Raw genomic sequence first — 140,334 nt, forward strand, 5'->3', positions numbered from 1 at the left:
GTCCTTTGTGTTTCAAGGAGGAAAGTGAGGGTGTGGTGAATGAGTGTGCTGTCCATCTTACTTTCATTGCATGAGTCCTGACACAGACCCTTAAACAATGTTCACCTTTTATTAACTTTAAATAGGATATTTTCCAGACCTTAAACACACTGTAGTTGACAAGCATGAAAGCTTTACTAAGTCATCCAAAAAAAATGAAAATTCTTTTTTTATTTATTTTTTGCAACAACATGGGGCCTTTTTTTTTTATAGGGCCAATACCAATACCAGATTCAACACTCCAATAAACATTCCTGAAAGTATATTAAATTAATGGACTCCATCTTTCATCTTTTGACAACATCCTTCAATGTATCAAGGCTTGGATTTGTACCATATGAGCTAAACCTCATTCTGTATAAACACTCGTGTGTACTGAAGGAATATACACCCAGTTGGTATTTACGTCAACTTGCATGGATGACATGCAGTAGACATCACAGAGAGGCCAAGCTGGAGTACTCTGTGTGCCATTATCAGCAAGGTGGCCCCAAACTCATATGAATCTATTTCTGTTTGCCCTTCAGCTCTCTCTCAACAGGGCATCACAGCTATAGGACAGATTTGTCATAAGCAGATTTTGATTCTGTTTAATGTCCAAATAAACAGCAAAGAAGATTATTTGAAAGAAAAAAAAATCATTTTGATGTCTTCATTGAGGCATTCAAAACATCCTGTTTTGAGTGGCAGTAGCTATGATGTAACTGAAGCCACCCACTAAATGTACATACATACTAGAATTTGTGTTTTTTGTTTGGTGGTAGGTTTCATGTGAATTATTCTGCTGTGCTTTTCATCATATTACAATGTGCTGTGATTTGTTGAATTATGAAGGTAGTTCTATTTCATATTGGCTTTGCTCTCCAATGTTTTGTGTGTTGTTATGCATGCATTAAAACAGTTTTGAAAGCTAATTTCTCACACAGCAATAGAAATCTAATTTATAAGTAAAAATATTTTAAAAAATGAGAATACAACTATTTGCATTGCACACAAATTCTGTTTTATTGGTTTTGGTCAGAGACTTCAGAGTTTTGCTTTTGAAACCAGCCTCTTTATTGTGTCACAAAAAGTTTGGATTGTGAATCCAGGTCTTTTTGGTTGCAAGACAAATACTTCAATTGGACGTAACAGGCTGGGCCAACGTTGATGGAGGAGACAAGAGTTTACATTAGTTGATTTAAACAAAAGACACAAAACTACAACTCTACCTTCATACTTCAGTTTTTAGATAATATAACGTATTAAAATTACAATTGCTTGGTAACCTTAAAATTTACAATATAATAAACATTGACTTGTTAATCTGTGCTTTTTAGGGTCACTATTTTGTTTGGTCCTGGCCATGCCCATATTTTTTTTATTGTTCTTCTCTGAGCTATTGCAAGACGGGCAGAAACCTATTAATGTCTCCAGAGAGGAATGGAACTCCCTGTGTACTAAAGTAAGAAAGCACTTAATGATGATATCTGTTTTTTCTTTTGAGACTGGCGAAACAAGAGATAAGATAATAGGATCATCTGGTATTCTTATTTAATTTCAATTTTCTGATTTTGTATAAAATGTTACCTCATCCAGCAGTTACAGTAAATTAGAAGTGCATTGAAACCATCACTGATGTCTACATTAGCAGCACCATGTACCATATACAAAAACAGCCTGTGGGTGTGTGCATGTACCATAGTTCTGTGGGATGCATGGGCTCATCTGTATACTATAGATAGCGAGTGTGAGAATGTAATCAAAGCCAGGGATGTTTAGTGATGCTCCATCCAAAAAAATATATATTCCTTAATATAAAGCATACACCCACATTGTCTTAAAAAGAGGCTGATTTTCTTTTTTAAAATGTATCTTTATTTATAAATTAATCCATTCCCTTTTTCACAAGATTAGCCAAAAATGTACACTTAGTCATAGACCCCAGCTATCCCACAAACATTTCACTGAATGTCAGAAAAGCAAACAAATAAGAGGATAGAGAGGGAAAGAGATAAGAATGACAGGAATAATTTAAAAATACTGGTTAACCAAGGTTGTGTACCATGCAAAAATGACCTGTTCCATATGTATTTTTGCACGCTGAATAATGATATATTTGAAACGTAAACTCACACGGACATCAGTCAGGAAAGTGGAGTCCCTGTGTGCATTGTTGAACATTAAAAACTGAGGCTAAATAGGCAAAAAATACCTACATTTGTACATTTTATTTTATAGATTTGTACATATGTTAAGAGTAACAGCAGCCTTGTTTATGAAAAACTAACATACACTCTTCTACCATGCCTGATAGAAGGGTTCGAAAAACTGATTAAAATTCAACCTAAAAAGTACTTAAAAGTCTGTCTATTAGTTTGAGACAAAAATAAGTAAATTTTTTGGTTGACCAGCGCAATCAAACTAAACAGTTTGTAAAAATATACTTAGTTTTTTTTTTTTTATAGCTCTGCTTCACAGTCTAGTAGCATCCTTGCCAAATTAAAGGAGTTAGGCCTTGATTGTTCCCCAAAGGGTTTCTGTTATTGGGTCACAGTGTATGGATTCAAAGAAACAGCAGGGAGAACATTGCTGTCTATTCTTGTGATGGATGATAATTTGTGTCAATGCCTCCAACTTTCCCATAAGCTCTGATTGCAGGACATAAATTTGCACACAGGAACCAGATGCAGGCATGTTACACATTCACCAAAAAAACACGCACACGCCTTTAGAATTTCCACTCGGCTAATCTATCTTCACATAAACAACTTAGCTGAGTTTTGTTGTTTATTTTGGAACCGACTTTCTCACCAGTCATGCGAGCATACATATTCATTTTCAGATGTCTCACAGTTGACTACTCAATGCAGGATTTTTCTAACACTCATCATAACCATGGCCGTCAACTTATACAAGTAGGAACAGCCTGTGAAGGATCCGCTGTTCTTACATTCATCTCTAAAGATCAAGGTTCAGTTCCATCCTCTTTGGATGCTTTACGGTTTCTTCATATAATGAAAAGCTTTCAACTCGATAACCTCGGCTTTTTGAGTTTTATTCACGCTGAGAACAACGTGATCATTCCGAGCAGATGTCTGTAAAGATTAGAGCAAATAACTTGACAGCACAGCTACGTACAATAAATTGTTACCCTCTTATACTGTATTAACTCTCACAGTGGGTCAAGCACAATATATTGTATTGTGAAATACAGTAAGATAAAGCTTTTATGGAGATGGTTGTATGATATACTATGCGTGGAATGTGAACATAGGTTGGTAACTTGTGATTTAAATTCTAAATCCCTGATTCCCTACAGGACATCCAGTCAGTGTTAATGTCGGTCTCACAGGGTTGTGTTGGATGAGAGAAGTGCTTAATGTTGTTGACAGTGTAGAGCTTTTACTTCAGCCTTAAAACCACGTCCCCATCAACCTTCCTTAGCATTACCAGTAAATAGTGCACCCATTAGAAAAACTGCGAATGAACCCTGTTTCCTGATACATGTATTGGATATTGATGAGCTATAGATCATTTGCCCAATAACCTCTGTGGTCAAGTATCATAAAGGTTAAGACACCAGCAGGGGAATTAGGACCTCCAGTTTGATGCTTCTTTCACTCCTCTTCCAAACCTGAGGAGTTGACTTCTCCCTCAGAGGACTGCTGGGCTTCAAGTGTATGGGAATGTAGTGTTTTTTTTTTTTTTTAAATCCTCCAGGGTTTTTACGGATACTCCCATAATTTTAGGAATAACAATGTTGTTTACTGTCCTTTTCTTGGTTTTGGTGACGGCCCAATTTGGACACACGTTTTAAGTGATTCTCTGGTGAGTTTTTCCTCCTCCTTTCCCTTCTGTCCCTGTGGACACGTTCTGCTCGATGGTGTTGGTTTCTGATAACCTCCAGCCTCGGCTCCAGTGGATGGTGGGAATCCAGGAGGAAATATTGATCTGTGTGTATTGGTTTGAATTGATGTATGTTGTGAAGGCTTCTTCTTCCTCTGCTTTGATTTTGACCCTGGTGTCATCCACGCGTCTAAACCTGTGGGTGGAAGATGTTCATGTAAAAGAGAGCAGGGTTCATCTCTCTACTTGTTATACATAGAGATTGGGCAGTATCAGGGACACCTGTGAGCCCATAGTACAGCTGTGCTTCTGTCTGTAGAAAACATAATTGTATTGCGAATAGGCAGAGGTCATGCAAAGGTCAAGCAGGGCGCATGTGTTCTGGGGTGAGTTTAGTTCTGTGAGACAGAGTGCTATCCTTTAACAGTCATTTTCTTACCGTCTTTACAGCTTTTGTGGTATCAATGCATGTGAAGAGTGAGGTGACATCGTAGGGTACCATGTTTTCAGGAGTCCAGTTTTATTTTTGCTTTGTTGGCAAACTCCTGGGAGTTGTTAAACGTTGCGTGAATTGTTACTGTCCAGAGGAGTTAAAACGGTGGTTCAGAGTTTGGAAATGTTGTAGGGAACCATTTTGATGCCATTGATAATGAATCTAACTGGGGCCTCTTCTTTGTCTATCTTGGGAGTCCATAAATGCATTAGGTGTCTTCACTAGGGTACAGGCAGTCATATCAGCTAATCATTTTCTAGTTGCTGTTGCCAATTTACTACCTTTCTCTTATAAGGGTGGTTCAAATAGTTCTGAGACTGCTCCTGTTGCATGCAAATGGTGCACAGTACTTTGCCAGGCATGGAGCTTGGAAAAGTTAGTATTCCAAGTTTCTTTACTTGATCAATATTAGCTCCTCAGTGCATGTTTTAGTGACTGCTAGTACATGCCAGTCAATCAGAAAAAAGGCACAGGGAGCCAAATCTAGCAAGCAGGGATGGTGGAGATCGACGACTGTGTTGTTGAGAGCAAGATACTTGTGTGTTTTAAATGAGTGGTGAGCAGGCGCATTGACATGTTGGAAAACTAAAGTGCCATTGCACCACTGTTCAGGTCATTCGTAGTAAATTTCCGTCAAACGCCTCTTAACATCACAATTAAAATTGGCATTGACAGTCTGGCCCTGGGAGCCGAATTCACGGGGCAGTTTTAAAAGAAAGTTTCAAAGAAAAGCCACTCCCTGTGCTGCTGACTTGATCTGCCTTTTGTGATCTCGGAAATGTGGCTGTCACTCAGTACTCTTCTCCGGGCTCATTGTTGATTTTCTGAAGCATTTCAAAGGTCTCTGTTGCTGATTTCCTGAGTTTTACACAAAATTTGACATGTGCCTTCTGCTCATGTCAACGGAGAAATCACAGATTTGCCCGAACCTGTGGTCACAAAACATGTGTAACTCAGGTGCTAACGTTGATGAAGTTATAGCTTCCTCCTGATCTGTGCATGTCATGGATTTCCTTGGTAGCCGGTAGTGTTTAGCATTTGCTTTGAATGACACTTAGATGAATCTGAGGTGTTCAACTGCATCGATATTTTGTGATGTCCAAATCTTTTTTTTTTTTTGGTCATACATCAAACCACTCTGTGACCTCCTGTGCCCTGAAGCTTTTTTTAAAAAAAAAAAAAGAAAAAAGAAAATGTTGCCTCATACAGTCTTTTTTATTGGTTTTATACCTGTCTTTTTCTCAATATTTACAAATCCACCAGAATAGGTTGGATTAATCATCTGAAAACCACTAATGTGTGTCAAAATATTGTCATGGCAATCTGTTCAGCAGTGAGTTGGGCTGCAGTGGCCAACTAACAGCTTGACAGACTGTGCTGGTTTGTCTAAAAAAAAAATATTAATGGAGTTTTAAGTGCACTGTGTTATGTGGAACACAAAACAATATTGTGGCATGACGCTGTACTCATAAATTATGCTCCTTGCTATCGTTAATCTGAGTGAATACTTAATAGTTTTACTGTTTAAGGCTGGCTGTCATTTTTGGAAAAAGACATACAAGGGAAATATACAAAATACTATGAATGAATATCATCTACATTACAAAATACTTTAATTATATACCTTGCTTGATAAAGGAATGGATTGTACAAAAGTGCAATAACATGACAAGAACTAATGGCCCTGTGATCTTGCATTAGATGGGATCAGACCCCCGTGCAAGAACAGAACAGCAGGTCATTAAACAGGACAAGTGGATCTGAGGTCCACATTCAGCAGAGGAAATGGTCTTGAACGTCTCAATGAGGATGAAGAAACCAGGAAGTACAGCCTGGCTATTTTTGTTTGATCAAAATAATAACCTGTGGCAACTGTGGGATATTAGAAACAGACATTCTGTGTAACATGAAGTGATTTCATATCAAAGTAAAAACATTACCATTCACAATAATGTAATAAGACCTGTTGAAAATGTTTTCATTACACAGGTATCACTTCTCTTATGTTGTTAGTTGAGAATAATATCTAAGTAGGTTTGATGTTGAGAGCACGGCGAAGTAAAATGAGAGCTGCTCTTATCTTGTTATCACGACGGAGGAAAAGGATTTTGCTTTTCATCATTGTAAGCACAATTATCGTAGAATGACTTTTACACAATTGTTTTAGGAAGAACGCAACACAACTGAAGATCAAGTATATGTATGTTAGTGTGGAAAGTCATCTAATGAGGGCAGTGTAGGGTCCAGATTTTGTACTTGTAACATGATTTAAATTTTTTTCTACATTGACCTTAGCCACAGTTACTCAATGGAAGTCCTGTCTTTTCCTAAATACTCCCTCAACACGGATATTGATTGGATATTGTTTTGCAAGAGTGAGGATAGTTGAAAGAACATGAATTACAGTGTCAGAGAACATTTTGCTGATATCAATGTGTTGCAACTTTTTATGTACAATCATTAAGAAAACTTATGAAGATGAAATCCATCATCGTGGTAAAAAATGTGCCAAAGAAAAGTCATTTCCAGAAGACTGGTATGGCTTTGGAGAACTTGCACATTAAAACATATTTCTTTACTAAATGTACTTTGGATATAGTTTCTTTCTCTTTCAGACGAGTTAAATTTCCTCCCGTAGCTTTATGTGGTGATTAAAATTCCTTTTATATAGCAGATCCAGCTTATTTGGCCTTCTCCACTGCGTAGCTTGACTCCATAGCCTTTTTAAATGCTTCACTGTCCTTTTGAAGTCTTTCATTATTTTACTCAGTGAAAGTTCACAAGTGTAAAAAGAAGACATATGTATTCATTTATCATCGCTCCAACTTAACGGCTGAAAAGGTGGTGACAAAATCCCTGAGCTCAACAACCTGGATTGAATTGAAATAACTTGTTATCTCACACACAAGCGACTTCAAACAAAAGCATCCGCACGAAAGTTTTCATTATATCTTCTATGTAGGTCCCAGTTGCATAACTGCTGTGTGCTTGCCAGAAATTTTCGTGATCATAAAGCCGAATTTCCTGTTTACTGAAGTACTGATTTATCATAAGGGCCCAGGGCCCAAGGAGAACATGTAAAAGTACAAATAAACTTACATAATGAACTTATTATAGGTGGCCTCTGCAGAAATGCTGTTCATTGTCATGAGTTTAACCATCAAGTAAGCAGATAATTAAATGTTTTGTTTGACGTGATCTTCGTTGGACTTCAGTCGTCTGGGAGACAAGCAGATTTGTGTCTTTATGAGTTCTATAAAGAAAAGCAAAGATGACTCTAAATCAGAAGGTGCAGGCATGACACTGACCTTTGAAGTCTCTTTTATTTTTTACTTTTTTTAAACAAACAGTTTTTCAGGTGATGTTAGAGTTACAGTACATGTCAAAGAGGGAGCATGACAAACACAGGAGATATAACAATGCATGAGGTGTCAAAGATATAAACCAGGCAGGACATATTGCATATGCTGCTAGGCAGTTTGTTAGAGTGGACATTCTTCTCATGCATGACATATGCCTACAACTGAAACATTATATAAAGTCCAAGATTAGATATGAGCTTCAACTTTACAAAGCTTTCCATTCTGTTATAGCCCACGGTGATTGTTCTCAACATGTTCTTTCAGCAAAGAGAATCAAAGATGTGGTAATAAACTCCTCCCCCACCCCCTGTCCCCCTCCAAAAAAAAGAAAAAACTGCCATTGTGCTTACACAATATATTGAGACAACAATGAAGAGGTACAATTGAAAAATGACTAAATGTTATGAATTCCACTCCAATGTGCCAATGCTACATATTTCAATTGAAATGCGTTATGGTGATAGTTTTAATTTTGACATGGTTTTCTTAAAAAATATATTTAAGTCACACAAGACTGACATACTACTTTATAAAAGAAGAAAATTCCTTAACAAAATTTATTTATCCCTGGATGAAAAGCGCTCCCAGAGAGTCTGAGTGGCTCCTATAGAACCTTAAGCCCGTTAGGGAAAGAGAAACATCACAGAAATGATTCAGACTGACTGCTCCAGCGACTGGAGACACAACATGCATTCCCGTGATTCCCGAGCCCAGACACACTCCCCGCAGTTGAGGATGGCGAACAGTCGAGTCTTCATGTTCTTGTAGACAATGAAACAAATCAAGCCTAGAGCTGTAATAACAGCACAGGACATCTCCGGTGGACGTAGTCAAAAACAGGAGATGAGGTTAAACGTGGTTCAGCCCAGCATGAAGGGAGACATCCGCCACGCTGCCCTTTGGTCCCCCCCCCCCCCCCCCCCCCCCCCCCCCCCCCCCCAGGATAAGACAGGATTGTACTGGAGTGGACTAACGGAAAGAAATCAGACATATAACAGGGCTCACATGGGAGGAGGCTGGTTTGCTGATCAACGGAAGCCCACGGCATCCTTTACTTTGACTCTGATGGGAAGATTAACAGAGATGAACACACAGGGATAATTGAGGAAACTTCATTATTGCTCTAAACCAGTTCAACCAGCCAGCAAGACATTTTTGGAAGGAGGTTCCAGTTTGCACCACTCACTGTGAGGGCAATCGGAAATGAAAGAGAGCAGATCTGGAGGGTGGATGCAACGCGGACACAATAAAGATAACTATCGTCGCTATCAGAGCACGGATCAGATGAGCGGAATAGCTGCCAGACACCCACAGCCATGTGGCAGCCGTGTGCTTTCACAATGGACTCTAATTTATTATATGGGTCACTCAGGTGGCATCACTAAAGGTGCACAAGCAAAGACAGTGACACTGGAGGGATGCTCAGACCTGGGAGGATACATGAGAAACAGAGATAACACTGAAAAAGTTGCAAGCAGTACAAAAGAATATGTTAGTGATTTTAAGTAAAAACGCTAAAGTCCTGCTCCACTCAGTGATTTGCTAAGTTGGATGTTTGACCCTCATTCTGCAGAATGCAGCTGTCTCCGTCCTCATTTTCTCATCAAACTTGATCTGTACTCACATTTAATCTGAGTTTTAGATGTATACTTGGGCATAATTTTTTGTACATCTTAGCTAGTTGGTGAGCCAATCACAGTTTTATTATAAAGTTCAATATAACTTTTAAACGTGTATTGTGAAAACTTGAAACTTTGAATGCACTAAGATGTGACCTTTAGTGAACTTTAGAAATAAGAAACCATTATAAAATTATATATTCTGGATTTTTCAATGAGAAAGAATATGTTAAAGTCACTTTAAGGAATGTTTCAGGCACAGATTGTTATTCAAACAGTATTTTTATGTTCAGTCATCATTAATCATCATCAAAACTACAGCAAGAAAAGCTAGTGTTGAAAGTGTGCACCTCTGAGATGTATGCTTACACATCAATGCATTTATGAAAACTGAAAATTTTTGTTGTGTTGCTTACAACACTGAAATGTTTTCAAAAATCTACTGAAGCAGTGTCTCTGTTGTGGTGGAAAAGAAAAAAATTCACAGGGACAATTGTCTTTGTTTGAAAGCAGTTCCATTGTGAGATCTGTGGATTATAGACAATAATCAAGACATTGTTACAGATGTTGTGAGTGCCACAAACCAAATTCTGTTCACCTCCAGTGTAGCGGTTTGGTTGCAGAGATCTAACCACAATAAAGACAAAAAGCCTTGTCAGGACCCCTTTTGAAAGGACACAATTCCTCTCTAAGGCTTTGTTTTCTAAAAGGAAATTCTATTATATTTATTGCTAAAATTAAAAATGGTTACAGACAATATGAATAAAACTGAAGATAAGCTAAGTTAAGGCAGAATCACATAATGACACACTCATTGCATAGACTTCTAAACACACAAAAAAAAATCACCTCATTTGACCAATTATTTATGATTAAAAGTAACTCATGCAGCCTGAATTGTCAGTTCAGTTTGAAATTTGACTAAATATAAAACACCAGAACTGAAGAAAGAAAATCCTGGTGCTACTTTGAGAAACCCACTTCAGGTAAACAGTTTGAAACAGTTCATCATTTCAGCAGCTTTTCTGTGCGGAGGTAAACGCAAACAACATTCCAGTCTGATGGTCAATGCATTCCTACTAAAGTAAAGTATAAAATCACATTAGAAAATGCCAAATATGTTCAGTTTACTTTGTACAAACCTTATTAAGAGGATTGTTTCCACTTAAGTTTATTAGACAGGAATATGTAATTTGTATAATCATATTCATATGACTGTTTCTTTACACAGAAATTCAAATATTTATAAACTGCTCACTTTAATTTTGCATTGCTCAACTCACCGCTGCAGCTCTGTCTTGTGTGACTTTTTAATGCCCACAAAACTGCTTTCATGTGGCGGCAGTGGGTAGCCTGTGGTGATGTGGAGGTTGTAAAGCTTAACGAAGGGTTTGCTGCACTGCAAAAAATACTCAAGCACCATATCGCACAAGTCACTGAATGTTATTTGAACTTTAAACTAGGTAAATATTTTTTAAAAAGAGAACATCCTAAAACAAATCCAGAAAGAAGAAAAGCAACACTTCAAGGCCTTTTTAATTGTTTTTACGCATCTTGATCCAACACACAGTTTCAAGAAAATACTTCTTATCACATTAATTTTCACTGGATATAGTTTAATTTAAAGTGTTCATTGTTTATCTCATAATTATGGTTTTAGAGGAAAAATGTGTCTTCAAACGTATGACCATACTGAAAAACAGTTGTGTGTCTTGTTTTTTGCAGTGCATCCGCTTTACGCACACACGGTCTGAAATTCGATTCGAGTTTAAAAAGCCCCGACAGGAGTTTCAAGTCAGAGAGCAACGGGTAGGCATCAAGTAGCTCCATATACGGAATGGAGAGGCACTTCACAGCCTCTCTGTAATGTAATGTATCTGCTAGGGCGCACAGAGGGGCAGTGCCATGCACACTCCTGACCATGTGCTGCTCCTGAGCGGAGACAATCAATCTCTAATTTTCAGTCTCACTAATGACCTAATGAAGGGAACACTTGGAAACAGCACCGTTCCCCCGAATGGATCCGATCCGTTCGCGAGAAACGAGGAGGTGGCCCAAATTGAGATCATGGTCCTGAGCATCACCTTCGTGGTTGCTGTGATTGGGAACGTGAGCGTCTTGTTGGCGATGTACAACACAAAGAAGAAGATGTCGCGGATGCACCTATTCATCAAACACCTGAGCCTGGCTGACCTAGTGGTCGCCTTCTTTCAGGTGCTGCCGCAGCTCTGCTGGGAAATCACCTACCGTTTCTACGGTCCAGACTTTCTCTGCAGGATAGTGAAGCACCTCCAGGTGATGGGTATGTTTGCATCCACCTACATGATGGTGATGATGACCCTGGACCGTTACATCGCCATCTGCCACCCTTTGAAAACCCTCCAGCAGCCCACCCAGCGCTCACACATCATGATCATTTCCACGTGGATGTGCAGCCTGGTGCTCAGCACCCCGCAGTACTTCATCTTCTCCCTGAGCGAGATTAAGAACGGCTCGGACGTTTACGACTGCTGGGCGCACTTTGTCGAGCCCTGGGGCGCCAAGGCGTACATCACCTGGATAACGGTGGGCATCTTCCTCGTGCCTGTGGTCATTCTCATGATGTGCTACGGGTTCATCTGTCACAGCATATGGAAAAATATCAAGTACAAGAAGAGGAAAACGATGGCTGGTGCTGCGAGTAAGAACGGGCTGATTGGGAAGAATTCAGTCAGCAGTGTCACAACTATATCGAGAGCCAAACTGAGGACCGTTAAAATGACTTTTGTGATTGTTCTGGCGTACATTGTCTGCTGGGCTCCGTTCTTCATCGTGCAGATGTGGTCTGTGTGGGATGAAAACTTCCAGTGGGCAGGTGAGTGCTGAAGAAATTCAGATGTTAATATTTTCTTAACTTTAAACTTGCACTGCTTTAGTAATGATGTGATAACAGCCAGAGAATAGAAACACGGAGGCAGCCCTTTAAAAAAAAAAAAATGCGCAAAGAAATATCCAAATGCGCACAGCCTTTAGGCACGAACGTATTTTTCGAGCAAAACCACAAATGTGTGTGAATAGAACAAATGTAAATAGAATCCACAAAATAAATTCGTTTACTCTAATTTGTTGTTTACATGTCACTTCATATAGTATAGTGCAGCACTGGGAATCTTTCACAGGAAACACTCTTGTAACAAGTTACAAGAAAATATCAGGTGCTCTGATATCATAACCCCCATATTCAAATAATAAACAACCCACCAGAATTTTAAACTCATCATCTGTGAAACATGTTTACATTTCACTTAACACCAACTTCAATCTTATATTCTGTCTACATTTTTTTTTTTTTTTACCTCAAAACAGTAGTTTGTCTTCTGTTTTGTGTCAGTGACCGTTACTTCCCTATTTTGAACTATGATCTTGAGAGAAGGTCAAAGCACCTGGCAGGCAGATAACTTCACTCTATCAGGAAAACCACACTTATTTTTACAAACTTGTGTATTTGGCAGATTTTCTTTTCTTTAAAGAAACATTAGAATCTCCCTTCAAACATCAGAGGAACTGAGATAGACAGGCAGTTCTGCAGCCTGGCCTGTACCAGATGGTTTGCAGATTAATCATCCTTTTCCTCTTTCCTCTCTCTGTTCTCTAGATTCTGAGAACACAGCAGTAACTCTGTCTGCACTCCTTGCCAGTCTCAACAGCTGCTGTAACCCGTGGATATACATGATCTTCAGCGGTCACCTCCTCCAGGATTTTCTGCACTGCTTCTCTTGCTGGCACAAAATAAACACCAACTTCAAGAAAGAAGACTCAGACAGCAGCCTCCGCAGGACAACACTGCTCACTAAGATGACCAATCGGAGCCCTACGGGCAGCACTGGCAACTGGAGAGAGTTAGATAATTCTCCCAAGTCCTCAATTCAGGCTGAGTAAACACGTCTGACAGTGGCATCAACATATACGAGCAGAGTCATTTTAACTTTGGCCATGACTGAGAGGGATTGAAATGTCCCTCAGACTTGAAGATTATAGGAAAAAAAAAAAAAAAAAAAAAAAAGCGTTTTGCAACTAAATCATGCAACAGAGTAAAGAGACGTAGAGGAGGTTGAAAATTTGCAACAAAAACACAAAATATGGAAACATTACCTGTGGCTTTTTGGCTGGATTATATGTGCATACATGTTCTTTTTTACATAAACTCAACAAAAATATTATAAAAACATTGAGGAACAAGGTTCAGCAGCAAAGTGCACACTGATAACTTTGTTTTTAAATCATTCTCTTCAAATTAGTCATAGTCCTTGAAAACTCAAGGTTATGACAGCCCTAAGTAGTCAAGCAGCACTCAAGTTTATTAGACCCCCCCCAACTGGGGTTCTTTTGGGTTCTTTTAAGAGAAAGCAGTTTTCCAGGAATCCTGATGCTTCTGCTGGTGGTGTTGCCTCCCTGCAGTGCCGCTGAACACCCTTTCCTGTTCGAGTGTTTATAAAGATAAAACTTATATAGCAGCCAGGAGGTGTGTGGTGCTGAAAACAGCTCTTCCAGACCGCGCGTCTCTAAGTAACCATGGCAGTCACCTCATACTTTGTGTTTAATTTTCCATCTTGTTGTTTTTCTTTGAACCACATTTCAGTGGTTTATAAAATCTGATCCAGACATTTCCTTTGACCTAACACATAAAAGTAAAATAAAAGGACATAAAAACCATAATGGATGTGGGGCTATATTCATGAATCAGGTCCTTGCAGACATCCATGTTTTTGTAATTTAGTGAAGGGATTGCTTCATGTTGCAGCAGTCAGTCCTTATAGTGGATCCCAAAAAGATTGCTTTCATTTTTGTTCAGCAGAGGTAAATGGGATCCCCTTGAAAACAGCAGAACGTTCACCCACAAACACACACAGATGGCGTGCAGGGGGGTCTTTGATAAAGTGACTTTGACCTCTGTTGGTTGATACCTTCCCGCTGTTCCCATGGCTTGCACAAAATGTTGGGAAGAAGCTCACACATTCCACACACAACACGTCAGCGCATACTTACTGATTTTTTTTGTCCGACATCCTGCATCATTGGGGGCTTTGTGTTTTGGCTTCATTTGCGCTCCAGACAAAGACAATTTCCTGCACTTTAATGTGATGTACAACACCATAATGGTTGTCAGACTACAATGAGAAGCCACAAAAGGACATGTATATTGTATCAAGACTGTATATATAGATAAATGTTGATGTATGTGTACTATGTACCTATGTATATTGATTTCTATCCAAGTTTATCATATATTTGTACATAAAAGGCACTAAAATATCTGTAAATATGAGTAACATATGTAAATTTGGTCAACATGAGTTCTCTTGCTCTGTAATGTTTGTGCACACTGAAAAGAATCTACAACTGTAAATATCCTACAAATTTATGTTGAAAAATACATATCGATGTTCTGAACACAACACTGGCCGTGTGTCCTGTCTTGCCCCAATCGTGACATTGAAGATTTCTTTGTTTATGCTTCAAGCAGTTGCTCCACAACCACAGAAATTGATGTGTTGTTTTTGCTGAAAATTTAGCAATTTTGAACTTATATCTGCGGCCAAACTAAGCACTTAAAACCTGCCAAGCTTTGGGATTTTGCAACAGTATGACTCAGATGAAAATAGCGTGAAGATGAAGTTCTTTTAATAAAAAGCTTCTTGTCAAAGTTGTCCACCCCGGAGACCTTAAAACATATTGACAGATAATGTAAAAGCCTCTAATAATGTAAACGCTACAATAGAAATGTTGGTACCTTGTGTCATATTAATTGATTAATACATCAATACAGTTAAAGGTCAGTTCCCCTCATGTTTGGAACAAACAAAACAAAAACAAATAACAGCAAAACTGAATTTTGCCTTTCAAGTTTATACAATTTTAGAGAATTCCGAGAAATAACTAAACTTTTCAGTCAATACAGTTTCATTTGTTTTCTTGCAGAGACTTAGGTGAGACGATCAATACCACTCTCCAGTATGCACATTAAATATGAGAAGCCGTGAGCAATAGTGTGGTAACACCAGGTTAGTCTCGAGCACCTCAGATAAAATTCTAGCAATATTCAAGATCAATGTGAAATCATAATGCATTTAATATACCCATCAGTCCACCAGAGGATACCATGTCAGTGTCACATTTTGCCTCGCCTGGGCGTGAAAAAAAACCACAAGTGGTTTAGGCACCTTGTGGTGAGGTTTAAAAAAAGATCATGGGTTGGTTTATTTGTGACGCAGTCGCAATTTACTGTTAGGAATAAGTCATTTTACATTATATCCATCAAGTTAAATACATTACATTGTGTAAATAATTTACATGTTGACTTTTAAATGTTCATCTACTCCAGCACCAGTTGTCTGGGTGGAAGTCTTGTGTTTAGTCTGTCTAATCCCCGACCTCCCTCCTACTTGGACTTTATCACTCTTGGTACCTCATCACATCACTTCTTCTTCAACCCTGCTCATACATGTGTGTACTTATCACAGCTGGGGAGGGAAAACATGACTAACACGGTATCTTCTTGCAGACACACTTTGGCATAATAATGGGCTGCCAAGACACATAGCTTAAAGTCGAGGCAAAAAAAGCAAAAATCAGATTAAACAGCTCAATACAGTAGAGGTAAGAGTTGAACAAATATTTGTCTTTAATTAAACTGAGGTGAACCTTTAACTGTCTATTCAATTCCATCTGGAGTCCAATTTCATTTGACTGTTTAATGATAATAATATTGCTCAACTGCATAAGAAATTATGTTATTAAGTTTTTCTGTTTCCTGCCGACACACTTCTAATAAAATGATAACTGTGTAATGGAATAATGTAGTTATATTACCTCACCCAGCAAAATATCAGCTTCTTTATTGTATTAGTTACTCATCTGAACATTTTAAAGAGTTTAGTGAAGGATTACTTTACCAGAATTATTACATTATTCTGTTTCCTGCCGACACACTTCTAATAAAATGATAACTGTGTAATGGAATACTGTAGTTATATTACCTCATCCAGCAAAATATCAGCTTCTTTATTGTATTAGTTACTCATCTGAACATTTTAAAGAGTTTAGTGAAGGATTAGTTTACCAGCCACATGTCATATTAGCATTTGGAACAAGTATGGTATCTACATCACTCAGAATGAGTGTTGATAATGACCATTTTCAGATTTTCCCTCACCTCCCAACCCTTATGGGTTTTTGAGATATGGTTCAATTGATCTTTGAGGGGAATGTCTGCAGGGTGTTATATGAGTCCTTCAGATAGTGCAGAATGAGTCGAGACCTGCCATATAGCATGGTGGGGGTCCTTGTCAGCAATAAAAAGGAGAATAAAATATTAAGCATCAGTCAATCCCAACAGGTATCACATAAGATCATGCAGCTACCGGCTCTTTTTTTTAATGCGGTATGAAAAGAGAATTGCTGTAGTTATGATGGATGTACCTCAAATTCCAAGGATAGCGCGCGCTCTGCATCTCATTAGACATGTCAGTCATGAAGTATGCCTGTGACTGATGACCTGAAGTCCTGATCATGTTAGCATGGCCAGCTTTTCAGAGTCTAGACGGAGGAAATACCTCAGAAGGTATAGTGGCTGAGTTTCTCCAGAGACTCTGAAGCTCCAACTCAGGGAGCCAAAAAACAGGCCGGTCTTATTTCAAGGGCTGTAAAAATAGTAGCATGGGCATGAAAGAGTCTCTTTTTTACCTAAAAGTGGATTTTATGTCAACAAAAACAGACACATTTCTTTCATTAGATTTTTGACTCTGAAATAAAATGCGTGAACACTCTGCAATTGATCAGTTTCGTCATTGGTTTCTTTTGCACTTGGATAACTTGGATAAAATTGATCAGAAAATCAATTTCACTTTAGTCTCTTAATACTGAGCTGCTCGTGAGATGAATCAAGTAAGAAAAATTAATGGCTCCAGCAGAGGCCTGTAAGGAGGAACAGACATAAATACCATCATACCCTTTGTGTGTTTTATGAATCGATACCTCAGGGAGAAACAGAGGTGGAAGGATGTCAGCGAAAGGTTTGAATGAAGCAGTATTCGGCAGAGATGTGAGCTGCACATGCATAAGAAGGTCATTTTCTTTCCTGGGTCACCTTGGAGGAAACACTTAACACGTTTTTCACTCAAACATCTCTTAGGCATGAAATCAGATTCCAGTTTGCTGTTTCTTGACAAACCCTTCACTATCTTTCAGTGGAAAAACAAAAGCCTGCTCATCATATAGAACTGGCTGTAAGAATACTTAATGACCCTGCAGCCTAGAAAAACATCATGATCCTGCCAAGTGTGGGACTAATGCCAAGAAGATAGACACTTCCTTTCTTAGAAAACAACTTCCACCATATTTTCCTTATGGGAAACAAGTCTTGTTTTCTGTTAACAATTGTGTCCACAGCTGGCTTCCCTCCACCTGACACCCCAGCCTTTCCTCAACCTGATGCAGAAATTGCCAGTGTAAACGAAACAGATTTAAAAAAAAAAAAAAAAAAAAAAAAAAAAAAAGTCAGGCAAGTGTTTACAAAGTTTCCATTCTGGCAGGTGTTCATTTTTAGCTATTTGAGGGGATGTGCAGTTTTTTGGCTTCATTCATCTGGACTTGGTCATTGATAACATAGCCAACCAGAGGTGTGCCTTTGTGGAGCAGACATGAACAAGTCTTTGATAGAGGAGGTTCTGTCAGTAATCTTATCAGATGTGTTAGATGAGATGAGGCCTTCTCAGCGTATCTGCCTCCATTACATACAGCCTTGCTCTTCCTGCTCCATTGTTCTCCTTCTAGTGTCCTTGAAGCTAACACACATTCCTATTTCGGGGTCATTTGATTCATGCAAACAGGTAAAAAATGCCAGTACACAAAATTTGGAAGATGATTAAACATCATTGTCCTGGACTTCACACTTCACATCCTGGCAGACTGGAATAACAGAAAGAAAACTGCCAACAAAGAAGCAAGAATCACTTCATATTCATAGTGGTGCCCTGATAACTGTCGCAGTGTAACTTCTTCTTCTGTAACGTTGATCTCTACTGAAAGCTTGAAAGACTTACAGTGCCCTTTTTTTTTTTCAATTACACTGTCACCAAGCTTCACAGAGACTGCACAGCTGTACAACTATTGTCTACTTTCAGCCTCATCTGTCAGCAGACCTCTTGGGTCAGCACAGGGCCTATAATTTATTGTTTCCTCATAAAGTATTTTATTCCTGGTATTTGTTGCTGAGGCCCTCAAAAGACAGTGCAAGGGAATTCAAATCCTAATCAAGTTCATGACCTTTGATTATAGTGAAGGCATTCTTTCCTTTTCCCTCACCATATCTTGATACGTAAACTGAATTCCCTTTGCACTAAAGGGAAATAAAAATACTATCAAACAAAAAGCAATCCTTTGAACAACAAGTAAGCAGTAAAGCTATATTAAACACACCACACTAGAAATATTTTGCAACAGAAGACTGCAAATGATGAGTGCTCTGAATGTGTTGTTGTTAACATGCATGGTAGTGTTGGGAAAATTTGCGCAATAGGAAGCATGCTAGAAAAGTATTGTTGTAAAAATGCTGTGAGAATATCATGCAATGTTCTAGTAATGTTTTCCCTAAGTTTGAGAAATACATCAGTGTATGTAATTGGTGAAGGGTTTTGGGGTCTTCCCTCAAGAAAATTGTACTTTTACATTTTCCATCCAAAAATATGCCTTTCATTTAATTACTATTACCATAACTGTGTAAAATCTTCCTAAAATTTGGAAAAGTGAGCGCAGATGATAAACATTCAAAAAGGTTACAGGCAAAACTTGCTAAAGAAGTTCACGGCTACAACATAAGATAAGAGTTGTGATAATAAAATGTCTTAAGCCTTACAACAGTAGGGAAAGCCCTGTTTTTTTTTTTTTTTCCCAAAGTGTTTTTCTTCAAGGCTGGATAAAATACTCCAAAAACATCCTCTTTTTTTTTCTTTTTTTTTTTTAAATGTTCCCAGTTACTATGTTTCTATTTTCTAGTTATGCTCTCGAAACAAACATTATTCAAATGTTTCTAGTAACCTTCTTAAAGTGTTTTTGAAATGTTTTTAGTGAATGTTACTCTACTCTCCAAGAGGAATATTCTGGTAACAACAAAAAAATGTAAACTGCAAGCAGTGATATGTGGGCCCTCGCACGCTGCACGTGGTCTCCACGACACCGGCTCCCTGACGTGCACCGCCTAAGGACCCGCATTTCCCCGCTTAAAGTTGCATTTTTTTTTTTTGTCTCGTTTCCTATCTCCAGCAGAGGGCGCTATGACTATGAGCGAATATTACCATACAGGTGTCTTCAAGGAGTTGACTGTTATCAAAGATGTAATGTTTGAGGAAGATCGGGATATGTACGTAAAAGTTACAGTCACTTGTAGCGTCATGGCGAGATGCTCAAAATGGCCACCACGCCACGGGCACACCGATCGACGAAAACAAATTCATGATGCCGAGAGACTTTTCGGTACATCTGAGTGTGATACACGTGTCCAACAAATTTGGTGCATGTAGGTGAAACTAGGTGCAGGAGCTGCAGCTTAGGGGGCGCCGGCGAGCCGTTTGGTCACGCCCACTCGCAAAACACATCAGATGTATGGTCTCAGCACACCGGATGTATGTGACACGTTTCGTGAGGTTTCAAGCATCCTTTGACCTTAAACATCAACTTCCTGTGTCACGGCAAGACATCAAACTTTGCCGCATCGTCACGACGATGCCCATTGACAAAGTCGAACGAATTTCTCAATATATCATCAACCACATGTTTCAGCTATTCTGATCCCGACTTTAGGTTCATGTGATCAACCAGCTCGATGGAGCATGTGAAAGTATGAAAAGTGTAATTTCCAGTTGCCACCAGGGGGCGCTATGACTATGAGCGAATATTACCCCACAGGGGTCTTCAGGGCGGGGCTGTTATCATACCTGTGATGTTTGGAGAAGGTCGGTCCATGTACATAAGATTTAAAGCAACTTGTAGTTTCATGGCGAGACCCTCAAAATGGCCGCCATGCTACGGGCACACGTATCGACGAAAACAAATTATTTTGATAACTTTTAATGTTAACTGCACAGAAAAAATTTCAACTCGGTCCGACAAAATCTGTTGGAGGAGTTCGTTAAAGTACATGTGCGAATCGCCCAAAATGGCGACTAAATTCAAAATGGCGGACTTCCTGTCGAGTTGCAATGTAACTTTTTTGTATGTCTCGGTGTGATACACGTGTCCACCGGATTTCGTGGCATCTCTTTAGGGGGCGCTAGCGAGACATTTGGCCACGCCCACTCGAGACTCAACTAGAATCCGAAATTTTTCACCAGGAGAGATGTGTGTAAAACCTTTCATGACTGTTTGAATATGATAAAGCCTCCAAAATTCAATTAAACTTTCAGGAAAAAAAGAATAATAACTTTACGAATAACAATAGGGCTTTCACACCATTGGTGCCTGGGCCCTAATTAAAACTGCAAGCAGTGATATGCGGGCCCTCGCACGCTGCACGTCGGGGATCCAGCGCTTTTCAGTAACTCAACGCAATTTTGGTCGCATTTGAATGAATATTTGTGGTTGGTGGAGTTATAGGTTGCGGTGAGCCAAAGATTTGTCACAATGCAGAATATCTCCTGGGGAGATTGGTGGTGCAGTAGTTAGCACTGTTGCCTCAGTGTAAAAGTTTGGGGTTTGAGCCCCCTCTGTCATAACATTTTTTTTAAATGATACTATAGCATGTTGTCCAAATTATTTAAAAAAAAAAAAAAAAATCATACTATAGCAAAAAGTGACCCAAAATTAATTTTTGGGTCACTTTTTGGACGACATGCTGTAGTATGACTTTTCTATCACTTTTTGGCCGCCACGCCACGGGCACACCAATCTACAAAAACAAATTATTTTGATAACTTTTAATTCCAAACATGTTAAGAGTGCACAGGCTAAATTTTTCAAGTCGGTCCGACAAAATCTGTTGGAGGAGTTCATTAAATTACAACACGTGTGAATTGCCAAAAATGGCAACTAAATTCAAAATGGCGGACTTCCTGTTGAGTTGACATAATGGTGCAATGTAACTTTTTTGTTCATCTTGGTCTGATACACAGGTCCTCCGAATGTCGTGCATGCAGGTAAATGTAGCCGCCGGGGCATCTGTGTAGGGCCAAAATGTGATAATTGGTCAAATATGGGGATAAGGACATTGACTTTTGAACACACAACCAATAAAGAATGACAAAGAATGAGAGAGAATTTCACACTGTCTTTCCTGTATACACAAATACGGGAAGTGTGTGTGTGTGTGTGTGTGTGTGTGTGTGTGTGTGTGTGTGTGTGTGTGTTGTGTGTGTGTGTGTGTGTGTGTGTGTGTGTTTGTGTTTGTGAGTGATTAGAAAATTACCGAAATTGTTGGACAAGCATTTTATTTCCAACATCTTCAAGGTTTTTTTTTTTTAGAACATTTACTGTAAGTCGCCCACTTCAATTAAACATGACTGATGCCTTTAAGTGATGTGACCTTCCCTTGATCACCACCAGAACTTAGGTCGAACTTTACCTGCTTACCCCCAGTTATTATGAGTTTACAAAAAAAAACATGACCTGCTTTAAAAGTTTAATACTTTCTCTTAAGCACAACAATTTTGTTTTCCGGCTTTTCATTACAAACTCACACAACTTGTTGCATTCACTGACTGACCTTTCAGTCTCATTTCTCCATGAAGAGGAAATGTGGCCTTTTTTTAATCAAACAGGTGCTCTGATGTGCGGTGGGATCACAGTATGGCATCGTATCAAGGCTGCATATAGATGACAGACTTGCTGTGTGAACTTACAAAGGTAGGAATCAAAGACAGAGTCAGAGACGTGAGATGAGAGGCTGCCGACCTTCATCCAGTCACTCAGAAAACATGCTGTAAAAACATTTTTGTGCATTTCTGAAAAATGTTAAACAATGTAGTTTTTATAATGAAGCGTTTAGATGAGTTTATCTCACAGAAAAATTTGCTTCCTTATTGGAGCCACAAGTGACTGATGCACAATTCAGCCACCAGAACATGAGTGCAGAGTGATGCCTTCATAGCAGAGGTTGTTGCCTGGATACCAATAGCAGGTTAAATTATCTCTGTGGACAATGATTAATGAAGTGTCAGTGCTGTAGTTTTCCCTGCTCATGCATGCAGGTCAGAGGAATCTCGACCCTGTCTTTATAAAAGCCATATTTGTGAACAGTAATTTCACTTGTGGAGAGAAATGAGGTGTTTCTCTCAATATGTTCCTCTAAGTGGATGTTTCAGTATCTAACAGAAGCGACTGTCACCGTCTTAGTTATTTGTTCTGCGCTATGGCGTCGGGACTTCTCGTCTGTGTTGGGAAGTCAAACCAGGGAACACTAAACATTTCTTTAAAAAATGTAGAGTTTAATTGTGAGACAGTTATTAGTGTCTGAGTAATTGTCATAGTAGTTATTAGGGGTGACAAAGTCCTCAAAACCTGACTTTACCACAAAAGGATAGTGGTTTGATGTTTTAACATTTTGCCATTATAACTGTTGGACTCAGTTTTTTGAACTTTTGACCTACGCTGACTGAAAAATGTCCCTCAAAGTTCACTATTGACTCGCAGTTTGATAATAATAATAATAATAATGATAATAATAAACTTCATTTGTATAGCACCTTTCATACAAGAAATGCAGCTTAAAGTGCTTTACATGCAGTGTTTCACATAAAAACAGATATAAAGGAACATTTAAAAATATAGAAAATAAATTAGATAAAACAGATAAAAAGCACAAGAAACAGATAAAATGCATAAAAATGAATAAAAGTAGACTTGATTTGGGTCATTCTCTAGGATTCAATGTATGATATTAAGTAGCAGAAACAGCAGTTTTAGCAGTTGTACGTCTTGTGCACTTTTCCAGAACTTTACTTCACACAGTCTATAATTTTACCCAGTAATCAATCAAAAGAAAGTGCAATAAACTGAGAGACATCATAGTTTGTATGCTCAGCACTACAAATTGACATTAGTATAAATGCTCATGTAGATGACCCTCCTCATGTTTGGAGGACTAAAGCACAACCTATGACCAAACCTCATTAAACTGTTGCTTTATGGTGAGACGTGAGGTCAAGAAGACACACTCCCCCATGAAGCCTGTTATTGTTTTGGGGTGCTGATATTTATGGCGTAGAAAAGCATTTTGAATGTCATTATTCATGCGTCTTTGGCTTTTTAAACAATCTGCTGTTGTCATCGCTTGTAAAACATGACCCATTGGCCCATGATGTCAGTGGATCAACGGGGTGCCAGTCTGACCCACTTAATGACTCAGAATTAAAGGAGTTGAGAATATGTAATGGTAAATTATAAACTCAACAACTCCATGTTGTTGGCCTCATGTGACTGACAAGATATACCCCAGAGAACAATTTGATGCTCAATCATAGTGAGTTTCTGTGTGGTTATGAGTTTTTATTGCAAGTAAAATACATAAAATATAAATATAATTTCCCATATTTAAAAATGTCCTTTCATTAGGTAGTGACGGTCTTTGACAAAGTGAAAAAACCAAGAACCCTAATTTCTCTGTTTTAGTTGTTTGTGGTGAGGAAGGCAGTGGTTTTTCCTCTGTGAAAGTCATACAAGGATTATGTTTTAGCAAATGACGAGTTTCCTCACAAAGTCCAGCTGACCATCATCAGATCAACACTCATGATACAAGAAGCAGGAGCAAAACTACTGCTTCCTCTGCTTATTTGTGTTTCTAACAGAGACATTTGAAAGACACCACAGATGATGTTTTAATAACCTGAACCACTCGCAAAAAGTTCGTTTTTTTTATATGTGATGTTCTTTTGAAGAAATATATAATTATTTAACCCAGGTGCGTGGATGGTCACTGAATATGTTCCAACGCCTCCAAAAACAACACAAATGTGTGCGTAACCTCAAAAACAACGGAGACTTTTCCTTTTCCTGTTGGCAGACCTTGATCGTAACTTTGCAGGAGGGAGGTGTTGTTTACCACAAAGTGAGGAAGGCAATAATAGAGACAAATGGTGAGGACAGGCCCCCACTGTTGAGTATCTGACCAGCACTGGGCTTAACTCTCTGATTGCATAGATGGGAACAGAATCTGGACACGCATGAATCTCACACATTCGCAGTTCCACATCTCTGCTGGTGGTTTGTGGCTGATGGGATGTTATTCCCTCATTTCAACACAAGAAAATGCACTACATGTAAGTTTGGTATTTCATTCAACAAAGCACAACAGCAACAACAACAACAATCCCCCCCACCACACACACACACACACACACACACACACACACACACACACACATGCCTGGTTTTCACAAAATACTGGTCAGAGATTTTAAGTACGCTGGCGACACCTGCTGGTCAGAGATTAAAAAAACAAGCTACCCATAAACCTCATTTATAATTTCTGTAAAATTAGCACCAGTTACACAATCGAAATGTATATAAAGACTAGAATTAGCTGCCTCCCGGTTGTGTTCCTCCACCAACCAGTCCAGTTGCAGTTTAGATCCATATAGTCCAGACTCATATGTGACTTTAGGGAATCCTTGTATGTGTTCACATGATTGGCCAATAAAGCTGACTGACAGTAGTAAATACTTTAAATGTAGATATTCCTCTAGCATCTCAATAGACAGAAACTCTTAATTTCTTAGCAAGGCTTTCATTCTGAAACATTGGTAGACGATGTCTGCACAGACCGCTTACCCCGAAATCAATGTTGCTGCTTGCTGCCCTACAGTGCATAGACCTGTAGGGTACGAGTCTAGCTTCTCCTTTGGAGAGAGGAGGGTTAATTTTGTCACTCCCCACTCCCTCCTGCGTTGCTCGCAACTGAGATGTCTTCTTGTGTGCACCAAGACCACAGAGACGGTGCTAGGTAGTGCAGTGATTTTGCCATTGAGGCCAAATGAATTACTACAACCTCCAGTCTGAGTTCACTCCCCTGCCATGTGCCATGTCCTTGTGACGCAGTTGTTTTTTCCCCCAATACACAAGTCTGAGCATAACTCACTGCATTGAACTATATACACTACGTGGCTCTGATTATGCTCAGGGGTTGAAAACATATTTTCTCCATACACGGTAATTGGAAAAGGAGTGGCTGTTGTCGGGGTGCTACCTACCTCCATGCCGAAACTGCAGTTTGCCCCAGCTAAAGAAGAGTCGATTCTCAAACGGCTGCATACAAACACAACAATGAACACCACTGCTGGGTTTAATAAGAAGCAACAGGGTTTACTTCAGACCTCCGGGGTAGCGTTTCACCAGAAATTGCGAGACAAGTACAAAAAGATTACTGGACTTGAGGGAAAAAAGGCTGCCTTAGTAAACAAGGTTGAGCTTCAAATTCAAAAAGAGGTGGCAAAGCGAGAGACAACTGACCTGGATGTGGAGATCTTAAAAAAGGGGAGGATGCATACAGATGCCTCCCTAAAAATTCAACAACTGCAAGAAGCTGTTAGAGCAGAAGAGGAAAAGACAAAGGAGGCTGAGGTCCGCCTTGGCCAGCAGATGGAGGAAACCTCCAAAGTTAAGGCGGCTCTGGCCGTAGCTCAAGAACAGCTAGAGGACCAAAGACATCAGTGGAAGGAGGACAGGTCCTGTCTCTGGGCTGAGCGCTTATTGATAGCTTCCAGCATGAGGATGGCAATCGACAAAGCACAGGAAACCCAAGAGAGAGAAAGAGCCCATTGGCACGAGGAAAAGTCCAGCCTCCTTGAAACTATAAGCAACATGAAGGAGGCCCTCGAGGAGAAGAAGAAGGAGACTGAGAAATCCAACACTAAGTTGATGGACAGACTCGAGAACTTGGAAAAGCAGCTGGAAGAAGAGCAAAAGAAAACAAAAAAGAAATCTGGATGGAAGAAATTCCGTCAACTCTTCAAAAGAAATGAAGGGAACCGACCTTAATCTCAACCCTGGCCTCTGCTTCACCTACAATCGCACCCAATTGTCTTGTTTTCTTAAATGCCCCGGTCCCCCTCCATTTTGTTTGTTTGTGTTGTTTTGTCCGACACCCCACCCAACCCCAAAAATAAAATAATAACAAATATAAAAACAAATAACATTTAAATAATGTTCTTTATGTTTTCCTGTGACAATATTCAGTATAATATTAAAAACAATAGGACAGAGTCTGTGTTAAAAAAAAGATTTAGAGACTGTTTAGGCGTCTTAATGCTTTTTTGTTGTTGTTTTCCGTCTATTGTTGTGATTACACAGGTCCCATACAGCTAAAATGTCTTTACTAAAACACTAGTGAACATTTGTTACAGTTTTGAGTCAGATGATTATTGTTTTTGTTATTTTGCCAATAATCCAGCTCTCTCCACTACAGTTTTTATTTTTCATTTGCAGAGACTTGAACTTGCATTGAAGCCCAAGAGTTAGTAAAAGTAGAATTATCAGCTCATGGTTGCCTGCTTCCACCAACCAGTCAAGTTGCAGTTTACATTCATATCTGTCCCGACTCAATACAGTCTGAGTGAGAGGCATGGTATGTGTGTATCAGGCTATCTGTGCAGACTCATTTTTAAAATGTAAAAATCACCAGATTTTTTTTTTTATATTTTAAATTAAAAATCTATACTTTAAATAACATTTGTTCAGGTTGGGATGTTTGCATTTGTAAAATTGTTTTGCACATGTTTTAAATGACTATGTGTGTGGATTGAGTGGTGAGCGGCAGCTGGATGGATGGAGATAGAGGCATCAAAATTGTCAGTGCAGTAGTAGTAGTGGAAGTACCAGTGGTACTACAGTAATAGTAGCCTCAGCAGTTGACACACTGGGAGTACCACTACAAGAAGTCGTGGCAGTGTTAGTGATGTCCTGATGCAATGAACCTGCATAATCACTGTATTGTCTCAGCATTATATTTCAGTCAGAGAACAGAACTTGTGTGAAGCACTGATGTTGTCTCTCCATCTCACACATAAGTGGACAACAAACCTTTGTGATCATCTATACTCATGAATTCACCACCTCCAGATTATTCTCTTCTATAAGCGTGTGTGGGCTCCATCTGTGTCCGTCTGTGAGTTAGTCATCAGTCGGACTAACAGGCTGATGACACACACACACACACACACACACACACACACACACACACACACACACACACACACACACACACACACACACACACACACACACACACACACACACACACACACATTCTTCCAGCCATCCGGACCCTGTCATCACTGATACAATCTTGAGACAGAGCTGAAGAGAGCTGAAGAGAGATGGTGTGCAGGGAGTGGACAAAAAGATAGAAACACTTTGCATTCAATGGAATAACAGTCTTGACACATCCTTTATTCACCAACACTGCAAAATTATGTAATATGGAAAAGGGGTGAGAATAACAGCTGCATTGTGAATGCCTGACACAAACATTTTATGCTCTCATCTCGTCAGGGATTCAAAGTGACTTCCAGATTTAAAGGGAAATTTGGATGATTTCTGCTGGAACACACTGAAAACTTCTGTAAAAGTCTGCGATAGATATAAAGAAGCATTCAAACGACACTGTAGACTTTTGCTGTTATAATATATCCCTGGGACTTCCATTTTTCAGCGTAAGATTTCTTCCTCAGGTATTTATTACATATTGTGTCTCATAAACAAAAGGTGACCTTAAACAATTTGGTTTTTATTTTAGCAGGGATGTCTTACACAGCATTTCATTTGAGTTTTTGTCTCCTTGGATGTCAGTGTCAGTCCCAACCAAAGTGCACTACATGGCCCAAGGTATGTGGACAGCCATACTTACATGAGATGAACAACTTTAAATCCATGAGCTGTGCAGCCTTCGCTCTTCTAAGAAAGCTTTCCCCAATACTTTGGAATTTGGCAGCATTAGTGAGGTCGACCACTGATACTAAAAGATAAAACGAGGCCAGTTAATTAATCTCAGAAGGGTTTAACAGGGTGGAGGTGACGGCTCTGGGCAGACTGGTCATAATCTTCTACATAAGATTGGAGAAACAAAAACCACAGTTGTAAAAAGTAGGAAAAATATATTGACATACGTGGTTCCCAAAGGAATAGTTATAATGACTTTGGTGATGAGGGACTTTTCATCTTGTGACACCAATAGATCAAAAGGTCTCAAATTAGAGACTAAATTCCTGCCTCAAGTGTACTTTGATTTAGATAGCAAACGGCTTAATTGCTAACATCAACTGGAAGTTTTACATATAGTCACTTTTATCCCTTCACCAGATTACAAATGACATCTCCTGTGAAACATGAGTTGATCACAACAGATTTATCAGTTTACTGGATTTATTTAGTATTAAAAAGACAAGAGCCCCTCTCAGTGTTCTGGTAAATATTTACCGCATGATTTATCCAGTCGAAGGTGGAATATATCATCTCCTGCATCCTGGCTCTTTGTGTGTAATTAGGTCAGTAGACCTCTTTGCTGGCAAACTCATGAATTATTGATTGGATATAGCCTGCCAATTTTGCAACTCCTCTTTTATCAGACTTCTTTCATTTTCACTGGGGACACTCTGTATAATGAGTGAGCTCACAGTTTTAATGGGTGTGAAAGTTTCTAAAGATTGAAGATGATGTCACTGAGCGTTCTTGAATATAAACTAGGAACTCTAAGGCTGTCTTATATCTCTGTTATATGTCTGTTTAAACATCACTCAGACTCTTTCTCTGTGGTTTTCGGTGCTCATTTCCATGGTTGAAATTCTAAGAATTCATTTAGATGGATGGGGGACTTTGAGAGACCTGCCACCTGTGTCAAATTACCTCCAGATTATTTTCACTGGCAACATCTTGTTCCAAAGCAGGAAGTAGTTAAATATCATATCTGAGTGAAAAAGCAGCAATGAGTCTTTTTTTTAATGTTTGGATGGGTGCACTGAACCAACAGCGACTTTGGGCCAGATTTTATATCGTGTTGCATTGTCACCACATTCAGTCATGAATAATCACCGTCCCATCAATGTGAAAGTTTATATTTTGCATCTCATAAATTTTATCAAGCAAAATGTCCAAAAAGTAAGAGTAGGAGAATGTCTGATTGAAAAATCAACTAAATGTGAATTACCATTTTACATATAATCATCATATGAAGATTAATTTATTTCACATGACATTAGATGCGATTTTATGGATGGATGGATGGATGGATGGATGGATAGATGGATGGATGGATGGATGGATGGATGGATGGATAGATGGATGTGTTCATACAGTCCATTTACCCAAATTAATTTAGGTTTAATTCAACTCAACTCAACTCAGATGTATTTATATAGCACCTTTCATACAACAATTCATCCCAAAGTGCTTCACGGAGGAAGATAAAATAAACTTAATTCACAAAAAAAAACAAGAGAAAAAGTAGAACAAAGATGAAACAATAAAACATAATTAAAATCCAAACAATGAATAAAAGAGTAAAAATAATAGTTTTTTTCACAGCACTCTGAGTGCTCACAAAACTCTGAGTTTTTGTGGAGATTCTGGGTATAACCAGGAGGGCATCAGTGGAGGATCTGAAGGATCTGCTGGGCACATATCTTAAAAGCAAGTCTGTGAGGTCCATGCAGTGATTTAAAAACGAGCAAAAGAATCTTAAAAACAATTAAGTGACAGGCAACCAGTCTAATGACATTTAATCAAATTACTTTGTAGTATCATTGGATTATACGGGTTTAGGAATGGTACAAGAGGCTGTAGGTTTGGGACAATTAAAAAGGTTAATATGGACACGTGTGAACCGAGACTTAAAGCAAATAAGTATGTCTTTTCTTGGGCAGCACAGTGGTGCAATGCTTAGCATGGTTGCCTCACAACAGAAAGGTTCTAGGTTCAAATCTGGGCCTGTGGCTTTCTGTGTGGACTTAGCATTTTCTCCCTGTGCCTGCATGGGTTCTCTCCAGATACTCCAGCTTCCCCTCACCATCCAAAAACATGCACCTCAGGTTAATTGGTGGTTCTACAAATTGCCCTTAGGTGTGAATGCTCTTTGTTTCTGTGTGGCCCTGTGATGGACCTGTCCAGGGTGTAACCCTGCCTTCACCCAAAGTGAGCTGGGATAGGCTCCAGCCCCCCCCCTCCCCCCTCCCCCCGTGACCCTGTTCAGGATAAAGCAGATAATGAAAGTATGTCTCACGGAACTGGAGACGATAAGTGACTATGATACTAAACTTTTGCACTTTTATTCTGCCTGAAGGCTTGTTGACAGAAGCAGACTTTGTCCAAATGGCAATGGCAATTTGTTTCCAGTGAACCTTATGACTCACCAGGTGAGTCTGAGCCAGTATCCAACAGTCTTTCTACCATTACACGGAGAGTGTTTTTTTAAGCCATTCAAAGATATGATCTTAAACTTCACCCTCCAACGCTGCAGCTCCACAAACAGAAAGAAGCCTTTGAGTCAAACTTGTGGGTTGGCTGGTCTGCAGAATGTGGTATTGAAAAACAAATAATTTTCTAGGGTTTATTTCTCCAAAATACAGCTCTAATGTCCAGACACACATCCTAGTGGGTTGGCTTCACGCGCAGCCAACCAGATTTCCTCTGACTCTAAGGCCAGAGAAAACTGCAGTAAGAATATTAAACAATAATAATACCAACGTAACACCAGACAAGTGACACGTGATATTGAATAAATGTGTCCAGATGTGTCGTATATATTTACTTTATTACAGAACTCAACTTTTTACTGCAGTTTGACAGCAGTCACTTATTTTGAAACTTTAGTGAATTCGCTTTGAGGAAATGAGTCACAATCAAAACATATTTATTGGAGGGCATATCTGAATTTCACTTGGAGTTTTTGCCATTTATACTTGTCTTTTCTTTTGTGTGCTTTTTTCCACTAATTTATTTGACTTTAATTGGCAATAATTTACATCCATGTTCTATTTGTTTTCATTGGAAACTGCTCTTTTACTGCAAATTATTATCATTATTATGACTAAGGTCACATTTCATTTACTGTACAAATTCCTTGTTTTCTTTTGTCTCCATTGCAGTCTTGGCTGTCCAGTCTTCCACACGGACAGAGAAGTTTTTATCAGGTTGTTTTTAGGGGTAGCAATGTTGCATCAATACAGATGGCATGAATCAATATTTCATAATATAAATAAATGAATTTGTCAGGGTTATGCAAAATTCATGTCAGGTTTTTATGACAGTTGGTCAAGTCTGCCTGCTTAACAATTTCATTATGCTGCAATAAAAATGACTGAAGTCAGAAGAAAAGACTTGATTTTATTAAATACAAGACATATTGACAAAGTTTTCCTTTGGGGACATAATTTGCAGTTGAACAAGGTAATAAATCAAAATGTATGTAATTGCAATTACTCAGCATTTAGTTAAATGTTTTAAATTGTAATGATATCATATTGTGATCGCACTGTATCGTGGGGCTTCTGGTGGTTCCCACACCCAGTACTGCAGTACAGTGAGCATGCCAAAGTCAGCTGATGGACACTCACAATGTCTTCCTGTGTGTGTGTGAGTGTGTCTGTTTGCGCGAGTGTGTCTGTGTGTGTGAGTGTGTCTGTGTGCGTGTGAGTGTGTCTGTGTGTGTGAGTGTGTGTGTGAGTGTGTGTGTGTGTGTGTGTGTGTGTGTGTGTGTGTGTGTGTGTGAGTGTGTCTGTGTGCGTGTGATAAAGGGAGAGAACGTGATGCAGACAAGAAGGACATAAAGTCAGAGTTTATGGGAGTGTGAACTACTTTCATTTTATCTTACAGTATTCTTCTTTATGAGGACAAGCATGTTGCTGCACAAGAAAATGGAAATCATTTTAGATGTATATGTTTTTTGCGGTGTTGGTGGGGTAACGTGATTATGGTTTATAGACCAGACAGATTACTGTAATTACTGTATATCCGGCTTGTGCTCCGAGTTAACCTCCTTCTTTTTTGGTGGCTCTCTTTAACAGCTCCAAAAAAGGAGAATTGAGAATTGTTTATAAAGCTGCTTTTCAACTAATGACCTGTTTCAACAATCCGCTCCAAATATTACGTCTGTCTGGGATCTGACTCCAGCTGAGAAACACAACTAAATACTATGTATTCATTATATATTTGTGATTTATCAATTGACTAAATTCAGCAGTTATGCTTTCCTCTCTGAGGTCCAACTGACCCTATAAATGATTAAAATCATCGAACGGTAAAATAAATTATATTGCACTGTATCCTGCACCAGGAAACCCAAACTGCTGCACAGAAATACAATGAAACAGAATAAGTAAGAGCATAAGGAGTAAGAACCAGAAAATTAATAGGAGGATTAAAGTCTAAAAAGAACAACAAAAAAAAACATAAAAACATTGAAAACCAAGCAGACATTGGCAAATAAAGAAGACAATTAAATAAAAGAAACTGTTGAAGGTTAAGTCTTTAGTTTAGCTTTTGAAACTGCTCAGAAAAATGCTGAATAACATTAATTAAAAGCAACTGCAGAGAAATAAATCTTTACCTTAGATTTGAAAACACTGAGACTGAATTCCAGTTTTTGGTTCTCTGACTCTTGTTCCGGTGTTGGACAGTATTGTGGCTAAAAGATGCTTTGAAAATGTTTGTTTTAGTCCTGGGAACAGCTAATAGTCCCGAGCCAGCAGGTCTTCAGGGTTCATACTGGACTAGTAGATTATTTGGACCTATAGCCATTCAGTGATTTATGGACAGGTAAATTGATCCTTTAATGAACTGGTAGCCAATAAAGAGATCTGATAACTGGAGTTATGTGCCAAGGGATACCAACCAAGGGATGACTCAAAAAGAAGAAATGAACATGGTTATAGAATGACATTAGAAAGAAAAAAAAGCCCAGATTTAAGTCTCATTTCAACCTTTTACCCTCCCCTGCAGAATGGGCGAGAAAACCCTCAAACATCTCACAAATGAAGGACTTCTGCATGGAGGAGTGGTCAGAGACTGGAGGACAATTATGCAAAATGTTCCCAAAAAGGAAGCAACACTAGCTTCTGATGCCAAGAGTGTATTACTTACTTTTCCCACTGAAAACTATTTGGCCTACTTAGTCCTTTATCTGTTGACATTGACTCAAAGAGGGTCAAAATGTTTGCTTGTCCAACAGTTTCAGAAGTATATGTTACGGGTCCCCGGGATGAAGTCCATATGTTTAATATGGACATACAGTCCATACGTTTAAATTACATTAATTATCACTTAAATTCCTAAACTCATGTTCTACATATCAAGTCTCTAAAAATAAACAATGACACATTACCATAAATGTGGTCACATTTTTGGGTGTGCCACTTGTTTTTTCACATGATTGTAAATCTTGAAATCAAGACCTTAAGAAAAAACTAAAATGGAAACAACCTAACTGGTTTTGCATCATTCAAATTTAGCATTTTTTTTGTGGGACACACAAATACAAAGAGCACAACCAGGCCACACTGAAAGCAAGGCTTAGATTGCTGCATGATTACCATGTTGGTGTTTTAGATTAGGTGTGGGTGGGCATATATGTATGTATGTATGTGTGTGTGTGTGTGTGTGTGTGTGTGTGTGTGTGTGTGTGTGTGTGTGTGTGTGTTTTCCTATGAAGGTCCAGTTTTGTGTGTCAGTCCTCTGCGTTGTCATACAGCACCCATTGGTCCGCTGCACTTTACCCGCGAGGTAATCGTCACTTGGGGATTACGCACCTTTGACCTCCAGCACTGTCAACAGTAAGCTGCTCACCGAGACTCCAGTGCGAGCAAATCGACCAGCAGCAACCGGTTCGTCACATGATCAGCGTGCAGCGCAGCCTGCCTGAGTGTGTTCAGCTTTTATTTCCGCGTTCACAGAGGGAGCGCAGACCTGAATGAGATCCGCCGGTCGCTCACTGTCCGCCTTACACGCCGCGAAACTGCGTCGCCGAGCGGGTATCTGTCTGGCGGGGGGATCGTCCTCACGCAATCGCATCGCCTGGTCCCACGCTGCTGCAGGACCATGCTCACGCGGGTGAAATCGGCGGTGGCCAATTTTATGGGAGGCATGATGGCTGGTGGCTCCAACGGAGAGCATCCGGGCGGCTCGGATCTGCCGCTGAAATACCCGTACAGCAGACCGGAGTTCCTGGGACTGTCGCCGGACGAGGTCGAGTGCTCGGCGGATCACATAGCGAGACCGATCCTCATCCTGAAGGAGACCAAACGGCTGCCGTGGTCCACCGGCTACGCAGAGTGAGTAACCTGTATGCGTCCATCTTTTTCTTGCACAGCAAACACACAGCATCCTTTGGAAGTGAGCGCGTCCTTCCTGGACCACTGAGGCGTAAACAGAAACACTAGCCGCTCTTATTATTATTATTATTATTATTATTATTATTATTATTATTACTATTATAGCCCGTTTCAGGTTTATTTTACATTTACAATAGACCGAAGTGCATCAGCTGGCCTTTCCCGGTATTCCTCCACCTTGCAATATAAACATGAAGGTTTCCCATGGGGATGCCAAGACGAGCACATACAATTACCAAGCTGAAGGTCGCTATGATCTCTCCTTTATAGTCATACAAGAAAGGCTTATCATTGTAGTAGGAAATGGAAAGATGCCATAAAGTAGGCTGTATCATAAGGTCACTGAAAACTGACTGAATTATAAGAGATTATAGTGGTTTATGTGAGAGGAGGAGTGCACTCTTGGATAATCTCTCAACCTGTTTCAGTCGTGTCACGTGTGGATATAATTTGAATCAGTTTACATTTGCATGTTGTTGAACACCACATGCATGTCTCAGTAAATCTAATAAAACCTGGTCATACCCTTTAGATGTATATTACATGTCATCCTATTGTTACTTGACAACTGAGACCAGAATCGCAACGTAAGATAGTCTGTTGAAATATTGATATCACATCTTCTATTTAGGCAATCAGAATCCATTTCGAGGATGTAGCAACCTGGTGGTGTTGCATTCAAGATTGACATGTAATGAACAGCATTTAGTGCAGCTGCATGAGTCATGAAGTTGTTCTGCTGCTCCTATAAACTGAGTGGTTAGTCTGTGAGCGCTGAGCCAGAGAACAACTTGGCAGAACATGAGAAAATTCTGCTTTGGTGGAATACTTTGACTATTTTTAATGCCAGAACACAGGAGAGGAAGTTACTTCATTTGCATGCAGCTGTTTCCTAGCGTCAGGCTTAAACAATACCTACAAACAAACAAAACAACTAGTTTACTTTTCATTACATGTATGTACCGCTCAAGAACGTATGATTATTATTGTCTGTTGCCTGAGAGTCACACTCATGCAGTCCCACATAAAGTAGCAGGGCCTGGTGGTCTCATAACTATAGAGGTCACAGTTCAGTGCTTGAGGCGATCCTCAAACTCCATAGTGTGTGACAGGCCAGTTTAGTGCCCTGAATTTACAAGTTCACAAGGAGGAGTTTGTTTATCCTGCGGTTTTCCCTCCTGACATGAAGTCTATTCTTCATGCTGTTGATAGGAGATGGAGTGCCTGTATTCCTGTGAGCTTAATTGTGTAATCGATGATATTAAATGTTCAGTGAGAGCACCCTGTGCAGAAACTCCCCTCGTCTTTCTGCATCTGATGTTTCAAGTTTGGTCGTCTTGTTGTGAATCCTTTTTAGATGTTCAAATGAAGGTCGTCTAAATTCAACGAAGGCTGCCGGCTGGTACACTTTTCTTTTGACAGAACTGTGTTTACTTGTGAACCCTTCTGAAACAGAGCAGAGACGGGGGATATACAGTCCTCTTAATAATCTTTTGATTACTTATTCTTTTGTTTTATCCATAAAATGTCAGACAACAGTGAGAAATGAACCTTATAGTTTCTTAAAAGTGGTGATGTCTTGAAATTGCTAGTTTTGTCTGAGCAGCACTTCAAACCCCCACATTTGTAATTTAATGTGATTTAGATCCCAGATAAACAGTAAAGCCTACATTTCAGGAGCTGTCACCACAGTTCTTGCTTGATCTCTTTAAAAAAAAATAATGCTTATTAATTTTCTTCTAATCAACTAAGTGATAAATTGACGGTTTCGGTACTAAAAGAGATCTATATGGTCTCCGCTTCGTATAGAGTGAAGAAATCCTGTGAAATTGTTGGAATCTCATTCACACCCTCCTTTAAGCGTCATCATGCTAATCTACCATGAAGAATTTTTAATCTCAAAACAGAAAAGAAAGGACCATAATTCGCTTCTGTTTTTAGAAACCATCAACCACTCACATATATTTTAACATATAAGTCCTACATTTTTTTTTTTCAGTAGATGTTGTGTTCATTATTTAAACTGTAGCATGTAAAAATCCACATATTTAACTGGGATGCATAATTCTCCAAGATCAATTCAATAGCTCTACTATAGATGTGATACTCCTCCCAGCAGTGTGTGTGTGTGTGTGTCAGATGGCGTAGCATCAGCCAGGACCGAGCCATGCTGGGGATTTGTCAACAGCTGGCTGACCAGCAGGCTCTGTTGTTGTGAAATTTCACTGCCAGCTGAGAAAACCTGAGCCCACACGGGATGAGGTGATCCGTACAGATCCATTCAGGAGGGTGCAGACACAGTGGATCACTGATAACTCTGATCAAGCTAAAAGCCTGGATAGATGCATCGGAGGACATTATGGGGAGCGCTCATGTGTGGCGCTTCTATAAAGTTACTGCTGTGTCATGTATACGTGGTAGATGTAACATAGATTGTTAATGAATGACTGATAGGAATGCACCAAACTTCAACTTCAACTTTTGAATTGTCTTCTTTACAACCCAAACCGGCCGAGGCAGAACTGAGTCTGGTTCTGTCGGAGGTTTTTCTCGCTTAAAGAGGAGATTTTTCCTCCAGCTTACGTAATTGTTGAATTTTTGGGTTCCTCTGTATGAAGTTGTAAAATTCTGTTGTAAGGACTTTAAAGTGTTAATTGCCCTAAAATAACATGTGATGTGATTTTGTGCTATATAAATAAAATTAAATAGAACTGGCACTCTTGATTTGATTTTTACATTGAAGGAATGGTTTAAAGGTGAACTGTGATGTCAATAAATGTGTTTATTCAAATCTGCCGATATTCAGACTATATGAGAAACATTTAATCCATTTTCTAAGAAAAGTGACTGATTTGAAGAAGACTAGAAATAGGGAGTAAATTCTGAGTGTCGGATCACGCAGGATGAGTCCCCCCCACCCTCCCGCTTTGAGTGTTATCCTCGGTTACTGCGTTGCTCCCAGCAGACACAGGATGAGCAGTCCTGCTTTATGAGGAGGATTCTGATGCACCGCTGCCTCTGAGTGGGTGCACTGTCTGGTTCAGTGAGCACGATCATTTGAATGGATCAGTGAGTATTGCTCACTCCCAACTTGTGTCACCCTCAGTTCTCCAGCACTTTTACACGTCTCACTTCTGCAGAGAGGCTACATTCACTGCAGCTCTTCTCTGCAGGTGGGTCCCCCCCCCCCCCCCCCCCCAAAAAAAAAACATGCTGACCACTCATGAGTGTTGTTTGTGTGCTCAACTCACATCACTGCCACGCTGCATGTTACTTGGTGTTTCCAAAAGTTGAGGAGACAAGGGGGGGGTGGGGGTGGGGGGTTCATCTGGTGTCAACTACGTGGAGTTTACCCAGGTGTGTGGTCATGGTCACCTAATGAACCCATCACTTGCTAGGTCTTTACAAGGGTCCTAAATATGAATCACATAGAAGGCATGGAAATAAAGTAGCAGCAGGGTTTGGACATAAACGGGTGATGTGTTGGATTGTGTATTATAGTACAGTAACAATAAGAAAAAGTGCAACATCACTGTCATATTGTGTTGAGTGTAAGAAAAACATACTTGGAGAGCACCTGAGAGGTTATAATTGAAGAGAGTAGTTAGCCAGTTTACGATAAGAGCAGACAAACCTGTGCTAAATCAATTTCTTAAACTTCTGATCTTGTGTTTTTGGTTTTGGAAAGACAATTAGAACTTTCATGTCTGTCCACTTACATTTAATTGGAGGTTTGCTGTTTGGGGGAGGGCTTCAGCTGAAGATCTATGGCCTGTACCACTTAAAAGTGAACATTTCCTTCACTTGTTTTGCCCTCCACTTCACTCCTTAAGAATTTTTCTCCAAAATCCAAGTAACGGTGATTTAATTTTCTCTTTCTTCAGTCTAATATACAGACATAAATATCAAGGTGAACAAATATGTCCCAGAATCCTTTGCTCCGGTAGTAATACAATTTTTTTTTTTTGTCTGAGGACATAATTGATTTTTATAATAGTAGGATCAAGACTTGTGTACTCCAAGTTGTTGTCTGGTAGGAGAACGGCGAGGGGAGGGACAGATCAGATGGAAGTGGGGTTGAATGCACAGTTCTCATGAGAACAGATCAAAAGCATTTGTATAGTTGACAACCATTCTGCTACACCAGAGGTGCACAAATTATTTTCTATGAACGGCCGGAAATTTATCTGGATGGAGATGTTAATGTTACGTGAAATTACACTTCTTTAAAATGTGACATTTTTGGCAGAAAATTAACATTCTAAATCTAAAATAAAATTTTAAAATAACAAAAAAATGACTCTTTAATCTGATAATAGTAATTTCATTATTTTGCAGAAATTTCAGTCAAAACCAGTTGTCTTGCCAATTCTTTCTAAATTTTCTTCTGTCAATGTGCCACTACTTCGATCTCTCATCTTGACCGGCAGAACAAAGTCAGTGACGTAGGACACACTAACAGCACATGAGCATTAGCATTTGGGCTCCGTTAATAGCAAAGATCTAATATTAATGATGGAGTGGCAAAAACGTGGTCCAAATGGCCTTCACCTCGTCTTAGCTGCAGCTCTCCTCTTTCCTCTCTTCACATCCTCCACCAAAAAGAGTAGTAGCACTGAGCGAGCAGAGATCAGTTGTGACAAAGCTGTCCCACCCACTCATTCATTCACTTATTCTCTCACTGACCCAGACCCATTAACACTGCAACCTCAGCAGTAGTCCGATCAATACTTAATCAATACGCGTGTCTGTAAGCCAAACACCCGGGCCACCACGCTACGCTGTATGTTTTGTCTGCAGGTCAGCAGACATTTATACATGACGGCATGTCGATGCCTCGGCTCAGAAGTAGACTGCAGCTAGAGGCAATATTCAGAGTTAAAATATGCGCTCAGGGAACAGAGGTGAGAACGAGGCAGCTCCAGAGTGTTTATAACAATTACAGTGTGAAGTAAGGGGTTGTTAAATAGAATTGAGGCCTGTTCAGCAAACATTTCCAAGATATAGAAGGATTGTGTTTTTAACAACATAAACATGGCTTAAATGAGCTTTCTCTGTTTTCACTGGAGCATTATCTTCACTGTAGCTCTTTTCCTCTGTGCATTTTTTTCATACTTTCCTATTATGAAGAAGCCACATAAGGTTAATGTCACACTCAGCTGTGGAGAGGAGGCACATGAGCAGCACTTCATACACACAAAGCTTCCCAGTGCTCGATCACATGATGCAGCACATGTTCTTGTGTTGTTTCTGCTACATCAACACAGCTCACCGCTCTAAGGCGAGAACATAATCCTGTTGTGGTTCAGTGCCAGTTTTCCTTAATCTGGTTCCAAAACATGAGTACAAAAGAGGTGTTACACTTCGCTAATCAAATCTTCATCATTATCTTAAAGAATGGGTTCAATCTTAATAATATTCTGTGGAAGAAGCAGTCGAAAAGGAAGCAGGGGTCTACAGCCACTGTAGACTATTAGGACTATAGCAAAGAAGAGATATCTAAAAATAGATTATTGTTATTGCAATTGTTTCAGTGTATAAATGCAGTACAGTAAATAAACATGTGTCAGCAAGAGCCATGTGCTCCATAAAGAAAAAACAACAACAAAAACCCTCACTTGAAATGTGTTCGTGTGGAAATGTCATTATGGAACTTGTAAAACTTTGAACTGGATGTGATGAAACACAAAAGCCACTTTGAATTAAAGGGAAGATGGAAGTTCTCAAATCCATTATTGGCCATACAGTGTTTCAGTAGCAAACCTGAAAGGCTATAATTATCTGTGCTCATTGCCTCCCGGGCAGTTTTTTGTGTGCTCTTCATTGTGCAACAGGGTGGCAACAAAGAACGACCCAGAGCCGAGCTATGCTTTAATATTAAAACATTTTACACTCTCTGGTTAGTAATATTCAAGTATCGGTCAGTCTAAAATTACAACTTGTGATAATCTTAAATCCTGATCAGTCTTTCCATCATGTTTGCAAAATAAGAAGTTAGTAAAATATTAAAAATACCCATCACATAATCCCAGAGTGCAACATTTGTTAAACCAAAACACCAAAATATAGAAACGACCACGATAACAGAGAACAGGAAATCTTCACATGTTGGAAGCTGAACCAGTAAATGTTTGAAAAAAAAAAAAGGCATTCAATAATTAATTGCATGTAAAAATGATAATTTGTTTGTTTTCTGTTGCACATTGTTTCACCAGTAGTTGTATTTTGTATTTTGTATTAGTATTATAGTATTATTACATCATATAGATGAATTTGAAAGTATTTACTTGTGGATTTGGCTCTAAATTCAAATATATAGTATTACGATATCCCTAAAATCAGACACCCCGGTGGTCTCCTCCTATGTCTTTGGAGCAAAACTTAAGATGTTAGTAAAAATAATCTCCAAACAAAAGCAGGAATCCTGTCGATTACAACCCTGACAAGATAATTAAGCTCCGGCCGTCGCCTTAGACGTGAAGAAATGAAATGAGATAACCGAATCTGACAGCCCTGCTCTCGGACACAGTTTGTGCCTCGGGGTGTGGATGGCTTTTACTCTCATATTGGAGATGAAAGCCTTGAAAGCTCAACTGTTGTTAATCTTGTGATCTTCCAGGGTCAAAGCAACGTCACTCCCTGCAGTGCTTTGGTCTCAGACACGCATGATGGTGTAAGAAGGTTGTGGCCTTAAAGGCACATCCTGTTGGTTTTCTTTTAAACTATTAAATCACAAATAATTCTTAATTAATACTTAATATTAGTGTTTCTTATTTTCTAGAGCGTACCACCATTTCATAGACTGCTTTTCAAAGCTTGTGGGAAACAAATTAAAACCTGAGAGCTGGCAAACGTCTCAATATAACAAACAGCTTCACAATAGTGTTTACCTTCGGGCTGGACTGATGACACGAGGCAGCCAGTTCTCAAACATCAAATTCTAAAGCGCTTTGTCATTTTTCTTTCATCAGCCCACAGTAATGTAATCAACAAGTGAAGTAAGCTAAATGTTTGCTTTCGTAAATCAGTTATCTCCAGCAGGTTTCAAGTCTCAGCAAGTTGATTTTTAAAAGGGAACAGATGCTGCCTTTGAGGTTGGATATCTAACAGTTGGTGAGATGTGAAGAATAAGACAGGGAATTAAAAAAAAAACAGCAATAAAAAAAAGCCACAATAAAAAATGACTTAATTTTTTGGTGACTAAATAAACAACAATACATTTTTACAAATTTAAAAAAGGTGAACTCAAAGGTTGCCTTCACAACAACAGTTTAGATTTGGTTTGATCAGCAACTTTTGTTTTGAAGCCTCTCGTCAGGCATTTTGTCCGGGGGCCATTTTGTTTGTCTGGAGCCAGACGTGATCATATTTGGATGAAATTTGAATGAGCGAGTGGTGGAGCCACAGACTGTACATAATAGTGGACGTAGCTTCTGGGTCTGAACAGTGAGGCTAGTGTGGAAATGCCTAAAACCGCAATACCACCCAGGGCCACTAAGGGTTGTTTCCAAAACATTTCTGGCTCCATAGACTCTCATTCAACTTCTCATGAAATATTAAGTCAAAACATTTTTTCCAAAACTCATTTTGGTGTCATTCGCTAAATTATAATAATTATTATTATTTGTTTTCTGGTGGTCCATCTGGAAATAATACCATCATTAGTTAGATATTAGGCCTTTAAAAGCTATATATTTGGGGGTATGCCTGTTTGATTGACAGGCCTGTGGTGCAGTCAGGTCTCCACTATAGGTGGGCATGCGTAGCGTCCTCAGTGTCGAATCAGATCCACCGCTCGCTCCTCCCTGAGCTCATCCAATTATGTTCATTTGTGGCGCCAAACTAACAAGATGACGACGGCAAAAATACCAAATTCCAGGATTTATAACAGCAGCACCATCAACACTTAATGGGTGACGTCATGGTTGGTTGCCGCTTATATGGATCTGATTGAGAAGACATTGCCTGCCCACCTTATTCAGGAAACCTGACCCAGGCATGTCAATCAATCCAGACATGCAAACCAAACCAAACACACTTGTCTTTAAGGCCTAATATCTATTTATTTATAGAGTTATCTTCAGAGGGACCACCACAACACTAATCAGAAGGAGTAAATTAAGTTAATGACATCATAATGACGCATAGAATAAATTTATTTAATGAACAACTTTTTTATTTAAATTGTTTTGACAGTTAATTTAGTTTTGATCACCGATTGACTAATCTTTTCAGCATTATTGTGACAGAGTGAGTACCTTGATATGCTTCTCTCTCTTGTAGATTCACAATAATATTGGGTTAGCTGTGTAGGCAAATATTAAGTATTTGCTTTAATCCCTGGTGGTTACTGACACTATAGGGAGTGTGCTATTATTAGGTTTTCGGATAAGGGAAATGGTGAGTAGCTCATTGTGTAAGTCGTCAATTACAATCAATCTTACGGAGTGAAGGTCGGCCCTGTCAATTTCCTGTCAGTTTTATGACCCAAGGTGTTTTCTTAGCTGGAGACAGAGGGTCCCCGCTCTGCATGTTCATCCTCATGACCATTTAGGATTATTTATATAGGGTCCTCCATCGGGAAGTAATCATTACTGCCTTTCGAATCAAGACTATCACTGGACACATCAGATTTAGAATAACTTGATGTAGTTAAACATGCTAAGAAATATTAAAGGGTCTTTTTTTATTTGTTGAAAAAAAAAAAAAGGTTACAAAAATACATATTCATATTGTGCCCTTGATTATCTAGCCTTCTATTCTGCCCTCACATGCTCTGAATTTCATAAGCTACCATGTTTTAATAGGGCCACTGTAGACCCAACATCTCCGACGATGTGGCTAAATCCAGAATGCCTGGAGTATTGTTAAGCAGCGTGTGCTTGTCCATGACTGCAGCAGCTCACAGCAGTAGTGCACCATCTGCCAGGTGTTGTATAATGCAATATTTATGTCTTCCTGTCCGTTACCCCACAAGCGTGGGACTTCCAATTGAAATGTGTATTTAAAGTTTGTGTATTTGCTTTGTGTATTTCACATTGTCTGACTTTGTTTATGGCAAGAAAGAATAAAGAACAAATATGAAGCTCTCACATGGAAATCGGGATTTATAGTTCGAAGAACATGACGCAGATGGAAAGGTCATCATCTATAGCTGTAGCCATGTGTGGAGCCAAAAATCCCTTATTGTTTAACAGTCTAGAAAGTAGTATCATAATAGTAATAAAGGCAAAGATTTTATATTATAATAGTATATATTTTATTAATATGAATTATACTGTACTTTACTGCAAATATATTTGTATAACACAATACACTTGTATGTATATGTATGTATGTTGTATTTCATACTCACTTCTACCGATATACTTTTATATATATCCACTGTAGTAAACACATCAAGTCTCGTTGAAGTACTGCTAGATTTCCAGATTTCCCTCATAAATATTTTCCAGTGTCATTTATTTTGAATGTGGTATTGTATACCGTGTGTATCGCTTTTTAATATTATATTTGCAGTTTATTTAATGCCTTATTTTTTTTTCTTCTTTTATCTCATATCTTAGATGCGCGATCAAACTGAAGCACCGTTTAAATGCTCTTTTGGGTGCTCTGTCCTCCCTCTCTCTGTGTAGGGTGATCAACGCAGGGAAGAGCACGTTGAACGAGGACCAGGCCTGCTGCGAGGTGCTGCTGGTCAAGAGGAGACCTGCGGGAAGCTCCACGCCCAACCGAACCCCCCAGATCCGCAGGAGGTCTTCCCTGCCTAACGGAGAGGGCCTCAACCTCCGGGAGAACCCGGTGAGTCAAACTGAAGAGATCCACGGGGAAACCTCCTTCAATGACAGATCCATTTTATGACGGGAAGTGATGACTTGAAAGAATACAGAGCAAAGTTTAGAGAGATCTATTGCCTTGCTTATTTTATTCTTATCCTTAGAAGGAATTACATACTGACTGGATGGATAAATGTGTGTGCAACAGAAATGATGATTTGTGTGTACTGAAGTGAACAACAACTGGTGAAGTATAGTGGAAAGTTTCATAAAAGATTCACAGCACAAGTGAACATAACTGGTGTGAGAATTTGTTAAATTGTTAGAACAAAGAACGATTTTTAAAGAACAATCAGAGCTGAATTTCACACTTCAGATGAAGTGCTATTGATGCGAGCAGGTGAGACATCTTTTTTCCATTCAAAGTCATCACAGACTGAAGCTTTTACATTTGAGCGTATCTTTAATGATGTAATCCAGGTAACAATCAGAGTGAATTTAGTCACTGAATGTCCCCGGGGCCTGTTGTCGGGACCCGCTGTCCCCTCTTACTGTCCCATCAGCAGTTTATTGGGGCGTGTAGCGCAGCGTCGTTAGGACATCACAGTGGCCTTCAGCAGCTCTCGCACACAAATATAGTCAACCTTGGTTCCTTTCACGATGACACTGTCTGACAGTGCAAAAGAAAACGGTGTATCATCAGAATGAAAGGATGTCACTGCTTTTGTAGGGCAGTGTGCTACTGTCACTCGCTATTTTTTGACACAATGGTGGCTTTGTAATTTTTCCCTTAAAGGCTGAACAAATATTTAAACCACATAAACCACTTTTCATTTGACATGCACTCTGTGATTTCTGCATCGTTTCATCATCCTGTCCTCACTAATACTTCTGCTAATAAAGTAACACTGCTCCTAACATGTCCTCTCAGGCCACCAGTACTTTACCCAGGCCCACCCAGAGCCCACAGCAAACTCATGCAAGTACCTCATGACTCACTACTGCAGTGATACTAGACCAATAAGAGTAGTGTAGTGCTCTTTGCTTGCTTCATACACTCATGCTGTAGAATCTGCCTGCACTATATTTAGAAAATCAGAGCTTTAGTGTGTACAGAAATATGTGCTTGCGATGATGTACGTTCAGGGGTCAGAAAAAAATGCAATAAAAGTCAGACTTCCTGTTTTTACTTTGCATAATGAGATGTATGCAACATCAACTCCGTGTCTACACTCACCATTATATGTGACTTAATTAGAGAATTTTGTTTTTTAAATTAGTATGCAAGAGACTTGAAGCACGAAGCAGACGATTGGTTTCCGGATGCGGAGGATCATAGAGCTGCGGTGGTTTGTGAAGACGGCAAACTCAAAGGTGTGCCGTGAACGAGCCGGATCACAGGACTCTTTGTTTTCAACGTTATGTGGGAGGTGGCGCTTTGTAGATCAACACAGAGGACGGTGTTCAGTGTTGGAACATGTAGTGCATCATACCGGTCTATTAAAAACTGCAGATTGATGCATTGATACTAGAGCAAACATTAACATTGTAGCAGACCAGCTTCATACAGTCGTGGACATCCTGCACCTCTAAGGGGAGGTTCGTGTTCAGATCGGATCACTGAGCTGGCCGCTGGCCGCTGAACACCTGTGAATGAAATGAATTGAATGCAGTGTAGAAAGGAGCTTTCACCCTTTAGCTTTGAGCAGTGTGTGAAGCACTGATATCTGCATGAGTCAGTTCACATTATGCACCTCCCTGTTTGAGTTTCACACATTGAGTGGCAGCTGTACTTCGGGCTAAACTTGTTCCACCGTAGTATTAAAGCTTGTTTTTGTTGTTCCTGTCCAGAGGTCTCCAAATTCTTTCCTAAGAAGGGCCACAAATGAATGTGGATGGAGCAGCGGTGGGCCAAAACAAATAATTCTGTTATGTTGTGGTAGATCCACTTTTAACAGTAATCAGTAGAATAGTGTTATTAAGGGTTAAATAAATGTATAGGGGACCATAAACAATTTCTTTTTTTCTTTTTTTTTTTTACTCCTCCATGTTCTAGGAATAAATATTTTAAAAGTATTCATTTTGGAATCAAATTTGAACAAAATATACGTTTCATCTCCACCCTATGGGAAGTCCCGAAAACATTGGCTCAGGAATGTTCTGTAGATGATGCAAGTTCAACCCTATGCAAGGCACTGAAGGCCAAGATTATTTGGACATCAGGAAATAATGGTGGGGAGTTTTCAAAAAATTCTGAAACAAAGAAATGGAGTGGACATGAAGCTCCACTCACAGGAGGGGCAGTTTAATTATATAAGTGAGCTCCCTTGAACTTTTGAATTAGGTCCTCTTTAATGGACCAGCTCAGAGATTACTGTATTGTCTCTTGATATATAACGCTGTACTTTTTGTCACATTGTTTGCATTTGCCTGGAGACTTCTGGTCCAACTGAAGATTTTTCCATGACGATGTGATATTACATTTCAATAAAATGTAATATATATTTTCCAGAAAATTTACATTCTAAATCTAGAATAACATTATAATTAAAACACTACTCTTTAATTTTCATGATAGTAATTTGACTATTTTATGGAAATTATTGTCAAACATCATTTGTCTGATGTTTCACTGCCTCGACCTCTCATCTTGACTGGCAGCCAAAGCTCAGTGACGTAGGACACACTAACAGCACAGGAGCACCAGCAGGAGAGGGAGAAACTTAACCGACCATGCTGTAAATTGCCATAAAACTCAAACCATGCACTTTTTAGCAGCATCAAATTTAAGGTTCATAGTGATTATGGTTTGGATTTTACAGCATGTCAGAATAAGGAGAATAAGCACGAGTTTGTCAAATACCGTGGAGGGCCAAAATAAATTGGGCTTCTCTGTTCTTACACACCAGTGATTCCTAAGCTTTGTAACCCCGTAATCGTTAGGCCATACTTCAAGTTATGTCAGTGGCAAGTACTTCCAACAGCGACGTTCCCCTTTTTGATTGGTTCACTTTGATAACTTCTACAAGTTTCAAGAAGTAAAACTGTGCAGACATTAAATAAAGCAAATATTAGAAAAATAAAACAAGAAACAAAAAGAAAGGAAGAAAGTTGGGGTATGTTAATTTCTTATTTCCCCAGGGATTTATATTTCCTTGAGAACAGTTGGTGGCTCCTGAGTCCACCCCGTTATTTCCTGGAGACTCAGATGTTGACACAACTGATCAATATGTGTGTGTGTTTGACATGCAGGACTGCTCTGAGGACCTAACCTTCCACTACTGGGCGTTGTTTGACGGCCACGCCGGCTCGGGAGTGGCGGTCGTGGCCTCCCGTCTTCTGCATCACCACATCGCCCTGCACCTTCAGGAGGTGATGGAGATTCTGTGTACTCCCAACCTGCTGCCACCCACATGCCTGGGCGAGGAACCTCTCAATCACCACCTCATGCCGACATCTCAGCGTGCCCTCACCAGGGCGGCATCGCTCCGGGGAGCCGCAGGTGCTCCAGGTTCCCCCAGCACCCCGCCCACACGCTTCTTTACTGAGAAGAAAGTTTCCCACGAGAGTCTGGTGATGGGAGCCATCGAGAATGCCTTCAAAGACATGGTAAGAGGCATGTGCTTGATAGACAATCAACATTTCAGTGAACCTTTGCTTTTGGCAAGTAAGACTTCAGATCTACTTTTCTGTGTTAAATATGATAAGATGTGTTGACTCATGTGATTTGAGATGATGCGCAGTGGTGCCTCAGTATCTGGGACTATCTCAAACTCAACAAAGTTTACAATAAAGGAACATAAAAAAAATAGCTAGGAGGAGATTTATTGGCACTTTTCAGGACTACATTAAAACCAGGATGTGTACCTCTAGGGGGAGCATGTCGTGTGATGTGTTAATACATTATTTTGTGGACCTTCTTTTGTTACTGTAGTTCTTGTTTTATTATGATTCACAGGTTGAACATCCTCAACTAATATCACCCAAAACCCTGGTTTTATGTGTCGGGGGAAGTGCAGTCGGTATCAAAAGACTACAATAAAAAGGAAAGTCAAAAACAAACCTCTTCCAGCTGTATTGCCTGAAAGTAGGGCGTTGCTGGGAATGAAGGAAATAGCTGTTAAACTTTGCACACATCTTTATCTTACATACACAACATAACAGAACTTTGTAAAAGTTACAAAGTGAATAAAGAATTTCCAAACTACTGTTCATTTAGACCACAGGCTGCCACATGTATGTCACTGTACACAGACTGGGCAATCAGTGTTATTACTTAACATCCATTAGACTCTAAATGCATCAGTTGATATTGATTCAGTGTAATTAGACGGTCAAGCGAAATGCACACAGGCCTCCCAACTTCCTGTTACTTTGCAAAGATAAGGTCACACACGTGAATCATTTTCCTGACTTTTCAGCACACTATATTGTATTCAGTCAACTATATGCAACCGTTAGTATACAATGGCTCTACACTTAAATGACACTACATACACACAGTCTGTTACCCGATTATGAAACATCCTGTCGACTGTGAAGGTTTTGTGTTTTTTTCTTCGTAATAAGCTGTCTTGAATTGTTTTGGTTCAAATTTATTGCAATACTTGCAGGTTTTCATGGTGGGAAAACTTCTTAAACCGCTATTTGCAGCATGATCCTTTCTGCTCCCTTTCTGTTAATGACGTTCACTAGTTGTACAACTGTTGATTGTTGCTTCACTGTCACATAACTGGAAATACAGATATCTATCAAGCTTCCAGAGTATTAACTGACACTTAAAAGTTACATTTTTGGTATTTAAGGTACTGTAATGAACCTTTTTCAAGGGTTGTTCTCGAGCAGTCCAGAGAGATGATTTGGTGCCAGCTGGTTGAAGGTGTGTTTAAGGTTTAATCACACACAGTAAACTGCACCATCAACACAAACTCAAGCACATGTACGTTTTCAAATTCATGATGTAGGACTGGTGCTGTTGAACTGGAAGCACACAGCAACAGTCATTTAGCAAATAGCAGAGCCAGCAGAGTTGAAGTACTTTCCCCTCAAGCTGCTGCAGGTCACTCTCTCACCATCTGCATGTGCTGTTATTGGATGCTAAAGATTAAAGTCACGGAGAGGCCAAAGAGCCAATCAAAACAGTACTGGTCTGTCTGACAGAGGGGGTCAAAGGTCACTGGTCTCAGTTTCATCATCAGTCTCTGTACTGGGTTGTTTGTCCTTGCCTGGGTTGCGAAAGAGTAATGATCTTATGTACTCCTTCAGAGAGAGATGAAAGTTGTCTTGTTTTCAATTCAAAGACGTTTTTCTTCACAGGTTATTCATAGTTTGCCTTGTCAACAGCAGTTTTCCTGCCAGCAAAGTTAAATATAAACAAGTATAGTATACAGAAAAGGAAAGAATTTTCCCCAAATTAAAAGAGAATTGTTTGTTAACGTAAAACAATTTGAAAAGGCTTTCTTTTAATATTACATTATTACATTATTAAAACAAGATCAAAGTGAATCCTATTAACATCGACCTCCATAAGATACAGTTTGGGAAAATGCACTGTAGTTTTCCCAACAAGAGGTTTCACCTACAGCTCAAATGAACACAGTATGAATGATGAGTGGAGTAGAACTAATGATTATTTTGCCTATAAGGATGTTTAAAAATGTGTTGTTTTGTGCGGGAACACCAGTCCAAAATCCACATTTATTTTTGCCACTTTTGCTCAAACATTTGCCGTGTAGCTGTGTTGTAACCTCCTCCCACCTGGTCTTGTAAACGGGTCAAAAAAGATTCTCTGAATTATCTAATAAGTAATGCTCAACCCACACATCTGCACAGCAAAGATTCGCTGCTAAAAGCCAACATTTATGTTGTTAGTGAGATCACGGTGGGAGGCTACCTCTCGATGGAGGGCAGTGTAGAGCAGTCTTCCTTAGAGAAATCTAGTAGAGTCTGGTGCTTCCATGTTTTGACCACCAGGTGGTAGTGTGCAATTAATAATGTTTACCAAGCTGTAGGGGCACAAAGGAGACATTTCTGTTTTGAGGTACCAACGAATTGTTGCGTTTTAGTGTAATTTACGCAGCTTTAAGGATTGGTTAATTCACTGAGATCTGTTGTGAATATTTGCTCTGTGAAAGGATGAGGATCACTTCAGATACTAATTGAACCACTGTTCGACAGTTATGTAATGTTACAATAAAATGAGTTTAAAAAGCTGTCAGTAATTAGTAGAAATCCATGTTTTTGAGAAGGATTTTTATTTAAATTTGAATTCTAATACAGTTTTACACTGAATACTTTAGGCGATCAGTCAATACATACTTTACTTTACTCTGTCCTGCTGTCTTCACCTTTTCTTTGCCAGCAACACGTCTGTCCTCAACTTCTTGCGATCACCAAACATCTGCCTCCCCTCTTGGTCTTTAAAGAGTTACTATTTTAAAGCACATAAGATATATTTCCAGTTCATTGTTCAGTGCTTCCCTAATTTGTCTCTCCAGGTGGTTACCCAACTTTAATTCTCTCACCTGTGGGCTCTAATTACAGTACTTACTTCCCTCTACAGCTGTCATTTATTTTAATTTCAGTAATCATTTTTGTAAAATTAGATGCAGTTTGGTTCAAATGGCACTCATTTCTTCTTGGAACAAAACACTGTCACTGCTGCTTTTGCTGAGCCACCACACAAAAGTCGATTTTGGCAGAATCTCAACCCTTAAAGCCCCCCCCCCCCCGTCTTATTTTTTTTTTTTTTGATGAAGCTCATTCATTAAGAAAATGGGAGAATGTCAGGAAATCTTGGGAACGTCTGGTGTTACTCCAAATCTCAGCCTCAGAATTCACCGCGCCTCAGTATCTTCATCATCGGGATCTGCCTTTAATTCTGACACGATTCACTGCCTCCCAATGGAAGAGGAGAGACATTTGAGGCCCGATAAACACTTGAATATCAAAACCAATGTGAGGCTCACAGACACAGGCTTTTCAGCTGAGCTGTAACATTGAGCCAGGACGGAAATAACAGGCGATGAGATCACCGGCTTTGAATGACTCTCTTCAGTGTTAAACATTTATTTGTGGCAACCTGCCTGGTGTGTGTGTGTGTGTGTGTGTGTGTGTGTGTGTGTGTGTGTGTGTGTGTGTGTGCGTGTGTGTGTGTTTGTGTTTGTGATTGGGTTAAGGTGTGCTGATGCTATAACTTGGCATCTTATCACGGTATGAGAAAGTTGAGGGCTCGCTCTGTGAGTTGGGTGATCAGAAATTATTGAACACTCTGGAAAATTCGCTCCTTTGCTTTTTCAGCAGCCTTTCAGCTTTGCACAAAGACTGCAAACGGAGGGAGTTAACATGACTCACACATAAAGTTCAGTATTTACCACGTTATATCTTGTCTGTACAAAAGGTAAAACAGTGACATCGTTACCGATGAGGTTGCCCAGCAAACAGGAAGTCACTGCTTCGAGCCACAAAATCGTTTTCCACATATACCTCCCATGAAACCACAACATGCTGTTTTTACAGTTTGGTTTTTAAACGGATATAACACAAACTATAAGCTGTTCATTAGCTTCGGAGGTGCTGTTTGGCAGGTCTGTTACTTGAACAGAGCCTGGCTATATGTTTGTGCTGAGCTAAGCTAACTCGCCGCTGACGTATAACTTCATATTTACCGTACAGGCATAATTTATTGGCAAGAAAGCCAGAAACTATATCTGAAAACAAAACATCAGACTGCTCCTTGACTTGGTGACCTTTCAAGGTGTGTTTTGGGGCATATTTTGGAAAGAGCCCGGCTTTCTTTTCGGTGTATTTTCTTAGCTTTGATGATAAGAGAAAAATTAAGTTGAATTTAGTTTTTTAGTATTTTATTTTAAAGTAATAGTTAAATTAGTTTAACATTTCTTTTTTTTTTTTCATTTTAAAATAGCCTCTTTTTTTTTTTCTTTTTTTTTTTTCTATCTCAGTACTTGTTTGTCATGAGACGGGGGTGTAACCGGAACATGTCACCATGTGTAAACGTGTGAGTGTGTAAGAGTTTGGCGCTCTGGTATTAATGCTTTTTATTTAAAGTAGGCACTTTTCTAAAAGATTTTGCCCAAAGGTATTTCTTGCCTTTAAAAACAACTGATATGTCAGTACTTTTTACTAATTACTAAAGAATGATTAATTCTGTTAATTAACTGCCACATTGTCTACCACTAAAGCTTTCCCATCTTTTCTTTTTCTGGCTCCACTCTTCTCTGAGATTTTCCTTTTCATTTCCTGCTTTTAGGACTAATAGCTTTTGGCTCTCATTGATTTTGCAAACTTACCAACAGATAACACTGCAAACAGCACGCTGAAGGAAGGTTTTAGTCCGTTTGAACACTACTGTGAAGATAATGAACAAAACACTCACAATCATGTTAAATATAATTGCTCATTTTAAAACTATGAAACATCTACAGTATTCACACCTTTGTGAGAACTAGATATATCCACTAAATTGATATATCTTTTATTTTTTAAATGTGTCTAATACAAAACTTTAGGATCTATTTGGAGATTATTCACTTGTCTGGATGAGAAGAGTGGGTTTTTTTTACCATTTGTGTTGCGTTTGGATGACAGTTCACGTAGGTCGGTGCTGTGAAACATGTAGGTGTGAGCTCCATGATACTTGTTGTGTATGCTGTATACTTCGGTGTGTTCCTGACCTTTCTCACCCTAATGCGTATATTTGAGTGGATCTCAGCATATCATTAATTCTGCTTATATTGTCATCTTGTTGCTAGAATGGTATTATTTTGTATTTATTTACTGAACTCACAGTCCATTATTTTTGGTGATAATGGCTGGTGTGGTGATAAGATAATGGGAAATTGGATGAATCCTAATTTATCAGTCCAAGCGTTTGGTATTTTTTTTTTTTTTAATTTTACAATGAAACAAAAAAAAACAACTTTAAGATTTACAGAAACTGGCATTAGGATGGCAGTTGTGACAGTTTGGTCAAATGGGATGTGTATGTGTGGACACTGTGACTCTTTCTCTCTGCATTGTGCTTATTAGCTCAGTTGTTTGATTCTTCGTGGCTGAAGTGCAGAGGAGAAAGGTGTAGATGTTTATGCAGACATTTTCATTATTGAAGACTTGCCTGCAGCAAGAAGTATTGGATACAGCGAGGATAAATATGCATGGCTCGCTGTGGATTCATAATTCATCCGGGGTGAAGGACACATTTGTTAACCCCTCCCCCCACCACACACACACACACACACACACACACACACACACACACACACACACACACACACACACACACCGTACCCCAAGAATACTGTCTGTCAGGAGTGTGTGCTGGAGTGCAGATTCACATACACACACACTCGTGCTGAGATTCACACTTGATGCATCTTGCATGTCGACACAAACACATATTTATGCACACAATATGCGCGTACGCCGCGATCCGCTGCCGTCTGCTGTTAGAGGAACACGCATGCATTCATTCACCGCAACATACACACTTCCAGAGTTGTGCTCAGATGGAGGCTGTCAGCCGCGGAGCGGAGGGCGACACGCTTTGGTTGGGGTGAACATCCCTCACGAGAGAAACATGTTAGGGATGGTCTCGCTGTAAATGTGTTTGCCAACATTTTTAGTCCCACTCAATCTGTCGATCATGATGGAGGGACACGAGGGAGGCGGCCGACGGGGTCACTCGTTTCCCTACGATATCTTCCTGCCTCTGTTTTGCTATTAAGGGCCCCTGAGGAGCTGTTAGCATCAGACCGACAGCAGCCACGGAGAGCATAAAAGGGTTAAATGCAGTCCGAGCAGCTTTGTTCAAATTTATGTTCCCATTTTGATTAATTCAGTGACAGGTTAATTATTCATCTAATTAATTAACTGATAGCATGATTTTCTTCCAATCATTTTTGGTTTAATTAGCACCAAATTAATCTGGCCTAATTAACTGGTGTAATAACCAGCGGCCCCTGCAAACTTCCTCTGCTATCCTTTTGGTTTCCATTCTTTTTTATTGCTCCTTGACTTATGGCACTCTTGATAAATGATTTCATTATGGTGCTATAATTAATAATAGCATCATGGCTGGTTTGAAGTACCAAGGCGATATTTTACACAGTACCAGGTCCCAGTTTAAATGCTATAAGCTGCTGCGTGATAGGAAAAAGTTTTTGAAGGCTGTGATGATTAGAAACATGATCATGTGCAGAGGGTGGCTTTGGATTAAGTGCTCTCCTCAGAGGATTAATGTAGGTGTGTGTGTGTGTGTGTGTGTGTGTGTGTGTGCATGTGTTGATATTTAGGATGTACAGATAGAGAAGGAGAAGGCAGTCTACAACATCTCAGGTGGCTGCACTGCGCTGGTGGTCGTCTATTTACTTGGGAAGCTCTACGTCGGGAACGCTGGGGACAGCAGGTGTGATGCACACACTCGTACACACAAAATGAATGTGCTTCATGTCACACACATGTCATACTATATAGTTTTTATTTTTTTGTCCTGTGTCTCTGTCGTTCACCTCCTGGTGCCCTGCAGCCAGCAGGAATCAACTGTGTCCCTTCCTAAATAAACAGAGTTCTGCTTTGTCTGCTCCTCTCCCTCAGAGCTATCATTATCCGGGCCGGGGAAGTCATTCCCATGTCAGCGGAGTTCACACCAGAGTCAGAGAGACAGCGACTGCAGTTCTTGGTAAGAGAGAACCTTCCTCAGCTCCTCTCCAGCGAGCACAGCTGTCAGGTATTAGCAGAGCTGACCTCCCCTCCTGTTGAGACACCAACTATGCTCAGCTCTGTCTCTCTTACACGGCCTGCTCTCTTTGCCAGCTTAATAGACTATGGAATTGTTTTTCCTATCCCTTGGGCATGTCACTCTTCTTCTTTTACTGTTGTTTTTTTTTTTTGTTTTTTTCTTTTCATATCAAAGGCCTACATGCAGCCTCACTTATTAGGAAACGAGTTTACACATCTGGAGTTCCCGAGGAGAGTGCAGAGGAAGGAGGTGGGGAAGAGGATGCTGTACCGGGACTTCACCATGTCGGGATGGTGGGTTAACTGTTGATAACTGATACATTCAAATTGTTTTGGACTGATTAGATTGACCTTAGTGTCAAAGTGAAGATATAAGGATACAGCTGTTTTGGTTTTCATTTGCTCCTTCAGTATGTGTCGGTAAATTTGGTCACTGCCTTCCTGGTAAATTATTTAATGCTAAACACAGTTGTTTAAAAAAAAAAAGCTTTTACATTTTTTACACTTTTTCCCTTGTGTCAGGTCGGATCCACTCAGGAGCCCTCTAAGAGGAATTTATGCCAACATAACTTCTGCAACCTATCCTATTATCTACATTTGACTGATATTGTGTAATGTACCGGTTCCAAAAACAGCCCATAATATCAATCTCTGTCCTTTTCAGTGTGTGCTAAAGTGTTAAAAAAGTAGAAGCCATTCAAAGTTTCACAGTCAGAGGGAGGCCAGAAATTGTCCTTGGCATTTCTTCTTCTGCATGTGAGAAGAAGGTATGAAAGAATTTGTGGGCAAAGCAAAGAGCAAGCTCGGTATCTTACTGTGGAGAGAGATTAATAAAAAGGTCAAAGAGATAGAGGAAGATGGAGCGAGAAAGAGGGAGTAAAGAGAAAATGCTTAAACATTAATAACCAGATGGGAATGTGGAAGCAATAGAGAAGAAAAGGAGACGACCAGGGCACCAAAGAGACAAACACTGAAGGAGGGAAAGATCAGCTCCAAGTGTGTACATTTTTCCTTAAGTAGAAACTTGCTCAGAGAGTAGATAATTGAATTTAATTTGTAACAAAGACTTTGATCTTCAAGTAACACAAATTAAATCATTACAAGCAGTGCTACAGCAGTAAAGCCTACAATGATCTGTGCTGGAATATCTGTTGAGATCCGACCCCGCTGTTTTGGAGCTTTTTCCAGTGGTGGAAGAAGTATTTAGATTTGCAAAAGTAACATTATCACAATAAGAAGTCCTGTGTGTATTTTTACTTGGGTTTTTACACATAAGTTTACAGTAAATAAAGTGGTAAAAAGTAAAATAAAAGTAAAATACCACTTTAAATTTGGGGAATATCGTATGCCAAATCAGTTCAATTAAATTTGATTTAAATAGTACCAAATCACAATAAGTTATTTTCAGGCATTTAACACAGTGAAGTCTTTACAACAGAAACTTACATTATAGAAAAGAAGCCAACAATTCCCACGTGAGTGAAAGCGCAGAGGAAAAAAAACAAAACCTTTGACATTCAGAAAAACCTCAGACAGTGGGAAGAAAAAGTCCCTTCTGACCATCATCAGATGACATAAAGGGTGATCAAACGTTTTGTATGTGGAATCTTTAAATGTTCTAAGCAGCTGACCAGCTGTCATATAAAGCTATTTCAAAGTCCAAAATAGAAGAGAAACACCTTTAAAATTGTGGAAGAATAAAGGATTTGAGTAAATGTATTTGGTTACATAACATCGCTCTGTTTTGCTGTTGTGATTAAGTTGTTTTAGAAATTGAAATAGCTCTTTATCCTTGAAAATATTTTAGTTATGTTTTATTATGCCCTGTAGAAAATGTGCTGGATAGGTGCGTTAGTGGTGGAGAGGCAGTAAGAGTTAAGGAGAAAGGAGACTGAGGACAAAGCAGGTGACTGATAAGAGATGAGCGATATTTTTTCTGACACCTCCTCCGTGCAGTTGGGTTTTGCGGCTCCGCTCGGTTAAGCGGATGTAGGTCAGCCAGTCGCTGCATTCCTTTCTGGGCCCAGAACTCTCAGCCTCTCGTCTGCCTGCCTACTGTCTCGGCAGCACAGACGGCCTGTGATGTATTTTTAATCAGGTTCTACCCATAACCCAGTTCTGCTCCAGCCTCACCCGGACTCAGTCTGGGTCTTAAATTAGTACCCTGTCAGCTGGCATGGCTGATTGCTCTGATGTGCGTGGGTGTGACTTAACTGTGCCATCTCGTATAGGTGCAGTTTGTTTGCTCTATAGGCGCAAAGGATCTGTGTTTTATGTCTCTCTGTCTGTGCACGTACATGTGCAGCCTGTGTGCCCACATGCTGTGTGTGTGTGTGTGTGTGTGTGTGTGTGTGTGTGTGTGTGTGTGTGTGTGTGTGTGTGTGTGTGTGTGTGTGTGCGTGGGTGTGTGTGTGTGTGTGTGTGTGTGTGTGTGTGTGTGCGTGTGTGTGTGTGTGTGTGTGCGTGGGTGTACGCTGGCGTCCAATTCCCTCAAAGGCATCCATGATCAAGGCTGCGCTCTAACGAAGGCATACAGGCCTTACAGCCCACCTCTCCCTCGCTGTCTTTACCGCTCCTTCCTCGGTCAGTCGGACCAGCGTGAGGGTCGTGGGCTGTGGAGTCGCAGGCTGTAATGGTGGTCGTTGTCCGGGGATGGCGGTCGGTTTTGTTTTTCCCAGAGTGATGGATGTTGAGCGGTCGGCAGTTCTCGACATGAGCCACGATCAGCACGGGCAGGCAGGTGGAGGGAGGGTGGGGAAGAGGCTGGGAGAGGACAGAGAGAGGAAAGAAAAGAACAGGAGGAAAGGAAAGTTGATTGAGGCAAGCTGCAGAGATGAAAAAGGAGAGGAAGAAAAAGGTTGGTTAAGATGTAAAGATTAGAAGAAAAAAAAACATGGTGTGCTGGCTGCAAAGGAGGGCAGTGATAAATGGCTCTGCGAATGGCTCTAAAGTTGTCTCTCTTTGGTGCCCACGTCCACAGGAGAGTCTGTCCTCCCACTGATACTATAGACAATGAATGAGAGAGGAGGTAGACCAATGCACGCTTTCATCACTGTCATATAATAGTACTATACAAAAGCTGTCAGCACTAAAAGTAAAGTGAGGATGCTTCAAAGAATAATGCCATGAATAGGTTTTATGGATCTTCATTAAAAAGTGCAGTAAGTAGAAAGCAAATCAATGTTTAGTGGGCTGCTGAAATCACGGCTCTTGTCGCACGACTGTTGCTCGTCATATTACTGAGGATAGTTCATCAGGATTCTGGCTTGATGTTTTGAGTTGTTGTCATGCTGCAGAGTGAATTTAAAACTGATAGCACATTTCCCCCTTACAGAAAAAAAACCCACAAGTTTCTATGTTTTCCACACAGGACACATGTGATCACATGCATGACACATGTGTACCACATGTTGAAACATATGGTAACACTGGGGAAATCTGTGAATTTTTTATTTATTTTTTTTTTTTTTTACGGGAATCTACAAGTGCTTCACACATGAAAATGTTCCAAAACCACATGTTTCCCATTGGTTACATACATGTTTCACATGTGCACATTCACATGTGTCATGTGGACACACGAGTTGATTGATGTAATTTTTCTGTGAAGGCCCTGATGGTTATTGTATGATGGATATACATCTACAGTGCAGAAAACATTTGCACACTACTGTACAATCACTGCCTCTTTCTCCTCTGCTCCTTCTTCTGGGCTTCCTCTCTTTTTCCATTAAGCCTTTGTATCGGCATGACAGCTTGCATCTAGAGAGTCGCTGGGTCACTGCCGTTTACTCCGGCCTTGCTCTGCTCCTGAAAGCACCACTCACTCTATAAAAAAAAAAAAAGCTCATCAAGGTTGGCCAAAAAGTTGATTTTAACTAACTGTCAATCGCCCCAATTTGTGTAGACTCATCCGGCGCTGACACCAACCCGCCACAATGTCACCTCAAAGGCTGTTGACAGTGTGTGTGTGTGTGTGTGTGTGTGTGTGTGTGTGTGTGTGTGTGTGTGTGTGTGTGTGTGTGTGTGTGTGTGTGTGCGCGCGCGTGCGCGCCTGGCTGTGTAAAGATGTATATAACAGCGTGTGTACAGATTATGATGCCGAGCACGTGCTGCTAATGTTTTTCTGTCACCCCGTCTTTGCACCAAGCGGAGATTACATCACTCTTCCTCTTTCCTGTCCGTCCTTAATCACCTGCAGAGAGGATGATACAGCTCCCACCCCTCCCACCCCCCACCCCCACCACACACACACACACACACACACACACACACACACACACACACACACACACACACACTCTATCTCGCCCAGTTTGCTGCAATGTATCAGGCGACCGAAATGCGAAAGCACTCAGTGTTGTGGTCAAACAGTACAGCCCCTTCAGCGACTCCCCTCGTGGTTTTTGAACTCCGCGTCCCAGAGGAGGGAGCAGGTATCATAACAGGATTAATGTGTATCTTTCTCATTCTGTCACACACTTGTTATCTCGAGTCTGACAGGCTGGATTCTCTGTGAACGCACGTCTCCAGAGAGAGAGAGAGAGAGAGAGAGAGAGAGAGAGACTGTCCCCGACAGCAGGCTCTGGGGATTTCATCCTAGACATCTTTGAAATGATGACAGAAAGTGTCTCTATATTGTAGTTTTCTTTTTTAGAGACTTTTTGAAGGTCAAATACTGAAATAAAAGAAGCATATTGCAGGAGAAATAGTGTTTCTCCTCTTTGGATACATTGGGTAAGACCTCTTTTTATGGTCAGTTTTAAGTTTTACATCATCAAGCTGTAATTTTGGCTGTTTTTTTCCACACCATGAATCCTGCAAACACTTGTGAGGAAACACTTCTGTGGACTGTTTTTTTTTTTTTTTTGTGATGCAGCTCAGAGGAGTCTCAGGCTGCAGACTGTGTTTGTGTTTGTCCTCTCCCTGCACAGTTAAAAAAAAAGTGCTGAGTGCAGCAGAGTGGTGCTCGCCTAAGGTGGAAACATATGGTCTCTCTGAGTGGAACCAGCAGTAATGTAAAAAGCAGCCTGGTCCCCGCTAATCTTCTCCACAGCAGCTAAAATACATCGGATATGGTGTGTGGGGCAGGCCCAGGTCACATGATATATACAAATAACAGGTTTGTTTTCAGCTGCTTTTTGAACTAGACAACTTTTTCCGATATCTTTTACAATCAAATGCATCCTAAATTCACTTTAAAACCATGTTTTATGTCCGTTCTGAACCATCTTTCTTTCATTTCCTCCAATCTAAAGGCTACAATAAAGAATAGAATAACCTGTACTTCTAAATGTTACTTGATCCGGGTCAGGGCTAAATCAGAGCCAGAGAGAGTTTTTATTTGTAGCACCTGGTGTGAGTTGTGAATGGAAAACTTCGTCCTGGCAGCTCTTCTGGAAATTGGCTCAAATTTGTAATGTTTCTGCTACAGTAAAGTCACACAGCTGTTCCTCTGAAGTGGGACTGTTCATGGATGAAAAAGTCTCAGTTTGAGCACGATTGGCGGGTTTTCTGTGCAGCAAGACTGTCAGCCGTAAAAGCAAAAAGTGTATCCCAAGACCTGGCATGAATACATAAAGTATTTTACAGTCTTCTTCCTCGTGCTGCAGCTCCGTCTGGTCCCAGTGTGAAGATGGTAAATTATTCATTAGCTGGAGAAGTTTAAACATTGCTCTGAGAACAGCAGAATGTGAACGTGGATGCTCTTGCATCATTCAGCCGTTTTTTTGTTGGTTTTTTTACATCCAGACCTTCAGACACACACACGCGCACGCACACGCACACGCACACACACACACACACACACACACACACACACACACACACTCACAGCTGGCGCAGACAGACAGGGAAAAAAACAACAACAGTAAACCAAGAGAGTTTCATACATGCATGTATGTCGTCTTTGTCGCTAGGGAGACTTTTACAAGATGAGTTAGAAAGGGGGAGAAAAAAAAAAAAAAGAGATAATTATGCTAAGGCTCTGTGTCGTTCTCTGTGATGTCTGGCTGAATTTGTTTTGCTTCACCGTCTCTCTTTTTTCCTTCTAACATACTCTTCCTCTCTGTGCCAGTCGCCTCTGCAGCAGGTCCTGTGGTTGGGGGCACGGAAACGATGCAACTCCAGGGCATGTGTACGCCGCCTGCCACAAACAACAACAGCAACAAAAACATTAAAGTGTCCTCTCTCCCCTCTGCGCAGGGCGTATAAGACCATAGAGGATGATGACCTGAAGTTTCCCCTGATCTACGGCGAAGGGAAGAAGGTAAGAAGCACTGGGCTCGCTGACAGAGTTCCTCCCACGGCCTCGTGTGCCTGGCTTGTAATCAGAGCTCACCGGGGCACCATTAGTCAGCCCCCCTCCTGCCACCATATGCAGGAGCCAGCCAGTAGAAAGCAGTCATGGCCTCTTTTTTTTTTTTTTTCACAAGGATTCCCATTCTGCATCCACCTACTGCTCTAATGGACTTTGTGCTTTTGTGTCCATTAGCAGGTAAAGTGGAGCACTAACACAGCCAGAGATCAAAGGTGGGACTCCCATCTGAGGCATCCGTTAGATGGATGTAATAAAAGAAAAAGAAAAATGTATATATATATTAATTGGAGTAAAACATCAGCGAAGCAGTGACTTGCGGGAGAATCTTTTCAGTGTTTTGACACAGAACACAAAAGAAAAGGTTACGAGCTCGACACACTGTTCATGACATTTCCCTCGCTCTCAGTGAGGCGGCACATGCGGCGGTGTGCAGCATCTTGTCCTTGTTGAATTGAAAAGGTCAGAGAGGAAACACAATGGAGCCGAACGTGTTCTCACTGTGGCCCGCTGCGACTTTCAGTTGATTACAGACAGCAGATTCCCCCTCTGACTGATGACTGGGGCAGGTGTCACGCCGCCGCAATCTCCGCCTGCAGACACATCGGGGTTTACCCCGGCGTGGCTGCCCGTGTGCCCACGTGGCGTCCTTCTCCCTTTGAAGTGAGACGTGGAGATGGGCGGCCAGATAGGACGAGGGAGCTTTGTGTGAGGGAGAGAAACGCCAGAGTACTTCAAAGCCCGGCGTGCAGCCTGCCGGGTCCCTGCGCTCCTCAATTAATCCCAGGATGTTTCCCCCCTTCTCTGCTGGAGGAGCTTCAGCGCCACTTTGAAACGCTCTCCCGTCCCTCCACCTCTTCCTCCGCTCGTGTATTCCGTGCTGCATACTGATCCGAGCTTGTTTCCCGCAAGACCTCACTTGCCCTCGTACTCGCGAAGATCTCTGTACAGTAGATTCAATTAGCCCACTTCCCCAGTCCTGTATCTGCATCCATTTTTAGAGGCAGCAGTGGAGATCTGTCCGGACAGGATGAGTCCAGTTTCATACAGCGTACAAATGATGGCTTGAGGTTTGAAGAAAGGCTGTAATGCTCTCACAAATGTAAAAGATGCTGACAATGAGTTTGTGTTGTTCCTTTTGCCGAAATGCTGCTCATCCAGAGAGATTCCCACTGGCAGTGTCCCGTATCTGTCAGCGAAATGTCAACAGGGCTATGTCATGCAGGTTATTCTTTACCATCATCGGGGACAGTGCAACATCTTGAAGTGAATGCAGCATCTTCCCTTCGTCTCGGAATTCAAAATAAGGAGTATGTACACTAGAAATTTGTTAGAACTGTTTGGGTCAAATTACGTGCTCATTTATACCAACACAGTTGTCCAAAAAAAAAAATCTTAAATATTCATCATGCCCACATTTTATTTTATTTTGTCAGAACTGGAAAGTTTCCACAAATCTAGTGCTTTTAAATTAAAGGATCATTTCACTCAAAACTATCTTCAAGCTCACCTACTTTATTGCTTAGATCTTTGAACATATTGACATGACAGGGCAAGAAAGCTTTCAAACAAACCCCCTAGGTTAACCAAATATTCCACACATTTAGAAAATCAAGATTAATGGTAAAATTATAACTTAAAATTGATATCGTAAACGTGTGTTAGAGTTTCAGACTGTCTTCCCAGCTCAGCTGTGAAATTCATGATATTTCACTTTCAGATTTACCTTGAAATACTTTAAATAATCTTAACTGCTGGCTCGTTTCCCTACTACCTGATCACTGGTCTGATACTTTTAATCATGTTCCCCGACCTTTGCAATTTATCATAACTAAATGATGGCCAGAGCTTCGAAAGTGATGATCAATTTGTAAAAAAAAAAAAAAAAAAAAAAATGTCTTTAAGACTTTCTCTGTCTCCCTCTTCAGCAAAGAAGGATGTCAGATGTTCATGTTTTTCTTCCTCTCTTCCTCGTGTGTCACTCATCAGTAGAAAGCACCGAGATGAGAAGAAATGAAAATGATCATTAGAAATCCGACACTACTGAGTTTGCTGCTGCGTTGTTGTTGTTTTTTTGGAGGTTGTGCTTTACGTTCCTCTGATCTTTTTTTCAGGCTCGCGTGCTGGCGACCATCGGTGTCACGAGAGGTCTTGGGGACCACAATCTCAAAGTGCACGACTCCAACATTTACATCAAGCCCTTCCTGTCCTGCTGCCCAGAGGTACGATCCACAAGTGATGTTTCATTATGCTCTCCTTGAGGCAAGGACGGTGGTGTAGAGGTTTGCATTGTTACAGCGAGAAGGGACAAAGTTCAGCAGGTGCAAAAACATGCAGGTTGCAACATGCGGGGGCAACTCTGCATTTCCTGTAGGTGTGAACGTGAGCGTGAACGCTTGTCTGTCTCTGCTTCGCGCCGTCAAACGGCCCAGTTTGTATCCCACCTCTCACCCAATATCAGCTGGGATAAAGTCCACCAACCTCTCACCCATTAAGGATATGCAGTCATGTAAAAATAGACGTAGACTCTTTGGAAATTGTTTGCTTTTTTTTTTTTTTCGGAATATTCGGACAAGCATATATTTGACCCTCTTTGAAACTGTGCTTTCAGATGAAGGCGATACACTTGAACAAAGCCGCGAGGAAGATGAGCTTTTAATCGACAAAAATATCAATAGATGTAGAAGCGGAGTTGTTGTTTTTTTGCGTTTTTCACAGAATAACCTCTTGTAGGCGTTTTGCACCTTTGGCCCCGAGTCTTTGACATCGACTTTTTCAGTTGCAAGATGTCAGAGGGTTTTTTTTTCTGCATGTCCATTTCAAATCTAGAATCATTTTATTTTTCATTTGTTGTGTTTCATCTCCATCTGTAGGTAATGTTTGCTTGTCTAAATATGTAAAAAAAACCCAAATCCAGCAATTTCCATGGGATGTTCTCACTTTTTCTTGTGACTGTATCTAGTGGATGGATTATGTCAGACTAAATCACAGCAGCTCATTCACATTATTCTTGTAGTTGTAATTTTAGTTTGGTGATTTACTTGTTTTTACTCTCCTCAAACTGTCACCTTCAACTGTCAGCTCACAATATTTATCCTCCACACAGGTTACATAAACTTGTTAATTCCACAAAAAAAAAGGTGGGTGTTTGAGTTCACAAATACAGGATGATGAACACAAAGCACTTCTTGTGGCATGTGTATTGCGTGGACTATTGGTGAGGAAATCTGTGCCTCCTCCTCCTCCTCCTCCTCTCTGGATTTATTCCTGTGTGACTACTAAATGTCCAAAAAGTCGAGTTTCAAAGTTTCTCTTTGAAAGTAAAGTTATGTAAAATTGAGCTGAAGGGCCAAAACCTTTTGTTTATGGTTGTTAGTATTTCTACTAACAAACTCTAAACTAAAAGTATATAAATATCAGATCATTTTCATTTGAGCATTTACTGTATGTGTAGGAAAATAATGGAAATCATCAGTGGTCGTACATTAACAGTAAACTGAGGTGGATCTTTAGTTTTATTTCACCTCATAGTCTCTGCCTGATAAAATGAGATGTTACCATGTAAAATGCCTTCGGCCGTTAACTGTCAACACTGCGAGCTGTGTGGTCAGCACGCGCATCAACATCCTCCCCGCTGGCCACTGCTCTCAAATGACTCCATTCCCTCTTAGTGTCTGCTGCACAGAGCTGCAGTAGTCACGAAGCCCACGAATCCTCTTGATCTTTAATTCATTGCCCTCTGAGTTCAGTCACAGTTCAGCCTCCTTTTTGATGTTCCTCTGAGATGCTTGCGTTCACTTTTGTTTCAGATAGAGGATGAAAACATTATGGATAAGTGTGAGGCACAATATACCTGACTGTCAGAGCACATGTTGGTCGTTAGGTGCAGGAAAACAAAACAAAAAAAAACATACAAAGAAATCATTTGCGTAGGAGTTTGGAGAGTGCCCTGAAAGCCCCTCCTCCACACAAGTCAAGTTACAATTACTGATTTCTCTCAGGTCGGGAGTAAAAAAAAAAAAAGGCTCCGAAAAAAAAAAAGCTGGCCTTCGCACGTGGAGTCATAATGACATCAAATATGGGTGCCGGGTTAGAAATAAACTACTCGGGTCAGCGCCCTTCTTCCAGAGACATTTCGTTGCTGTCGAAATCTCTGTTGAGAAATCAACTTCAAGAACTGACGTCTCTTCCATGGATGGACACTCATTCATTTTCTCTCTTGCAAAGCTTGACTCTGCGTATGTCACGGGGTTTACCGCAACATGGAGGCTCGTGATCTGTGCAGAGGTCATTCCACTTCCTTTACAACTACTTTTCACAGGCGCTGTGGGCTGCGCTGTTTTCACAGTAGCCTCTGCAGTATGTCTGCTGTGAATAGGCGACTCCCCCACAGCAGCAAAGGAATTACTTGAAGCAACCAAACAAAGGCAGTCCAAGGCCACAGGGTATTAATTTTGCTGGCGATTTCAGAGTGCGTTTTGTTCAACCATAGTAATTTGAAAGATTGCTCCTCACAAGAGTTGCCACAGTAACGTGAGAACGCTGAAGAATATCTCTGAAGGATTGAAGCCATAAACAGCTTTCAGAAAAGTAGATGGAGAAAGATGTGTTAAGAAAATTAAGAAAGAAATATATTGTTTTCTCACTTACTTCAAGTATTCGGTTTTAGTTTCAGTTTTAGTTCCATTTGCTCATGTTAGGTGGTGTAATAATGTATTTCTTAAAAGTAACCCACACGTCATGCTAGTGGAGAGCCCTTTTTACAAAATAAAATCATATTTTATATATATATAGTTGCTTCTTACCTTTTTGCCTCTCACCCACACACATAAAAACACCAAATTGGTAGTGGAGCTGCCACGCGAGGTGCTCGCCTGTCGTTGGGGTTGTTCATGTCCTGCCCAAGGACACTTTGGCATGTGGACAGGAGGACTGAACCATTAACCCTGCCCTCAGTGAACGAGCTGCTCGCCCTGCCTGGTGAGCCACCCGTTGCTGTGAGTCCTGTTGCTTTCCGTTGATTTTTGACCTCGCTCGCCGCATCTCCGGTGAAAATGTCAGTCGGCCCTCCACTTTGACCCAGACTGGAATATCTCCGTAGCTGTTCGATGCACCGCTGTGAAACTGCACAGACAGTCATGGTTTCCAGAGGATGAAATCCCGAACGACTTTGGGGATCCCCGTCTTTTCATCTAGCACTGACAGTTGATCAAAATTGACATTTTCGGACTTAATTTAGAATACTTTAACATGCTACGCTAAGATGGTGAACATTACTTGCTAAACATAGACATGTTACCATGGTCACTGATGATTTCCAGCTGTGACCTACTCATTTACTTGCTTTGTGCATTGCATTATGGGAAAGTAACATCCATAGTCACCACACCACAAAAATGGACCCCAGTTAGTATGTATATTGCGTTATTTGATATACTTTATTTTGAAACATTAAAAGTGTGGACATATTATAAAACATGCTAATAATTTGTATGTTGAATGAATTGAGGACATGCTGTTAGTCTTAAACTTCTCAATTTTGTGTGCACCAATGACATCAAGTATACCTCCAAAGTCACTGGGATGTACGGATGGACCTCTGATCTTACCCTCTGTGGTTAAAGATCTCCATGAGGTTCACACACACACACACACACACACACACACACACACACACACACACACACACACACACACACATCTAAAAACTGTAAAAGCAGGTAGAAGTGAATCCCAGAAACAGCAAAGTCTCTCAACTCTCGCCTCTCTTCTTCCTTCGCCCTCAGGTCAGAGCTTACCCGTTATCGCAGAGCGAGCACGGAGCCGATGACGTCCTGGTGCTGGGAACTGATGGTCTGTGGGACGTCCTTTCCAACCAGGAAGTAGCTGAAGCAGTCACCTGTTTCCTGGCAAACTGCGACCCCGACGACCAGCACAGGCACGTTCGCTCGCAGCGCGCAGCTGCCTGTCAGGGCTGAACTTCCTCTCACCCCGGTCTTGTTTGGGGAAGATGAACATTGTTATCTCGTTGTAATTATGCAAATTTCCAAACGTGTAGATGAGTCATTTCTCTGATGTCGAGGAAACGCTTGTAAGACTATTAGCTGGGCGCTCTGACACTTTGTCTCCTCTGAGCTTGGTTTTAAAAGTTTTAATCTGACCGGGCAGTTGAACTCAAATATTGTGCATAATTCTTACCTGATCAAGACCATTTACCTTATTAAATATCAATGCAATGACTCGGCCTTAACCATTTATCTCTTTTGTTATGTCAGGTACACAATGGCAGCTCAGGACCTCGTAATGAGAGCACGAGGGGTGCTGAAGGATCGAGGCTGGAGGATAGCCAGCGACAGATTAGGCTCCGGAGATGACATCTCTGTCTACATCATCCCCCTTATGTATGGAAACAAGCAGAACTAGCCAAGCCACGAAACCACAACCACCACAGAAACATAATCCTCTGCTGTTTCCCCTCATCCCTTGTGCTCTTTTTAAAGTGCTTTAGTGTGGACTTTCTCTTGAGGGGTCTAAGGTGTTCCTGGTCAGCGATGGGATTTCTGTCCAGGCTGTTTTCCCCTTAATCATCCTGAGTCGGGGTTATCTCTTTTTGTCCGGTCATTTTGTTTTTATAAAAAAAAAAAAAAGAAAGAAAAAAAGAAACTGAATCATGAAAGGAGCTGTTGAAGAGTTAAACTACTGATTTTTTTTCTTTTCTGAGGAAGCCATCCTGAACTTGGTTGCGGGGCGAAGGTTGAGAGCCTGGACTCTCACGAATGAGATGGTGACGTGCATCTCAGGACTGCTGTTACTAACCAATGCACAATATTTATAAATGTGAAAATGTAGATAGTCTGACACGTAAGACATTTGATAAGTGGACACCTGTACAGTGTAAAAAAAAAACTAAAAAAAAAACCCTAAAGACTGCTGTCTTACAGTATATACATGAATCCTTCCTCCTCTGCTCCATGTAGGCTTTTAATTGACCCAAGTTCAGTCATCTGTAAATGTTAGCCTCCTTTTGAATGTGGACAAAAACTTGCTTCCTTTGGTATTTCACCTGTTTCTTCTAATGCTGCAGTTTCTTTTTTTTTTTTTTTTGTTCATTTTGCACCTTTTTTTAATGGCAATCATAATCACTGTCAAGGAAATCTGCTTCCATTGAAACACATTTATGAAGAACACTAACAGGAGGTGTCACCTTCCAGATTATTAGATGTAACACTGCTCACAACATCTCATCATACTCTAATATCTAGTCTCGCTTTGACAGGAATTCAGATTTAAGGCAGAAGAAGTCTTTGTGTTGTACTTGTTCTCTGCCAGCCTCGTAAATGTCTTCCTTTTATCCTATTTAAGACACCTCGTCATCGTCCTCGGCTGTGTTCCAAATGGTGTACTTGTGCACTAACACACACCCTCGGTGCGTTCACACTGACATGTACGGAAGCATGCAGTGCACTAGGGGTCCTCGTACGTTGGCGCTCAGAAAACAGTCCAAGCATTTAGTGTGAAATGACGGACAGTTTGCACACGCAACGGTCGCCATCTTGGCTCCATAGCAGAAAAGGAGGAACCACCGATGTAAAGTGTTTTCATACCGCAGCATCTGAGGAAGCTGCAGCGCCAAAGTGTTTTATTTTTGAATTTCCCAAATTGCTATTTTTGATCGAGAAGTGACCGTATTTGGATGAGCTTCCTCAATCTGACTGGCAACCAGAGGACGCTATGCCCCGCCCACCAACGGGGGAAACTCGATTGCGCCACAGGCCTGTCAATCAAACAGACACGCCTCCCCCCCCCCAAAAAAAAAAAAAAAAACCAACACTTTTTGAAGTGTAATTGATAAGGGTGATTATTTATTGGATGGACCGCCAGAAAACTAATAAGAACTAGTGAATTTAGCGAATAACACCATAATGCCTCATGGAGAAAAAAAAAATGGATTGACTTTCATTTAATTTCATGAGAAATGGGTGTCTATGGAGCCAGAGGCTTTTTGGAGCCGACCCCTAGTGGCCCTCTGTGGTATTGCAGTTTAGGCACTTCTGCCTTGGCCTAATTTTTTTAGACCTGGAAGCTACGTTCACTTGTGTAAGCGGCCTATGGTATTATCATGTCCGAGTGTACTGAGGGAAGTGTGTCATTGGGAACACAGCCTTCTTGAAGCTGCTGTTTGCATGCTACGTCAGGTGCATCGCCACCTGCTACTCGTGCCATTATCAACTTACATTGTCATACTTTATATATGTAAACCACTCAAACCTTTCTCAGATATCTTGTCCCCATTACGATATGAATAACAGGTGCCTCTAACAATGTGACTTGCTCTGATTTTTAACTTGAAACTAATGCCGTTACAAGACTCACCATTGCTGACAAATACTCGACTCTTACCTTTTGTGTCTCTGCAATCGATCTCTGATTCAGTGGGTTTCCACATTTTAGTTCATCGATTTGACTATTTTTTTTTTTTATCTGTACAAGTGTCTGAAGCCAGTGAAACATTGAACAGCGTAACTTAATTTAAATGTAAAAATGTAAATAGTGTTTCCAGTGGACTCCCCCTCTCCTTTACTTTTACTGTAAGTGATGTACATCTTACCGAAACCAAACCACGTAATTTGTACCGTTTTAGAAACCTAGAAACTGTTCAGACCTGTTGAACGCGACAATTTCTGACCTTGTAAGCACCTCGCTTTCCCCCATTGGACTGTTGTCATTCCTAAAATAAAACGGTGTACTATATCTGTATTGTACACAGAGAAACCAGACACAGGATTGTGGACTGATTCAGCAGGGACGTACTTAATAGATAACTTTGTGGGGGTGAACAGAAAGATAATTAAACGTTCAATCTCTTGGCCCAACAATAGCCGTGACAGCAAGTGGGCTTTATTAGATGTTAAAGCTTTTCGTGGATACAATTTTTGTTAAAGTAAAACATAAAGTCGTGGTCTGCCGACGCTGACTTAAACCGCCACTTGGATGCATTTAAATTCTGTAAATACTGTGCGCAGATATTTGAATAAATGTTGTAGGAACTCCGGGCTTGAACGGGGACACTCACTCCAGGAACCGTACAGAATAAGACCATCGCATCTCTGTCAAACTGTGCCAAGTGAGTCCTGAAGCAAAATGTGGATGAAGGGTATTAGTTCACAAATAGCCTGATAGAATGATAGAAGATTTCATGGTGAGGGTGGCCGCAAGCGGTGTAACTTGACGCTGAAGACACGTACGCATAAAGAGAAAAGACAAGTTGACCAAAAAGAGAAAAGACAACGAGGTGCGATTCCCATTTTAAATGGTCTTTCCTTTCTGTCTCAGTTCAAGAAGTCCAAGGGTGTTCATGTAAGACAAAGAGAAGCAGGTGAGGAGCAAAAGAGAATTTGCACTCAAGTCCTCCTTGAGGTGAGGAGAGGTGATACCAAATACTTGAAATACCCGAGACCAAAGATGTAAATCATATTACAGGATGAAGCCTTCATAGTCCAACATGACATGAGAATCAAATGAAAAGAAATGCATTCCAGAGGGAGCAGGAAAAGGGAAACTTGATGTTTTATTTGGCTCAACTTACATGATATATCTCCTACTCAAATGGTTCATGTGAATCTGCTTGTTAGTTTTAGTACTTAGCGGCGGCGAGGCTTTTGTTGCTGTGATTTTATTGACTTTCGACCTGAAACTGAACCTTTTTTTTCTGCCGTGATGTGTCAAAAATATCGTTCTCACGTAAGCGGTACGAAACAATTTCCAACTGTTGTCTTAAAAACCGCACCATCAAGGCAAATGAAAAGAGCGACGTGCTGATAAGAACTTTCTTTTTGTGCTGGGGGGGGGAGTTGGTTTCATGTAGTCCACTTGGCTTGTATCAGCGAGCTTCATCGGTGAGACTCTTTGCACCCGAGTCCAATTCAGAGGCTCTGCTGCGTGATAGTATTTAATACGTGCGGGGAATTTGTACTACGCTTTTAGAAAAAGTTATCAAGCCTTTCTCATTCATATTATCAATCTTTTGCTATTGATGTAACATTTTCACCCCTTTATAACTTATCTTTGTCTTTTATTTCCTCATTGTATTCGATCTATTTTTTTTTGGGGGGGGGGGGGTGGGTAAAAAGGTGGCATTTGAAGTGCTAGAAATAAAGCTGAATAAGCAAGAGGACGGCAAATGAAAGCTCAGCGTGACAACAGGGCAGTGACGCGGGGGATGGTTTATGTTCCACCGCGTCGGCAACAATTGCATCACTTTTATGATTTATGTTACTCTGCTGCACGCGTACAAATGGCTTCAAGGGCATGGCGATGTGCGCGCATCCCCTTTCTGAATGCCTCTACACGCATTCAGAAGATCATAAATTTGCCGTCGTGGGAGTCTCACACTTTGGTCCTCTGCAGGAGCCGGAGGGCCATCTGGTCCCCGCAGGCCGGCGCCGTATCCTCCTCCAGCCAGGGCCAGCACTGATCTGGCACTCCTCTCCTATAGGCTCCACGCCTGTGTGTGTGTGTGTGTGTGTGTGTGTGTGTGTGTGTGTGTGTGGTCCAGATTGGATGACGGCAATGGTGACACAGTCATTCTTGTGGGTGGCTTGTTTTTCCAAGGTCGCAGCACTCCCACCCCACCCGTGGATCGAGCTCCGAGGGAGATGCCGAGTGGGCTCCGAGTGAGATATTCACCTCCAGTAATAGAAAAGCGACGCGGCCGTTACCTCGCCGCGGCGCAACGTGGGACGGCCGGGGCCGCAGCCTTGACGGGGGGGGGGGGGGGGGGGGCAAAGGTAGTGAAAACGTCCCGGTTTTTTTTGTACGTTTAACGTAGGTTTTTCTCCCGCATTACAAAGAGCTCTGCCAGGAGCCACGGTTTTTCATTTCCAGTTTTGGTGTCACTGTCGATGAAAGGCGAGAAGAAAAAGAAATAAAAAAAAAAAAAAAAAATGAGAAAACGCCCATCGCTGCTGATAAAAGTAAAATATATTCCATTTATATAATGACAAGATATATAAAAGAAAAGTTAGAATAAGTCAACCTTACTTTTTGTGTAAAAATGACAAGGACAAAAAAAAAAAAAGCATAGTTGCCAAATAATATCCTGTTGAATCGTTTCAGCTGCACTCGGTGGTGTTGGTTATTTTCAGGTTGATTAATGATTTAGTAGAAACTTTGTGGAAAATGATTACATTTATAATTACAGTTGTAATTATAAGTAGATTATATATTTGATGGGTTCAGACTCTTAAATGAAATGCACCTATATATATATATATATATATATATATATATAAAAAATCATATAAAAAGAAAAAGCTGTGGCAGTGTGTGTGAAGGTGTTTGATACACACACACACACACACACACACACACACACACACGAAGGCTTCACTGTCCTGTCAGAACAAAGGTGCGGCTGCTTCAGCAGTGCAGCTGTGATACCCATCTGAGCGGGCAGATTTTCCACGGGGGGGCTCTAATTTACTGCTTTAGGGCTTCGGCTGCCTCGAGTATGATTTATCTGCAGCCCAGCTCAAATGAGAGCTTCGCTACAAGACGGATGAGAAGGACACACTGCAGGCTGCCTCTCCGCTGCTCGCTGATCCATAGGCTGGCTCGCTTTACAGTCAGGATATGATAAATGATGTTTGGTTTTGCCCCGGAGGATGGATTAAGTGGATTTCTTACACTAGACAAGACACTTATTTGAATAATGCAGACCTGTAGGACTTCCACTCAACAGGCTCTGTGGATAGCTACAACTCTGGCTTTCTTCTGCCGAGACAAAGCACTCCCTCTCCGCAGCCTACGTGCATCTCTGCAATGAGTAGCCGGAGCAGAATTTATTGTGTAATATCAGCACAGATGCTTGTGGGCAGAGCTGTAGTGGCCCAGGATGAACATAACTCTATCATAACAAACTATCAAGTGTGGACTCATAAATATTTCATGGGAGTCTTTCTTGGAAGGTCAAAGCAGGATTCAGTCACCGGGTGAGTGGTCTGTGCTCTCATCAGGGCTGTGGGGGTCTCCGCTCAAAGACTGCAGCCCCCCCCCCCCCGCGCTGCTTTCATCGACCCGAGCCCGGCCGGCCGGCCAATCAAAAGCTCATTACCCATTCTGGTCCCCACCCCCCATCACAAGACCCCATGACGGCCCATACTAATGTGCTACAGAGCAGCCAGATGCTGCCGGGCGGCCGAGGGCGGACCGCTAAAGATGGGCTGACATGCGCGGCGGTCGGCTCCCAGACCTCAGCGTGGACACCACGGGGGGGAGGGGGGGGGGGGGGTGTCAGGTCAAGCGGCGTGGACACCGCAGAGGCGCACATCACGCAAAATTTAGCAGGGAATAAACCGATTATTAGGCGGACACTTGTTTAGGTCTGCATAGACGATGCGTTCAGGTGCGGGAGGAGAGCACGCGATCCTTGTCCGATGGTATGCACGTTTATTAACAAAGGACGCCGGCGGCGGCGGGGTGGTGGGGGGGGGGGTGGGGTGGGGGGTAGAGCCATGAAGCCGGCCTGTATTGTAAGGACACCTCTGTGGGCAGCCGGAGCCACGTCACTCCTCCTCTTGCTTATAGCAACGGTACTGCTGACCTACACGCTCTCTGCACTCCGCCTGGGCTTCCTGGAAAACTCCGCAAATCCATCCGATATCGAGCAATTTCTTTTTTAAATGTGCATTTCAATTATTTCGACTTGCATATCAAATTACTATCCGGTACCTGCAAGCTTTCACATCCACCCTGCAAAAAAAAACAACAACAACAACAACAACAAAAAAAAAACCACAAGCTCAATTCAGATGCACGTTGGTGAGTCTAAATCTCACATGTAAAAATTAAAACTACGACAAAAGTGCTTTTTTTTTTTTTTTTTTTTTTTTTTTTTAACCCAAAAGTCAACGACTATTTTATTCGATGAAACATGATACAAGTCGCAACCACAATAAAAACAATAAATAAATAAATAAAAAAAAAAGGCATTTCTTACCGTTTAAAATGACAAGTAAAAAAAAAAAAAAAAATACATCTTCCGACGTTAACGCGAGCACTTTGAATTTACCTGGAAACACCGTTGTGACCGCGCGGGGAGCAGCGGGGCTTTTTCTCCCCCCCCCCCTCTCCCCCCCCCTCCCCCATCTCTCTCTCTCTCTCTCTCTCTCTCTCTCTCTCTCTGGGCTGAAGTGAAAGGCACCAGCACTAGCAAGGCAGTAGCTTGCGCAGTCATCTCCATAGCGGGCAGTGTCACAACCCGACCAACAGCACAAACTACTACCTCAGCCAGTGCGTGGTCACAAAAAAAAAAAAAAAAACCCGAAGGACACACGAAGGAGAGCAGTCGAGAAGAGGGGGGGAGGAAAAAAAAAATAAAAATAAAAAAAATAAAGACACCGAAAAGCGAGAGAAATGCACCGTCTGGACTCTTCGTTCATTCCCGCAGCAGCGCGAAGCAGCTCCGTCCTCTCTCCGCTCCGCTCCTCGTCGTCTGTGCAGACTTGAAATAAGAGGGAAACCCCGCCCAAGCAGCCTCCTCCTCCTCCCCCCTCCCCCCACCTCTCTCCTCTCGCTCTCTCCCCCGCCTTGCTCTCTCCTCCTCCTCCTCCTCCTCCTCCTCCCTCCTTCCTCCGTGCCTTCATTGCAAACCACAAAACGATCCCGTTCCCTCATATGACCCTGCTGGATAATCCCAAACTACGGCTCGGGGACCCTCCAGGAGCACTTTACATGGCGCAAAGGGGGGCGGGGGGTCCCCTACAGCAGAAAGGTTTTTTTTTTATTATTTTTTTTATTTAGTTTGTACATTTGTGGGTTTGCTGTTTGTTCTTCTGCGTAGAGGTTGTTTCCGAGGTTCCCCTGATGAAACTATAACCCCACCTACTGTACAGCATTAACACTTCATACAAACACAGCCTCAACCTTCAAAATATGTGCTCAAAAATTCTCCACTGTGTTTTGATCAAATATTTCAAGGGAGGAAAAAAAAAAACGTTATCCTTTTGCAACACCACGCTGTGTGTACTTGTGTGTGCATCCATATGGGTATTTAATGTTATAGTGTTTTGGGGGAATTAACAGTAAACGATTATTATACGACAAAAATGCAGCCTTTAAGACGGAAAACAAAAGCTTCAGTCACGTTAAAATGTGATAATGTCATATTGAAATAGGACCAGTACTCCGCCGATTATTTCAGCGATAATCATTTTGTCTGTGCAATGGCAGCGATACACGCAAATGTATTGTTGTGCAATGTTTTGTTTCGCCGGTACATTTGTTCACTATCTCGCATGACGAAGACAAGAATGAATGTGTGTGTAAAATTCAAGTTGTCTTGCGCACTGTTTATATTAAATTCCTCAGTGACGCATTTAGTAGAGCTTATTTCAGTCGTAAACTCGCTGCACTCGAGGTCTGTCACTGAGTGCGTAACGTCATCGGCCAGCCGAACGCTCCCCCCGATCGCGTTTTCAAATTTCAAATCCTCTCGCATTTCTTACATGGTTCAGCAATTAACCTGGCCTTGTTTGTACGACATTTCAAAGCATGCGTTTTTATTTGTTTTAACATAAAACTGCAAAAGGATCTATTGATGAAGGTCCTTTGGTCATTTTAAAAAAACATCTAGGGACCCTAATTAGAGTCCTTAGAAATATATAAAGTTGAAACAAATATAAAATTATAATAATAAAAAAAAAAATAGGGTCAAAGGGATTTATTATTTTTTGATGTTATTATCATATTTCCCTTTAAAAGATGATTGGTCAGTCAAAAACTAAACATGGAGCACCTTGATGAAGGATGGGCTCATGCCTACAGCGGTGGTTTTAACAAGGTTTCGTCAATTGGAAGTTAAAATTCGAATGTTTGTTTTTGTAGAAGGACACCAGAAGTATAATTTTCATATAAAGGGGACACCTGGGCTGATATGAAATAATCATTACAAAATGTACACAAATAATTAAGCCAAATAACCTTTTCACTGAGCATACATTGTAAGTGAGCACACTCGCAGCACAGAGCTGATTGTAGAATTGTCCCATTTATTTTATACAGACACGTACATCCCTTCTCAGATGGCTGGTTAAGATGACATGGAATGTTACAGTAAGATTTGTTTTCTTGCATAAAATCCTCACTGTTGAAAATGTTGCAAAAGTCAAAGTGTTCATTTTTAAGATCAATGAAGTCCCACTTTTTTTTTTGCATTTTTTTTTTTTCTGAATTACATCATCAACACTATCACCACACACTGTACATCGATGGATCCTCTTCAGAAGAATGAAACAAACTAAACCCAGAGGCAACACTGCAATTTTTTTTTTTGTTGTTTTTTTTTTTTTGGTAATTTCTTTTTTTTTTTTTTTAAACTCTGTAGTAGTTAACAGGCGAGTGCAGCCAGTCTGGATGACAATGGAGGGGGCGAATGCGTTATCAGCTCACATGAGAAGCAGACGATGATGAAGGTCGGGGCCATCGGCGTGGTCTGAGGCGGCCTCGGGTCTCCGTTCACCGCGGGCGGCTTCCCGTCAGCCGTAGATGGGGCTCGCGTGGAGTTCATGTCCGTGCGCTTCACAAGCGCCACGGGGTGAGAAGACACATTCAAGATTTCTTCATTATAAAAACAAGGAGCTGAGATTGGGCCTGGTCAGGACTCCCCATTCTGGACTTTGGAGACGGGCGGCTGCATAAAGTCTTTAAAGGGCCCCAGGGCCTCCTTCAGGGCTGAGCTCACCTCGGACGAGGAGCACGTGATGCACTCTACCAGCGTGGGGTACAGGGCAATCACCTGAGCCCATGTGTTGCCGTCCACTGCAGGTGGTAAACAAAAGAATGGCAGAGAAAACACAAAAGGAAAGAAGCGGGGATGGGAGGGAGAGGAAGGAAAAGAATAGGAGTTGTGTTAGAAGGCAATCAAAGAAATAATTTGCTTGATGAAACTCCCATAGGCATACGGAAATGAGTTTTTCTCTGAATACAGGGCGATGTAATGCAAACATGTTGAAGGGCACTTCAAAAACCTAATTTCATAAAAGTCTCACTCCAATTTATTGCGGTTACAAAAAAAAAAAAAAAAAAAAACATAATTTCTTGTAAATGACCTTGCTGGAAATGTAAACAGTTCTCCCCAGATTTAGAGATGAAACTCATCTGAAAAATGGTCCCAACTGTACACTGACACATTTATCTCAAATGAATAGATGATAGATATGCTGCCGTTACTGGTTTTTTTTTTTTCTTTTTCTCTTTCAATGTCTGTTCGTCTCCAGGATTTATTTAATCGCCGACACAGTTTGAAACTCACCATTTTCTGGCTGTGTCTTTTTAAGCGAGTCCATCAAAGTGCTGATAGCTTTCAAGACAAAGATAATCTCTGTCACCTGTTGCCTATAAGGACAAAGACCTTCAATAGTTAGAAACACACGGGGAAACAATGGGAGAAGTAAAGAAGACAGGCAAAGGGTGAGCATCAACCACAAATTCAGATTTAAGGTATTTTCTATCGAAAGCATGGTTATACTTGAAATGATGAACTTGTCCATAAAAGAATGAGCTACAGTTAAACAATAAGTTCGCTGTGCAATTTAGGAAGCAGGAAATACAGACATGTTGTCCAGAAGAACAAACAAAGTGATCAAAATGATCAATATGTAGTGAAAGCTATAGTGCAGGACTTATGGCTGAAAATAAACATCCCTCACATTCAAGGTCTTGATGAATGAGTTTACACTTGGCCGATTAAACCTTCTACCACCAGATCAATCTGTATTTCACGGTATACGGAGGTTTTAAATCCGGTGTCTCCGGTTTAAGCCTTTGCTGACTTGAATGGGGATAAATTATTTCAGTCGTGTCTAAACTTTCCACGTGTTATCGGACCGAATGGATCAAATTCTGTTAGTGAAATGAATCATCGCACCAACTATTCACAGCCTTAACAGCAGTGACAGAGGTGGCTGCAGCGGAGTCTATAGCATAAGCATGTGTCAACGGGACTTTTGCAATTACTCTCGTTGGCAGAAGGGGGAGACAAAAGTTCCGCACGGCAGGTTTAACATCCATTGAATCTTTAAAAGGAAAAAAAAAAAAATAAATAAAAAAGCATAGCAGTATTTAGCGTTTCTCCAAAAAAAAATGGTAATTGAGTAAAACTGGCCAAGTATTGTGGTTTTGCATTGTTTACAAAAGAAAAAAAAAAAAAAAAGAACGATGATGGATGCACGGGCGGAGTTCGGGTGGTCTTGGTTCTGCATGTCTAAATTTGTCAATGGTTAAAGAATATCATGAACAATCATCTGATTTCCTGATCTGTGCTAAAACCTGCAAAACAAAACGTGTTTTAGTCCAAAGGCGGGTGCGACATGTGGAATTTGAGTCGGAGGTGTCGAGTGAGTCGTACCTCGGCAAGGGGCAGCGTCCACTCAACCTCTCATCCTCTACGTAGCGTCGCAGGACATCCTGGGACCTCTTGAGGAGCACGGAGAGCGCCATACGAGAGATGTAGCCCTCCTGCGGGGTAGACACCTTGTTGCTGAAGGAAAACTGCAGCAGCGTCTCGAAACACACCTTGGAGAACTCCTCCCTCATCCGCACATCTATCTCTGCCTCTGTGGGGAGAAAGCAATTTACATATTACAATTTAGCTGACAGTGCACTTCAGGGTTAGCGCCAGGAGAGGACAGACAGGGTTTTACTGTCTTGCTCAACACATGGAGAGCTTGACGCGAGCCATTGTTGGCGAGAAGCTGCCGGGAAGGCTTTCGCAACAAACCAATGACTTAATGGTTACAGTATGGCTCCAACACTTGGCCACCCTGCTGTCTCCATAGTGTCAGTGATACAAAAAAAACAACAAAAAACACTGTTAGCTGCCAAAGCCACATATTACCTGTAAACGAGGGAGACTGAGAGTGAATGGAGCCTTTATTGAGCATTGTCATGATCTGGCCAACAAAGTCTTTGGGGATGAAATTGGCGAACGGCAAAATCTCTGTGCTGATTAACTGGACCACCTAAAGTGAAGAAGACACAAGGAAGATATTGGAAATATCCTTTTGAAATATACTACTGAATGCTAGGAACAATTATTTACCTCAACATCAATGGCTTCATTCTTCTGAAATTCCTGGATAGACAGGTTATCTGGAGGAGTGCTGGAGAAGGAAAAACCATCCGTTTACTGCAAAGAACCTCGACAACTTGCAGAATCAACATGAAGGCTTTTTAAAAAATAAAATAATAAAAAAAAAACTTTACCTTTTGGTAAAAAGAAAGTCTTCAAAGGCATTGGCCAACTCTGGCCACATAGTGTCAAACTTCCCAGACGAGGCATGCTGGCGTGCCACAGGCAGTCCGATAGAAAGCACCTTAAGGAGAGACGAAACGGCGAGCTTCCAGGTGCTCTCTGACGGACAGGCGTACTTCAGACCTAATGGCATTCTTAAAGTCTTGAAAGGACAAAGAAAGACAAGGGAAAGCAAAAACAATCGATCAGGAGACAGAAGCACAGAGGAAGACCTCAGACAAATTTTCAAAACTGAGAGGAAACCTTTCACCTTTGTTTATTCCATACCGAGATATGGAACGACTTGAATTCATAGTTATTATCGAAGCGGTATATCGAGAGACATTTTTGCACTGAGCAGCGGTCATATTTAAGTTTCATTCTGGAAAACCAAAATAAGTAGTAAAATGCTCTTTTTTGAAAAATTCCTCCTCTCAGAAAACAGCTGGGTTCCCCAAGGTTGAGATTTTAGAAGTATCGCCTTCTTGCTTTTGAGCCAAAAACAAGGGTGGGGGCAAGATTTGGGTCTGTCCACGGGGAACCTACTTAATAGCTCCTTGGAAAATTAACTCTCCTCAGTTTGGGGTTTCCTATAAACCCACGATGGGAAAAGAGCTGTTAAACGCAGGTGTCAAAACTGGGAAAAATGTGAGGCTGTCAGCTTCATGAAGCTCAGAATTTTGATGGCTTACGTGACAAAATGTTTTACTTTAGGAGAGAGAGCATTCGGAGAATGGGTGGAAAATATGGGGCACCAAGTGCACTTTGCATCTGCTTACGTGGAAGAAGTGATCAATACTGGGAGGTCAGAGAGAAGTCAATTGAATTCAGCTCAGAGGCTGGTGGACATGGACAGACTCACACCACTACCTAGTGATGTCAAAAATACAAGCACATTCACTGCGAAGGCTGGCGACTGAATTTCGATTCTTTTACGGAACCGACAGAATTGCTTCGATCAATCCGGCGTCCAAAAATGTCTTGTTTTGTTTTTTTTAACAAATTTCAAAATCCCGGCTTCATCCACACTGAACAGTGAACCGCTACAGCGTTAAACGTACAGAGGCTCCACTTGAGCGGTACGCCGAGGAAGATAACATCTCTCGGGTTTTAGTTTAGGCAAGAACTTCTTTGACACATGTTTGACCACACACCTGTCTGAGATGCGTGCGCTGCAGTAACTGGAGGCTTCTTAGTGCACAGCCAGCTCGCTGGCGTCTACCAACAGCACGAGAGGCATTTAGGGAACATCGGTAAATTGCTTCATCTCGACATAGCTTGATTAAGAGGCTTTTAGGTGACATCTGTTAATTGCAGCTACAGGAAAAAAAACAAAAACCAACCTGGGTTACTCTCGTCCCCGCTCTTCACTGGATTCCTGGTTAACCCTGCAATACTGCTGAACTATGTAGGTTAATTATATTCATTAGAGGCTGTGAGATTTTCTGTCTAGTTTCGGGCAGCACAACAAGCCGTAAAGTTAACACCGACATATAATCACCTAATAGAGCTGATATGGAAAATATGTTGGCAAACACGGGCTCATTTCTACACCCAGCATACACAGAGCAAGATTAGTGTTCATTTGTGTTTGTGTCCACATGATGAATGAAAACAGCTGCTAGCTGTTGCCAGAAACTGACACTGTTGGCCAGAAAACCAAAACAATGAGTTATAAAATACTAAAAAGCCCAGAAGAGCTGAGGTGCTCATTCTCTGTTTCATTAAGACCAAGCCTGTTCAGATTCATGCAGCCATTTCATCCATTGTTAATATAAAATATTAATTTATAGCAGCTTTAAGAAAATCCACACTGTAATGCTCAAGTCTGGGCTCTGCCTCAGCCAGAAAAAACATCATTGATAGTTAATGCCAGAAGTGCAACAATAACAATGTTTAGCCCAGTGTAATTCTGTATTAATTGTAATCGTTAAATTACAAGCCCTCCTCATATCATCCTAGCACATTTTATGAGTGCACAGGTTTTTAACAACAATCAAGAATTCTCCGTCCTTTATTGGACTGGGGCTAAAACACAAACAGAAATCAAACGTTAGGCCTCAATGCTGCCTCCAGTCTAACTGTGTAAAACTCCTCACCAACAGACAGGAAGCAGATTAGAAACAATCATCGGAAGTGCTTCATAGGATGGATAATGGGTTTTGAGATTCATCTATCTCAACATTTTCTTGTTGTTTTTCCATTGTTTCACAATTTTTCACCAAAAAAAAAAACCCAAAATGAAATTCATATAATTCCCCAAAATTTACAATAATTCTTGTAACCATGGAAACAATGAATACCCCCCCACCCAGGTGAGATTACCTTGATGATATTCTGCAGAACCTTCTCATTGATGACAGCTTTGTGGCACGCTGTCTTATGGTACAGGTCCACCACCACCTCCAACGAGCGCTCAGCAAAGGGCACGTAGTTTAAGGCAACCCATTCGGCCTGCGAGGGGGCGGGGGGGGGGGGGGGGGGGGGGGATTCAAGAAGAGAAAACAGGGAAATGGGGATTGGTCCAACAAATATGAAAACGGTTCTGAATGAGTAACATTCAAAGCAGGTTTTAAAGGCACACTTTGTGTAAGTATACACGTAACACACCCAATTTATTTTCAAAGTTACAAGCGTCTATTAGTGGGCTTCAGGTTTTGTTAGGCGTACATGAGCACCTCGGTTGAAATGTTACGGCCGAACAAACGACGGAATATACAAAGTGTGTCTTTAAGAGATACAAACAGAATCACACGAGTGCGTATGAACATCACCAGAAATCACAAAATCAAGTGAAAATGAAACTCCACAGGGACTGTGCACACAGAGGCATCACCACCACTTAGTGGCAGGCAGAGAGGAGAGGGGCAGCATGGAGCGAGTGAGAGACGCAGATGAGACGCGAGAGCCGACCATGCGGAGAGTGACATCTCATCTACCCGCAGAGGGTAGGTCATCACCATTCAGCACAGCTTAGTACAAACTAAAGAGGGGGCTGACGAAGAGGAGGAAACTCACCGGTGCAAACAGCTGGATCTAAAACGGTTATCCAGTAGTTCCAAGAAACAGAATGAGAAAACATTGCAATTAAACTGTTGTTTTGAGTTGTGTTGAATTTGCAGTGGCGTGGTGGCTAAATGAGATTCAGTAATCATGACTGATTTAGGGAGAAATACAAATTTTTAATACAAAATAAATAAATAATAATAATTTTTTTAAAAAAAGCCTCACTCCTGGCGGCACGGACATTAAAGGCAATCTGATAAGAGTGGATAAAAGCCAAAAGACCACCCGTAACATCTGTTTAGCTGGGTGGGAGTTTTGTTTGACCATCTCACTCAAAAAAGCAATTTAAACAGATTCAGATCAACAGAAATGTCCAGCGTAGGCCTGAGTCTGTACCCCACATGCAGGACTAACAGATCAGTCGGGGTTTAAGACATGAAGTAAAGCAGCGTCAACATTTCATTACGTGACTATTCAAGCCTGCCAGTGTTAGATCGAGAAAGCTCGAGCATTCTGTGCAGGAATATTAGCATCTGCTGGATTTCATAACTTGATGATGAGCTACTACTACCAACGAGGCATACGAAGACACTGATATCAGGTGTAATCTTTGTTAAGATTACTGGGTGCCTTGGAAATAAAAGCTTTCTTTAATGAATATGATATCGGAACTGAAAAGTGGCGAAACGTTTGTCTGGCATGCAGCCAGCAAGATGAATCACGAGGGAGGAAATTTGAGGAAGAAATGGCTCGGGGCTACAAATGGGGGTCCAAAAAGAACCTGTCAAGCTCATGAAGAGCCACGATAGGGGCTTTGTCGGGACGAGACCGAAAAAGGGAGGGGGGGGGGTGGCTTTATGAACATCAAAGAGGAGGTACGATTTTGTTGGGAATGGCTGAAAAAGAGTGGCGCGATGAATAATGGCATCCGACATTCTGATGAAACAAACTATGAAAGGAAACAAATTGCAAATGGAACCCGATCGGTGAAGGACGGGGCCGATCTCATTTCCTACCTGGTTGTATTTGGCATTGGCCACGTGTTTGGTTTCCATCCTGCCGTACTGAGGAGGCTTGCAGGAGAACTCCACGAAAAGTAGCAGCTGTTCGAAGATGGCTGGGTACATGACCTGCAGGTTCTCCGGGCCCACACAGATGGCCTGCAGCAGGGAGGCAGAGGGAGGAACAAACACTGCTGACATTCACCACGGGATTGCGTATTGCATAATTTAGCAGACTGACACATTCTTTCCTGGGCCGGGTCGACACAAAATGGGAAGACATAACTTTTAGTCCAACAGGAGTGAAGATGCTGAATTCATAGTGTGATTTGAACAATTCTGGACGGCTTGGTTAAACAAGCAAGCTGAAGACATCCCCTCGGGGCTTCGAGAGACTGTAACGTGCACTTTTTTGCTATTTTCGGTATTTTCAGGCTAAATAATTCAATTTGTCAAAACAAACCAATAATGAAAATGGAAAAGCCAGAGGATGACATGCAACATAGGTTCCATGGTATACACTTTAGAGCACCAGGTCAACATGAGACTCCACTCCACCTATTTCTTATGCTGATGCTACTCTTCATGTTACATAATGTACATCATATGCCAGAAGCTTCTTTGGTACCAACATTTTTCCCACCTTCTGCAAAACATCCAGAGCGGTGAGCACAGCTTCCTGCAGGCTGGTGAGCACCGCCTCCGTGTAGGAGGGGAGGATGAAGGGCGAGGCATCGCTGCTGATAGGCACGGACACAGCCCCATGGAGGATGACCCCGAGCTTTTTCAGATCCTCCATGCTGAAGTTGCCTTTGATGTGCTGGTAGAGTGCTGGGAAAATCTGGATCAGTGCTGTGAGGAAGGGCTGGCTGGGGATGAAGGAGAGCTTCTCCGTCGGGCCACTAGGCGGCCTCGTGCTGTCCGTTCCCGTCCGGTACCACGTGTTCCACGCAGACCACCACAGCGCCGCGTCCTCCAAGGCCGACTCCTCCCCCGGGGGGGGCGCCTGCAGCTCAGCGCCGTTGTACCGCGTCAGCCGTTCGACGAGCGAATCTGAACGCACCAGAGGTCTGCCGGGCCCAGACGCTGACAGGGGGTCGATGAGCACGAGGGGGACGCCCATGGCAGCAAGTGCGTCGCCTGCTCTGTCCGAGTCTCTGACGGGGGTGACGATCTGCAGGATTTCTTGAAAGCTCTTGAGGGCAGCCAGGGAGACCTCGTTGTTTTTGCTGAGAGCAGCAGACTGAATGTGGTTCAGCAGCACCTCCCAGGCCTCGAAGAAATCACCTGCACATGCACACGCACACGCACACACACACACGCGTGCACGCACAGCACAATGACGGGAGAGAGTATGTGAGTCCGCCGATTCGCAGTGTCAACTGGAAATAAGTGCAAAAATTAGCAGATCAATATGTGAGGTTTAACATGAGGCGACAAACAGAAGTTTAAAGGAGGCCACGTAGGCAGAACTCTGACTGGAAACTGCATCTCCATCAGCCATATAACGGTTACCTTTTATGAAATGTTGCCAATATGATTATGAGACCATTTCAATGACAAGCATTCATCTCTGGAGGCCCATTTAATATTAAATTGCCAGTTCCAGTTATTTATTTTATTGAGGTTGTATGTAGGAAGAGCCGTCTTCCTCTATGTGACTTGATGTGTAGTATGCTGGGAAGGTGTTGTGTATTATGAGTCACCTTTGTTTAATGAGCGCGTTGAATGCCGTTAATGAGGAGATCATGTTCTATTATTCATATCTCGCTGGATATTAATTCCTGTCCACATGGAGTGTAACATAACTAAGTGGGTGTTAATACTATATACATGTTAAAAACAGGCTGTTTTCTTACTGTTGGCGCAGATTTATGTTTAAATATGTAATTTGCAGTGTGTCACAGTCTACCTCATGTACACCAGCATCAAGAGTATCACAGAATATTACACGTGGGCTCACCTAATTGCTGGAGGAGATAGCGGCGGGTGTTGAAAATGCGTGCCACCCCAGCTAGCGTCAGCACCCACGTCTCCGCCCACTGTTTTTCGGCGGTATCACGAGAGTGGTGGATGAGGATGTTCCCGCCGCCGGACTCGATCTTCTCCTTGTCCGCGGTGGTGGACGACGTCCTCACACAGTCCAGCAGTTGGAACAGTACCTAGAGGCGCCACCAAAGTACTTTAATAAACAGGAATTTTTGCCATAAAGTGCCACGTGACAGAAAATTAATGGAAATATATATATATTTTTTGTTTTTTGGTTGCAATTTCTGGTAGAAATCACAGCGGTACCAGCCTCCTCTAGTGTAAATCACATGACAAGGACAGATTCTAGCATGCTACCTTCCAGACCACGATATGCCACGTCGGCTGCTGCAGCAGGGTCCCGTGGGCGGCGATGGTGGAGAACAATGTCTGCCCGGCGCTTTTACGCACAGCGGGCCGCGGGTCGACACACAGCTCGCCCAGCTTGGCGTACAGGCACAGCCACAGGCAGTCGAAGGGAGGGGCGGGGTGGAAAGGCCTGTTCAGCGGCTCTCCTTTCTCCTGCGCCTGCTTCTGTAGCGCTTCCTCCTCCCTCTCCAGCTCCTGTGTGATGGCTTCGCCCCGCTGGAAGAAGTAGTCCGAAATGTTCCACTGTGGGTAGAAAGGGGAAGTGGCGGGAGAGAGTGGGGGCATAAATTGAAGAGGGAAGCTGGTAAGATGCTTCTAGCGGTTTTGCTATCTATTACCATAAAGTAATCTCACAGGAACTGCCACACTCCAAGAGAAATAATCCAGAAAAACCACAGATCAATATCAGGTTTTGCATGTCCTGAATAATCTATGAAATGTCAGTGGAGCAGTTAAGTGCTGCTAAATTAGATAAAACCATGCAAAAAAGGAATTATGTCATATTGTTATAGTTTAATCCTTTGAAACATATTAGCTTTCTATTGGAAAACAACTATTTTAAAAGAAACAAGCAGAGCATTGACTACTTGCAGGGTTCCTACCTGTGCGTGAACGATAACCCTTGAAAATAAAGACCAGAGCACGAGACATCTGTAATCTCACCAGTAAACCGATGGACGTGAGGCTGATGTTGAGCTCCTGGTTCTGCAGGCCAAAGCTGCCGGCTACATCCACTACGATCTGGAGGCACGTGCAAGGCATGGTGGGTAGGAAGTCTGTCACCACCAACTGCAGGCACTGGAAGGCTGTTCGGATCAATGACTCACTGAAGGGGAACAAGGCACACGGCACACTTCGGCTCAGTTTCTTTATACCCTGAATTATTTGCAGAGTAACTGTGACTATAAAAGCATTTCGGGATGGTTCTCTTAAAAAAAAGGATTATTTCAGCAATAATAAAATAAGTATATAATCTTTGCTTCCTCCCTTGTGCTCTTACCCTTGATCATTGCGGATGGCTCCTATAACGCCCAGAACGAGGGGCCAGCCCGGCCCCAGGCTGTCGCCCTGGCTCTGCAGGATCTGCAGGACACTCTCCAGTTGCTTTTGCCGAATGTCTGCATGCAGCACGTTGGACAACTCCTTCAGGGGGTTCAGCAACAGAAGCTGCAGCCTCTTGGGGAATACAAAAAAAACCCAGAGGTAGTGACTGATTTGTTAACTGACAGTCTACAAAGATTAAATTCTTACACTTAATTATGCCAACAACACAGACTTGATACATTAAAAATTTAGAACAGCTGAATGTAGTAAAAGTCATCTTTATTCAACTTATTTATTAAATCAAGATTTGAGAGAAACATCTGATCTAAGGAATTTAAGAAATGTGTCCTAATTCATTTAACTTTGTACATTGAGTGTTGCCATTGTCATGTTGACTTTAAGTGATTTTAGATGAAGACAAGTAAGACCTGGTAAAATCTAGCAGATACCTGCAACGACAGTTCTTAAAAACAATTCATTAAAGTCTCTCTCGTTTTTTTTCTGACACAAACAAACGAGAGGTTGCTGTAATGAACGGAGATGCTTTATGGCTCACTGTTACAATTTCTAATATGTGAAAGTCTGGCCGACTAAATATTTTTTATTAAATGGTGACTACTGCATAAACATCATTTCTCATTTTTCAAGATTTTTAAACTTGCATTAATTGCCATCTACGGAGAAAGCAGGTTGGAAAGGCAAAAAAAAAAAAAAAAAGCTTCAATACTCTGGATGTATTGTAGAAAATAAGCACTTGGTTTAGTACCTGTTTTTAAAAAATACCTGCACTGTGCTTCAGGCGGTGAGTCATTGTACTTAGAATTGGTTTTAGAAAACAATAGGTTTTTGAGCACAGCTACGTGAGGAGGTAAAAGCTTGCCCACACTGCAGGAAAGACCTGAAAGAAGCACTGTGCATTTCTGTAGGACAACTATCAGTTTTGTGGCTCCGTGCGGTTCTATTAACCTCCACACAGTTCCTCTGCCCTCTTAGATAAGCGACGTGCAATTCCCTTTATCTGTCTCGCTGAGGTGAAGGTCACACGCTCGGTGTTTATGAGTGACGAGAGAAAGTGACTGTGACATTTTCTGTTTTGCACATTCTGAGCAAACACTTATCTGTCATGACTTGCAGTGTGACAGTGGACGGGTTTTCTCAAATGTCAGCATTACATACAACTGTGACAAAACCATACATTTATTGTAGGTGTAGATTTTGTTTTGCTTTGTGTGTGCCTGACATGGTTTTTACACGTACAACTTTCTAAAGCAGATTTTCTCATCGTACGGTACTTGTGGTGTTTCCTACCTGATTTTGAGCCAGAGGAGGGTCGTGTTTGTAGGCAAGCCCAGCTTTGATGAGCGCCGTCAGCGCCTCAGCCCCCCACTCTCTCATTCTGGAGTTTGGGTGCTGGCAGACCTGCAGGACACACCACAATAATATACACACAAATGCAGACACGTGCACACAGGGACAGATCTGATGCAGAGGCTGTTCAGAGCAGTGCTTTCCCAGCAGTGGTCAGAGTGGGAAAAATAAACAGACTGAGTGACAGAGACTGGGATCCCCCTGGGACAACAGATTATGCAGTGACAGACGTTGTGATTATAAATACATGTGTAGATATACATGGAGAGGCCAGGCTCAGAGAATATTACAGTACTGTGGTACAAAACCTGAACAATCATCTTTGTTTATCAGTTTTATTTTAATAGCATCAGATTGTAAGAGGAAAAACAAAACTTTCCTCACAGGCATAAAGACGGGCAGCTAAGTCGATACTGTAGCTTTACTGCCTCAGAGCCCAGATGATCCATGTGTACCCTTTTGTATCCATTCAAAGCCTCATTTTCATTATACTATTAATTACATCGGTATATAAAGATATAGTAAAGGTGACGGCATTACATTTCCTTCAAAATATATAAAGCACTAAATTTGAATAAGCTGGCACACAAAGATATTCAGCATTTTATCCAAGCGTATATTGCAGGTGCAGCTTTAGATTCTACTTCTGTGCTGAATCAGGGCTTCACTGCCCACAATAATGGAAGATCAAACACAGATAGAGGCACAAGCGCACTGTGTGGACACATTGTGACACAGCCGACCTCTCAACTCCAACATGTTAATATCGGGCCGAGAGGGAAACACAACAGATTGGGATATTAAAAAAAAAAAAAAAAAGAGCGAGAGAATGAGGGATAAGCCAGTGTTTATAGGGGAGAGAATGTGAGCTTACCTTCTGCAAAACAGACAGGAGAGCAAAAGAGAGGGGAGATAGATAAAAGAAAATGTGAAGAAAACCTCCAAACACACACTTTTACAGATATACAAGATACCTATGGTTCAGTTTACAGTAGTTGTGTTCACACATACGGATTCAAACAGCTGGTAAAATGTGGTGAACATTAATTCAACGCCACGTGCATTTATTTTTTTTGACATATCTGCCATACTACATGTAGCAGTCCGTGTCCTGTTGCACAGCCTGTTACAATAGCATTGTCTGGGGACATTTTTTTTTATTTTTTTTTTTAACCTTGCTGAAACTGAATTTCAGCCACAATGACGCCCGAGCTGTCGCGTCAGGTTGGCTTGCGTCCCTGTTGCAATTACTGAAATCCTGGTCCCAGTTGCAATGACTGTAGCTCTTGCCTGGCTGTCGCCCGCACTGTGTCGGTGCACATTTCCATAAAGTTGAGCCTTTCTCAATGTTCCCCTGTACTGTAGCTGTCGAGCTAAGCAGCAGGTGCAGAGCTACAAAATCAAGTCTCGCAAACAAATAATGAATGAATGAATAACACCTGCAGCTGCTGCTGGTCCGGCTCTTTGAATTCATGTGTGTGAACAATCTGTTAGTAACTTTATGTTTCAACAAAATGCAGGAACAACTAAGAATCTCTCACACACTACAATCTAATAGAAATTATGACAGTCACTGTAATACTAAAAGTGTAACACTAATTAAAAACTTTCAACTCTTCCATATAGTTTGTTCAACAATTGTCCTCCTTCATGTTGAAACCACCGAGCCGAAGCCTTTTACAGCTATACACTTTAGTTCCCATGGAAGATGTCATCATTAAAGGTTTGCTGCTCGGTAAAGTAACTTCAAACGGTCTGGTGAAAAGGGCAAGTATTTTGACATTCCTAGAACTTGTAGCATTCATTATCTTGAGAGATTTGTTTCAACTCTTCATAGAGATTGCCAATGAGATCATTAAACCTCAGAAAAAAATATATCTCTAGCACCAATTTAACAGGTCAGATTTGGCTTAAATGTATCATCTAAGATCAAATCCGCTAGTCAGATAAAAAGTAAATGACACGTTGAAAGTGTCAGAAATGATATTACTGTACAACCGTGGTTGATTAAAGTAGGCTACATTCATTATGAACTGTATTTTGTATCTTTCATTGCATTTGAATGAAGTGCAGTCACAACAATACTGCTTTAGATTCTTTATCTGCACTGCATGGGCTTTAGCTGTAAGCAGAAGTTACCTCCAATAAGTGGCCTGTCAGGGGTCTCCACAGGATCTCGATACGATCCATGTTGACTAGGCCAGTTTCCAGCAGCTTGGCAACCGCAAATAGAGATGGTTCCTGCACCATGACCACAAAACAGGAGCTGTATGTAAATACTAGACACCTTGTGCACAAATGAAAGTTCATTTGAACCAAATCACGACAAAGAAATATCCTAAACATGAAAGAAATATAGAAACCTTTTACCTTGTTGTTCCCATAAGCCATTTCCATGGCTTCCAGAGAGAGGGAACAGAGAGCATTGATCAGGTGATGCAGGGACACATCATCCAGGTACCTGGATCACACAAAAAATACATATTGTACATTACACATGCGTATCTTATTTAGCATTAATAGTTTAAACTACTGAGAATTAAGACTTGCAACAGGAAGCACTCCTGTCTCCAAAAACGTGGTGTTCTTCAGGCAAGCCCAATTAATATTCACGACGATGTATTTAGGCTATCTATCTAAGAGCATAAGCATTGGGATAAGTAGTTGGAGTTTTTTATTCTGAGTGATACGTACTGGGAGCTCTCAAACAGTCTGGACAGGATGTTGGAGATGACGGGCAGGTCTGTCATCACTGCTGTTGTCAGCACCTGTTCAGACACAAATGCAGCCAGTTAGCTAATCACCTGAGAAACAAAAACTATGATGCATGCTGAACATGCAGGTAATTAAAAAAAAAAAAAAAAAAAAAAAACTCACTGTACTGGGTCCCTCAACTGCTCGACCAGGCTTCAGGGCACCACCCACCCCCGGCTTCAGCCCCAAGATCCACACCAAGTGCTGTGAGAGAAAAAGGAGAAACTGAAGGAGGAACAAAATGTACTCTTCAAATGTACATATGACATGCTGTTAGACATTTGTTTGATTCAACCGGGATGAGAAGATATGTAAATGAGTTCAGAGAGCTGACATTTAAAATCTAAAAAACAGACAAGTGTCTGTTTTTAAAAGCTGTACAAAGCACAAAAAACAACAACATTCAAAACAAGCAATGTAAGACAATTTGAAAATGTTTTGTTGGCAGGTCATTTCTTTCCTGACAGACAGTTCAAGTATACACCAATGCGTGTGTGTGTGTGTGCCTCGTTTAATCAGATATGGGTGCGTGTGTATTCGTGTGTATTCGTGTGTGTGTGTGTGTGTGTGTGTGTGTGTGTGTGTGTGTGTGTGTGTGTGTGTGTGTGTGTCTACATGTAACCGTGTGGTGCTAGCTGGTTGTAGTACCTGGAGTGTAGCCAGTACCAGCTGCCAGGAGGTGCCCAGCACAGCCCCGTGGCAGTGGGCCAGGTTCAACAGGGTTCGCATACACTGGATGTTCTTGGCAGTCAGCTAAAAGAGGGACAGACAGTCAGTGCATAAAACAGTACATTTGAATGCATACATTACTGGGAAAACGCTGATACACTTCAAGAGCAAAATGAGTAGAAAAAGCCTGAATTTTCTGTCTTAATAAAATTACAATCTATTAGCGGTGCAGAATGAAGTCGGCCACAACTGTGAGAATTGTAGTAACAACAAGAGAGAGGGGAAACTATGTGGAAAATTGCAATTGCGGCATAATTATTGCAGGTCGGGGTCAAGGTCACGGCACATGTATTTTTTATATGTAATTGCCCTCGAGGAAAATTTAGATGCACAGGCATGCCTGCCCTGCTAATAACCACTGACCCTTTACCTGACTGGCGTCTTGAGACAGAAAGTGTCTGTTTTTATTTTATGTGAGGATTTGTGTAACTGCTCAGAGAAACTACCTTAGAGGGGACCTACCTTATTGTGAATTGCACATTTAAGGTATTCTGTCTATATTTACTGTGTCAGAGACACTGAAATTCACAAATGGCAAAATAAAACAGGTTCGAATTGAGTGCGGTTTAATTTGTTACGTGTTTTTGTTTTGTTCTTAGTCTAGATTTGACTCCGTCCTTTTGTCTGCCTGTTTATCTTGAGTAAGATTCAAGTGTTGGACTCAGATTATGTCGTCATGACTACAGCTCTCTTTTAGAGAGGGTGTTTATCCTCTCAAAGAGCAATTTATTTGGCTTTCTTTTTGCAGCCATCACACCCTCTCTGAAAGATTACAGTTTGAATAATTTGTTTTAATTATAAAATGTTTATAAGCTTTATTTCTGGAAAATTGCTATATGAGCTACAATAATAAATGTCAAGTGCAACCATGGCCTCTTGAAAACTATGTATGTATGTGTGTCCTTACCACCACAGTGCCCTGGGGCTGGGCAGTGAGTGGCTGCCCCACAGCCACCACCTGCTGATGAGATTCACTGGAGGGGCTGATAATCTGCACACTTTGGCCCTGGATCGAGTAGGCTGTGGAGGACACGCACACACGCATGTGCAAATACACACCCACACACGCATACACACAGGGGTAAAGGCTCAGTCATACACACAAACAGGTTTTGTAACAAGCTTACGACATGCAAGAAAAGCTCTCTTAATTAACTCCGCGGCAAACATCCATCGCGAGTCAAGACCCAATTTTCCAGCTTTATCTCTACAAGCTGATATGCAAATAGGGAATGTCTGAGCGGTTGGTTTGAGAGCAGCTGTGTGTGTGTGTGTGCGTGCGTGTGTGTGTGCGTGTGCGTGTGTACGTCTGCGCTCCCCTGACATGTTCTCCTTGGAGTTCCTAATTGGAAGCCACAGTGAAAAGTTATGGATTAATGCAATATGAGTAGGTCAATAGGGACAGGCAGAGTGCCAACAGTTAACATGTTGATCACATTGAACCATATGAAAGATTAGCGGTGCTCATTAATACAACATCAATACACAGGACCAGAGGCCATCCTCAGGGCTGCAGAGGGGACTTTTAATGGTTTGCAGTGTGATCCAGATATCTTCAGTTGTATTCGTGCATGCATGCAGGCGATATGGTATCTCTGTGACACACGTGTACAGCAAACAACAACAAAAAAGGAGTTAACGTGACACCTGAGGTAAAGCTTACACTATGTTTTCCATATCGTTTTTAAGTGGCATTCTCAATTGTCAGCTGCAGGGGCGTACCTTTGCTGGAGAGGTTGGCGGCGTTGCTGCTGAGAACAGTCAGGGCGTAATGCGGTGGCAGAGAGGCCTTGCAGATAGCCGTGATGAAGGCGTCCCGAGGCGTCACCAGGCCGAGACGACCGCACAGCGAGGCCATGGTCAGCTCTGCTTTCAGGATGTTTTCTGTGGCCGCCTCATCAGTGCTGGAGAAGCAGGACAAGAGGAAAAGGAAGAGAGAAGACCGAAAAATATACTTATGGTGTATCAGTAGTATTATTTGTGTGTTTCGACTGCTATTTTTTTTTCCTCGTACTGTGGTACTGAATAAGCGGTAATGTCCTCAAAAATGCCATTAAGGATGACTCAGACCTAAGTGTATCATTAAAGAAGGATACGATTACACAGAGGAGGAAAATATAGCATGTGATACATTCAGACTGACGATGAATCTTCATTTTTGAATTAAAAACAGAAAACTCATGATAGCAACACAAGTTAACTACTGGGTTTTCTTCCAACTACTTATTTAAAAAAAATGCATTTAAATAGTGCAACATGGTCTCTGAAAACATTCGATCTAAACTGCCCTGCGAAAAAAACAGCTCAGGACCAAGTTGACTTCCTGTGAGAGATCGGACTTCACGGACATTACATTTTTGTTAACGATTAACTGATATAACTGGAAGTAATGATACGTTTGTCTTTTTCTGCTCGTTTCATGCCAAATGTGCCATTTATTGGCATTAAACATTGCAACATGAAATAAAGTTCACATGTCTGTTTGCTGTTGGGGCTTTGTAAACAAAAATTCCACTTCCATTATGCAGATACTGTATAGATGAAAACATTCTCTTTCGTGGTGTGTAATTTAACACGGAGTATTTCTTTCCTGCTTGAATCACTTCTGTAAACATGTAACATAATTGCTGACTACAGAGCAGCAGTCCATATGAAGGCTGAAAGACGTTTACCTGGCATCCAGCAGCAGAGAGAGGGCAGCCAGGAGGCCACACCAGCAGGCACCGACCATCTCCTCCCACACCAGGTGGGCTCCTGAGACAGAGAAACAAACTTTCACTGTGTCTACTCAGAAAATTGTTGCACTTGAGTTTGGACAGTTTATTTGGAAGGAGAGGCAACACAACCTTCTATTTTCCATATCCTTTTTGAAAATGTAAAGACATACAAGTATAATCCTGGCCACCAGGGGTCATAGAAGTGCTACCACCAAGAATCCTAAAAGGTTTGTTTGGAAATCATGCAGTAAAAAAGCACAGACTGTGAATATATATGAATGCGTACAAATGCGAATTTCCTCTCAAAGATTTTGCTTGTCAGTTAAAACAATTACACTTCTACTTATTTCTTTATATTTAATTTGATTTATTTATATCTTACACTTCACTGCATTATCAGAACATGACACAATGTTTTTCCCCTCTCACCAGGCTGAAGTTTCCACTCCTGGTCAGGGTGAGCCTCCCTGAATTCAGCAGCTGCTTCCTCCTCAATCCTCAGTTCTCTTTCAATCATGGAGGTGATGCCCCTCACCAGGTCGAGCAGGGCACTGAAGGCCACCGACATGGCATAGCCCTCCGGGATGGATGGGGGCTCAACCTTGTCCAGCATCTCTAAACTGGGTAACAAAGGGGCAGAGCAAATTACAGCAAATATACAGCACTGCTGTCAGAGAGGATCATTTTTAGACAACACATCTTTGTTACAGGAAGGCTAATGTGGCTCCTTGTATTTTAGACTAATGACAATCGTGCCTTTGATCTCTGCCTTCCTATAATCCCTTGTGCTTTAGAGACAAATTATTTATCAGGGCTGGCAGCACACACCTTAATAATAATCCCACAAACATATTTTGTTCCCCTTCGCTGCACTTGCTCTGTGTGTGAGAAAATAATTACATACACATGAAAGAAAATGGATAACGGGAGTCAGAAAGTGACTGTCTGAAGTATATGTGGTTGCAGTTCTTACTAGGTAGCCTTGGCGCTGCCCTGGACACTAACAGTCATGAGTGGGATCCAGGTACCACGGTATTCAAACGCAGCCTGGGTGGTGAGGGTGCCATTGACCCCTCCTGTCCCCGGGCCACCCTGAGCAGTGCCCTGGGCCCCCAAACCTGACCCACCTAGACAGGAAGTCAGAGAGGATTAAAGTGGGGGGCAGAGTGCATAAACATGAGTCAGAAAGATGAGGTGGAATAAAATATATAGCTTTGGGAATCTTGAACATGATTACTCAGTCAACTGACCAGGAGGTGCACTGACAGCAGCAGTGTTGCCCCCATTGGGGACAATGAAGAGGGACTGGATGAAGGACCCCAGGGCATTGACGATGTCTCTGAATACCTTAGTGGAGTGTTGCTTCATGTCGTATGACTGGCAGAACGAACTGAAAAAGGACAGCGAACATTGAGATAAAAGATCTGACACAGCACGGACTGAATTCTGACATAGTGCAAGACTTGACTACAGAAAACAGCATTTTAGGATATTTCAGACTGTGCTTGCATACTAACATGGATACATTTTACATGAGACATTTTGGCATGTTAAGTGTCCAGACATTTCATTCAAGACCAAAGAGATCAACAAATTATGAGTCACTGACAAACACTGCTATTCCCAGAACTGTGCTAGTGGCATGGTTAAAAATTATTCTTATCATTTCAACTATGTTGTAGTTTGTTAACAGCGTTGACAGTTTCAGCACTGAAATTCGAGATGGCTGACAAAGCTAGCGTGCAGGGGTTTCCCTGCCATTAAAACACTTAGATGAAACACCCATATGTCTATAAGCTTTGTTTACCAATGTTTGGTGATTATAATCTTTAACAGCGGCAGACAATGGATTTTTAAATGAATATTGTAATGATAACAGTAAATAATTATGTGAAAATGAATAGTTTTTAGTCCCCCACTACCACGGCACTTAAGCCCTCCAGAAACCGGAGGAAAACTCTGGCTTGTATTATTTGGATGGTAGTGGAAAGTGTTTTTTCTGCTTAGCTCAATCTCTGCTGTTGTTGTATCTAAAAGCAGATAAATCAGCAATTACAGAAACATTTAGCCATCATAACCAGATACATTTCACTGCTTTGTTTTTAATTGAGGAATCATTAAGGACTCATTACCAACAATATGAAGCACGATTACAGTGTTTTTGCTTAATGCAGCTGTGCAATATGAATATTTAACAAAGAGAGGAAAAATAACATTTTTAAGTTTTGAGGCTCATTAACTAAAACGTGTTTCGTTAGAAGTTAACATTGCTCACCGTAATAAATGAGGCTGCACGCACAGCCTGTGGACTGATTCCACTGCCACTGCTCTCAGCCACTGCGGCTTCTCACCATCCAGAAACTTCACCAGCAGAGACAAGAAGATCTCGCACTCAGTCACCTGCAAAACAAACACACACACACACACACACATTAGACACTTGGCTGGCTTAAACAAAGACAGACGGTCCAACCCCCCCCCCCCAAAAAAAAAAAAAAAAAGAGATCCAAATCCCTTCTGGCTCTGAGGAAGCTGGTTTCTGGCTCGCAGAAATTGTGGCTGCCTTGTTGATGGACACGGGCAATGAGACAAATTTCCATCTTAAGAATTGATAGAATACCACTAAATAAAAACAGCTGCATTTCTGAATTACTCAAAATGCAGCTAAGCTCAGTGAAGTGCCTGGTGCAGAACTAAGGCGAAACTACTGCTACACTAATCCAATGCTAATCAGACCAGATCAATTAAGTGCATCGGCTCTAAACTTGAGAAAATCTCTTCGACATAAATCATCCATCAGGCAACATTATGGCCAGTCGACCATCACCGCAGACCGGTCGGTCCCTTACCAGTAAGGTGTAGAAATGTTTGATCAGGACGGAGACCACGCGCAGCAACCTCATGCAGATGGGAAAGTAAGGTTTCTCTACAGGCGCTGGTGAGGCGGCGCTGCTGCTGCCCTGACGGAACTTGATGTTCGGAGAGAAGAGCTTGATGACGAGGGGACACACTCGTTCTTTCAACAGGAAACTGAACTCCTGGTGCTGGGCGGGAAACAGAGAGAGAGCGAAGTGGACTGGGATCATCTCAAATGAAGTGATACCGATACACGTTAGGTTAGGTAGTTACTTTATTAATCCCCGAGGGGAAATTTTTTAATATTTAATACTGTGAAAGAGAATTCGTTGAACTGCACCGAGGTGCACAATAGTGCCCATAACATGGATTATAACATTATAGCAGTGTGTGTACCTGTAGGAATACACCAGGGAAATCATTAAGGACAGACTCCAGCAGTTCCAGGCCAAATGTGCGGGTCATCTCTGTCATCCCCACCAGCCAGTAGGGGGCGTCAGCATTCACTAGCTGGCACAAGTCCTGCAGGAAGGCACACAAAGACATTCAAAACAATGGAGTGTTATACTCACAGACATCACAGCAGGGCTCTGCTGGGAAGATACGCATCTACACATAAGTGATGAATGGGGGGAAAACAACATGGGACTTGGAGACAAGGGACCATTGAAGAAATCATTCCACTTCATCGCAGAGATAAAAGCAGTTATTTCTTACTTATTTTCAACATAAAAATCCAAGGCAATGAAGCTGGTACTATCAGTCATTTTTATTTTTTGTCCACAAATGATAAAACTTCATAATGTGAAGAGGGCTAGCACCCCCTGGTGGACATACCTGGAACAGCATGTATGCATCCTTAGCACTGGGTCTCAGAGTACTAACAGACCGCCGGTTGGTGTTTCCCTGGACAGGAGGAGGATGCTCCACAATGCCTGAATACAATTTATATTTTAGGAATTTCAGCAACTATAGAAAATAAAGAGTGATTTTCAGAAGCAGGAAATTCACTATTAAGAAGGTTGAAGCAGAAAGAATTTAACCATGGTAGTGAACTTCATGCAGATTCTTTATCCATCAAATTTCTCTCTAAATAGTGTGAATCCCATTCATCATCTTCATTCATATATAGACTCTCTATTTTCTTCCAACATGTCATCTAACCTTTAAAACGCTCGTCCTCTGCCACCATCCTCTCAAACACCACAGTGACGACCTGTCTGACGGTGGCGGCCGCTGTGTTGTTGGTGATGTTGTCCTTGGTGAAGTGGAGACGGAAACACAGGACAATGGCCTGGGCATGAAGACAAGATAAAATAATTACACTGCATGAATAGATAAATATATCATATAAACTGAGGTCCATCATCAAGAGGGGTAGAATCATGTGGGTTCTCTGCCATTCCAGGTTACAAGGACTGACGTGGTAACTTCATATCGTAGATGGACGTCTTAAAAGCTTTTCAATATATTAATGTCCAGTAACATTGAACAAAATGTTAAGATGCTGCAAACACTGGAGTAAGGAAATCTGAAACAATGTGTGTAATAAATTACTATCGACACAGTTAAATAGATGACTAGAAGAGAAGTGGGTTATATGGAAACCTGCAAGGTTCTGAGTCCACATGTACAGCATTAAGGTCTGGATACAAGGGAGTAGAAAGTATATATTCTAACATATATATATATATATATATGGAAAGAGTGTGTGTGTAGACTGTATGATTGTACCTTGGAAAGAACTTCATCATGTACAACTGTGTTGGTGGTGAGCAGGACCAGAACTGTCTGTAAAAGCTTCAGCTCCTCCAAACCGTTCTCCATCAGCTGCCACAACATGTTGATGATGTTCCCCGCCGCTGCCTGTTACACACAAAACACACACACGAGACTCAAACATTGATTTTTAGTCAAAACGTGTGTACGTCTGCACCAGTGTGTGAATGTAAAAAAAACACAAAAAAAACCAACAACACACACACACACTTGTGGGACCAGCTGTCGCTGCCCGCTTCGGGGTCACAACATCATAAGAGTTCAATAACAGCAGATCGAGCTGCCGGTTCATGTTGATGCTGACAGTAAGTGACAGTGTGTCCTTTCCTGGGTCGAACTCTTTAAAATAAAAGTACTCGACACGCATCCTCTGTGAGCTGCTCTTCTGTGTAATAACGGTCTGGAGCCACAGGGGGGGGGGGGGGGGGGGGGCTTGATTTCAAAGCAAACAAAAATAAAAAATAAAATCACAACAATAAACTTTTTTCTTTTCTTTTCACAGCTACATTCAACATACTGCAGGATTCCACCTGACTTTTATTCTCTACTCACAGATTTAATACTACATTGAAGCTAACAAACAATTCTCCAGGGTTTGGAAGCAGTTCTGAATGTTGACTCTCTCTTGATGAAGAGCAATCATTCAACAACAACAACCTTTTTCTCTGACTCGTTTTACTCAGATTTTACTTTGATTAAAAGTGTTTTTGATGCACAGGTTGATGTCTGCATTAGGAAATGTTAACAGTCTTGTTACTGAGGTGTTTGTACTGTATGTGCCATCAATAACAGTGTCTGTTCTGTCCTGTTAAGGTGTTTTATATGAAGACATTGAAACAAATCTCACTCTCTTTCCCCCATAAGACAAAATGCCATGAAGTATGACCACATCTCCTGTACATGACAAAGTATCAGCTGTGGCTCTCGAGTGGCACCAAGAATCAGAAGGAAGTTTAGCTTTGTCTTATGGAGGTTTTAGCTTTCAAAATCTGCAGTTCAAAGATTCTGAGGTGGAGAGCCGCTGGCAAAAAAACAAAACAAAAAAGAGTACTGCAAGGTTCGATGTGTGTTTTGAAGAGTTTGTGAAGTGTGATGTTTTCGATGTTTGTCAGGTCCAATAGTTTGATAACCACTTGAAGACAAGGATAAAGAACCTTGGGAGACGGCAGAAAGAAAGCAAACCAAGTCATGTCTTTCAGAATAGAAACATTTTAAAGCTCAGACGAACTGAGAAAATCTGCCTCACTCACCCACCTTAAAGTACGCCACAAAAAAACACATTTATCATAGTGAGGCTATGCTACTATACAATCTGATTCACATTTGTATGATCTGTGTCTGTTGGGTGTCTGCAGGCCATACAAAATTCACCCCAAAAAGAAAGTGTGTCAATACACACATGAAGAAATAATAGAATATTGAATGATTTGTAGTAACCTAGATATGCTTAGCATGGACCAAAGAGAGAAAAAGTGTTGATCAAAATTGCACCGAGTGGCCTGTCATGACTCATGACAGACCTCTTGAGGGAGAATTTATTCCAGGAGTGTGGAGCATTTTGTCTCTCGCAGCTTTGGAACCTATTTTAACCTAATCAAATAAATGGCTGACATGTAGAAAGCCTGGTTAACTCAATGAGCTTTCAATAACGCTCTTTTACGGTGTATTAACGAGGCAGTCGCGCTTGGAAACCGTTCTCATCTCAAGACTGCCTCCAGCTGGGTTATTCAGAAGGTTGAAAATCACTCCACCCATCACATAAGCTGATATTAAACTACACTTTCATTTAAGAAGCTATGACACGCACCCATTTCCTAGGATGGATACCTTAGTCCAGCGAGCTCTTCAGGGTTGTTGAACTGCCACTGCACATGCAGATCATGTAAACGTGTTTGAGCAGCTTCATAATCCATTTTCTAGGTCGATGGTTTCCTCGAATACAGAAACTCTGCAGACCGCTCAATAACGAGCAGTGGAAGAGGTAGAGGGGGGGTTGGTGCTGTCAGATGTAGCCGCCAGTGACAGGCAGGAATTTAGATTAACCATTCTTATAATCACATTGCCAGATTAGGTATTGATGAGTTGCATTGATTCTAGTATGGATTTGAATTAATCAGCCGTAGGATATCAGAAAGAATGAGCTTAAGGTGGCAGGTGAACTTAAATGTGTACACATATACACTTGAGTGTGGACATATAACACTGACGTTATATGTCATGCAAGAAGCACACTGCCTGTCTGAAACTTTGAAGATTTGTTTTCAATACTGCTGTTCTTTGGAAATTAGTTTTCTTAACACCTACACGGAAACAACATTCTCCACAAGGACACAAGTATTAACTTGGCGCTGAGGAGACGACAGTCACCTTGTATCATCTGTGAAGTGCCATGACACATAGAGAGGAATCCAGATGAGAGTCGAGGCCTCTTCTATTCTACTTGTAAAAACTCACCAAAGCGGATATTTCTATTATATTTTGCAAGACTAATGTAAAGAATAACGTGCATGCAATCACACTATTGCTTTTCATAAACTGATATTAACATTCTTTTTTCATTTTGACTATAACAAATACATATTTTTTTGTGTATACATCTAAATTCTAACCGTAAGCTTCAGTGTGTGCGTATGCCAGCATTTCAAAGTAGCAGGCCAGCTCATGGACCTCACCTCGGATACCACCTCGTGGGACATGAGCCTCTGGATGGCAGCCAGACACAGCTGGGTGATCTTTGGCTCTTTGGTGCCACAGCCCATCAGAAAAGGCTGCACAACCTCGGAGCTGTTCTCCTTCAGTGCTGCAGGGAAAGCACACAGATAAAGACCACATATTACTGGAGGATTTTTCTTTTATGTGGGCTACAGATATAATTTGGGAATTCAGGCAAATTTCACAGTGTAATGGAAGACATTGTCATGTCATTTACTTAAAATCAATGCAAATAATAAACGTGCTTGTATAAAAAAAAATTAAAAAAACAGCATGCCACTCGAAGGATCTAACATTTTAAAGCATTTCTTATTGATCAGATGCCTTTTGTTGTCTAAAAATCAATGTAATCAAACCAGTACTGCAGAAGAATGGCTGGAAAACAAACATTTTACTAAGAAAAAGATACAAGAGGATCTGTGGCTCAGATGTTAGAGCGGGTTCAACCCCTGGTTCCTCCTGTCTGCCGGCCCAAGGGTCCATGGCCACTTGGCCAGGCGAGTACTTTGCATGGCCGGGCTGCTGACATTTACCATTTACCTTAAAATGATCAAAACTGCTGAATAAAGATAACATTGTTTAACCTTAAATAACAATCTGTTCTAAAATGAACAACTATTAATCCAAAATTGAGTTAAAAAAAAAACAAAAAAAAACATTATGATTTAAATTCTTTTGACTTTCATAGTCTAAAACATATTTTGTACTGGATTTGATAATGCAATTTTAAATGGCATTACAATGACATGTAAAAAATTAAAACGTGACATTTCTGTTGTCTAATTAGCACGTAGTGAACTACTGCTCTGCATCCAACAACCTGTATCATTTTCACCATCATTACACTTAATTTAAATTCTATGACTGAGTAACAGGTTTCACTCTTCAATCTTTGTGTAACACCTCATTAAGCTGCTGTGACACCCAGCAAACCCCGAACGCAAATAAGTGATCTCCTCAGCAGAGAGTTGCAGTACAGTTTACAGCTACAGAGCAGCAGCTGGATGGAGACAGTCATCAGTGGAACTCAGAAAATGTCAACTATGTGTCAACTCTGCAAATGGCACAAAAAAGCTGGACTTGTTCATCAAGACAGCATTGAAACGATTTCCTCTATCAGTGGATGGAGAGAGCGGCCACATTTTAAAGCGCGTTGTAGTGAAAGTCAAATTCAGAGCAACCAGCTAAAAAGGGCTGAAAAAGGCAACAAACAAACAAACAAAGCTGAAGGAAGGATGAGCATTAGTATAGAGTAGAGTTGGAGTCGAAGGCCGTTTGTACATGACTTGCCACAGGCCGACTGCAGACATGAAGTCAGGAGAATACATCAAATCACATTGGGTAATGTGGTTCTGTATGTGTCTTGTATGCAGATACACGGCGTCCTACGAGTAGAACACCATCACTACTGCTGTTTGCTTACGCATTTGTGAATTTTAGAGGACACGGCACATTAATCAACACTGGCATTGTCAAAGCGCCAGTGTGAATATGGCAGTGTTACAGTTTAGCCATATGAGAGCCCCCCTGCTGTAGTGAAGAAATTTCCCCTCGGGGATTAATAAAGTGTATAAAATCAAAAATCAAAATGAACCCAATGCTGTTTTGGGGGAGAATTTCCTATCTTGGTCATTATAGGAGCTAGCTGTTCATGCTATATCTTGTTTTCTTCAGGACTCTTTAGGCTAGCAATCCAAATCATCCATCATTTGATTTGATATTACTTAAGAGGTTTTGTATATTTGTCTTTATGTCAAGGAAAAAGGTCCTCTTATGAAATTGGTATGTTTTTACCTGTACCTCACTGTAGAAGGCTGGCAGTGCATATATCATTTCATAAATGTGTAGAGTGTCTCAAATCTGACAATATCAGAACCATGTCTGGGAAACTCTGTGGCTTAGCAATTTTTTTTTTTTTTTTTAATGATTTATGATCTTTTGACCACAGCTTCTATATTATTTCTGTGAAAAACACATACATTATTTATCGTTTTTAAAATTGAGGGGGTACAGAGCACTTGAATGACATGCGGCCCGGTTCAGGGGGGCCAGGACCCGAACAAAGGACCCACACTCAGGAAGGACGTACGCCCCTGTGATATGTGCTAATAACTCAGCTGTGTGGTAGTCCCGCAAATACGTTATTTATTCATTAGAAAATGGGATGTGATGCTGGAGGCAATGCAAAGGTCAGGTGTGACTTCAAAACCAGATAAATTGAAAACGCTTTGCCGTTCAGAGAAACGACGTGACTCACCAGAAGGGAGAAGTTCTGATGTTTGTTTTGATATGTGGTTTGTTGTGAAGCAATCAGGACTTATTCAACCACATTAGTTTAAATCAGCGAAGATATTATCCTTCGGGTGTTTGAACGATCTTCATAACAATTATTTTTAGTAGACTAATATGTAACTGACTGCAGCCAACTCTGCACACGTGGCCCAAACCCAACAACAACAAAAAAAAAACATACATAACAAACAACTTTTATTATCATCAGTCATATTAGTGGAAATAAACTAAACATAACCATGTTAACAATAGAAAGCTAGAAACAGATGGTAGAAGAATTCATCTCTGCACATTTTTTTTCAAATTTGAGTGAGCTGATCACACGTCACCCTTCTTCTGAACAGCTAAACGCCATTCTTATCTCTCACCTGCCAGTATGTCTGTGTTCCTGGCTGCGATGGTCTTAATCTTCACAATGCCAGACTCTGCAGCCTAGAGAAGAAGAGAGAGAGGGGGACACATGTAGGTTACCATTTCATGGAGCACGGATCAAAAGGCGCTGATAGCGCAGCGCTGGTGGTGGACACAACTTCTGGTGATGATGGCCACGGGAGGAGAAACAGGAAGGAAGGCGTGGCTGCAGAGAGACATTATTGTTTGGTGGGGGGTGAGGTGTGTGTGTGTGTGTGTGTGGGGGGGGGGGGGGGTGTTGAACTTGGGAGGGGATGTGCTAGTACAAAGTGATTTTCCCGGTGGAGTGTCTGGCAGGAGTGAGATGCTAAGAAAATGGAAAGGAGGGAAGGAGGCATGTCGAGAGAGGAAGGGGATGACATGGGTACAAGACTAAATGTGTCTTTTTCTGTGTTTGTGTGAGCGAAACAGATTTGCCAGACTAAACTGAAGCTGCTCTTATCTTTCTACAACAACCGCAAGCCACAACAAACCTGTCAAGATATTCCCTCTTTCTCTCCAACCTCTGCTCTTCCTTTTTTTTTTTTTTTTTTCCCCTTTCCCATAAAATCGCACCACTTATAACTAAATAACCTGTCCAAAAGATTCCCTTTAATTCCCCTGTAATTTTTGTGATGGTTTGCAAAAGCCTACAAATGACAAGAAAGAAGTAAATAGTGAGTACAAATACTAGTCTTGTCATCTACCTGCTCTTCCACACATTTAGCTACTCGCACTTCATGGCGTCAGTTTTGCATTGTAACCGTTTGATTATTTTATTCTTGAAAAAAATCCCAACACGGAGCATATCACGAATATTAGTCGTGGCAGCAACATTCTCAACTGAGAAAACAGCCAATGGACATCCATTACCTTGATGCATTTTTTTTATGCAGCGACTGCACGGACTACATCCTGAGCATGCATGTGTTACAAATGACTGGAGCCACGACTCCCCACACACATCAAACACCACATCATCCTATGATGCGTGCAGCCACAGAAATGCAGCATGAAATCACATTTCAAAAAGAAGACATTTGATCAAATTTCTATTCCAACAACTTGTTTTAGTGGACAGCAAAACGTTCTGCCAGCATTTCTCCATGTGTGCAACATTAAAGGGGCAATAGCTGTGATTTTTAGTTTAAGAAGATCAAAAATGAACTAAAATAGTCAACTAAATGCTAAGAAATAGCAGTTTACGTGTTAAGCCAAAGACGTCTCTGCATTGTGCTGCACAGACTACTGAAGTCAGCATGCTAACCAGCTAGCCCCAGTCTGTCCCGCCGTACAATACCACCCCACACCTCAGCAGCGGTGGTGAGTCACTGTAGCGGCCAGTCTGCTTTCACTACAACGTGAGGAAGAGGTAGCGTGTGCAAACATTTATTATGAAGAACTTAGCAACGGCTGAAACTCAAAACAAGAACCCCCCCCCCCCCCCCCTCCGACGCTGCTTTTCACCACTGCAGACTTGGGTAGTAAAGATTGAAGTTTGATGCTGAACTCGCAACGTTTCTTTTTGACTGGTGAGTAAATAGCCGTTAATGCTGACGTTGGATATGTGGCACTATACGGCGACAAGCTGCAACCCGGCGATCTGATTGGTCAACCGTACGTTTGGAACGTGCCCAAACCACCGTGACAACACACCCTGCTCCCTGCACCCGTCTCGCTGAACCGTCGGTGTAATATTGCTTAAATGGCTTATAAAAGTCATTAATCGTACAGCGCAACGTCACTGACCGTGTTAATATGCTCAGTTTGCTGTTTGTTGATGCAGTCAGACATCAGTTGTGTCGACGAGCTCAATTAGCCGGTCATCTCGCCATCAACCACACCGAGGCAACTTTATGTTGCAAACAAACCAGGAGTATTGACTTTGTCTGGACAACTCAAAACAGACTTTTAGTCCAGATAATGAGAACGCAAACCATCCAGAAAAACATTTGCGATGGTGTCAACTTATGGTTTTGCTGTGGCTGTTTTCTAGACACTATGATCTTGCTAAAATTACTTAACCAATCACCATTTTTCTTCACATTCATCCGTTCTTAATAAAAAAATAAATTTTAAAAAAGCCTCTAACTAACAGCAAGGCAATGAATACACAACGATCAACAAAGCAGCCAAATCTCGGCGCCGGGCTGACGGCCAACTGGATGCTACAGTGACTTTAATCTGACATGTGGCACCTTTAAAGCACAACGTCATTATTAGCAAGTCATACTGCTGTGGATGCGTCACCTTTGATTGGAGAAAATATAGCAGCTGCCCTTCACATCCAATTGGCTCCAATATTAGACCATCAACATGATCATAACACCTAAACATGTTATTTTAACAGCCACAGGGTCGAGCCACTGAGGAGGTCAATAATTCACAACCTGCCAAGCTGTCAATTACCAAGCAACTGCTGGTTAGTGGGTCGGGCTTTTCATGCTCTGTCAACGGCCTATGACTGAACACCTCCTTGAAAAGTTAATCTCTAAAAAAATGCTTTGTCTCCCTCTTCTCCTTTGTTCCTCAAACAGAGCCAATAACACGGAGAGCTTTTCTTTTTTTTTTTTAGCTCCAAATACCTACGACCCTCCTGTTGCTACTTATATTATATTATATTATATTATATTCCCAGTCGCTGAGACCACACTGAGCTGCAGCAGTAAGATAGAACTGAAAAGGCAAATGTCAGAACTGCAAAGTACGGTGGAAGATTTTAAAGAAAGAAACCCTTGAAACGATATTTACAGTCTCACAATATCAAGCAAACTAAATTAAGGAGCAACAGTTTTAATCATCAAATAATCATTTATTGAGGAAAAATGCTAAAAGTCAACAAATGTGTTGCTAACGTGAAAATATGAGGATTTGAGGTCGATTTTATATCATTGTCCACTAAACATGTTTCAACTTTCTGGTTTTCAGATGACTTCACACATGTGGTGCTCAATTCCCCCCATTGTAACGCAGCACTCTTGCAACATGCACACCATCCGTCAGTCCAGTCAACCTCAATGAGTCACTGAGAAATTCTGCATCCTGTGCCACAAGGGCAGCGAGCAAGACGAGCATGATTTTCTGCACTCACACAGTTATGAATAGTGTCTCGAGTCCCCTTCAAAAAGAGGCTTCTTTGTGCTCGGCTTTGCCAAAGCAGCCAAGTATGTCTAAAAACAGAAACCCCATTGATTAGACAAAAGAACCGAAGGAGTACTTTGAGTTTTTATGAAGCTTGCTGAGCCCCAGTATGTTTATAAGTGATAACTGTGTCTGATTTAACAGGATCAAATTCTGATTGGTTCAAGGCTGAAGATTATGAGACGCATACGAGCTTCTTGAAGACTTTTAAACGCTTCTGTCTCCTGCAACTCCTCAAAAACTGTTTTCTTTGCTGCAGTAAAAAATCTGAGTCAGTCAGAGGGAACCAGCAAACCAATAAATCCTCTAATTACAAACAGATTGCTTGCGTTTCCTCTGTTTAGCCTCCGGGACAGTTGTGTGCTCCATTGTCAAACCTGTTACAATGAATCGTCCCATTTGAAGAATTTGAATGGTTTTCGACAAAACTTCACAACTCTTCAAAATGAAAATCGTTTCATTTTGGGTTTTATCGTTAACTCCAACATGGTTGACTGGAAAATGTAAAATCTCTCTCTGCATGTCAAAAAAATGTTTTCCACCTACTTCCTCATAGAAAGTGCTGTTAAAGCTTCCCCGTGTTACAGCATTATGAAGTCACCGCCATGTGGAAGGAAATACCAGCGGCCTGGTGACGTCATTGTAACAGAGAGCAGCAGCTGACAGTTCTTTTATAAAGTATTTTGTTCATGAAGTTTTTGTCTGTATTCTAAGGTAGTCAGATATCTGCAGCCTCACGTTGCAGACTGTCACATTTTTACAATAGAAAGATTTTTGATAGCGAACAGTCATTCTATAAATCACACGCAGGAAGCACTTGATACGTTCAGTTGTTCTGAAAAGCCGTGTTTGTGTGGCGATCTGCAAAGCGAAGCTGACCCACGAGTATGAACCAGCTCGTGTCTTTGAAAAGCAACATTAGTGAAGCTCATGACAGACGGACTTCCTCAGAAAGCAGTTTTCTGGAACTGACTTCGCATATGATGAAGAAAGGGCTTATTCAGTCCGACTTTGAGCGCAATAGTGTCGGTTCACCAAATCATCCTCGGCTGTTGTTTGTCATTTCGTGTCTGCTGTACAGACACGACCTGTCTAGCAAATGAGTTGAGCTAAGCAACTCATACAAAGGTTGTCCATAATGCTTTCATTAATTCTGCAGTCAAATGTAACCGTGAGCTCGATACAGCTACATCTACGCAGCGAGAGCGGAGCGCTGGATGCCTGATGGGTTGTTGTTTTTTTTCCCCCCTACCGAGGCAAAAAGCAAAGGCGTGGTGGTTTCACAGACTGCTGCCGAATGGGGAAGAGCGTTCTGAGAGTGATGCTATGATACAAAAAAAAAAATAATAATAATAATCAATGGGACTGTTCTTGTGCTCCTTTTAACAGTGAGAATCCACCGGCTGTGGCGCAACGTCGCTGTGGGAGAGCTACTGAGAAATGGGGAAGAAAGCAGAATGAAGGCTGGCTGGTTAAAGAGGACGGGGCTCTCTTACTTTTCCTTTGCAATAAGAATACAATGATTTGGTTGCAATGATGTACTGTATTCACAAACATGAGTCACTTACATTTAAAGTGTGGGTATTTTGCATCTGAATGAGCCCTTGCCAAATAAACTCAAACAATGCTAATTGCACCCGTCGCTGTCAGATTGATCTCTTTGTATTTCACAGTGTACAGAGTTTATAAATCTGGTGTCTGGTGAGACATTCCATTAAATGTACACTGGGCATGCTCAAAACTACAGACTTTTGCTGGACTGGCCAAGTAGGCTAACTTCCAGTTTATATTTATGATAACTTGAATGTAGATTAAAAAAAAAACTATAGACTTTTCAAATGGATCAAATTCTGATAGTGCTCTATTTCGCAGGTTGTTACGCTAAAAACAATCAATCATTTTATAACCACACCAGTAGCGACGGAGGAGACTACGGTGCCTGTTGAAAAATGCAAAGCAGCTAATGTGTTTAAACTTAAGTGCTGATAATGTGGGTACGACAAATAAGAATGCAATTTTTCATGAGGAATTAAGGAGTTCTGTTCAAAAAACAAATCTAAATTCTCAAGAAAGTATGAAACGAAGACCACATTGGTGTGTTGAAACCGCTGTGCAAGTGTTTTAAATTCAAACTGCGACCACCGGTACTCAGCTTGTTTGTAGCACAATAACATCACAGCAAATATAAGCGCGACAGCTTGGATTGGAAAAGGTTGTTTCAATCACAACCCCATCACTCAAAGCGTGAGCGAGCTCAGGTTGTGGGGAACATCAAAGTGGATCTCTGCACTGCTGTGATCCCTGAGGGAAAGAAGCCGGCAAGGTCCAGGAAACCTGGGTGATGATAAATCAATATTTGAGGCCGATGCTTCTCGAGGCCCGTAGGCAAAGGCCAGCACGCTGCCTAAATGTGAGATCAGCTGTATGCTTTTTTTTTTTTTTATGGCCCCTTGTGGCTGCCACATCAACCTGACACATCAAGCACTCGAGTCAAGGGACTGAATCTGTAGCGAGAAACACAAACGAGCTGGAGGTACTTGATGGACCTACTTCTCTTTTTCATTCGCATGTTGCCCCCATCCAAGGTGAGATCTGAAGGAAAACAAACTAAACTTGTGTGACCTGATGTGTATTGCCGTGCTGAGCTGGCTGACTAATACTTCTATGGCCACAAAAGCCCCACATACAGTGGAACGTTTCATCAAACGACCCCTGTGACCACTGTTACATATTCAAGCAAACAGTGAGCTGGCGATACCTGGGAATTACAAGGAATTAAGGCTGACTGAGAGGGTGTCAGTTGAATCAGACAACTCAGCCGAACACCAGCTGCTCCCTGGGTGCTTTTCAGAGACGAGTCAAATCATGGAATAACATCTTTATGTCCGCATATGCAGGAAATGCAATCAAATCACGACAAGGAGTGAACGTCGGTTGTGTTAATCCAATATTATATTGCATCAGCATCCTAACTGGATTATGCAATGTTTATTATTTAGCCTTCAATTCACGACTCAAAAGAAACTACGACGCATTACTCTGACCCGGTCACGTGGGACCGCTGAAAGCAGAGCAAGTTTAAAGATAGAGAGAGTTGCGTCTGTGTCAAAGTGGAGTCGTGAAAGCTGCATTGACTGTCTTCTAAGCGTGAATCTAACAATACGCACACATTGTAAAAGCCCTGACGTCGTACCTCCTTGCACTATTCTGCTCTCAGTCAGTAAGTCACCAGAAACGTCACCGACAGAGCTAAACAACAAAGTCGGTCAGTCAGCAGGCGCTGACGGCACATTCAGTCATTCCAGGCAATGTGTGTATGAAGTCGCTCTGGGCGGCGTTAGTACCGGAGCAGCCTGTTGAGACAAAACCTTTTCTGTCACGAAAGGATGTAATAAGAAATAAAAGCTTCGATAGTTTGCTCTCTGAAATCACAAGATATTATCTGACGAGTTGTACCTAGCCACGCAAATAACAGCCGTGACATTTGGTTGTAAAGCTTCTTCTGCGATGTCCATCTATCAATTTAAGTTCTGAGCAATTTGGACAAAATCAAGAATCACAATATTGTTTGACAATACACCTTGATATGGATACTGCGATGATAAATAACGGGTGATTACTGGTGCTTTCACAATATATTTACAGGAGGAGGTTTTTGATAAATAATCATCAGTAATGACGATCTAATGACTCGGTAGATAAATAGATAAAACAGTCTGGTAAGTTCAGAAAGTAAAATCACTTCACTGTATTCCTGCCTTTAAAACCAGGAAAACGCAACATAACGCAAATATCACAATAGTTCAATGCCCAGAATCTAAAACAATATCTAGTCTCATCACAATTATCAATATAATATCAATATATTGGCCAACACTTGCCCACATACAGCAGGTTTGAAAACAACAAGACAGCAACATGTAGGTCAGTAAGCAATGTGATCATACAGTCCAGAAGCCATTAGGTAAGATATCTTCCAATCAATTAACATTGAACAATATCGACTGTTCAAAACGAAGCTTCAAGCTTGTTTAAAGGGTTTGTTCAAGCAGAGTCAGTAACACACGTTTTACCCAACTTCACCATCGGCCGCAGCTGAACCAGCAGTCACAACCGGGAAGTAGCTGCACGCTGATCTGGAAATAAACCTCTGACGTTTCTTCAGTGGAACAACATTCATATGACACACACAAAAAAACAACAACAACAACCCATGTACAGTCCTGTATTTCTGGACGCCTAGTAGGACGAAGGCCCGGCAGATGACACAACTTTGAATGCGCCGATCACAGTCCGAGGACAACTCCACACCAGACGGCCGAGCAGAGGCCCCGCGGGTCGGCGGGAGAGAGAGAGCAAACAAGTGTGTAAAATACGCGTTTGTTAAAAGAGCATAAAAAAATATAAAAAAATCACACAAACGGGACGACACCGAGGTGACGGCCCGGTGGAGCTAACGTCGCCGGCTAACCTCTTTGACCGGGGGGAATTTCTTCTTGCACTCCATGGAGAGGGAGCGCAGGTCCGTCTGCATGTTCTCCAGCAATTTCTTCACCGCCTCGGGGCTGCTGGTCGACATCTTTGACGGCGTCTTCGACCGGTGGGCCGGGGGGGGAAAAAAAAAAAAAACCTCGAGAAACTTTAAACGTTAAGGAATGTGGGAGCGCAGTCGCCCCCCGCCGCCCATCCACCGCGGGGGGGTTTGTAAGCCCGTCGCTACTTTATTCGCCTCCCTCGGAGAAGAGAAAGAAAACGCCGCCGTCCATCGACGCGGTATATCCCGCTTCTCTGCTTTTGGGGCGCTGGTGCGCAGGAAGAGCAGCGATGACACCGGCACACGTCCGCCCTCTTCACGGCCCGCTGACATCAGCTTCGCGGAGCAGCGTCGTCACCCTGAACGTCCCGTTTCTCGACGCCGCTCACTTGGTCGAGGATATCTGCTAAATTGAGCGGTCTGCCATAGGCGGCCGTGTCGGCTCCGCTTTCCTTCCCACAATGCTTCGGTGGACAGTGACACGTCACTCGGACTTCCGTAAACAGTGGCGGATTCAGAATAATGTCTGCAGCGACCCCTGTTGGACAAGCTGTTACACAGACGAACGACCACAAACCACGTCTTGGACCGTGGTCGTGGTGAAATGCACAGCCTGCAGGCTAGGAAACACGGTGCAGCAGCTGGTCTGGAACAATCCTTTCCATTTATTTTATGATATGCATTTCACATAAAACAAATTCATTGTTTTTAACTGTTTTATACTCTTGCTCTACCTAATTTCAATAGAAAATGCTTTACATTTTCCTCCTTTACTTGTTTTTAGTACTGATTACAATTATTGGAATACAATTAGCTGTTTAAGTTAAACCTAAACTAAACGAACTAAAAATAACTAATTAACCAATAAAAAATACTCAGAATAACTACATTAGTTCAAATAATACCTACATAATATTGAAACAGACATTAAAACAAACATATATTCAGTTTCCAGTTTAGAGGTATTCCCTTTTCAGTAGGCTACTGTACATTTTGATAAGATGAAACTGAATGTTGAACTGAAAAGGATGAGGTCCATTTAAGTGGAGTGGGAGCATTATTCAGCATGGATGTTGTTTATTAGACTGAAAAATATGTGCTGACATTGAAAACAGGAGCACCCATTCCCTGAGGCCACAGACTGACAAACGAAGGAGTCATACAAGGACCAGGTTGAGATTCATTTTATTTGTTTTGCTCTATAGTTTTCAGAAGTATGTTTTTATTTTGTTTTAATTTAACTTTTTAATGCAAAAGCAGCCAAGAAACAATTTTGTGTTTAAAGAGCATTGGACCAACGATATATATGTGCTGCACCTCACATGAAGCCCTTCATCAGTTGCATTTTGTTCTTTCAGCTGCAGGAGTTCAATGCTGTCTTGCTGAAGAAGGAGCTTTCATCCTCAGGGAAATGAAAACGTCCACACCTTAAAGCGTCTTGAAGTGGGATGAAAGGGGAAACATAAAAACAGCACTGGTGGTAGCAGAGAGAGTAGCTTTTCACATTATACGGGTGAAGTGGAATCACTTTCTGATGAATCGACTACTTTCAATTAAGTTATGTATAATGCTGAAAAATATTCTGATTAGAATGTGTGTTATTCTATTTTCAACACCCAGCATTTCTTTAAGATTAAATCATGTGCACAGACTGCTTTTTATTGCATTAGTTCATTTTAGAAAACCCTTTTACAATAGTTTTGCCTGCTTGTTACCCTAATAATGGACTCCCCTGCACTCCACTACATTTTCAGTATTTTGAGAAAGAAATGACACAGCAAAGCTTTGTGTTCATCACATCTTCTCTTCAGAGTTACTGAATCAGTTGCATAATCATGTGTTATAGAAGCCATTTAAGATATTTTGTGACAGTTAAACACCTCTCATACTTTATATCGGAATCATGCTGATGTGAGACAACAGCAAAAAAACAGCTGGCTGATTTCAAGTTGCGAAGGCACATGGAAGGAACTTTATAAACCTAGGAATCTTTATGTACACTTGCAATAATATAAAACCTAAACCAAAATAAAAGTGACCATATGTATCTGTTTAATTTGGTTTGAAACTGCCTTGATGGAATAGACCTATTATTTCTAGGATCACAGGTGTCATTATGTTAGGTGTTAACAGAGATAGGTGAATATATGTGTATAACGTTTACAATTTTACATCAAATTAATTAATTTAATAATATACTAAAGAAGCAATTGAATAAATGACTAACTATTGATGGACTGCGGCATCAACATTACTACATTGTGTATACTGCAATTACGCTAACTTGATAATATACTTGCTACCAAATCAAATACCAATCAAATACTTTTTTATGGGCAATAAGAGATCAATTATACTCTCAATTAATTACACTTCAACTGCACAAGATAACAAAAATATTGCATTTTGCTGTTGAAACCTACTACCATGATGCTTTAAATGCAAAATGATGTAAAACATGTTTTTTTTTTACACACACGGTAACATCCCGAAATAGTTAACATGAATGTTACATGGTAGTAAATGAGGTATCATATACATATATACTAAACTTTAGACTTTTTCTTTTTTATCTGTTTCATTTAGGATTATTCATGTACTGAATAATGGATGTCGCACACAATATAAAAACATTATCCAATAGAAATATGTTTCACATTCTGGTATTTTTAATGAGTCATAAAAATGGTTTTAAAGTTATATATCTAAAAGTGTTCTCTATCAGTAATCAATGATCATATATTCTAAAGAAACACAGGCAAGTTCATTATAATACAGCAGAAAGGGAGGTGACAAGTGAGATGTGCTTTTTGGAATGAAACCCTTTAGCAGGCTCGTGCTGCTATCTAAGAGGCACAACTGTCTCCTTCTGGCACTTTACGTTTTAATTTCATACAATTCAGTGCATTAAACATAAGGCAAAACAGACTACATGAAAAGCATGTCAATAATCAAAAGACTGGGAACAAAATACCTGTAAAATATCCATGGAGTTCTGCAAAGCCCAGTGAAGGAGAAAAAAAATATACATTGAATCAATGAATACATCGACAACACTTTGAAATAAAAACAGCACAGCCTAACTGAGTCCAGTTGTGGTCAATTCAGCTACATGCACATTTTAAATTCAATTTTCGCATTGTCAATAGGTGTTTATTAGTAATGTTTTATAGAAAAGTGTTTTATTGGAAAATGGAAGATCCTGAGAGGACAACTCTCTACTGGAAACCTAAAAAAAAAAGGAAGCTGTCACCATGATAGAACTGAATACTCTGCATTTTAATTCTACTGTAACACAAACTGATATTTATTGAAGTTAACTTTTACTATCTGTGCACTCATGTGACACCTCCTGTCCTCCATCTGCTGCAAACAGCTGGTAGAATCAAGATGCAATGTCATGTCAGACTAACTCAACATTAGAGATGTCCATAACAGAAGAACATGCTTCCTTAGAAAGCAGACACTATCAAATGTAAATTCTTCGCCACTGTATGACAACAGCAGACACAATTTAAAATGTACACCTGACTCTGCCACTGGCAAATAAGATGTTTAAACATACTCTCCAAAAATCTGATGTAAATCTTTAAGTAAGGATGCTGTTGCCGCCATAAGGTTTGTTGAAGGCACCATATAAAGGGAGAAAGTTCCAGCAGCATGAAGGCAGTTACAGCTGAAGTGACTCTTAAAGTCTGCATCTGCGCCTGTTTCACCACCTTGTCTGGTGAGGTATTGCAGAGAGAGCTGTGATGGGGGCCAGAGTTCCAAAACTGAGTAGTGACCTTTGACCCCCTACAAGACTCCAATTACAACCCCCAAGTCTCTAGCAATGAGACTCCTTTTCATCCACAGGGAAGTAGCCGTCCTTGGTAGGAGGTGCTTTCTGCTGGAGGCTCTCGCCGTCTGCTGCGAAGACGGCCAGCAGCCTCTTCTGTTCCTGCTTCGTCTTCGGTAAGTCAGTGGAAGGAGTGGTCAAGATGGCAAGGCGCTGCGAATGGAAAAATCATAAAAAAAACTTGTTATGGCAATGATATAATTTGTAAGTGTGGAGTGCTGCTCGGGTGGGCTAGTGGTTGTCCCTCTGGTGCTCTTCAGTTTGAGGATCAAACAGTTCTTCAAGTCTTCAACTCGATGATATAATGTTTGAGAAATGGATGACTATTTATTTTAAAAGGAGAGATTTGAAATATAGGAGCTGACATTAGTGGATTTTGTCTAATTAAGGCTGTAATCAGAGACTGAAGATGAGCAGTGCGATACATTACTGAAGAGATGCAGACAAGAAATTAGAGAAGAGAGAGGGTTATGACAGGCAAATATTTGTCAAATTTCTGAAATACAAGGGCACAAGAATGTCTCTCTTATAATTATTTTGTAGACAGTTTAAGATAACCGCAGTATTTAGGCTGCATTCGAAATGAATGGGTACTTCAATTATAACAATTTGTAACTTCCTTACTAAATGAATTGATTCATTGTTGGACCACTGGTGGGAAATTAAAAAGGTGTAAACACAAACATAACATATTAAGGTTCTGATAAAGACGATATAGATAATAAAATGGCAAACATTTGCTTCTTTGTTACTGAACCAAATGGTAAAGTTGTGGGTGTGAAACCAAAATAATGAGCTGAAAGATGCTAAAACCCTTTCAAGGTAAAGCTGAGGAGAACTGCTGAGTCTGGGGATGTAGGATCATCACTACAACCAACCCTATGAACATATTTAAGTGATCATATTACATATGAATGAAAGCAGTTTTAAAACAAATCTTTGCCATATTCTCGACTGCTTTCTTTTCTTGGTTCATTCCTCTGAAATTACAAAGGTTGTGCCTGTTTTTTATCTGCATAGAAAAAAATGACAGTTTTTAGGTTTGAGACTTACTTCTTTCAGTGTTCCTGGAGTGGAGTACAGTTTCACTGCCACCCAGACAGGGATACAAAGCATGGAGGACAGAGCCAAGATCCAGCCAATCCCATTCCCCCACCATGGATATACATATTCATTGTTGTACTTCAGAGGTGAGTACTTGATCAAGGCGAAGGCAAAAGTTCCCTGATAAAGAGACAAAGAAAGTTAATCAATGTTTCTGTGTGGACGAATGCACATGATGCTACAAACATGATATTTGGGATACTGTATTGTATTTATATATATATATATATATATATATGTATACCTACAGAAGGCTTTATTTGACTATTTTACTATTTGTAGTCAAATAGAAGCTTGGACAGTGAAATGTATTTTCAGTGTTGGCCAGCAGAGGCTGCTCTTCTGTCAGGAAGTGTAAAAGCATACATATTGAAAAGGAATGGAAAACCCACAAAGCACGTTGCAGGGGTGAAGAACAGCCAGCAGTATTTGATGACAGGGCTGGGGCGATAGCCAATCATATCCTCTATGTTGTCATAGAAACGATCAGCACCTGTGGACAGAGGGATGATGGAAACACAGCGGAGGCTTGCATGAATATCTAACAATCATCTGTGTGAAGATTCACTCTGTTTAAAGAAAAACATCACATTAATACTCTTCATGAATAAATCAAATTAATGATTGGTACCTCGATAACAATTTTTTTGTCGTTGTTGTTAATGTTCTATGTTGCTCAACCAGTTGATTTCTTACAATTTATTTCATTCATTTGAAATATAAAATAAACATTCAAATGCTCCCCTCACTCTATGCCTTTCATTTTTAGGGACTGGCTGTCTGAGCAGTTAGAATAAAGCCTTTTAAATGGGCACAAATAGTCTTACAAACAGACTCACCATAAATCCAAGCAATACAAACAGTCTCAAAAATAGCCACAAAAAGCAGACACATCCCACTGGCTGCATAGTAGTCAAAGAGCTGGAAGACGTACATTCCTCCCTGTGGGGACAGACAGGTTTAAATTCACAACAATATCAGTGGAACAAAAGAAAAGAAAAACTGCATGCTGTAAAATATCGAAGAAAGTTGCGAGACTGTATCATTTTCAAGCCACTTAACCAGTTTGTACTTAGATACATAGTGTTACGCTGCAAATTTGTGTCTATGCATGTATGATTTGTACCAAATGGCTCGACATGAAAATATGTTATACATATTGACTTGCTGTCAAAGACCCCCCCCCCCCCAAGTCATAATTGCAGTTACACATGTATCATCCATTTGCTCAATATCACCTTGAAAATATTTTTTTTGAATGGGTGTTCTCAAATATGATCATATGGTTATTATGTAATGATATTTTGTGCAGTTACTCTGAAGTGAGGTTACTGAGACTGACCTCTGTCAGCATGATGAGCCCCAAGAGGAAGGATACCACAGCTATCCCCAGGATGAGGAGCTCCCTGCGGTTTTTACGGCGGAAGGTAGAGGGATACATGTCCACCATGGCTGTCACCAGGCTCTCCACACACACAAACTAACCAGGAAGGAAACAAGAAGTAATCATTATTTGTATATATGTGTGTATGTATACACATATGCATAGATGACCTATTGAAAATGTACCAAACAACATGAAAAAAATAGCAGAACAGTTCTGTTTCTGTCAGTAATTACAACAAAATTGCACGTCTATATGACTACTGTTAGAATAATCCATTTTGTGTGTTCTTGTGTGTGTGTGTTTAGTGCATGTTGGTCTCACCTGACTGTCCAGTCCCAAAAAGACAATCATAATGAAGAAGCAGCAGGCCCACAGAGGTGAAAAAGGCATCATAGTCACAGCACGAGGATAAGCTATGAAAGCCAAACCTGGACCTACGATACCCAGAGACCCCATTCAAGTTATAAATCTTGGTCGTTCTTTTGAAGATTTCACATATTTTGATAATATCTTGGAATACTAACTCGTGAAATCCCTGGAATTTAGAAAGTTGACATTCAGCTAAATATGTTTTGTTCAACATTTCAGTGACCTTGATACAATGACCAAAGATGAAAAAAATACTTGAGAAACTTTTATGGTTTCAATCCAAGAAGACAAAATGTGTTAGTAATTATTATTATTATATTTTGGGCAAAATAAGTTTTTAAAAGTCTTAAATCACAGAGGCCATTCAGAACCTGTAGAAAAGCTTTCAATTTAGCCAAGAATTGACTATTAATATAATTGTGCAATTTTTGACTCTGGTATCCCACAAAGCTGAGGTGCTTTTAAGACAAAGTTTGGCAGAGTAAAAACAGAATAATTGAGCTAAAATAAAGCAGCAGATACAGAAGCTCTTTTGAACATATTCTTTCTCCCCAATGATAATGTGGTGGCCCGTCTTCAGAAAAACTACAAACCAGATTCCGCCACTTCTGAGATGGACACGTTTTGCTCATAGGACATGAAGCCCAGGATGGAGAAGATGGCAAAGCCTGCAATAAAACTGGTACCACTGTTCAGGAAGCAGAGGGACAGGCAATCTCTGGAAACAACACACACAGGGGGGATAATAATTAGGAGCTGCATGTGGTGATGGGCTAAAGACATCGTGTGCTCAACACTTTCTGGGCAAGAGATTTGATTAACTTCATCTAAAAATAGAAGACTGATTATTCTGGTGATGGTAAAAATGAAAAACAACTGTTTGAACATTATGCATATTCAAGAAGAGAGAGGTAAGGTTTGACAGGTAATCATAATACCAACTGCATTATCATCTCAGCCCTTACCTGTAGCAGTTGTTGTTATATTTATTGTAGCTTCCCAAGGCAGTGAGGCAGCCCAGGCAGATGGCGTATGAGAAGAAGATCTGAGTTCCAGCATCCATCCACACCTTAAGGACAGAAAGGAAACAAAATGGTCAAAGGGGGGAATTTAAAATACACTTTTAACTAAATGTTTCTTTCTGAGAAATGCATTCGCACAGACTGTATTCAATACAAAGCAAAAAGCCTCCCAGTTTCTCTGTTACCAGCTTCCTATATAACTGAGCTGAGGGTTTTCGGAACTATTTCAGCCCTCACATACAGAATAATTAGGGTATAATTTTTAAACAGAATCATCAGCTGGTCATTACGACAAATGTGAAGCATAACCAGCTTTCTGTCAGCTTTCTACAGATATGACAGAAAGAATCTTGCATTTTGTGGCTGCAAATCTAACTGTGAAACACATCTGACTGCACACAGGGACAAAATATGTTGTGAATCGGCAATCTGAAATGCTGAAACAAGACCTGATGAATCTGTTGAACAAAGTCACCTCTCTGAATGCTGAGGTGTTAATCTGTTGTCCTCTACCAAACTGAGAGATTCAGCTGATTGTTGCCACTGAACACATGGCTTTCAGCTATATACACATACTGTCTATTCAGCGCACTTCATTAACAACTTCATTTTTCTCTGGATCAGCAGAAAAGGCAGTTGGACTCTGATTTAACAAGTCAGGAGTAAAACTGTTCACCCCCCCAAACTCCATCAAGGTCACTCTCCTCTCCAGGTTCCCCATCCTTTTATGTGAAAACTAGCTTCATCAAGCCACTCTTAAAAAATAATAATCTGGACACATTAATAAAGACCAATTATTGGTCTGTGCCAAATCTTCTGTTGTGTAAAATTATATATAAAAAGTTTTTTAACATCTGAACAACTTTTTAGCGCGAAACAGGTGTTTTGGTGTCTTCTAGTTACCATCAAAACTGCTCTTGTTAAGGCCTTGAAGTCCACTTAAACACAGACCAGGGAGAACTCTGTGTCTATATTTACATGTGTGAGCAGATAAAAATGTCATGCAGATTTCCCCAAAGCTTCATTCTGGGGCCTCTTGTGTTCTACATCTACTCACTCCTATGAGCTAAGATTATGTAAAACAACAAAATATGTTTTCAGATTTATTCAAATGACACTCAAATGTACATCACCATATATCCAGGACACCATGATCCCATGTGATCGCTGAGTAACTGTATTGAAACAAATCAATGACTGGATGAGATAAAGCTGAAGTTGTATTTGTTTTTGGAGACAAGTAGGACGACGAAAAGTCAACCCTCAGTTTAAAGTTAAAAGCCTCAAACCAAGCTAGAAATCTTGGGGTAGTCATGGACTCAGACTTAAATTCTGATATCCACATTGAGACAATTACAAAATCAACCAATTATAACCTTAAAATATCAAAGATTAAAGGATTTATGTCTCAGCAGGATCTGATTAAACTTCATCTTCAGTCACCTCAAAGACTTTGAGTCCTCACCAAGACTAACAAAGTGGGTCATGTTTGTCTAGTTCTCAGATCTGTACACTGGCCTCCTGTCTGTCAAAAAAATTATTTCAAAATGCTGCTATGTTATGAAGCACCAAATGCTTTATGGTCAAAATACATTTCTGATCTGCTATTGCATTATTAACTATCCAGACACCTCAGGGCGTCTGGGACAGGTGTGCTTTATGTCCCTAGAATCAAAACTAAACATGTGGAAGCAGCTTTTAGTTTTTTTATGCAGAACTGCTGACCTGCTGCAACTCTTAGTTCTTTTTAATCAAGTCTGCAGACTTTTCAGTTTCCCATTGCCTCTTATTAAATCAAATAATTACTTATTTCATACCCTACACTGCAACTTTTACTCTTGTATTTCTTTTTTTATTATTATTATTCTCTATTTAACTCACTTTTCTATGTAATGCTTTTTTGTCTTTTGTCTTATGTTGTTTTTAATTTTGTCTTGATGCCGTTGATTTTTTTTTAATGTAAAGCATTTTTAATTTCTTTGTTGTTGATGTGGTATAAACTTGCTTTAGCTTACATTATTTTGGTCTATATGCTTACAGTTGATTAATGCTAATACAAGCAGATGTGTTGCTAACATCCTTAGAGAGCTCACTCTACTCTGCTGTCAAAATGGATCCCAAACCCACAAAAAAGGACCCACAACAACAAGGAACATCTCATCAATGATATGACTGAACTGAACATATTGAAAAACAGAATCTAACTCCAATCCATCTATCATATCCCAAAACTCCTGACCCCGAATCTCAGCCTCTCACCCTTACCAGTCTGACATCACCCGCCCAACAAAGCCTATTATCCATCTCCACCCTCTAAGGCGTAAAGTGGAGCCCTCTTTGAGCACTCACTCGCACTTCAAAATTCAAATTAGGACTTTCTTTCTTCTTGCAATTCTGGTGAAGTAGTCTGGGAGCACTGGGGCATGTTTTAGAAAGTTGGCATCCAAGACTGAGGATCTGATTGACTGGAGGTCCAACCAACAGCACAAGCTCTGGACACAACATTACACAAAGGCAGGTATTCCCAAGGCATCAACCCCACCAGCCTCGCTTGTCTTGGCCTGCACATGTGGGGCTTGTATTCATCCCCATGGGCCCTGAGAGGGAATGAAAGGGGGGCCCTCTTTTGCATTTTCATGCCGGTTGCAATCTAACAACAAGGAAAGACGGAATTTTAAAAGTCACTGTTACCACCACTACTCCCAATCCACTCTCTTCCATTTATTAAAAGGGCTTAAAGCAATTTATTGTTATGTTAGTGCAAAAGCAGAAAGTAATGTGACAGGATTCATGTAATAGCTGCATATGGTGAACTGCTTATTTACTCATCTAGGACATAGAAAGAGATACATCCCTTTTTAGTCGTGAATAACACCTGAGAAAATACTCTTTTTTGCTGTTAAATATTCCACAGGTCAGGTTTTTTTTTTTTTTTTTACGTCTGTCTGTCATTTAATGCTGAGCAGGTTCACGTACAGTGGTGTTTTAGAACCTCGTGATCATAGTGTACAGTATGAAGCTTAATGTGTCAGTGTTGACATTTTGAGGGCAGTGAGTGAACAAAAAAGTAAGATTGTGGCCTAAAAAACAACAAACTTTGCCAAATCACATCGAAGTAATTTTAGTTGAACTTAAACCAAATCTCCGCCAAAAAGGCAGCAGATTAGAAGTACTAATGCGGGTAACTTCAGTTCATTGACAGTGTCAATTTTCTTAGCAATCAAATTCAGAAAAGATGTAACAAAACTTTTAAGCAGCTGATAAAATATTGTGAAATGTGTTGCATTTGATTTAACTGCCAAAATGATCCACCTTACCTGAAACCAAAATTGATCAGGGCAGTTCAATGCAACTTCCTCCACATAGTCTTGGGCTTATCTGATTTAACCTTTAGGTCACTGGTCAGCATATGCAACTCTACATATCGCTGCTGCCAGAATTATATTCAACAACTCTTTTGATAAGCTAACAAATTATATCAGTTAATGTCTTTGTGGAAAAAAAGCAAACAAATGGTATAAATTGTTAGGAAACCAGGGAGGACAGTTTAGTTCAATATGACCTGAAACACTTTTAGTGACTCCAAAATCTTAAAAAATTACTGTCAGTTTTGGTGAGTATGAGCACATTATTATGGATGTGTTAAATTTATCTGTAGGGCTAGATTTTTAGATAGTGCTATGCCAGGTTGTACCCATATTGCTATCAATTGCTAAGCAAAGCATTGAAAGTCCGACAGATGCAAAGCCATGAGTTTTTTTTAAGTTGTATCTGCATGTTTGACAATTTGTGTTTGTGGCTGTACACTTGAGACCAAGTGCATGTTTTAACCTACTTGTGGGTCAGATAGCCGTCCCAGGTCAGGGTACAGGTAGAAGTGGATTCCCCTGGAGGCTCCTGGCAGGGTGACCCCTCTGATCAGTAGGATCAGCAGCATAACATAAGGGAAGGTGGCTGTGAAGTAAACCACCTGCAGGGAAACAACATCACTTCCGCATCAGATTTATTTAGTATGTTCAATTTCTGGCAGAGTTTTAAAAAGTGTTGGTCAAATAAAAAAGATAAGCTCTTAAACATCTTTGGTAGTATTTAGTGCTACAAGTCTCAAAAGACTTTGTATACAGTGCTGCACATTCAGACTGATATGCAGATCATTTTTTCATATTAAATATTTCACTGTTGAGGGAAAGTTTCACCTTGCCAGTGGATTTGACTCCCTTCCAGATGCAGAAGTAACAGATGACCCATGCAATGGCGAGACAGATAACCAAATCCGAGTTCAGAGAGCCGATATGGTCAATACCTGAGGAGATTCTCAGCACTCTGCGCCTGGAGTGCACACGCATACATAGGAAAAACATTAGAAAGGTTTTATCTTGACTTAAGGGCATGACAATGTGTTCATGCTCACAACTTTTCTAAAATATAATTTTGTCAATGCTCTCATGAGCTAATAAGAGTCACATTCAAAAGTTTACCTAGTAAAACTAAAGAACTTTGAAACTTGTGGTAAAAGTTGTAACTTAAGTTGTATCTAGGCCAACAATAGTACAATTTTAAAACAGGCAAAAACATCTTTTAAGATTTGTTGAATTTGTTGCCATGTAAGGCCATTTGAGGACATGGCCAGACAAAACGGCACTTACTCCCAGAACTCAATGACAGGAGAGGTGGCATTCTCATGGTGATTGATGGAGCTATTCCCCCTCTGAAATGCCATACAGGAATCTTGAATGAAGGATAGACAAAAGGACATTCAATGCTGTGAAGAAATCCAAGCTTTCTCTGAGGTTTCCAAGTTACACACAGGAAGGAGAAACAATGCTACCACTGAGGCAAAGGAGTGAAGGGGTGCAGGCACATTCACTCCCTCGAAATAAAAAATAAATAAAAACATAAATCAATTGAAATGATAAAGGGAACACCAGAAAACATTATGTTTGTAACATAAAATTAGGTATCAACAACACTAAAAGCCTTGCAAGTATTTTGAGGCTGAATATTGCTGTGAGCATGCAGGCTACATGCTAACATGCTGATGTTTAGCAGGTAAGATGTTCAGCTGGAAATGATGCAATGTTCGAGGAATGTCTTCGATGGGATTTTTTTTTTGTGTCTGTTTGTTTGTTGTTCCTTCCCAATCAATATCATGGCGTGAAAAGCGTGAAATAGTCATGCCTATCCACGACAGCAAGACGTGAGATAGCCACGCTTAGTGCTGTCTAGGCGTGACAGTCCAGGAGGTAACAAAGTTATTCTTAAGTTGTTGTTTTTTTCCTCCTAAACTGAACCATGTTTTCTTTTCTAACCCCAACCGTGTGTTTCTGCTCATATTGTTGTTTTCCTGTAAATCACATAGTTCAAACCTTGCAGCAGGTTCCATTTTCCTTGAAATAGACATGCGTCTACTACAGGAAAACGTGGAACTTCCACGCCTGCACATCGTCCATCCACTCTCACGCTGGCTATCTCACGTTTTGCTGTAGTGGACGGGCGTGTCAATTTCAGACTTTGCCGTGATACCAGGTTGTCGTCAGAATGTTCCTCTTAAAGGTAGGATAATGTTCTCTACGAACATTTTCAAGACATTTTAAGAATGTTATCCCACAAAACATTTGTGTAATGTTTTTAAAGTATGTTATTCCACTCTAAAATAATAACATTCTGGGAAAGAATACAATCAACTTGATAGTGAAAGCATTTCAAGAATTAAAGCATAATCATCTGGCAATGTTGGGAAAAATACAGTATTTTAGGACTCCATCCATCCATCCATCCATCCATCAATCAATCCATGTCAAGATGGAGACCTAGCAACACTTGATAAACGAGTACCCGACACAGCACTGTGCAAAATGTAGATGTTGATTGTTATCCATCATCTCATTATGCAGGCATCTGATTAGCCCCTGAGACATCTTGCAGTATATAGGCATAACATGGTGAGCCCTGATCTCAACAACAGAACACAAACTGGGATTACATGTAGAGACAGAACACTGGAACAGAATAAATCCACAGAAGAACTGAGGCACGTTCCTCAAGATGCTCGAAACAATACCTGCCAATTATGTAAAAAACAAAGAAAAAAATGAAAGTGTAACTCAGTGGTGCTGGTTTTTAAAGACAAATTGTGTTTACACCAAATATTGATTGTATTTAGTTGTATCTGTTCACTGCACTTGGGGTGAAAATATTCTTGAAAAAATATTTTTGAAAGCATTTTCAATCTTCGGTCAGTGTCTAGATATTTTCTCAGTGCTGTATCTGTAGCAGACGTACACAGCTTCTGGGGTAGTACGTTGTGTCTCACCTGTGTTCCACGTGTTGTTGCAGGACGCCCAGGGCAGATCCCAGGTGAAGGAGTTGGACAGAAAGAAGATTGCCCAGGCGAGCACAACAATGTAGTAGACGTTCAGCAGACCAACAATCACCTGAGTGGCATAACCCAATCCTGGAACATAAAAACATCACATGTATGGTACTGTAAAGTCCAACTCTAATTATTACTTTGAAAATGAATAGTTTGATTGGGGGTTTGAGCCCCATCGTCCACAGTCAACAAAGTCAACAGTCAACAAAGCCATGTGACTAAATATTTGAGTATATGTGACTATTTACTTCCACAGATTTTATGGAGCTGTACTCTTCTTGCAGGTTATTGCTCGTCACACACTGTCACAAAAGCAGCTTGAAAGACATTAAACAGCACAACTGGAAATGTATTATTATTGGTTAGTTTTCTACAGCAGCCTGCGAACACTGAAATGAGATTTAATTCTACTGATGATGGCTTCAGACGGAAGCAATCACTGCATCTCAAGTGATGCACAGAGATGAAAATTCTACAATAAAATCCTGTTTCAAAAGATGATTGCAACCCTGATAGGACTCTTCCCCAGCTGTCATGCTCTGTAGGTTATGATTATGGCTGATTACAGACTTATTAGAAAGCAGCTGAATGCTGAAAGCCTTGTAGAAAATTAACATTAGCCAGACTTGGTTGCTTTCCAACCAGTCAGCTACGTCCACAAGTCTCCCACATCTGAGCGGGATTCATACTGGATTGACACACACAAAGTCACATGTATACTGCACATGCTAATTCACATCACACTGACAAGAATAAAAGAATATAATGTCCATAAACACATTACATGGTACGGACATGTTTCACTTGTTTTCATACATTTTCCCCCCTTTCATTTAATGTATTCTGTGTGATGCACACGCAGCTGATTGTTACATAATACCATGCTTTCTGTTATCGAATAGATCATACTGAGGATGGATGTTCCCCCAAACATACATTTTTACAAAGCATCTTAATTATGTCAGAGAAGTGATGCGTTGGATCCACTTACAGTGCGTTTAACATCAATAAACATCCATTAAGTCACCTTTCTTCAGAAAATACCTTCAAACAATGGACAGACTTTCCTCCAGCAGGTGATCCCTCCCTCACTGGTGAACTGACCGAGAGCCGTCTCCAGGAAAAAGACCGGGATCCCACAAGCAAACAGGAAGATGAGGTATGGTATAAAAAAGGCTCCTGAGTAAGAACAGGTTAAAGGAAAAAAAAAATCACAAAGACACATTCAACATGCCTTCAAGTAATGAAGGACAGTAGGGACTAGTGTATCACCTTTCAATTGATTCAGACATATATAGTGCAAGGTGGCTTGAAGTGAAAATATCTTTCTTTTCCCCTTTTCTTTCATAAATATATAAAACTTAAAACTAACCTATTCACAAATTCAAAACACTGTACTGAGATTTTATTGTTTACCTGTTTTAGTGTTTGTCAATGAGGTCATGTTTTGTTTTGAAAAAGCCCAAATCTCCAAGTCTCCTTGGAATAGATAGAAAATATATTGAAATAGATTTTGCAGTTTGTTTGTTTGTCTGGTTCTCAGCAGGATTACAGAAAAACTACTGACCTAATTGTCATGAAACTGGGTGGAAGGGTGTAACTTGGGCCAAGAAAGAACACGTACAATTTTGGCGCAGATCCAAATTTCAGGGTGTTTCTGCTAATTATTTTTCACTTTTGATTAACAATGCTAGATTGGGCATTTGTCCTACTGAATGCCATACATCCTAAAATCCAGTAGAGGATAGTAGAGTTCAATAGTGAAAAATCATTCTGGAAATATGATGACTCCAGATCACAATCCAGATTCACGGGAACCAGTAATCCTCTGGGACACACATTTACATCCTCAAACCTAAGCAGTTATTATGGAGCACTCAGGGATAGTAGTTTCATGGGGAAAAACTGGAAGTTGTAAATTGTAATATAAAATTACATTTGACTCAAGTAAAAGTTTCTGGCTTATGAACATACAGTTTTCTGTAACAACTGTTTTGATAACAAGCTTTAATGTTCACAATGTTATTTCAACCTTCTGGTGTTTACAATTGTATGTTAAGTATGTAAAATGTACATGATGAATAAACAGCTGGAATGTGAGGCTTCAGCTACACACTAGTGTATTTTTGCCATTACTCTACAGTTGCACATGTGCATAAAAGATTTGCTACCCATTGGCCTTGGCGGAGGTCAGAGCTCTCCGAGTGGCCTTCTACTTTATAATAATCTCCTCTCAGATTAATTTAGTACCTGCAAAATTGCTTTGCGACAAAAATAAGAAATTCCCAGATTTTTTTTATTTTTTATTTTAAGATACAGTTTTGATCATTTTTTCCCCCCACTTTTTGGATAGACAGAGTGAGAGAAAGAAGGGAATGACATGTAGTAAATGGTCCAACTGGCCAGGACTCAAACTGGGGACTCTCTGCTCAGAGCACCAATGCCCACGTGGTATGTGCCCCAACTACTGGCTATTGGGTCACCCTAGAACAATGTAAGACTTATTCAACGCCACAATTTGTGCAGTGTGATAGTGTTGCCAGTGCAAAAGGGAGGAAAGGTGGTGAAAAAGCCCACTACACCTATGCATCTAACCAAATGTCTGTTTCTAGTCGCAAACACTCCACCAGACCCTGACGTGGTTGACTAAATGCTGAAACTCATGCTTTTGTGTTAAACAGGCACCAAGATGACAGGGATTTCCAGCACTCACCTCCTCCATTCTTGTAACAAAGGTAAGGGAAACGCCAAACATTCCCCAGGCCAATAATTTCTCCAGCCACTGACAGGACAAACTCGATCTTGTTGCCCCACTGACCCCTTTCAATCAACTTCTCCTCCGTACTGGGCACAATGTCCAGAGACCTGCTGTGGCCATTGGAAGGTTCCAATTTGGACATGTTCTCCACATCTCCTGGGTGTCCTAGGAGTTACAGTGGAAAGAGTGCAAGAGACAAAGCAAAAATTAGATAGAAGAAACTGTGCAAAATCCATTTTGCTTCACCTGGGCGTGACTAAGCATCTGGTCAAGACCTGCTTCATTGAACCTGCTCATACGTGCATACATTTCATGCTGTGGCAACTTTATATGATACTGGGCTGCAAAATTCATCTGAGAATTAACAAATCATTATATAGAATGTTTGCCCTGCTGTTTTCACAACGTTTTAGTAAATTCAAACAAATCTGGAAGAAATTACAAAACTGGGTATAGAATCAAATTTCCATGACAGATGACAGCATGTTTTTACTGGTTAAATATACCATCCAAAATTTGGGGGGGATTCATTCAGGAAGCCTAAAGTGCATCCAATAAAAGGCCATCACATAAATTGAATTTGCAGAACTCAGAACTTTAAGGCACCCATTCATGGAGAGTTCCCATGTGCCAAATGTTTATGTTTACATGAGCTATTATTCATGTCATCCCCTTTTTCTGAGTTGGATGAGGTCAGTAATGGTTTGGGGTTACGTGACAACCACATTTGAAGTTGGTCAAGTCCTCAGCCAGACCCCGTTTTTGGGGCCACTGCAGCTGAAAGAATTTCTCTCTGTGGAGGAAACAGACAGCTCACTGACTGTGCTCACTCCTGTCAGGTTGCATTAACGGGCTTCTCAGCGGTCCTTCTGTTACCCTCTCTCCTCTCTCCGGATGACATTGTGAACGCTGCTGTGGTCCAGATTCAAACAAATTGGTCATCAGTCTGCAGGAAACATGCTCACACTGATTCAGTTACCAGAACACAGCAATAATTCTTTCCTTCCTCTGTTTTTTAACACATCCACACGAGCACAAAAACACAACTTACATGTTGTATGACCAGGTCTCATGGGACTATTGCAGCTGCCTATTATCTAGGTGTACTTCTGTAAACAACACAGGATATAGCTATCCCATTTCATGTGATATATTGTGTGAAGCCACCTTTAGGAATGTGCTCTTACTGGCAAAGGGCAAAGGTGGAGCACAACCGTGACTTTGTATGTGCTGTGTGCAAGGGTTGAAGGCTGGACTCTGTTTTGGAGCCAAAATCTCCAGAACTGGAGCCAAATTGCGGTAAAAATAGAGCTCCTTGTTTTCTGAAGGTACCCTTGGTGGGAATGAAGGCTTAGTGCTAACAAAAGCAGAGTAGGCCCTCTCCTTTGTGCTGGCAAATTAGAATCCTTACTGGACTTGCAGCCAAATCACAGTTTACCTCACTTTTTTCACAGTTTGTCTGTGGACCACATGCCTTACTTCAAAAGACATGAGACTAAAAGTTATCATTATTTATACTGACATATTCTGGCAAAGACAAAAGGTCTTCAAACACATTTTTACACTGGACCTCAGAAAAGAGGCACCCTGTGAGAAAATAAGCCAAGACTGGGAATGACCTCATTGAGGCACAGTGGAGCTTTATCCCAGGAAACAGCACCGGCATCGAGTCTTTTTGAAATGCAATGGACTGTCTGACTGTCTGAGTGAGTGACTGACAGACTGACCTACTGAAAGACTGGCTAACTAACTGAAGGATTGGCAGACTTTGTGGTCCTTAAAGGAATAGTTTGATGATACGATGAATACAGATCATTTGATGAATACCACCCACATGTCTGCTAAAGCCAGCAACCGTGTTAGCTATGCTTTGCTTCAAGAATGTAAACAGTGAGGCGAAACAGGCAGCGTGGTGCCGTCCAAAGGCAAAATAATGCACCTGTCTGGACTCATTAGTGGTAGCCTGGCAACATCACGGTGACAAGACTGCAGGAAGTTTCCTCACCCAGAAATAATCATAACACTCGTAAAATTTAAACTTTTAGTTAGACTAAACAAACAAGAAATAATGAAGTAGTGACCATTAGTGGTGGACATACATTTTCAATACTGGACGCTGCCAGGCTAGCTGCTGAACTGTCCACTCTCACAAACTATCCACATATGGTATCGATCTTCTCACTTAACTCTCAGCAATTTCCCAAAATACTGAACTATTCCTTTCAGTGTCACCAGTATGTCACAATCACAGTGACCTTGGGTAAAGCAAATAATCACTTTTGGTCTCCACCAACTCATGACTTTTTGGCTGCTAAATGTTCCAAAGTGCTAGTCGCCAACTTTAGCTGTGTACTGAGCAGCGCAGGACATGTGGAGTACCATGATGTTTGCTGCAGCTGGAAACAAGGATGTTGAACTAAGAGAGTGAACCAAAACAGTAAAGATATGGCAGAACAAAAAGCTGAGGACAATAGTAGAAGATGTATTCAGATTGTTTGGTTAAGCAAAAGTACCAATATAGCAGTGTAAAAATACTCCATTACAAGTAAAAGTCCTGCATGAAGAATCCTAAGTAAAAGAACATAGATATTAGCAGCAAAATGTAGTTAAACTGTCAAAGTAAAAGTACTAGTTTGGTCCCTCTGACTGATATAATATCATTAGGTTATTAATACTGACGCATCTGTGTGTAAGCGGCATGTTATTGTTGCAGCTGCTGAAGGTAGAGTAGTTTAAATTACTTTATATGCAGTTTTAAACACAGGGACAACAGATAAATCTGAGGGGTAGTCAGATGATTACTAAGTTCTGATCCACAAATCTGAAAAAAAAAAAAAAAAAAACAACGTTTTGGACTTTTATCTTTCATTCTTTTCTTGAGATATTGGATCATTTAAACATTTATTGAAAGGAAACCATGTGAGAAGTTTAGAGGGAAAAATCACTAATGGAGCTGTAAACAACTCAGGCATCTGAAATGTGACCTCCCATGCCACACACCGCCTTATGTAAGATGTCAGAAGCCAAAGGGGTTGGAAACTGCTGGTTTAATCTTTAACATTGAGATGTATTTAAAGATGTCAAATGACAAAATTTACCTCTGAAAAGTTGTGAAATGAAAGTATAAAGTTTCCTCAAATGAAAATACTCAAGTACAGTAAAAATATTTAATATAAAGTACAAAATTTATACATTGTTATTTTCCACAACTGGCTGAAGGTGAACTGCAGTCGGGTGATAATTCTCCATGGGTTCACCAAAGCGACTCCTATTCACATGTAATCAGTCATGTTTTCTCTTGTCTTTTCCTTCTGATATGACTGTTAGGGTGATAGATACCATTAGTCAGGTAGTGAGTACATTGTAAAGATTTACAGAATGCAGCCTGTGACGTTGAATATGAATTGACAGAAGTATAGATGGAAGTAAATGATAAATCTTCTAGATGCAAAAAAAAAAAAAAAAAAAAAAAAAAGATGCAAAGTGAAAGCAATGGTATGAATTGGAAATTTAAACAGAGAAAATAAGTGATTTCTTTTTCATTTTTTGTCCTGTTGAAGTTAAATGATTTTCTTTCCTGTTAATAACGTTCTAATACTGAGTGTCACAATTAAAATTTTGACCATTTGATGCGATTATGCAAAATAAGCGACACTGCTTAAAGTAGTTATTGATTGAGAATGAACTGCAATCTGCAAAAGCACATTTCATCATGTGATCTGCTTTCTGCCAACTGAACAAACAGATTATCAACACAGAATGAACTGAGCTGCATCAAAATTTGCAGAGTAAAACAATACATTTTTTGAAAGCCAATTTTTAAATCGCATATGTGCAGTTTCTGCACTTGAGCATGATGGTTAATATAGCAGGTGAAGGGCAAAAGGAAGAAAAATGCTTGGCAGAAATCTTAAAAATAAATTGAATATGTAAGAGATAATTTTAAGCAGCAGCTTTCACTGAGCTCTGCTGACAATGAATAAATAATCAAATCAGATTTGAAAATGATGAATGTTTACAGTATATCTCATAAATAGCAATAAACTCACTGATTATCTGTGAGTCAAGAAAAACATCACATACTTGAATAATCAGAGGCACTCACCTTTCATATTGTACTACAATGACAGTTTCCACAGGAGAGTGGGGCATCAAATACAGGCCTGCTGCCGTTTCAGGTTTCACCATGTAACATGGAGGGGCGGAGATCTGAGGAACTGAAAACTTAGTTGCAGCCGACAGTGAGATTTTCCCTCTGCTTTGCCTCTCTCTGGAGACACCCCCACCCCCTTCATCCAGTTCCATTCAGACACCCCTACACACAAATGCACTCACTCACTCCCCACAGCACACTAGTCTGTTCTGTCTCAGCATGGTGTGCTGATTGCATAACCTTTTGACACACACATTCTCCATGGGCTTTTTCAGACAGCAGCCAGAAAGTATGGAGAAGAGGCTGAGACTGAGGTGGACTTTCAGATTGTGTGTCATGACCATGAAAACAATCACATGGGTATTGACATGATATATTACTGAGGCTGGCCTCAAAAAGCTTTAAGGGAACCAAAATCATTCACAGCCACATTCATCACTTCTGCTTCATAAAGCCTGTTGTACAACTGTAATAAAGGCCAACACAATAGACCATGTTTTAGACAAAATATGTTGTCAGGTTGTCTGTATGTTCATTCATCCCATTCTCAGCAACGCCTTGCTAGAATTTCTTAAAATTTGGCACAAACATCCACTTGGTACCAAGAATGATCTGATTAGATTTTGACTTCACAAAACACGTTTGTGGCCATAACTCCACAACATTCATATTGGAGGCATTGTCTGCTGCATATTAAAACTGCAAGCAGTGATATGCGGGCCCTGGCACGGTGCGCGTCGGGGATCCGGCTGTCCGGGGTCGCCGGCTCCTGGACATGCAATGCGCAAAGAACCGCATATCCCCGCTTGCAATTAAAAAAAAATATATATATCACGTTTCCTGTCTCCAGCAGGGGGCGCTACGACTACGAGCGAATATTACCATAGAGGTGTCTTCACGGCGGGACTGTTATCAAAGATGTAATGTTTGAGGAAGATCGGAATATGTACAGAAAAGTTACAGTCACTTGTAGTTTCATGGTGAGACACTCAAAACGTGCACACCAATCGAAAACAAAATCATGATGCCGAGAGACTTTTTTGTACATCTCGATGTGATACACGTGTCCAACGAATTTTGTCCAAACATGTTTGCCAGGTCAAGGAATGTAAGATGGAGGTCTCTTTTGTCCTTCTAAGCTGCTTGGATCTGGTGCCAAATCATGCTTGTATGCTCTAAGCAACCCAACCAGAGAATCCTGTTATTCCTGCTTTCTGTACATATGTATCAACGTACTTGTTTCTTTCCAGGTAAGTGGACAGCCTCTGTGATATTAAGCGCTCCTCTCCTTAGTTATAGATAATGTCACCCATCCTTTCTAGCTTTCCAGTTGTAGTGCCCACTTGCTGCTCCAAAATTTTTTGATAGGTCATTGTTGATGGTTTCCTACTCTCTCTTTTCAACACCTTTGGGCCACTTGACACAAGGTTTGTGCCCCTTGATCTTTTTCTCCATTGGAGGTCTCTGTGGTTGGGTGGGCCACTCCACCGGCATTTCTGCGCTTTTATTTCCCCCCTCAGTGACAGGGTTGCTGATGCTCTGCGAACTTTAGTTTGTGTCCCGTCGCTGTGCTTCAGTCGACTGATTTGACTGGTTGCTTCGTAGGAAGTACTGGTCAATTCGAAGTCCATGTCTCTGCTCTCTCAGGCACTTTTTCCTCCCTCGGTGGATCTTCAAGCCTATTGCAGATGTTACTTTCTCCCAATCACAAATGCACACCTGAAGCTTGTGTCCTGCTGCTGTTGTGGTTGTTTCATGTGCCGTGCCCTCCTTGTCCATAGTCGTGTCCGTTCCTGGGTCTGTAAGCATGTTGTCAGTCTGTGAGCCATCTTGTGCCCCCGCTCTGCAGGCTCTAGGGTTATGTTTCTTTGTTTACTTTTTGTAGCATTTAGCGGGTGTCTCCAACTAACTGAACCAGCGTTGGGAACTACTGCCATGGGTAGCTAGCTTTAGGTTGAATGGATGATGATTTGGTGGTCAAAGGTCAAGGTCAATTTGAACTCATGTTAGTCCCATTATGGTGAAAGCACGATCTCAGAAACAGCTTGGGAGACTTTCTTCAAATTTGGCGCCAATGTTCACCTGGACTCAAGGGTGAATCAATGTGATTTTGGTGGTCAAAGGTCAAAGCTCAGGGAGGATAACTGTTCAGAGATTGTCTGTTTGTTTCCTTCTCAGGGATGGCGTTGACACCAGTATCACCTGTCAGGTCCCTGCTTCTCTCTTTTCCATGTTTTTCCACCGGGTTCTGCAGGTTATTTTTCGCAGCGGCAAAAGTTCATCATCCTGCTCATGGTGCAAAATATTCATGGGAATTCGGTAGCAAAAGCTCACAAACGAGAGAGTTTTCTAGGTTTATTGTATACTCACAAGCCAGCACATACCAACGTCAGTTTACAGGTAATGTGCAACTTTCTTCTTCAAGCAGCCTGATTTTTTTACTGCCTCTGTTGTGCAGAGTTTGGGTGTGCTGCATTTGTACAGGGTTGTTTAAAGCTTCATATCTAATGTAAGCCGGTTATACAAAATAAAGCTTACTATAGAACAGTACTTCCATTGTGAGTGCAGTCTGAAGACAGACATAACCCATCTCTCAAAAGTTTTTTACTCACTCATGTTCAACACTGTATTTTTCTACAGCAAAGCCCCTTCTCTAAACAAATCCCTTAATTCAGCCCCCCGCAAAACACTCTATTTCTTCAACCAGGCTCCTTCCTCACAGACTAAAAAGCTCATTCAGAACATTGTCTCACCACAGGGGTCCATAGTTCCCTGTTTCAAGGCATTTGCTTTAAGGTCACAATCCAGAGGGTCTGTATGGTGGTGGGGACGGGGCGACTGATGTGCATCTTTCCTGTCTGAAATCTTTCAAGGTCCTTTTGTTTTTTTATAAACCCCCCTCCCCCACTTCAGAACAAATTATCATTCAAGACACGGACACATTGGCTTTCTAGTTCTTCTGGTCAGTTTGGACTTTTAATGTATGAAAAACTACCCCGATAAATGTTTTCTGAGTTAGTTCAAAAATAACATAAATCAATAGAGCCTTTAATTTAATTTCAGTCTTATGTTCTCACCAACAGCTTGAACATGTTTGAAATCTCTCTGCATTTTTCAGAACGAGTATAGCTTTTGGCCTCATACATGATGTTACAACCCATTAACAGCAGACGTAATTCAATCCAATGGTTTATCCAAGGCTTATCAATTTAAAAACATCCTACACTGCATAATATCTGATTTTTTTTCTCTCACATTTCTGAATTAATTCTTCACCTTTCCTTTCCAGACACGGCGTTTCTTCTTTACTTTGGATACTACTTAGATATAATGGATAATTTAGCATTTAGGAAACTGTGCTTATTTGCTCGTTTGCTGAGAGTGTGATGAGATACAAAAATATAACTGTAAAAAGTTGTGCATGTCCCTAACTACTAAAACAGTAATGTATAGTTTTTATATTTCTGTATTCTTGTGAATTAAACCAGTGTGATCTAATGCATCAGTGAGCTTTAAATGTGCCGGTTAGTTGATTTTATTAGGACAGAGTTCAGCTATCTGTTTTCCCTGGGTTATGCCAAGCTAAGCTATGGGACCGATGGCTGTACACTCCTATCATACTTGAGGGCGAAATCAATCTTTATACCCGGTTCCCAGCAAGAAACCAAACTCTCTTTAAAAAAAAAAAAAATGATCAGACCATTCCTTAAGGAAAAGTATGCAACATTAGATGTGGACTGAGATGAAAAGTTGCCAAAGTAAACAAAATCTTAGTAACTTAAATACAGACTGGAAAATAAAAGTTCATCTCTGTTTAAAATATACAATTTTAGATGATGTACAAAACAGATAAATGCTTCCTTTCATGTATTATTGTTCATTGCGCCTGAGTCCTGTCAGTTGCAGAACAAAATTGTGTCTGTGCAATTTTGCTTGCAATATCGCCAACAAACAAAACAATAGACACAAAAGAAGACAGTGAAGAGCTGATGAATGAAATTTATTTCTTCTTTTCTTCTGCAGCTTCCTGCTGCTCTCTAACTGTGACACCATGGGTCACTGCTCAGATTGTACTTCGTGTACTCTGAAGGGTCCATCCTATCTCTTCACATTAAAATCAAAAGTGACTGTTAAATCAGATGTGTAAAAAGCACCTGGCTTGAGGGATCCTAGAATGAGAAGTTAAAATTTAGTCCACAGTCTCACAGGGCTTGTTAATGATTAATATTCTAATCAGTTGGACCCTAAAACCTGCATACATTAACTTGTATTGGGTTGCTAGAGGTCAGTGGAAGAAAACTGCATCATATTGTAATTGGACTGCATTATTGGGGGTATTGGACATGTTAAACAACATTTAGATACATTAATACTGCTGCAAGTAAAGGTTGACCAGGTAATACGCCACTCCACTCTTTTTCCAATTTTAGGTTTTCTGCAAAATAGATTAAAAAAGATCCGCTATCTCATAATTATTTACACAAATCATTTTTTTTTTCCAACAGGGAAAAGGCATAAAGCCACTAATAAGAAAGTACCCACAAAACATCTGTAAAATGCTTCTGATTGCTCCTTCTTCTCCTATTCTGGTGGATTTTTTTTTTTTGCTTTTGACAGCTAAGGCCACGAATTAGGTAATAGGTGTGTACACAAAGATTACACAGTGTGTCAACACTGTGATGACAGATTTGATCCGATCAAACTCATATACCCGCTCTGTGTAAACAAGGCAGAAAAAGATTATAATGTGACAGTTTCGGACAGTTTCAATTATATACAGCCAAACTGTGTATCTAATGACTAGAAAATAACTAACCATATGCTTTATTATTTTTTTGCAACAAAAATAGTTGATGTCTGTAATCTTGGGCAAAAATAAGTTACTCATTAACCAATAAGTTGGAAAAACACTCAAAGGTTGAACTCACTGTCCAGTGTTGTCATGAGTCATTTAACTTGAAACTCCACTACTTAAACATGTTTTAACATAATTATCAGAGACTAGTAAGCCTGCAACACAAATAAACCATAAAAAAAGGTGAGTTTTCTTTTACAATTTTGCCCAAGAAAAAGTCTGTATAATATTGTTAGATCCCTGATTTTTTTTTTAATTTTTTTTTACAGTCAGTCAGTTCAAACCTCCATCAATTTTACAGGTTATCAGAGGTGCATTTCTGAGAAAAAAAATATGTTGAATATGTTTGAATAAACAACAGTCACACCTCTGGTGCGTTACCACAAAGACGTCTTAAAGCAATATAGTTAAACACAAATTTCTCAGGCGCTGAAATGTTTGGACAGCAGACAATTTATTTTTTAAACTCAGGCCACTTCAGATACCTGCAATCTGCATTAATAACATGACATTTTTCCTAACCCTCTGTCATATAATCTGTCCATTAAATAATTAACAAGAGGTGTCAACATGGTTAAATGTCACAGAATCAATCCAATGACCAAAAACAAGTTGCATATGTCCTTGTGTCTAATTAATAATCTATGACATTTTCACAACATTCTGAATCCATTTTGCATTAGCACCAGCATAATCCATTATAATTAAGATAAGATCAAATAAGATAATCTTTATTAGTCCCGCAGTGGGGAAATTTACAGGATTACAGCAGCATAGTGGATAGTGCAAACAAGAGACATAGTAAAAAAAACAATGTATCAAGAAGTATTATAATTAAAATATTTCATAATTAACTCTTTCAGTTAAAGCTGTCAAAGATGCTTAACATCAGCTCTAAAAGCAAAGCACATTTACTTTTACATTTCGGTCCACATTAGATCCCCCACAACTTTACATTTTATTTGTTATATTGCTAATGTTGCTGTTTTTTATAAATAATCTTCAAACTGTAATGTACACGTCTTATTGGCAACTAGTTGCTGAGATATCAGAAAAATACAGCAAAGACAAACTATGACTGTATTTCATTAAAGTAGAGAAACAATGATCCATGTGTTACGTTCTACATACACTGTATTCACTTACATACATGCACACCAGAAAATAATATTTACAATCCTGTTTCCGAAAAAAGTTATAAAATGTAAATAAAAACAGAATACAATGATTTGCAAATCTTGTAAACCCATATTTATTTGCAAATACACCAAAGGCAACATATCAAGTGTTGAAACTGAGAAATGTTATTGTTTTATGTAAAATATGTGCTTATTTTGAATCTGATGCCAGCAACACGTCTCAAAAAAGTTGGGACAGTGGAAAACTGTCCTTTGGTCTGATGAATCAAAATTTTAGATTATTTTTGGAAATCATGGACGCTGCATCCTCCAGGTTAAAGAGCAAAGGGACCATCCAGCTTGTTATCAACGTTTAGTTGAAAAGCCAGCATCTGTGACGGTGCAGGGATGCATTAGTGCACATGGCATCGGTAGCCGACACGTCTGGGAAGGAACCATTAATGCTGAATGATATATTCAGGTTTTGGAGCAACATATGCTGCCATTCAGGCAATGTCTCTTTCAGGGAAGGCCTTGTTTATTTCAGCAAAACAATGTCAAACTGCATTCTACACGTATTTCAACTGCATGGCTTCGTAGTAGAATAGTCCGGGTGTTAAACTGGCCGAACTGCAGTCCAGACATGTCTCCAATTTTAAAAAAAACTTGGCGCATCATGAGATGAAAAATACGACAAAGGAGACCCTGAACTGTTGGGCAACTGAAATCGTATACAAGGCAAGAATGGGACACCACTTCAATTGAAAAACTCCAGAAACTGGTCTCCTCAGTTTCCAGACTTTTACAGAATGTTGTATAA

General features: G+C 40.8%; 4 protein-coding genes across 5 annotated transcripts; 2 read left to right on the forward strand and 2 right to left on the reverse strand.

Annotated features, from left to right (window-relative positions):
- Positions 1 to 11,143: 11,143 nt before the first annotated feature.
- Positions 11,144 to 13,636, forward strand: avpr1aa (arginine vasopressin receptor 1Aa). The gene is made up of 2 exons (XM_069163193.1): positions 11,144 to 12,195; positions 12,976 to 13,636. The coding sequence occupies exons 1-2, from the start codon at positions 11,247 to 11,249 to the stop codon at positions 13,257 to 13,259; spliced, it is 1,233 nt and encodes a 410-aa protein (XP_069019294.1). The 5' UTR covers positions 11,144 to 11,246; the 3' UTR covers positions 13,260 to 13,636.
- Positions 13,637 to 34,071: 20,435 nt separating this feature from the next.
- ppm1h (protein phosphatase, Mg2+/Mn2+ dependent, 1H) lies at positions 34,072 to 70,305 on the forward strand. The gene is made up of 10 exons (XM_069161922.1): positions 34,072 to 34,621; positions 44,317 to 44,482; positions 47,710 to 48,066; positions 54,768 to 54,880; positions 55,069 to 55,153; positions 55,388 to 55,506; positions 61,417 to 61,480; positions 63,643 to 63,750; positions 67,315 to 67,466; positions 67,804 to 70,305. The coding sequence occupies exons 1-10, from the start codon at positions 34,389 to 34,391 to the stop codon at positions 67,949 to 67,951; spliced, it is 1,545 nt and encodes a 514-aa protein (XP_069018023.1). The 5' UTR covers positions 34,072 to 34,388; the 3' UTR covers positions 67,952 to 70,305.
- Positions 70,306 to 76,554: 6,249 nt separating this feature from the next.
- mon2 (MON2 homolog, regulator of endosome-to-Golgi trafficking) lies at positions 76,555 to 113,027 on the reverse strand. Of its 2 annotated transcripts, XM_069161918.1 has the most exons (35): positions 112,475 to 113,027; positions 104,841 to 104,904; positions 102,141 to 102,268; positions 99,424 to 99,555; positions 98,854 to 98,983; positions 98,527 to 98,624; positions 98,086 to 98,211; positions 97,683 to 97,877; positions 97,109 to 97,233; positions 96,084 to 96,223; positions 95,807 to 95,960; positions 95,263 to 95,453; positions 94,789 to 94,870; positions 93,839 to 94,020; positions 93,024 to 93,136; positions 92,036 to 92,140; positions 91,511 to 91,591; positions 91,328 to 91,401; positions 91,004 to 91,094; positions 90,773 to 90,874; positions 88,574 to 88,684; positions 87,222 to 87,397; positions 86,885 to 87,047; positions 86,171 to 86,464; positions 85,788 to 85,986; positions 84,468 to 85,111; positions 83,840 to 83,983; positions 82,836 to 82,853; positions 82,143 to 82,271; positions 79,790 to 79,980; positions 79,626 to 79,686; positions 79,422 to 79,545; positions 78,933 to 79,140; positions 77,838 to 77,920; positions 76,555 to 77,344 (listed from the first exon to the last, which is right to left on the reverse strand). In XM_069161918.1, the coding sequence occupies exons 1-35, from the start codon at positions 112,580 to 112,582 to the stop codon at positions 77,181 to 77,183; spliced, it is 5,130 nt and encodes a 1,709-aa protein (XP_069018019.1). In that variant the 5' UTR covers positions 112,583 to 113,027; the 3' UTR covers positions 76,555 to 77,180. The 2 variants fall into 2 exon arrangements, with proteins under 2 accessions (XP_069018019.1, XP_069018020.1); XM_069161919.1 differs by lacking the exon at positions 82,836 to 82,853.
- A 2,157-nt stretch (positions 113,028 to 115,184) lies between these two features.
- slc6a13 (solute carrier family 6 member 13) lies at positions 115,185 to 133,691 on the reverse strand. Its single transcript, XM_069161920.1, has 15 exons — positions 133,494 to 133,691; positions 129,344 to 129,553; positions 127,675 to 127,809; positions 126,571 to 126,711; positions 124,904 to 124,985; positions 124,454 to 124,586; positions 124,093 to 124,227; positions 120,201 to 120,304; positions 119,829 to 119,953; positions 119,188 to 119,300; positions 118,822 to 118,959; positions 118,319 to 118,421; positions 117,872 to 117,972; positions 117,429 to 117,599; positions 115,185 to 116,528 (listed from the first exon to the last, which is right to left on the reverse strand). The coding sequence occupies exons 1-15, from the start codon at positions 133,498 to 133,500 to the stop codon at positions 116,364 to 116,366; spliced, it is 1,863 nt and encodes a 620-aa protein (XP_069018021.1). The 5' UTR covers positions 133,501 to 133,691; the 3' UTR covers positions 115,185 to 116,363.
- Between the last annotated feature and the right edge of the window lie 6,643 nt (positions 133,692 to 140,334).

This window comes from Embiotoca jacksoni, unplaced genomic scaffold, assembly GCF_022577435.1.
Source record: "Embiotoca jacksoni isolate LCO1_2020_lvr unplaced genomic scaffold, fEmbJac1.0.p SCAF_3, whole genome shotgun sequence".
Lineage (NCBI taxonomy): Eukaryota > Metazoa > Chordata > Actinopteri > Embiotocidae > Embiotoca > Embiotoca jacksoni.

What these genes read in the sequence shown, in the direction of transcription:
- avpr1aa (XM_069163193.1), top strand. Translation starts at nt 11,247, where the DNA reads ATGCACACTCCTGACCATGTGCTGCTCCTGAGCGGAGACAATCAATCT. An exon ending in TGAAAACTTCCAGTGGGCAG is followed by an intron (nt 12,196 to 12,975) that starts GTGAGTGCTGAA and finishes TCTGTTCTCTAG; the next exon opens with ATTCTGAGAACACAGCAGTA.
- ppm1h (XM_069161922.1), top strand. Translation starts at nt 34,389, where the DNA reads ATGCTCACGCGGGTGAAATCGGCGGTGGCCAATTTTATGGGAGGCATG. An exon ending in TCAACCTCCGGGAGAACCCG is followed by an intron (nt 44,483 to 47,709) that starts GTGAGTCAAACT and finishes TTTGACATGCAG; the next exon opens with GACTGCTCTGAGGACCTAAC. An exon ending in GACCCCGACGACCAGCACAG is followed by an intron (nt 67,467 to 67,803) that starts GCACGTTCGCTC and finishes TTGTTATGTCAG; the next exon opens with GTACACAATGGCAGCTCAGG.
- mon2 (XM_069161918.1), bottom strand. Translation starts at nt 112,582, where the DNA reads ATGTCGACCAGCAGCCCCGAGGCGGTGAAGAAATTGCTGGAGAACATG. An exon ending in AACATTTCTACACCTTACTG is followed by an intron (nt 97,234 to 97,682) that starts GTAAGGGACCGA and finishes TTTGTTTTGCAG; the next exon opens with GTGACTGAGTGCGAGATCTT. An exon ending in GGACGCTGCCCCTTGCCGAG is followed by an intron (nt 77,921 to 78,932) that starts GTACGACTCACT and finishes TTGTCCTTATAG; the next exon opens with GCAACAGGTGACAGAGATTA.
- slc6a13 (XM_069161920.1), bottom strand. An exon ending in AGTCTGTCCATTGTTTGAAG is followed by an intron (nt 126,712 to 127,674) that starts GTATTTTCTGAA and finishes TTTATGTTCCAG; the next exon opens with GATTGGGTTATGCCACTCAG. An exon ending in GAGTCAAATCCACTGGCAAG is followed by an intron (nt 124,228 to 124,453) that starts GTGAAACTTTCC and finishes GTTTCCCTGCAG; the next exon opens with GTGGTTTACTTCACAGCCAC.